The 144,179-nt window shown below is 34.4% G+C and overlaps 1 pseudogene; it reads left to right on the forward strand.

Annotated features, from left to right (window-relative positions):
• Positions 1 to 29,470: 29,470 nt before the first annotated feature.
• On the forward strand, positions 29,471 to 117,180 carry LOC116631999 (annotated as a pseudogene).
• The last annotated feature ends 26,999 nt before the right edge of the window (positions 117,181 to 144,179 follow it).

The raw sequence follows: 144,179 nt of genomic DNA on the forward strand, positions 1-144,179 counted from the left end.
TGTTTGTACTTTGCAAAAATGGGCTTTTGAGCAGTGGTTAACTTCCCACTCCCTACTCCATTCCTGGACAAGAGTTGGCTCCCCTGCATGTTGTCTCAATCATTGCCTTGGAGTAACCCCAGGAATAATGACTTGAAACCCCTACATTTGTACCAGCAATCAATTCAGATTCCACAGAAAAAAAAACTTAGCTGAATTATACCATTTAATGATACTGCACTTTAGCTTGAAAAATAATATAGCCAGTAATATATGAAAATCATCAGTATTTTAAAACATGCAAACAGGGCGCCTGGGTGGCTCAGTCGTTAAGCGTCTGCCTTCGGCTCAGGTCATGATCCCAGGGTCCTGGGATCGAGCCCCACATCGGGCTCCCTGCTCGGCAGGAAGCCTGCTTCTCGCTCTCCCCCTCCCCCTGCTTGTGTTCCCTCTCTAGCTCTCTCTCTCTGTCAAATAAATAAATAAAATCTTTAAAAAAAATAAAAATAAAAAAAAAAATAAATAAAACATGCAAACATATGTATGTACACATGGTCCAGTTCTTCAAATTCCATTTTATCTATCATCCTTTTTTTGAAATAGGGCCTAGGATTTGAATGGGGAACTAGTGCTGGCAATGGCTTTCTCTACTATTCTGATGATTCCGGGGGCAGTCTCATAGTTTTGAATACCAAACTTAAGATTTATACTTTTTGTTTATTTGATTGTCTAGGCAATGGTGTGCTAGCAAATGTTTAATGGCCTGTATGCAAGTGTGTAACTAAGTTTATTGAAACTTTTTCTTATATGATGTATGTATAGCATATAATAATTAAAAAAAAAAATGTACTCTTAGGGGCACCTGGGTGGCTCAGTTAGGTGTCTGAATTGATTTCAGCTCAGGTCATGAACTCACAGTCATCTCAGGGTGAGATCGAGCCCCGTGATGGGTTCCCTGTTGAGCGTGGAATCTGCTTAAGATTCTCTCTCTCTCCCTCTCCCTCTTGCTACCCCACCGTTCATACACTCTCTCTCTCTCAAAAAAGAAAATATGTACTCTTTCTTGTAAATTCCATACAGCCAATTGATTCTCACAGAATGCTTTCACTGAGTTTTTTCAATTTTCCTAAACATGAAGCATATGATTACAATGATTAATGAGTGTAATTCTAACATGAATAGTGGTTGATATTTTGTTTACATTAATATGTAAGAAGGAAATGAAACAATTATGATATATGTTGGAACTTCACTTATTCTTCAGTGACATAAAAGATATTTTTTTCTGAATCAGAGAATGATTTTTGAGTACTGGAAGACTCAATTTATTGTGTTAGGTAAAATGGAATAGCTATATACACAGCAAACATTTATGTTTAATCTACATTATTAACATTTCCTCAGTCTCTTTCTTAGGCCTGAACATTCAAAAAACAACAAATTAAACCCTGATTTATAACAATTGTTTATTTCCATCATAAAATCCACTCAATGTGGCCAATTTCAAGATACCAGTGTGAAATTACTGAACAAATATTTCCACTTTACAGATAGAATACACACATTAGGTTATATATTATATCATCAAAATCCCATTTTTAAAATCCTACTTAACTATTGCAGACTTTTTTTCATAGACTTGGCAACACTTGAAATTTTACCGTATAGCCCAATGATAAAAATGCTTACTAGTGTTTTCTCCTGCATTTTTCAGTCTTTCACATACTACTTACAGAGTTTTGCTAAAGGTGGCAATCCTACACACCTGCTCTCTGTGGGTTTCCTAGAATGATAAAATAAGTATATTTTGATATTCAGGGTGTGTAGGTTGTTTAGGACCATAATTGTTTTTAATAGGCTGCACTCTTCAAAAGCACAGTTGGTTACTACACACAGCAAACCAAAGAGTTAGGCCAATAAAAATTAGGGAATTTTAGGTTTATAATAAATGAAGCTTTGTTAAATATAAATAATCACTAGCCTCTCTTTTTAATTTTGCAGCATTCTATGTAACAGTTACTATCCTGCTTGTCATCACTCAGTAATGATTTGGAATACAGTCTGACAGCAGTAAGCTGCCAGAATAATGCAACAGTAAAATGTGTTTTTGTTTAATGATTTTGTTTTGGTAAAGATTTGTTTACATAGAAACTTCTGTTTTAAAGCAGTCAGTAAGGAAGGCGTCTCTATTTATGACAGGAATGATCTGGCTTGTGCCAGTCTGCTCTTTGCCTTGTGTTCCATGCGCTTTGAGAGTCATCAGCCTCGCAGGAAATCCAGCTCTGCCTGGGCACACGTAGGCAAAATAAATGCGTGTTGAAGTGACTCTCTGGGAATTTTCAGGCAAATTAATTGTTAAATAGAAAACAATTCACTCTAGGACTGAATTATAAGGAGTTATTTATTTTTTTACATTTAATGGGTATTTGTTAACACTGGATATCTTCATCTGTCCTTATGGAAATGAAAATGTAAACTTAGGGCTTTTGTGATGAGGTGGGTTGAGGATGGGAATTATTAAAAAACCCAAAATTTTGATATAGAGAATCAATATTTTATAAGTCCAAAGCTTGGCATTTACCATGATGAACTTATTCCTCCTTTCCTTCCTTTACAAATCCTTACCTTGGGCATGTAAGAAGAAATGTTGCCAGGTTTTGAGAAAGTTCAATGATTATTTAAATCTAAGTTTAATGTGTTTGAATTCATTTAAAATGAATCTCTTTTTCTAAGGATGTTTTCTCTAAAATCTAAACCCATCTGTATTTTAAGGGGAAAATTCTTGCCTGTGTTTCTAATTCTTCTATAAACATACCATTAAAGTATACCATTGCAAAGACCAGGGGGTAGCCAAAAAGTGTATAAACTCCTCTTTCCATAGAAATAAAAAGATTTTGGGACCAAGTGTAAACAAATATGATTCCAAAATATTTGGAGGGTTACAAAAAGGAAAAAAAAGCTTCATTCAGCTGCTCAGACTTTTATTATATATTTTACTTTGTCCTCTTCTGTTATTTTTAACTTTCTCTGTATTTATTCTTTAAGCACTCCTTAAACTGCTGTTTAAAAAAGTAACTGCCTTTTTAGTCTTTTCTAAAACAATATTCCATGTAACTAACTCGGTTAGGAAAAGCAGAAAGTGATAGAAAAAACAAAATTCACAGTCACATGGTACAAAGAGCTTATTGCATATGTAGGTCACAATTTTAGAAAGAAAATGTAGTTAAATAACTAAACATTAAAAATGTGGGCATTTGTCAAATATTTGAAGTCAAAGCTACTCAATGAATATTTTTATAAGTTTATGCTATGTCCAAAAGGTTACTTCAATAATTAAGATGAAATGTTTGTAAAAAAGGATGTATTTTCCCTTTATGAAAGTGAACTTGTTTTTTAGTAGTCTGATGACATTAAGTTTGTTTTTTACTTTTGTGGTCATCCTGCAAAACAGTATTCATTTGAGGTCCAAAATGTTTCTGTTGGCTACATGCGTGATCCAAGTTAACCTGTTACTAGTCATACCTTTTCCTTTGGTGTATGTTGCCAATTTCTGGATATGGGAACAATGATCGATATGAAACTACTCAAAAACAGAAGCCAGGAGCATATCTGTGTCCTATAGACCTCAGCCGTTAAGAGGCAGAACGAATCAATGTAATTTTCCAAGACCAGTCAGCCTGATTTACCCAGAAGTACCACAGATGAATGAACTAGGTGGTGATCTATCTGTGAACTGCACCGACCATTCAGTTTTACCATGGTCCGTTAAGCTACTTACAGACCTGTGTCTATGATGCAAAGTAAAATGGACAGTTGAGGCAATTATCTGAACAATTCTGGCGAAAAGAAAGCTTGTTACTAAGAAAAAAGTGAGTTAGGGGGTGCCTTAATTATCCGTATTGAATTTCTATATTGATCACATTCACAAGACAATTGCTTGACTCACCACTTCATTTTGCTTGGGTAGACATGGGCTAAGATAATTGAAAGCAATTAAACAGCAGTGTCTGGGGAACCATAAGTGACAACTTAGGTCAGATATTGTGGTGCAGGGTAGCTTCATCAACAAGTATTTATCAAACCCCTACTGTGCTAGATCTGGGAAGATTACCAGTTAAACAGAGAAGAAAACAACTATTTGCAAACTATTGGAAACAAGGTATGCATCCATTAAAAAGTTAGGTGGAATGGGGACCAGTTCAACAGTGAGTTTCAAAATAAAACAAAACTGTGTTTTAAGTAGTATGTTGATGTCTTTCCAAAGCCTAGTGAAACTCAGAATACTTGCAGTTAGACTTCAGATTGGCCTTCTAAAAAAGCATGCCATTATTTGAAGAAAAGCGGAGAGATTTCTATGAAATCTTTCATTGAATGAAGCAAATGCATTCTGGCCATCCTTTGGAAGGCAAATATATCTGGGAGGAGTTGGACACTTAAGTGCATTAAATACCCATGGCCTTTCCTTAAGTAAAGTGAATTGTCACTTTCTTCCAGAGTGACAGGACCTTAAGACCACTGAGTGCCTGAGGAAGATAACTGAATGGTGAAGAAAGGATAAGTAAAGACTGAAAAATTCTATAGTCATGTAACAACTTTGCCTTGAGCCAGCTAGGTGGACTAGCAGGCCCTTTAGAACCAAATGATTATTATAGTGAAAGTGACAGCAAGGTTAACCAATCTCCACCTAGAATACTGAGGCAAGACCTATCCAATACACATTTTTCTGGACATTTTTTGAAAAAAAGATTTTATTTATTTATTTGAGAGAGAGAGAGAATGAGTGAGAGAGAGAGAAGGAGCAGGGGGAGGGGCAGAGGGAAAAAAAAGAAGCAGACTCCCCGCCGAGCAGAGAGCCCAATGTGGGACTCCATCCCAGGACTCTGGACCATGACCCAAGCTGAAGGCAAACTCTTAACCAACTGAGCCACCCAGGTGCCCCATCTGTACATTTTTTAACAGAAACAATATCACTGGTAGGTCTATAGTAACTTTATCTAGAACCACATCTGTCTCTTGGAATATACACACACACAGATACTCTGAGTCAGACATTACTACATAAAATGGAGGAATTCAGTATTCATATATATTCCTTTGGCATATACTCTTTAAAACCCTGAATAAGATGTCTTCCTTTATAATTTTTACTGTATCTGTGTAAATAAGTAAATATGTAAGATACAACTGTTAAACATTTCATACTACCTACAATGTTGTTAATAGAGTGTTAAAATATAAATAATTTCTGGATTAAATGTAATTCACCCTCACATAACAATTGAGATTTTACTTATAAAATAAAAATAGTTATATTTAAGTCAGACGTGAATATTAAGTCAAATAACATATAAAAATAAATGTATTATGCTGAGTGAAATAAGTCAATCAGAGAAAGACATGTATCATATGACCTCACTGATATGAGGAATTCTTAATCTCTGGGTGATAGATATTGGGGAGGGTATGTGCTATGGTGAGCGCTGTGAATTGTGTGAGACTGATGAATCACAGACCTGTACCTCTGAAACAAATAATACATTATATGTTAAAAAAAAAAAAAAAGAAGAAGAAGAAGAAGAAGAAGATAGCAGGAGGGGAAGAATGAAGGGGGGAAGTTGGAGGGGGAGATGAACCATGAGAGATTATGGACTCTGAAAAACAAACTGAGGGTTCTAGAGGGGAGAGGGGTGGGGGAATGGGTTAGCCTGGTGATGGGTATTAAAGAGGTCACGTTCTGCATGGAGCACTGTGTGTTATACGCAAACAATGAATCATGGAACTCTACATCAAAAGCTAATGATGTAATGTATGGTGATTAACATAACATAATAAAAAATATTTACAATGAAAAAATAAATAAATGTGAATGATTTCTGATAATGTTTTAATGATTTTAAAAGGGAGATCAATATATCATTTGAGTCAAATCCTCCAATGACAACTATCTTTTCATGTTCATCTTTGTCACTGAAGTTTAGAATTGGGTACTGGAAGGCAGAGTAACAGAAACGTGTTCTAGCTTTCTTGAAAGCTAATGTGCCATTTTTAGCCCGCTCTCCCCAGTACAAATGCATACACTTCCTCAGGTACTCCCACATGCATTCCTGCAAACATAGACTCACTCCTATTTAGAGCTAATCACAAAAGTACTAGGATTCAGAGGCAACTTGCGATAAACTAATTTCCTGCTTCAGACTTTCCTTATTAAAAAATTGATCTATTCCATTTGTCTCTCTGATTTAATCTATGACATCAATCAAATGAAAGATTGGTACTAATATACATATAAGGTACAGTGATTCTACTCAGCTGGAAAGATAAAACAATTGTTACCCTTTACCATAATTGTATCTCACCCTGAATCAACCTGAATTATAACTGAGAAACTGGAAAAGTTACAATTGGCTTTACTTGCTCATTCAGCTGTTACTCTTCTAAAAGATCCGAACCTTCCCACAAATCCTCAGAGGCAATACAATTCTCTATTTTAATGAATTCACTTGCACCCCACTGAGAATTAATTGCTTTGGAAGCAACCCAATGGTCTGACATGCTGAGAGGCCCACTGGTAGTTCTTTTTTTCCTAAGAGCGCTAAGGAATTAACCAACCTCCTGACCAGGTATAATATCTACTTCTATTTTCCTTTCTACCTCCTCTTTCTCGGTCTGACTGCGTGCACACACACACACAGGATTGCAAGATCCCTGATATTATTGACAAAACTGTAAATACTTTATTGTATAAATACAACTGGGGGGTTTTGTGGTATGTAAACCCATATGGGTCAACTTTCTACAGTCTGTTTCTCTTTGTGAAGAAAATCAGCAACAAAGTGTTCTTTGTGAGGATGTTTTAGGTGTTTAAGTCTATTACAAGAATAGAATTTGCCATACTTGTATATAATTAGATGTGCCATCCTGTGATTTCTACATGAGGCTAAAATCTCCAATAAAATTAATTTACTTATTCATTAATCCAACAGATATTTATTCAGTAACTATCATATGTCAATTTTTTGCCCCAAAATTAGAAGCTGTAATGGGAGATTTACTCCAGGAGGTTAGTACATAGCATTTTGCAGAGCTATTCAAATACATAGGTAACCCAGATGAAACACAGGAACCGGGGTATAGACTGCAAGAAACAGAGCTAAGATGTTAGTTGAATTCTGTGCAAATACTCCTTAAAATTATCTAACTGCCAAAGTCCCTTAAGTTTCTTAACAAAGAGGGTAGATACAGCAGAGCTACTGAAGCAAAGTTAATATATATAAGGCACAAATAACAAATAGGGAGGAGTCAGTGATAGATAGAGCTGAACTAGGAGTCTAAGTTACAGTCTTGGCATTTCATTATAAAATTCACATCTTATTTCTTTACAGCCAGGTAGAAAAGGGAGAAGAGGATGACTTGCCGAATTTATTGTTATGGAAGTAAGAAAAGCAAAATAGTTCATTATAAATAATATTTTTCTATAATGGAATTCCAAAAGAAATTTATCACATAGCCCTTTACTAAAAAACTTTAAACAATATAAATTACCTACTGCATTCCTAATGATTGTTTCATTAAGTGAGAAGAAATATCCTTCAGAGACTTCTACTTCCAGGCAAGATGGAGTAACAGGACCAGACTTATTCTCTTGCCTGAAAAAAAATTTAAAAAGAACAAAAAAAGAATCACACAAAAATATTAGATTTCATTGGCTATCAGGCAACAATGGATAGCGATCCCTGAAAGATGTGAAACAGATGGAAAGAGCCCTATGATTGTCCCCATTTACTGCCTGGGCAGAGTTTCCAGCCTGTGGAATGAGGAGAGGGAATTCAGTCAAGCTGTTCCCGAATTGAGGGGATAGACCCGGGAATCCAGGGAGACCAAGGTGGCTAGGGTAGTCAGGACAAAATACTGGAGATGAGAGAGCTGAAGAGAGGGAGAGGAGAAGGGAGAGAGAAGGAAAGAGATGGAGAGAGAAAGAGAGAGAGAGGGGTCCAGAAATCTGAGGATAGTCTCTCGCAAGCCTTCACATCTTCAGATAATTACCTATCAGGACACACACATGAGGAAAAGACCTGACACCGAGGAAGGAAACAGCAGAAAGGATAGAGAAACAATCTTCAAGTTCATACAGGGCAAGGTAGAGCATGTCTTTGGAACAGCTGAAATGAAAAAGTCATAAATTATAGGTCTTCAGCTAGAGCATTCTGAATAGCTTCGTTTCAGTAATTATAGCAAACTTAGCCCCAGACTAAACTTTGCTCTAGTCCTGGCTTAAAAAGCTTATAGCAAGAACCAAAAGGATCAAATTGTTTTAGGTAACATGACTACATTTCTAAACAATGCTCATGAATATGTATAGGAACACAAAAATATCCCATATCCAGCACGGTAAAATGTTAATGTCTGACATCTGATAAAAAGTTACCAGGTGCACTAACTGTGGCAGTAAATCATACTTCAGCTGTGAAATAAGAGTCATAAGACCCAAAATAACAATGCTTATGCATTTCAAGTTTATTGCAAGAAATGTATAGAGTACAACAGCATGAAAGTAGGAATATGCATCATAGTTAAAAGCTGTTTCCCAGCAGGGTTTTGTAGAAGCAGGATCCAATTGTCCACCCTGTGCAGGAGTATAAAGACTGTGTTTACTTTCTCTGTAGGAACCACCATCATGTGCACAGGATACCTCATATTCAGGGAGTCCAAAATGGAGTGTGAGTTTGGACCTCATATACCCTGCTGGTTACATTCTTGCTGTATGACCAGCTTCAACCTGCTGAGAGTCTTGCCAAAACCAGGTACAAACCATCATTCTTGATTTTATCAGCAAACAGTGTTACTAAGCTTGTAAAAAGACAAACAACAAACAAACAAAAACAGACTCTGAAACAATACCATTAATCAGTACATTTCAAGGTTTGTCCAGGAATATCTATCGGGCTGGTACATGTCTTTAAACAGCTCAGGCTATTTCCAGGTCTTCTAGAATAAACGATTTTAACACACCAGTCACACAAAGAAGCAGGAAATCACCACCGATAATGAGACAAATCAACCAATCTAAAGCACCTAGAACTGAAACAGATAATATATAATTATTAGACAGGCACATCAAAACAGTTACTCTAACAATACCATATGTTCAAGAAACTAGAAGAAAGATTGAGCATGTCAAGTAGTGACACTGAAGATGGAAAAAATGACTCAAACTTATAGAGATGAAAATTACAAAGCTTAGATTAAAAACATGCTGGATGGGCTTACTGATAGAATAGATATTGCAGATGAAAAGATTTGCAAACTGAAAGACACGGTAATAAAAATTATTTAAAACTAAACACACTAAGAAAAAAAAAGACTGAAAATAATAAATAGATAAAGCAGTTGGGCCTTCATGGACCTTCATCTACATCTCACACCATGTACAGAACAACCCGCAAATAAATCGTAGATCTAAAAACTATAAAACTTTTAGAAGAAAACATAGAATATTTTTAGGACCTAAGACTTGGTAAAGAATTTTTAGACTTGAAACAAAACGTGATGCATATAAGAAAAAGATCAGTAAGTTGGATTTTATTAAAAATAAAAACTGTTGCTCTGTGAAAGACACTGCCATGAGGATATAAAGACAATATACAGACCTGGAAAAAATACTTGTACACCATATATGTGACAACAGACTCTATCTAGAATAAGGAATTCTTCAAACATAGTAAAAGAAAATGAACAATTCAATTAGAAAGTGGGCAAAAGGCACAAACAGATTTCACTAAGGTACAAGATAGCAAATAAGCATGAAAAAATGTTCAACATCACTAACCGTTCAGAAAATACAAATTAAGACCACAATAAGATACCACTACACATGTTTTAGAACAGCTTGAAATAAAAAATAGTGACAGTACCAAATGCTGGTGAGAATGTGGAGAACCACCAATCACTCATATATTGCTGGTGGGATAGGTAAAATGGTACAGTCACTCTAAAAAATAGTTTGGCAGTTTCTTAAAAACCAAATATATACTTACCATATGTGACCCAGAAATTGTAATCCTGGGCATTTACACCATAGAAATGAAGACTTGTATCCCCTCAAAAACCTGTACCTATTTCTTCAGGGTAGCAGATTTATTTATAAGGGCACTAAACTGGAAACAAAATGTACTATGATAAATGAATGATTAAACAGTCTAGTACATCCACCCAATCATATCTCGTCAATTCCAAAGACTTTTCCATCATACACTGTGATTCCAGTATTTTGTAAGGGAAGAATATTGATTTTTTAAAAAAAATATGAAATCTTCTTGGAAAGTGCCAGCTACCTGATTTGTCTCTAATTTGGGGAAGATATGTAGTTTCTATGTTATAAATAGAACAAATGATAAGAAACACAGAATGTTGGAAAATATAGAGCCCTTGTGGCTAGCAGACCTGTGTTCATTACATGGCTCCGCTATGAGCTGAGCTAAACAAATTCCTTCCTATCTCCCAGACTCGTATTCCTCACCTAGAAGAAGTAATAAGGACAGTTCCTGGAAAGGTTGCTGTGAAAATGAAACCAATTTAAAAGGCTTACTATATATCTTAATCTCAGGAAACAAACTGAGGGTTGCTGGAGTGGTGGGGGTTGGGAGCGATGGGGTGGCTGGGTGATAGACATTGGGGAGGGTATGTGCTATGGTGAGCACTGTGAATTGTGTAAGACTGATGAATCACAGACCTGTACCTCTGAAACAAATAATACATGTTAAAAAAAAAAAAAAAAAAAAAAGATAGTAGGAGGGGAAAAATGAAGGGGGAGAATCGGAGGGGGAGACAAACCATGAGAGACTATGGACTCTGAGAAACAAACTGAGGGTTCTAGAGGGGAGGAGTGGGGAGAGGGGTAAGCCTGGTGATGGGTATTAAAGAGGGCATGTATTGAATGGGAGCACTGGGTGTTATATGCAATGAATCATGGAACACTACATCAAAAACTAATGATGTAATGTATGGTGATTAACATAACGATAATCAAATAAAATAAAAAAACAAAGGCTTACTATACAAGCATTTAATTAAGATTTTTTTCCCTACCCAAACACGTATTCTTTTTATGGATATTATGTAGTGCGTCATTTAGAGAATGGAATTAGGCTTAAGACACTTGGATGAGAATTCAGACTGCTCCTGACGGTTGTATGAATCTGGGATATTTAGTTTTATCCTCAACATTTTCATCTTTGGTAAAAAATAATAGTATTACACTGCAAATTTTGTATTAAGTTCATCACAAAATGATATATCGTAGGTATGCCCCAAACTCAGAATCTTCAATATCTTACCCAATCTATTCACTTAGAAATGAGGCAGTTTGGATTAAGACTCAACTTTTCTTTATTGTTTTCAGATTAGAAGTAATAAATCTGTAACATTCCAAACAGTGTAAGTAAATTGAATCACTTGAAGTGGCAAATGATTATTTTTTCCCCAATTTAAGATGTACATTTCTTGAGTGGAGATAAGAAAGAATTCTAGTTAGATCTGGATTTCACCTAGACTGTCTCCCAGATTAATACTTTCAATTTGTATGTGACATATGTATATAAATAAATATAACTCTTGTGTGAAGACTCTGAAGACAGCTGTCCTGAAGGTATAAATCATGGAGAAAAAAAAAAATCATGATTCAGGGCTTCCAAAATGCGTTCTAAGGAAGGTACTGGAAGGCTTAGCACAGTATTTATATTTTCTAAAATTGCTATCAATTAAGTTGTCTTTGAGTAATGGAATTAAAAAAAAATAGAATTAAATATGAAAACCACCCAATTATCCACTTGTATATTGAGAGAAGCAAAGGAGTTTAAAAAATGAATAATATAAATATAAAATAATAATATATATGTGTATATGTATGTTTTTTAGTGCTGAGATTGATTATCTCTGCCTTCATTAACATTACGTTACTGAGTTGTGGAATGAAAAAACAAGATTAATAAAGGGTTAAATATAAAGGAATCGTTTTTCAAATGTAATTCTTCAGTACACAAATAACATTAGAAAAGAGCATTTTTTTGTTATTCAATGTAATCAGGTTTCCTTACTGGCATTCCACATGTAAAATTTTAATGCCTGTATAAAATGTTAAAGTTCTCAGAATAAAAAAAAAATGCAGTATTTTTTCTTTATTAATTTGATTTTTATATTTCTAGTTGCTTTTAAAATAAGCCAAACAAGATAGGGTTAATTTGTTTTTTATATTTGGCTTCTCATTTGTTTGAATTGCAAGAATCTGCATGCTTCTAAAGTTCATCCATCTGAATAAAGGAAGATAACTCTGACAAAGAAGCTAAAAATATCAGAAAGATACAGTAAAATTTTATATCGAGTTTAAACTAGAAGTAATACCACATGTTTTTAATCTGTGACAAAGACACAGTGAGTTTTGAAAAGTAAAATTAACCCTATTTAAAATAAGGAATATTTTTCTTCTGCAGCTCTTTTTAAAGAGCAATTCAATTTAAGTGCATTATTTGTGTTACTTCTAAGTAATGATGATATTACAATATTTAACTAAAGTGCTTATTTCAATAGTTTTATTGCCGAAATTATATTTGGAGATCAAGACCCTCAAGGGGACCTTCTGTTTTATCGCCTTCTGTTTCACCATGGCTCAATGTATCTGCAGTAACTAGCATGACTTCCCACACATAGGAAAATCTCAGTATGGTTTTTGGTGCTATGGGAGACAAGGAGGAGAATATGCACATACATGTGCACTGCACACACACACACACACACACACACGTACACATACAATACCCTATGTTCAAAAATTTTAAATGAATTAAGACTGTAAAGTGTCTATTCAGCATCTAAAATGGAAATGCAGCTGATATGCATGGAAAAGATGCATTCTCATTTCAATAGCAGCAATTCTTAGAAACTAAATATATGATTAGGACAGATCATGACAAAGGATAATGAGAATTTATTCTCATTGGGGGAACAAAGAAAGACAAGTTATTAAGGATGTTTATAGACAACATATTTTTTAAAAATCTTCCCAGTACTTTGAAATAGTTTCAATTAATATCATGAACATGTAACTATAAGGAAATAAGACAAATATTACAAATCAGTCAACATAAATTTTTAATGACTTTAGGCTGTATGTTATGTTTCTATTAGTTTTACCAGGCATAACCATCTTCTAGCTAGAAATCTATTGTATATCAGAATAAATCCCTAAAAGTTTCTTGGAATATGGACTATAAGACAAATTTCTCTGATATACAAAAATGCAAAAATAAAGAGACCTGAAGTACCATTTGCTGCCTGGGCACTGAAATAGCTCCAGTTTCTTCAAGTAGATGAGAGAAATAAAAACTCCAGAGGAATGGGGGTGCCTGAGTGGCTCAGTCTGTTAAGCATCAGGCTCTTGATTTTGGCTCAGGTCATGATCTCAGGTCCTGAGATGGAGCCCCATGTGGAGCTCAGTCCTGGGTGTGGAGCCTGCTTGGGATTCTCTCTCTCTCTCTCTCTCCCTCTGCCCCTCCCCCACCACCCAGAAGTGTGGAAGGAAGATGTGGATTCACTATTGATCTCCATTCTTTAATCCTCCTGAAATCCACGTTTGTCATGTTATTACTTTGCAGTTCTTCCCATTGAAAGGGTGGGGTTTAATTTCTCACTCTTTCACTTTGGTCTGGCCATGTGACTTGCATCAGTGGGCAGTTCTGAAAATAGGATTTAAGACATCATGCACATTTCTACATGCTTTCTTACAACTCCACCATCATTATGAAAATAACATCCCAGACAAGCCAGCCAGGTAGTCCAAAAAGGAGAAGAGACATGAGAAGCAGAGCTACCATAGCCTACCAATCAGATTTCCCAAGAGAAGAGCTTTGTAACCAAACCCAGTCTACAACAGACAAAATCTAGCAGGCTTGCGGATATGTAAGAATAAATGCTTTTATTGTGGCTATGTAAGAATAAATACTCTTACTGTTGTACCCACAAATATTTTTTTAATGACATTGTTTTGACAAAGTTAACTGGAACAAAAAGCTAAATGCAGAAGACAGTAAGTTCATAGGTACATAGTCAAAGACAGAGACAAGCCAAAACAGAAGGGAAGTAAGATTCAAGAACTCCTGTCTTGATGGAGGTGGGGAGTGTCATTCCCCCCCTGATGTAATGGTCCAAAAAGAACACTTTTTTAATGGCTATTAAAGCATTTTCTACAAAGGTATTGTGAGGAAGTATTAAAATGTCCCTGATTATAGTGGCAGACACACATGGGGAAGGTTCTCAAAGAGTAATATTTGTATATGAATTTGTCCCTCGTACCAAGGCAGAGGACATCCCTCCTGACTTCAAAACATCTCAGATTCATACCTTTTGTTGTTAAAACCTGGCTATGCCTTTGGGTTGAAATGAAGAATTACAAGAATTACTCAGTAATTTAATCCCAAAGGCTGTTTTTATTGTATTGTGCTCAAGTTAGTTGGCAAGCAATTTGGGGTTATACGTAAGTGGCAGTTTGCTCTATGAGAAGAGAGAAGAGCCTAGGAAAGACTCTACTGAAAAATCTCTGTTGGGGTCTCTGTATGGCTTCTCTCTCAGAAATGAGGTGATTCAGAAGTAAACAAGGTAAACCTTAAAAATAGGGAAACTCAACTCTGTATCAATTCTGTCCCTAATTAAATTGAAATGAAATGAACTTGCTATATCCTCTCTACCAGAATTAAGAGGCACTCCTCTATGGAGGAAAACAACATTATTCAGGATATCTTTAATTTTTCATGCACAATGTATGGCATGTACTAAAAAACAACCACATATTCTGGAAAATAAAATAGTGGAGAATTTCACTGGAATCAAAATAAAGTTAAAGAAAGTGAAAATAAAATAAAAAAAGGTAAAAACTAAATAGAATGGCTTAACCTCCTACTGGACACAAATGAAGAGAAAATTACTAAATTTAAAGATAAATTACTATAAAGTATCCATATTGAGGTATGGAAAGAAAAAAATGGAAAATTGAGAAAGAAGTGTGGAAATATATGGAATATTATACAAATATGAATGTATGAGCAATGGGAATCCCAGAAGGAGAAAGAGATGAGGAAAAAACAATCTTTAAAGTGGTAAGAGTCAATAATTTTCCAAAGCTGATAGAAGTTATCAAGCCACATATTTACAAAGCCCTATTTACCCCTAAAGTGGATAAATAAAAGTAAACTAAAAGCAGCTCATTCCAAAGAAAAGATGCTAACAAATAGAAAATCCTAAAAGCAATTTGAGGAAAAGACCTACTACACTTAAAGAACCTGCAATAAGACTTATTGCCGATATCTTAACCAAACAACCGAAGCCAGAGAACTACAGAACAGCACCTGTAGATTGCTGAAAGTAGCTGCTGGAGTGAATGCCGTGGTACACTGTCCAGAGGGATGACCTATCCAAGCTTATAGTACCTTACCAGGAACAGTCCATATCCAGTAACTGGTTGGCATGAGTTAGTAAATATTCATTTCACTTGCTTCGATTAGGGATGACTATAATCACCATTTGAGAACTAGATCCCCTGTTGGATTTACTGAGGCAGTTCTTAGAACTGTAATGCAGTTGAGCTTCTCTTTTTGCCAGTCTTTTTAAATTTGCTCCTTCTCAAGTGTTCTTCCTGAGAACACTCCCTAGCAAACATCTTAAAAGCAAATTACTTTCAGGAGTATACAACCTTCCCTTTCAGAGGATGCAACTGCCAAACTAGAATTCAGAAGTGAAGGTGATATAAAGATATTTATTCTTTTTTCCTCTACCAATTTGTCATTAGCAGTATCTCAGTTAAAAAAAAATTTTTGGAAGAAGAAAAATGATTTCCAATAACATAACAATAATGTAAATAAGAATAAAGAGCACTGGAAAGTGTATATAGGTAAATCTAAATGGGTCTTAAGTTTATACAGTATACTTCTATGTACAGTAAAAATGACAACAGTATACAAAAAGGGGTAAATACAGTTAAAATGTTCTAATATGTTAATATTTTCTATTAGCTGTTAAAAGTACTAATGTATATTCATCTATAATAATTCAAATATGCTTATTGTAAATTTTAGGGTATATATTAAAATAATAATAAAATAATGTAAAACTAATGAAAGTAAATGTAATAATGAAAAACATTGGATTATTTAAAAAGAAGACAAAATAGAACAAAAGTAATAGATAACAGTTGGATAAAATAGGAAACAGAGTGTAAGGTAGTGGTTGTTATAAACCCAAATATCAGTAATTAATTTAAATGTAAATGAGTTAAATATTCCAACTGCAAGACAAAGCTTTTTCAGGCTGGATTGAAAGACAGTTTTTTTTTTCTTTAAATTTTATATGTTGCTTATAAAAGAAACATCTGAAATATAGGGACCAAGAACTGTTGGGAATAGATACATTATACGAACTCTAAAAAGGAAGCTGGTGTAAATGCACTCAAATCAGAGAAGATAAATTTTAATGCAAGAAATAAAGAAGGATATACTTAATGATAAATGGGTAATCATCTGGAAGTATTTTAACAAGTATGTATGTGTCTAATAATATAGCTTCAAAATATAAAAAGCAGAAATTGACAACTAAAAAAGAGATTAGAGAGACTTACTGCATAATCATGAAAGGAGATAGTGCAAACTCTCTTGTACTCAGGGGATCTGGATTTGGTAATCTGGCAGAAACGTAGGCATGAATATGTTAAAAGCTTGATAGGTGATTCTGTATGTGTCCCTTCCTTTTTTAATACCTACCATAGAATTACCACCAGGGAGGAATCACTGGAGTAAAAAAGCTTATTAGTTATTAAGTGATAACACAATGCCTTAGTCTCCTATCTCCTAGCCTCACAAAGAATTGAAAAACTAAGGTTCCACCCCATCTTCCTCATACCCATCTTTTCTATCAGTATCTTTTTCACAGATAATAGCAGTGGAAAATAGTCAGAGGATAACTTCTGGACAACTTGGAAACTGAAGTAGGATTGAATATAGGAATATAATTCTGTTACTGGATGCTTTTCACTTTTAAAGATTTACTGAGGTAAATGAGTTAGTGTCATATATTGGGTTATTAAATGTGGTATAAAAGAATTTCCTTGTAGAAAAGTAAGAGTGGGGAAATTGTGAACAAGAAGGATTTTCTAGGGGCGCCTGGGTGGCTCAGTCGTTAAGCGTCTGCCTTCGGCTCAGGTCATGATCCCGGGGTCCTGGGATCGAGTCCCACATCGGGCTCCCTGATCGGCAGGAAGCCTGCCTCTCCCTCTCCCACTCCCCCTGCTTGTGTTCCTGCTCTAGCTATCTCTCTCTGTGTCAAATAAATAAATAAAATCTTTAAAAAAAAAAAAAGAAGGATTTTCTAATACTATCAATCTTTACAGAATTGTAAGCATTGAAAATTGTGTGTTTTCGTTTTCTAGGATCAAAGAACCTCATCAGGGGACACCATTCTTTCTTTTTACTCTGATAATAACTGAACTCAAATCTCAAATTCATTGTCAGATTGTCTATAATTCCATCTTTGTTACATCATATGATGTATTTATTTTATAGCCATAGAGATAATGTAGCTTATTAATATTACTTTGGTTATCAAAGTTAAACTTTCAAACTAACTTGATTTCTTATGTAATGAAACATACTGGGTAAGTATCTCTGTCTCCCCAAGCAAGGGAAGTTGCTTTGTTTCCCTACCCGCCCAATTATATGTTCATGGACATTTAAAAAATGGTACCTTCTGTAAGTAACAGTTAATGTATTCGCTGATAGCTGGATGGTCTTATATATTTAAATACGTTAGCGTGCATCTATTCTTTTAATTTAAAATCAATTCTTTGACTCAAGAGAAATTTATACAGGAAGTTAGGTGCTGGCGTTGTACAATGAAACTGTAAGAAAAATACAGCAATATGGTAGTGAAATTATGAGCAAACATCTTTCTATTTATCTGACAGATAGATACATAGCGAGAGAGGGAGCACAAGCAGGGTGAGTGGGAGAGGGAGAAGCACGTTTCCTGCCGAGCAGGGAGCCCGATGTGGGGCTCGATCCCAGGACCCTGGGATCATGACCTGAGCCGAAGGCAGACACTTAACGACTGAGCCACCCAGGCGCCCCGAGCAAACATCTTTCTAAACTTCAAAAACTTATGATTTATTTTTGCTTCTCTAATTTTCAAATATATACCCATAATATTTTCTAGGTGACTAATAATTGCCTAAAGTGACAAGCTTATATTTCTGAGAAATTTCCCAGGAACAGAAGGCAATAGAATTGTGTCTATACACATTGTCATAGCAATAAGAATGAAATATATGATAGACAGACTGTATGGAATTTGACTATACAAGGATTCTGAGGAAGACATAATCTTCAGTAGTAGGGTGGGCAAAAGCCACTACAAATGATTTTAGTCTGATGCTTAGCAAAACCAATTATTTTTCTGGATGCCAAGGATTAACAATAATTTATCTTGTAAACTCCTTTACCCACACACACTGCCACAATTTAGCATCCATGTGTGGGTAAAGCATGGGCTATGTGAATGGAGGTATTATCCAAGCATAACATGCAGTATAATTGTGGATTTAGCTTTTCAATTGAATTGCTTTAAGCAATGTTAAAAAAAGATATTATTCTCTAACAAAGGAGTAATTTGCATTAGCAATATGTTTGGTTTTTGGTGTTTCTATGATTTTTACAGGTTTATTTCATTTAATAGAGATTCATGCAATTATGAAAATGTTATTTTTCAAGTACTTATCAGTACCAGACAGTATGGCTAGTTTCAGCCTAGGGCAATTATCAGCTAATTTGGCATCTATCTAGTAGATTGGTTCCCGAATCACAAGGCTTTTCAGACTAAATAGCATTTATTTTGTGAGTTGTTCACAAGTGCTCATCTGCATGTATGAAATTTCGCCTCTGATTCTGGTTTCTGAATGTGCATGCTAAGCAAAATTGCAAGGCTGAATCTATTTAATATGTTTCAGAGTCTGACTAATTTATTGTCTTCTGAAGTCATTTTTAAAGTTTTTAACACCCTCAGTTAGGACTTAATTATTTTAGTAACGATTCAGATCACGGACTGACACTGACCCTGTGCCTCAGTTGGGAAGCCTGCGTCATGAATGGAAGTGTAGGGAGATTCTGTAAGAAATTCTAGTTCATTTACTACACAAACTTACATGTAAGAAAATGAAGAAAAAAACACAACAACCAAACATACAGTTCATTTTCACAGTTAGGAAAATTACATCTAGTTTAGCTGTCATACTTAATATGACCTACCAAGTCTTCTAGGGCAGAGTACTCTAAAAACAGATATACCACGTATGCATTTCCTACATACGATACTTCTCAAATTGTGAGTTTAACAACTTAATTCACTTTTAAGGCTCTCTCTCTATATATTTTGTCTTTTAGCATACCTTGGCAAAGCACATTAATAATTTATAATAACCTGAACAAAATCTAATACTTGTTGCCTTTAATTTTAATACAGAATTTGATATGTGTATGTGTTTCTATAGGTCTCAATATTAAAGAAAAATAAATTTTGAGATGTTTTTATTGGTTTTCTAGTTTTTATTTAACATAAGTTGTATAATCTGTAACAGTGCTTTCTTTATATCAGTTTTACCCAAAACAGTGAACACGTTACTCAAGCAATGTTGCTACCTTCATATATTGTGCATGTATGTTATATACACTAATACAGTTTTTACAAAATATAGTTTTCATACTTTTATTTTCCGAAAAGTCAGAATGATTATGTGATGTATTTTTAATCTTAACACAATAAAGCAACACAAAAATTCTCTTGCTTTATCAGTAATCATGAGAAAAGATTACTTTGAATTAGGTTCACTCTTTTTATTCAGATATTTTTATTCTTTTTTTTAAATTTTATTTTATTATGTTATGTTAACCACCATACGTTACATCGTTAGTTTTTGATGTAGTGTTCCATGATGCATTCTTTTAGTATAACACCAAGAGCTCCATTCAATACGTGCCCTCTTTAATACCCATCACCAGGCTAAACCATCCCCCCGCCCCCTCCCCTCTAGAACCCTCAGCTTGCTTCTCAGAGTCCATAGTCTCTCATGGTTCGTCTCCCCCTCCGATTCCCCCCCCCCCTTCATTTTTCCCCTCCTACTATCTTCTTTTTTTTTTTCAGATTTTTTTTTTTTAATAGATTTAAGGTGACTCATTCATTAACTTCTGCTTATTGACCCCTCTGGTCAAAAGTGAGTATTTTTAGAGTATCAACAAGGGAATACAGATACTTGGTCTATTATAGTGGAGCTTAATAGAACTAACTTAACTGCTTTGGAATCTAACCATTTGCTGTGGCATTATTAGCCCAAGGCTCCAACAGTATTAATCCATAAACTAACAGTTGTGTGAAAAGTTTGTTTTGATTTTTGGCACACAATGAGAGTGCAAGCATTTCCTTGCTGAATCCAACTGAACTGATAATCTGCTGGTACACACAAGCAGTCATGCTGGTTGTTGAGTTGTTTATATAGTCGGCACCGTTTCAGATCGCTGGGCTCCTCTACTGTAGTGATTGTAGATCCGCTATTCATGCAGTCTGACATTCTCATTAAAAAGTTTTTCCCAAGAAAGTATTTCAATTGACATTTGTTTCAAGGTTATTACTCTTAGGTCTTGGACTATCTTGAAGAATATGTTGTATACCGTACAATGTCTGAGTGATTCATTCTTGTACTCCTTGATTTATGAAACTCCTAATGAGCAGCTATTACACTGGACACTGGACTTGCAGACTAGTGGAAGAGAGAGGCATAAGTCAGTTTATTAAATGCAAATATATATGATAATAAGATATACACAGTGCTCTTTTAGCATGTTATGGGTTTCTTTTCGGTACTAATGTAACCACAGATTTTGAGTGAACTACTGCATTTTCAAGGTTACATAATTTCTTTGCAGTTAATGATTTCCATAAGTTTACTGCCTATTTTGTGAAGTATCTCTTCCTTTTATTTGTATTATATTTACTTTTCATTATTTTAAACAGGTTCACACACAGTTTAAGGTTTAAGTAATTTATTGTATCTATTCAATAATTCTTTTCTGGGTATAATAACAATAATAATTCTAGTTTATTTCAATGCATTATTGTTAACTGCTTGTTTTGAAGTTGATTTGTTTCATTCTCTTGTATTTATGGGCTAACTCAAGTTCTTCTTAAGTTTATTACTATTCATCTGGTATCGCACTGACACAAAGACCTGAGGGTCACCAGCAACTTCAAAATTTCATCTGTGCAGTTCTTTTTTTTTTTTTTTAAAGATTTTATTTTATTTATTTGAGAGAGAGAGAGAACACGAGAGAGGGAACACAAGCAGGGGAAGTGGGAGAGGGAGAAGCAGGCTTCCCGCCAAGCAGGGAGCCCGATGCGGGGCTCGATCCCAGGACCCTGGGATCATGACCTGAGCCAAAGGCAGACGCTTAGCAACTGAGCCACCCAGGCACCCCTGTGCAGTTCTTTTTCAGTGTCATGTGTATACACTTCTGTGTGTGAATGTGCATATTTTATTCAATTGTATAATCTTCCCCAGGGAAAAAAACACCAACTTTATGTTTGGGAAGTTTCTTATGCATAAGACCTTTGCTTTATTATTATTATTATTATTATTATGCTCTATTATGCCGGTCTTCATAATAATTTCCCCTCCATTCCCCCACCTCACCCGCCTCAGCCTGGTGATTTAATTGTTACTAAACTAATTAAGCTTGCTGTAGAAGTTTTTCTCCATGTATCTAGTCCTCCTGAGCCTAATAGATTAGTTAGTCATATTTCCCTTTCCAGAAGCCAACTTTCCTTCAGATGTGCAGACCAGTACTATAACATATGGATGGCTTATCTAAAACAGTGTCTCTGTGTCACTTAAAGTATACAAATTCAATGGACAGCTAATACTCAAAGGCCTAATACATGAAAGGAATTATGGAAGCTGGTGCTGAATCACAAAAGGGGCACCAATAAATTGTTATTGGGTTTTGGAAGATTAAAAAATCGTAATTTTTCCCTAGGGGGAACTGATAGGAAAAATTAAATTAGAAAGCCCTATTAACAATGGATTTTGAAGGTTGACTGTTTGGCATGAGAGTGCCTCAAAGTCCAGGTAAAAGAGAATACCACAAACAAAGACTGAGGCAGACACGCAGAGTAGGGCTTTCAGGTATGAGGAAAATTCATTTGGCTGGAGTATTGATTAAGATCAAATTTTCCATTGAAAACCAGCTAGAAGGTTAGTTTGGGGCATATTGTAGAAAACCTTTTATGTAAGGCTGGCAAGATTTTAATTTTTTATCTGGTTGATTGGAAGCCAATTCAAATTTTGAATCACATTAATAAAACATTATACAATGATATGTATTTTGTAAGTTTATATTAAAAATATAATTTCATAAAATGAGATAAAATACCAATTATTTAATACATAATTACATGTATGAAGTCATATCTAAATAAACATGAAGCAGTATTCTGAGACAAAACAAATGTCAGAAGTAACAGGTATGTATGTGCATGGCCAAGAATTAATTGCAAAAGAAAAAAATGAATTGTCATAAGATATTATGCACAAAACCAGGAAAACAGCAGCTGTTTGACCATTTTATACAATGTGGTGAGGAACCACAGAGCACCGGGGAACAATAGACAATTCTAAATATGTAAGAGATAAAAAGAAAGATAGATGTCAGAGATTTCATGAAATAGATTTTGATGTGTTAAAACAATAGTGACTGTAGTTAGGTTTTTGAAGGTGTAACAGGACACTGAACTTCATTTCTTATTTTGACTCGCTGATTGGGTGAATTCAAGTAGTTCTGACTTAGAATGAAGACTGCAGGTTGAAAACCTTCCAAGCTGTCTGTGGCTTCCTGGCTCTGGATTCACTCAGAAATAATAATGTGGACTATTTCATTGTAAGAGAAAATAAAATGGAAGGAGATAGAAAGATGGTACCAAGATAATAAGAGCTTCTTCCTTATTCACTGAAGTTTGTGGTAATTATGCTTGAAGAGAGATGCTTTTATACTACAAACTCACCTTTCTTGGCAAAGCCCTGTTCTTTTCTTGGATCTAAGGCACTTAGACTAACAGAGATGAATGTACTCCCATTTTGAAACTTCACTGATGGGCATTCTGCTCAGAAATTTTATAGTCTGACAAATCTCACTTCTTACAATCTGATTTATTTTACCATATATCATTTTATTTTATCTCCATTTGACAGAAGATTTTTTTTACATGTTCATTCTATAATTGGCATATGGCCCAAATAAGTTTTATGAAAAAATAATAGACAGGATCTTCAGAGTTTTTAATTAGGTCAAGTCAATTTTCTCTTCTTCTTAAGCCAAGGGCATCATTATTAGAAAGTGCCTAATGTGATACAGGATTTCAAAAGCAGCACAATCGATGGCTTTTCCATTGTCAGGGAATAATAGGGCTGAAGCTTAATTACATTTCAAAAATGAACAGCAAAAAAATATCTCAAGGTACAGTAGCCTTTTATCACAGGTTTTCTGAGGTCAAAATTTATAAAAGTAGAGATAAAAATCGGTCAATTTTCTCTGAATGTTTAGTGTATATTGTAGACTCGTCAGTCCTTTGCTGTGAAGGGCTATATAATGCTGTGATAGTTCAATGCTGTGAAGTCATTATGACTTCAAATAGGTAGATGTTATTTGATTTTAAATAACATTTTTTGTGTCCCTTTATACTCATAGAAAGCTTAATTCACCTAAAATGCTTTTACCATAGTGCTTTCAGCATTGCACTTTGTTACATTCCTTTTACTGCAAAAAAACTTGAAACAATGTACTATAAAATCTCCTATGTGCACTAAACTGGATTCAAGCACCATTAAAAAAAAAAAAAAAAAAAGTTACACTTGGCCAAAATTCCCCGTTTAAGATAATTTCCTAAATTAATGTAATTGAAAGCTGTAGTGATAAGCTGTTGCCTTTTATTATTTGTAGTATTACTACTAGTAAAATCCTATATAGAAATCCCCTAATTATTTAAACACACTCACCAAAATACCTCATGTGCTGTATATATCACAGATTTTGGAGACAGTGTAGTTACTCCTCTTGTTTAGATAAGGAAGTTGAGGCTAACAATATTAAATGCCTTGCCCAAGTTTATACAACATGATAAGTAAGCATGTGTCTTTGTGTGTGTTTAATAGGAGAGATGAGAGGGCTCCTGGGTGGCTCAGTCGTTAGGCATCTAACTTCTGCTCGGGTCGTGGTCCCAGGGTCCTGGGATCGAGTCCCACATCGGCCTCCCTGCTCGGCAGGAAGCCTGCTTCCCCCTCTCCCACTCCCCCTGCTGTGTTCCCTCTCTCGCTGTGTCTCTCTCTGTCAAATAAATAAAAATAAAATCTTTTAAAAAAAAAATAGGAGAGATGAGAGAAAGACTTCCTTAAGACTTGAACTCAGTCCTGTGATATTTGCCTGTGAACATTTCAATCCAAATAGAAATCACTGACACTTGAGGGAAATGAGAAAACAAATGGAGAATCTGTCTCTGATCTGAAGGGAGAGCCCTGGTTAGAATTTTCTGTATAGAACCAAGAGAAACCTATCTGCTAAGTAGCTCTGTAGCAGTAGCTGATTCTTCCAAATGGTGGTGTTTTTCGAGATGTGGAGATAAACCAGGAGTCTGCATGTCTGCTTTACTGCAAAGATTTAATTTAATTTATATATATGTTATATAAAAGCTTTATATATATATAAAAGCATTTGAGTGAGCGTCAGACTCTACTTGCCTTGCAACCCCAAAGTACTTTCTCTTTCCCCTTTGTTTCCTTCTGACCCTTGTCAATTTCTGTAGCTTCTCTAGAAAAACAGGCCTCAGGCAGCCTCTTCCTTTCATTACTAGAATCATAAAGTAACATCTCAAAAGTAGATTATACTTTTCCAAAGGAAAGCTGTGACAATTAAAATAATTTTCCTAAAGATTTTGATAAAATACCATAAAAGAAATGATACATGTTCATAATATTGGTAAATGTTAATGATTCAAGTTCAGAAAAATAGACATACATACACATTAGGCATATATATATATGAATCCAAAATAAAATTAAATATTTAAAATTGCTTATTTATTTTTTAAATGTGTTTTTTAAAAATTGTCCTACTAATACAATTATTTGAAAATTAAGTATACAAAATTCAGAGAACCAAGCAAAAACATCTGCATAAAAATTGCCATCCTTATCATATGTTTATGAAAAAGGCTTGTTGCAGGAAACAAGAATCGTAAGATGCAACAATAAAGTTTTGAGTCTCATGTTGCCCTTTAAAATACTAAATGCTAAGAAAGAGTATCCTTCATCTTACGTGATAACATGTGTGAGCCTCTTGATTCTTATACTTGCTCTAAGATAATTTAAATTTCTCTGGCCACTTTAAGAGGCAAAATTGTCCCAATTCAATAAAAATGCCTAGTCTGAGAAACAAAGTTGAGGGTTCTAGAGGGGAGGGGGGGTGGGGGGATGGGTTAGCCTGGTGATGGGTATTAAAGAGGGCACGTACTGAATATACACAAACAATGAATCATGGAACCCTACATCAAAAACTAATGATGTAATGTATGGTGATTAACATAACATAATAAAGTGAAAAAAAGAAAAAAAATGCCTAGTGTCCTGTAATAATCAAAATTTGAAACTAATTTCACATTAAATTATCTTGTCTTTCCCAGATGAGGCTAATATTTGCTGAAATCTCTTTTGCAGAAACTTCTTGGTCACAATCACTTCACTTTCAAAGGTCAAAAGTCCTTCCACGGGTTCCATGTCTTATTCCACAAGTCATACAGACTTGTCACCTCAGCAGAAAGCTGTGCAGCCATCTTCTAAATGAGCCTCTCCTTTTATGCTACCCCAAGTGCTCTAGCCAGTCTGTCCTCTTCTAGTTTGCGTAAATGCGTTCACACCTCAGAATACTGTGTCCATCAACTACAGCAGACATATAACAAGTTCCCATAGAAACGCCACTCAGGCAACTTCTTTCCACCCCCCCTGCAATCCACAAGACTTTCCAAACAAATTTTCCTCAAGACCCAAAGGCTTTCCAGTCTCTCAAAAATCCTATCCTTATATTCTCTTCCTGTTAATGAGTTCTTTAATAGGTTCACAACCACTTGGCATGAAATTTGTCATTGTGGACTCTATCACCACTCACTTTGGAATGTAGCAGCGTGTACTGCCTCCATGACTCAACTGAAATTGGACTGGAAGAATTCCAAGTTAAATTGTTATGTGCATGTATACAGCTGGAATTACAGGAACATTTTCTTTAAAATAGAGTGCAGCGTCTATTGAAATTTAAATAAAACATATTTAAAAAGCATCATTTAAAAGTTAAAGAGGAAAAGAAATGTTATGCTTATGCATTGATTCTGTGTATTTCCTGTATTTTCAAGAAGTCCTTTTTTTTCAGTTCTTCCTTTTGTGAAATTTCTTCAAATACCACTTTTATTTTTTTATCTTCAGAAATCATGCTTTATTATTTTTATGACTTTGATTTTTTCAACTTTGAAAATTTTCAAATATAGAAAATCTAAACATAATGTGTTTGCATGCATGTGTCCTCTAGAGTCAAACATTGTTATTATTTTGCTTGATCTGTCATTCCCTTTATCCATCACTTTTTTCTGAACCATTTGAAAGTGTGTTGCAGGTCTGTACCAGACCCAGGTTTGGAACATTCCAGAACTTCTCATTCCCTCTTTCTCAGGCCTCAACTCTTACTGTGTTTCCTGACCAAAACAGCCTTGGCCAAGACTTATGCCGTTTTCACAGTTGTCAAGTTGTGGACACTGATGCTACTGTAGACCTAAGAGCCCCATGCCTCAGTGCCTGTGAGGAGAGCCTACTGTGCTTGCTCCCTGGCTGGGTTGGACTGCAAAGCTTCTGGCTTCACCGTATCCTGCTTGGTGATCAGGTGATACAACCTGGAAATGAGGCAGAGTTACGTTTCATGGAATTGGTTTTGATAATGAGACGCAGGAGCAAGGAGGAAGAAGCAACTGATGAATTTCTTTTCTTCTCCCCATTTTCCCCTCACAAACGATTTCAAGATGCAGTAGGTTTGTACAGTCTCTCTGGAGGTGGCCTGTGCAGCCAAACAACCAAGCGGTGGAACTGTGGCCAGTTCAGGAATGCAGCCCCTCAAATCGCTGCCCGTCTTTCCTTGCCTCACTTCTCCATTGTTCTCATGCCTGCTTCTCTGAAATCACATACCCCCCCCCCCCCCCCTTCAGTGTTAGCACATAGGAATTTTTTCTCAGGCTCTGTTTTCTAGGGAATGGTATAATTGGTGCCAGGAATGGCACTAGAAAGTAGAACCTCAGGGATGGATTTTGAAGTTAGATTGTTTTCCATTCTGATGGCAGTAGAAATCACATTGCTGTTGGTGAAGGGATGGTAACAATCCCTGATATGCAGTGACATCATGATGGCACAGAGGTCAAAAACACATAGTGGGAGATCAGTGGCCACTACAAGTGGTCCAGTCTAATGCAATTATAACTACAAAGATATGAGCGTGGTTTGTTTCTGATGGCAGTCAGAGTCTGGAACAGACTGACAGATGAATGATAACTATTGTCAAGTTAAAGACAGATAGTGAAAGCCAGAGGGCTTTTATGGCAGCTTCAAAGGGTGCTCTCATCTTCCGGTAGCGTCAGCGCACACTGCACTGTTGGCGCGCTCCTGCCCTCACAGAGACGGAGCAGCTGAACATGAGACAGCGAGTGCCTGTGGGCAAGAGCACCTGATGATGAGCTGGCTGTTACCAACTCAATTGAGTCACATGTTTTGCAGAAGTCGAAGAAGCAAACTCGGTTGAAAAATAAGAATGGTAAATGAGGTATCAGGTTCAAACCTTTCTAGATGGCATAAAAAAATTAGATGGGTCAGTGTTCTGGACTCCCCTGTCCCCTACTTATCTTGCTCCCTGAACACACACTGGCCTCTGAGGACATTCTCTATGATCAGCTGCAGAGGAGGGAAGGAATTAGGCCTGGCTCACAAATGAATACATGCGATATACTGGTACTAGTCAGAGGTAGACTGAAGCTGTATCGCAGTTCCCCTCATGGATTGGCAGGAAGGGCAACCGTGAGAGAAAATTGTCCGGGGTGCAGAGCTGTGAGTGGTACACTTGATTGACCATTTATCAGGGAAAAAGAGGTGGCCTGAGGTAGAGAGAAGGATTGACTCCTCAGCTGTGGCAAATGATTGGGAAATTGGTGAAAAGTCTGGGAAAACAACACCAAAAGGATGGGAAGTGCCCTCTGGTGGATATGTGTGTGGATGGACTTGGAATGGGGAATATTTGTACAGATATTTTTGTCTCACTTCAGTGACCTTCAGAGAGCATTTACTCAAGGAAAACTTTACAATGAGGTGGACAGGACGGCCTCTCCTGTAGGTGTCCACCATCCTCCCTCCTTGATCAGTCAAGGAAAAGAGCATGCCCTGGCACCAATAGAGGCCTCTCGTAGCGGGATGGAGATAGTTGCTTCCACTGCTACATATCCAAATTTCTAGCATCAGAAGCTGATTTTGCATCCTTGATGATTTCTTAGCAAAGCCAGCTACTCATCTTGGGGCATGACAGTTACTTTGAACCCCTTCTACTCTGGAGGGGGCAGCAATGCATCTTTATTGAAGTCAGTATTCTACTCCAGATTTGGCCTTGCCTTCTCTGACTTTGAAACCTTGAGCATAACCACTGTTTGAGGGCTTAAAGAATGGTAGACATATCCGCATTGTATCCTACAGAGCATTGCTTCAGATCAAATGACTTGTTCATAGCAGAAGAGGGATAACAATTGACTTATGATCATGGAATTTGCTGATTTTACCATTTTATCCCCAAACCCAGAATCTACTGGACTGAAAAAGTAGTGAAAAAGCCTGTTTGTGGTAAAGCTAAGGTACCAATCTCTGGCAATGCCTTGTGCATTTGGGGTATAGTCTTACAGGATATATATGCTCTTGATCAATAACAAATACATAGTGATGTGTCCTTAAGAGCAAGAATACACTAGTTTAAGAATCAAGAAGTAGAAATAGAATATTCCTTTTTATCATCACTGCCTTCACTTAGCGCTTCTGCTCCTTGAAAAGTAGGCTCTGCTGGGTTAGAAGTTCTGGTTCGGTTCAGAGGTAGAAAAGTGTGCTTCTGCCAAACACACAGTGAGAATTCCACTAATTGGAAACTTTCACGACTAACTGACCACTTAAAAATTTTTCATCTTATTGAATTATCAGACAATGACAAGAGTACAAATACTGCCTGGGGAAATCAATCTTGATTAGCCTGAAAAGCTGGTTGTCACTGAAAAGTCCATCAGGAAAGAGTATACCTAAGGTCCAATGGATTTACTTGGAATATGGTCAATGATGAATCTAAATGGGAAATTACAAAGACTGTGGATCAACAGAGATGAGGTAATTATAGAAACTCTGGCGGAACACCTTACCAGGTAAGCAACCCAGGATATCTGAAATTGTTGATGAAAATCTAGAATGAGACAAATATAGATGGGGCAATGTTTTATTGAGGGCAGGGTAGAAAGCATGAGAGGAAAGTGAGGCAGGGAGGACAAGCAAATTCAAGGGAGTGAAATAAATATCTGAGACATAGCTTTGCAGAAAACTAAAGCTGGTTGATCTGTCTTAGGGTGTCTCCAGAAAGACTGTATGAAGCTACAATCCATGTAGGTGAGATGGCAAGCTATTTATCCATTAGTTCTTCCCATCTTATTGGCTTATTGGTCGCTGTCCACCCAGCAGAAAGTTAACTCTCTTTATCTATCAGGTTATGTCTCTTGGATCCACCAGAGAGCCTCTGGTAAAACGAAATTCTCTAAAGGTACAGTCCAGCCCAGGCCTGGTCATGGATTTCACCTGTCAGTAGATTATAAACATGGGACTTTTTGGTCTGTGATAGAAGTAATGTCAGCAGTATAGACTGGTACTTTAATATCATTACAATAGTCACAAAACTTGTAAGCTCAACTCTGGCCAGGAAGCAAGGCAGGCAGCCAGGCTGGGGATGGGGATAGTGGGAGAAACCAAGTAGATCTGGAGTGCTACAAAATTTGGGCATTGTATGGCTCACTGGTTGTGTCACTGAGAGCCTTTCACATCATTTTACAACATCCATCTCTCCTGTGAGATCAAAATCCTCTCACTTCTTTGAGAATGGAGATGCATATCCAATCTCTCAAAGTAAGGAGTCATTACAATCTCTGAAAATTAGATTGGATAAGGAATGTTAGCAAGCCAAGTTATTATCCTCATGTTGCAGGTAGTTCTGGGTCAAAACTGATACTTTTTATTTCCCATCTTCATCTGAATATTGGTTGTATACTGATACTAAAAATGAATAGCTAGGAAAGATATTCTAGGAGATATGAAGGGGTTCAAAGTACCCTGCTCTTAATAAAACATTACCCCATCTATATTTGTCTCAGCCCCTAGACAGCTGTTTTCTAGGGAACATGAGTTAAAAGAAGACATCATGATTCCTCACAAGGCATCTCTAAAAAATAAGGACCTTCTTCTGCATAATCACAACACCAATATCGCAGCAAAGGGGATCTCTGACCTAAGTGCATATCTCCTAGACTATCTTTCCTAGCTATTCATTTTTAATATTAGTATACAAGCAATATTCACACACTGCATTTGTTTATTGTGCCTAGTAGGTTCTGTTAATCCAAAACAACCCTTCCCCTCTTATGGCATTGATTTTTGAAATATTCAGGCTAGTATTTTTGAATGCTTCCTCATGGTGACGTTTACTTTGTGCCTCTGTCTTCTTTTGAATAAGGCAAGCTTCCAAAATAACAGAATATGTGGATCTTTACTCTGAGATAACAGTACATACACTAGCTTGCCTGATTTTCCACAAACCATTCAGTAAATTAGAGAGGAACTCCTTCATTTTTGCTCCTTGTTATTAGGCTCACTTTTAGAGATGTGACAGTTCTTTATAAGGTCTTATTCCTCTGGTGTTCTGTCACATTTGTCACTATTGCCTTTTATAAAGGTCTTCAAATTTGGAGCATTTCTTAGTCTTTTGTGGAAAATTTACTGTCTTTTTCACAGTTCTAAATTCAGGCTGTGTTCTAGAGAATAGCTTTTTAAATTGTGCTCTATTTATTGGTTATTATTCTTTTTCTTTCTTTCAGATTGCGGAATCTAACTGAAAACTCTTTTGTATTGATAGATCAACTTATATTCTGTCCATTGTTGTGGGTTAATACTTTAGTTGCAATTAATTTACTACCATCTAATGAGCTTTCAAAAAGGAAAGGTTAAAAATATCATTTATAAAAATGTGACCTGAAAGTTGTACTTATCACATCTGCTTGCATCATTTGGCACAAACTTAACCAATGGTCACACATAACTACAGTGGAGCCTGAGAAGGTCATTTTCCAACTGGAGAAGACTGTGTAAGAAAAGCCAAAATGTTCTATTGAAAGAAGGAAGAATGAATCATGGAATGATTAGTGCTCTTAGTAACACAGTTTTCCCTAAATTTCAGAGACCTTCAGAGCATGTTTAAGGATCTTAAAAGGGGTTATATTTGTTACCTTCTCTAGTTTGTGGATGCCAGTTGTCCTAAACTAGGATCATTTTGTTTGTCCTCTCTGTTATATTTTTCTAATTATCTAAATCATGTCATCTCTTACTTCTGACTTCACATTGAATATTTCAAAGGTTTTTTTTAATGCCAGTGCTATATGGAATGTTTGTGTTCTTCACAAAATCATATGTTAAATCCTAATGTCCAATGTGATGGTATTAGGGAAATAGCAACTCTGTAATTTGGTCTAATATATTTCTTAATTCTCTAATTTGTTCCTTTGGGTTTTCATTATTTTTTTCTTAATCCAAACTCACCCTTTCATCTCATTCTGTTGTTTTATCATCTTACTTTGACCTCCAAGTTTAGTGAACTTACTTCTTTTTTTTTAAGATTTTATTTATTTATTTGACAAAGAGAGAGAGCACAAGCAGGGGGAGCAGCAGACAGAGGGAGAGGGAGAAACAGACTCCCCACTGACCAGGGAGCCCGATGCGGGGCTCGAGCCCAGGACCCTGGGATCATGACCTGAGCCGAAGGCAGACGCTTAACGACTGAGCCACCCAGGCGCCCCTTTCTTATTAAGTTTCTCTTCAGTGTTTCATCTGTAGAAATTTACTTTTTTTCTCCATCATTGTATATTTTCTTTTGTAGTTGGTCTGTTTTCTAATTTTAAAACAGAAATTGCTTAATTTTGAAATTTATTTTTACCTTTAAAGATATTAACTCTTTTATTTGCATTATGCCACACATTTTCTTTTTAATATTTTCAAGATTAATATGGTAAGCTTTGTTCAGATCTTCAAATTACTCTGATGTAATGTGTGTATATTCCACATGATATGCTTCCCAGTGTAACTGAGAACTCCTTACTCCCTGAGTAACATTTTGGGTATTGGGTGTTGTGTTATGTATCGTATGCCACTGTGAAGAAACAAGGTTAAAAAGAGGGGAAAAGATCAGCAGGTGTTGTGTGCAGTCCTTTCTAGCAGAGTTGAATAATGATGTAGTAGGCTGAATTATGGCCCTCCCAAATTCTCATTGGAGAGTTAGCAGAATTAGGTTGAAGTCCTAAGCCTGTTGCTCCGAATGCGGCTATATGTGGAGATAGGGTCCTTAAAAAAAAATTAGGTAAAAATGAATTCACTAGGGTGTGCCCTAATCCAAATGACTATGGTCCTTATAAGAAGAGGAGATTACGACACAGACACACAGAGAGAAAAGACTATGTGAAGACAGAGAAGACGGCCATCTACAAAGCCAAAGAGAGAGGGCTTGGAAGAAACCAAACCCTGGGACACCTGCATCTCAGATTTCTAGCCTCCAGAATTGTAAGAAAAAATTCCATTGTTGAAGACACCAGGCTGTGGTACTTTGTTTTGGCAGCCCCAGCAAACTAATACAAATGCTTTCTGGTTTCTCTTCGAAGGTTATATATGTGAAATACCTGGTGGACTGTTCAGTCAATCACACTGGGTAAATTATCTTCCTGTGAATGTGAACAGTCTTGTGGTTTAGAAATTCAGCTCAATTCACTATGGAGAAATGAAAAAGTGATTTTTTTTCTTGCCTCTGATAAAATGCTCATATCCTATCATAGGGACATCTAATACAAAAGATTTTTTGACTCTTTCTTGGCCTGCCAGCTCTTCCATTGTGCGTGCTTATGTTTAAATTCCAGAGCATTGGTTTTAATTTTCAGAGATGCAGCTCTTCTCAGAATTAAATGCATAGCCAGGGTGGCGTTCTCTATTCTCTCTCATGTGCATGCTCTCTCTCTCTTTTTTCTTAAATTTTAAATTGAAATCACATTTCATTACTTCATTGATTGCTGCCTTTAAAGCTTTCTTCATTTAATTATTGTCTTAGTCTCTTCGAGCTGCTACAACAAAATATCATAGACTAGGTAGCTTATAAACAACAGAAGTTTTTTCTCACTCCCTGGAGGCTGGGAAGCCTAAGATTGAGGAGCCAACATGGTCGTGTTTTGGTGAGAATTCTCTTCCTGGTTCACATAACTGGCACTTTCTTGCTCTGTACTCACGCGGTGGAAGGGGCTAAGGAGCTCTGTGGAACTTCGGTTTTAAGGGCACTAGTACCAACCATGAGGGCTGCACCCTTATGGACTAAGCTCCTTCCAAAGGCCCCGCCTCCTCATACCATCATTTTGGAGATTAGGATTTCAAGGCATGAATTTGAGGGGGGAACACAAACCATTCAGACCATAACAATTATTATGCTTATATTTTAAAATGATAAAAGCAGGGAGCATGTTGTAGAATTCAACCAGAAATAAGCTACATATCACATGTAAATACAACTTTATTGCATCAAAATCTTTACATATTAGTTACTTTTGCTATAATTAATATCAAATATTAGTTGACTTTAATTTTGCCTTCCTAGAAATTTTATATGAATGGGACATGACGGAGTAACTACTATCTCTTTCAAATTTCTCCAAAGGGAGTGAACGGATACTTTTTTTCTTTCCAGGAAACAGAGATGTTCAAAATCATTCTACTGACCTTAGAATTACACTTAAACTTCAACTAGTGGATTTAATAAATATTTTTCTGTTGTCAGTACTGATGACAGTGTTTTTCCCAGTGAAAGTCATTTTTTACAGTCAGGGCTGACCCAATATCCTTTTTTTTTTTTTTTTTTTTAATCACTTTCCACCTTCATAGCTTATTCAAAGTTAAAGGCACTACTTCTCAGTTTCAGGTCAAAGCAGCTCCACCAAAAAACAGTATATCCTATTAAACCACTCTTTCTCAGTCTTCGCTTCTGCAGGCTTCCTGCTCTCCAGGTGTTTGCGATTTCACTGAAATGATGTAGAAAACCCAGCCATGTGATCAGCCTGGAATCTTTATAAAAGGAGCTTCAAACACCTCTCACGTGTTCATCTTAACCATTAACAGGCAATATCTTCGCTACACATCTGCCTCAGGTGTACTCAAATGTTGGTGAAATATCCCCTGAAAGAGAATTCTTGAGTTGTCGATGAAAGCAGGAAATTTTGACCCTGTTTGTGTGACCAGGTAATTTTCTCTTTATTATTACTTAGAGGCAGAGTATTTGGAAGTATTTTGGTCAATAGAGGAGGTCTAGAATACTGGGAGAAATTGCTCACACTTTTCACAAATTAAGTTAGCAATAAATGCATGCATTCATACTTTACTTAGTTCACATGATTTTTTTTTAAAGATATATTTATTTTAGACAGAGAAAGATAGTGGGAGTGGGAGGAGAGGCAGAGGGAGAGAGAAAGAGAGAAACCCAAGCAGACTCAGAGCCAAACAGGGACCTGACATGGGGCTTGATGCCACGACCCTGAGATCAGGGTCCAAGCCAAAATCAAGAGTGGGACGCTTAACTGATCGAGCCACCCAGGGACCCCAGTTTACATGATTTTATACTAGTACTCAAAGCACAGAAACAGCTGTCAAAATTACAAAAAGATCACATTTTGTTGGTAACTTTGAAAGCTGCAAAATTTGAAATGGGAATATTGGTAGAAACAATGACCATGCTTCCTGTTAGTGATTCTAATTACTGAAATTTGAAATAAGTATCTGAACAGTGAGCGATCTTAACTGTAAAATTTATAATAAAATTTTTCCTTCTTCATTGTAAAATTTATAATTAAAATTTTCCTTATTAAGGGCAGTAATAGGAAAATTGAAAAAAAGGGAAATGTTTTTACTATGTTGTTTATGTGTCTGTAAATTAAAGAGATTTAATTTTACTTAATTGAGGAGATGTTTTTTAAATAAACTAAAAATTCAGGTTAAAATATTTTTACTATTAATGGGAGGCAAAATGACCTTAAAACCAAACTGGAAAGATCCAAATATCCACCACATAGAAGTAAAAGATAAAATTATCTTGGATTTCCAGCTTCATATATGTAATTAGAATTAGAAGTTAGAGAGTAATTACCTGAATCAGGGTGCATGTGAATTGGCTTTATTATGGTAAAAGAAAGAAACTGAAACTCCTGGCTCTTCTACCTGATTTCCTTCCAATTAGTTGTGTAGTTTGTAGTGGTAATCGCATTACCACCTTGGTCACAGGTAACTAATCTTTCAAATGAGATTTTTACCAAGTCCTTCAGTAAGCTTTATTTCAATCTGTCATGAATTTCATTTACTCTTCAGTTTGGTTTACTTGTCCCTGTCTTTAGCCGCATCATTCATGTATTCTGTACAGTTGAAGGAATTTAGGTATACCATTCCATGAGGAAGGAGACTTCTTGGGGAAGTGTAAAGAATAGGAGGATTTCAGCCTCAGAGACTGAGGGGGAAGAAAGTAGAAATAACTGAGCTTTGAGGAAGCTCTTATGATCTCAATCCCTTTTAGTAGTTGCCATCCTAGGTAAAATTTTATTGTATTATAAAATAAAAAGCCTTTTAAAATACCATTTTTGTGTTCCTGCTGAAAAAATTAACACCTGTTCATTGTAAGTCATTAACTGAGGAGAAACTTAATACATGTATACATTTTTATGTCTACTGAAAAAATAAGGCGTTACTATTTTTAGTCCCTTCTATGTGTCAAGAAATGTATTGAATATTTTCATATAAATAATACAATTAAGAAAAGAATCTTGCTGTGCTTGGTTGCCACTTTTCTTATTGACTACATAGAAAATAGTCAATGAAAATTAAAAAATCGTGATTGTGATAAAATACACATAACGTAAAATCTACCATTTTAATTATTAAGTTATAGTTCAGCAGTGCAGAGTATATTCACGTGGTTGTGCAACCTATCTCCAGAACTCTGTTCAACTTGTAAAACTGACACTTTATGCTCATTAAACAACTCTCCATTCCCCCTTTCTCCCCAGCCACTGGCAATCCATATTCATCTTTCTGTCTCTATGAATTTGACTACTCTAGGTACCTACATCTAGGTATCAAAGATACCTAGACTTAGATTATCAAGTGGAATCATACAGTATTTTTGTGTGGGGCGACTGACTTGTTTTCATTTAGCATAATGTTCTCAAGGTTCATCTATGTTGTATCATGTGTTAGAAAGCCTATAACAAAATTTGGTTTCTTTTTGAATCTGAATAATATTCCATTGTATGTATAGACCACACTTTATCCATTAATCCATGAATGGATACTTAGGTAGCTTCTACCTTTTGACTATTATAAATAATACTGCTATGAATATGGATGCACAAATATCTCTTTAAGACCCTGCTTTCAGTTTTTTGGGCTATCTATCCAGAAGTGGAATTCCTGGATCATATGGTAATCATCTTTTAATCTTTTTGAGGATGTACCATACTGTTTACCATATAGCTGCACCATTTTACATTCCTACCAACAGTGCATAAAGTTCTAAGTTTTTCACATTCTTATCAATCCTTGTTATTTTCATTTTTTTGTTGTTGTTTCTGGGTTTTGTTTTTGGTTTTTTTTTTGCATAGTAACTATCATAATGGGATGAGGTAGCATCTCATTGTGGTTTTGATTTGCATTTTCCTAATGATTAGTTATGCTAAAGCTTTTCATGTGCTTCTCAGCCCTTTTTTTATTTTCTTTGAAGAAATGTCTATTCAAGTCTTTTGCCCATTTTTTAGTCAGGTTGTTTGCTGTTGTTCTTGAATTGTAGGAGTTCTTTATATAGTCTTTATATTAATCTTATTAGATGTCTGATTTGCAAGTATTTTCTCCCATTCCATAGATTGCCTTTACACTCTGTTGATTGTGTCCCTTAATGGACAGAAATTTTCAATTTGAATGTAGTCCAACTTTATTTTTACTAAGCTAAGTCATAGGAATTTTTACTTATTCGAGTTGTGATAGGAGGACTAGACTTAGTGTGTTATGATTCTTGCTAACAATTTAAGAGCAAAGACTGATTCCATTAGAGGTTTTGTGTTATAAATACAGCAGCTAATTTAAAGAATGTATTATCTAAAACATAAGCTCAGAGTAAGCTGGGACCATTCTTAGATACAAATCATGAGTTTGTTTAGTAAACTGCTGAATAGCAAAAGGGTAAGCAAAGATCACTTTGCCTATTTATCTGGCTCACTCATATGATATTTACTTGGCATGTTATGGCTTATAAGCTGGATTTCATTTTTCCAGCTATGCACCAGGGCAGCATGAAATCAGATCATGAAATTTTCTTCTTTAGTCTAGACTAAATCTGTTTACACATTTATTCATTTAATCATTTGACTATTAAGAAATTTTGCTTACTTTGATTAATAAAAAATTGCTGAAAACTGATTCACTAAATGCTAAATGATACAGTATGTTTTAGAATATCTTATTCACTAATATTTAAATAAATTATAATTGCTTAAAGAACACTGATACCTTGTCTTTGTCAGAGTGAATAGTCAACAGGGAGGTCCTTGGGTTAAATGAAGACTAATATTCACATAAATGAAGTATAACTGGCAACAATTTTTCATTCTGCTAATTCTTTCCATAGCAATTTCAGATACTGAAATGTGACAATTTGGCTTTACAGTGTTCAAGTTTTCTTTTAATATCTGTGACAATCACTAGTCTGACCTGTAATGACATCCTATAGATCTTTTAGTATGAGCTGTAAATCATTTCATGAAGCTCATTCACTCAAATGATCTTCTTTATATAAGACTTTGATTTTGTTCTCTTCTAAGTATGATAAAAATGAGATATTATACTAAATAATATTTTACTAGTTGAATAGCATTTTAATTCTTTCATACATTCACATAGGGAAAATGTGAAAATATTTGAGATTCAAAGCAAAATATCAGCAAAGTTTTGTGATTTGTGATTAAGGAGGGAGAAAATGATTGAAACGAAAAGAGGACAATTAGTTAGATGTAGTATTTTTTTCCCATCAGGCTGGTACTAACACTAAATAAACTGCTGATGAAGTGTTATTGTTTAGAATATAATTAATAAAGAATAGTCCTGTTCTCTGTATCAATAAATCATGTTAACTGGCATAGCTTTGGGAGATGGAAAACAAACAACTCTTAAAAACAAACATAGTTTTAATGAGCCGTGTTGAATAAGGGCAATCAAATTTTCTGTCACATCTAATCCAACTCTACCTGTGTGTAAGAGATCTGAGCATAATTGATGAAGACGTGGCAAACCTTAAGACACAATTTCTTAAAAATATGCAGATTTTTTTTTTCACTCACATGTGCTTGATGTATATTGCCAAATAGCTAAAAAAATATTAAATGTGTTGGTCTGGGTCCTCTGAGGAGTGGACACTGAGATGAGAATAGATGTTCAAGAAATTTATTAGGAAAAATTCTCATGAGAAAAAATGGAAGAAGCCAGTTGAGGCTGAGAGAGTTGTGAAATGCCAAGTTTGACTTAGAGTGGAAGGAAAAGGAAGAAAGGAAGGTTATATGGAACTATTGTAGACTGTAATGCAAATCTGAGAAATATTCAGCAAGACTGTCAAGGAGGACTCAAGCCAGAGTTGCACATCAGAGGATTCCTGTGTCCTCTAGGAAGGGGCCTGGCTTAGTATTCTTGCCACACTCAATTAGTGTTTGGGAGCAGTCCATGGGAAGCATAAACTTGATCGAAATACTGCAATGGATTTCTGAGTGCAACAGCCAGGGCCTTGAGTCACTTATGCTTCCTGCAGTAGGAGATCTGAGAGGCATCTTCACAGTAAACATTAAAAAATAGGGTATTGATTAAATAAGTGATCTATAATCCATATAATGGCCCAGTTAGAAGTACTATAAAAATGGGGTGAATCTACATGTATTATAAAAACGTATGTATTTATTTGTGAGAGAAACAGATTTGGGAAAGAATTTAGAATGTTACCCACTTTGCAAAAGAATACTCCTTCAAAAATATCTATGCTTATACCTGCATATGCATAAATGGTTTCTGGAGGAACAAATATCAAGTCAATTACATTGGTATTTCTAGGTAAAAGGGAGAGTGAGAATTGGGACTTCTACGTACTTGTGGGAATGCATATTTTTAGTCTCACCTGACTCCTGCTGTCTTTAAAGAATGCATACTACTTCTCTAGGATTTTGATGGATTCCTGTCTCACATTTAGGTCTTTCATCCATTTTGAGTCTATTTTTGTGTGTGGTGTAAGGAAATGGTCCAGTTTCATTCTTCTGCATGTGGCTGTCCAATTTTCCCAACACCATTTGTTGAAGAGACTGTCTTTTTTCCATTGGACATTCTTTCCTGCTTTGTCGAATATTAGTTGACGATAGAGTTAAGGGTCCATTTCTGGGCTCTCTGTTCTGTTCCATTGATCTATGTGTCTGTTTTTGTGCCAGTACCATACTGTCTTGATGATGACAGCTTTGTAGTAGAGCTGGAAGTCCGGAATTGTGATGCCACCAGCTTTGCTTTGCTTTGCTTTTTTCAACATTCCTCTGGCTATTCGGGGTCTTTTCTGGTTCCATACAAATTTTTTTTTTAAGATTTTATTTATTTATTTGACAGAGAGAGACACAGTGAGAGAGGGAACAAAAGCAGGGGGAGTGGGAGAGAGAAGCAGGCTCCCCTGCTGAGCAGAGAGCCCGATGTGGGGCTCGATCCCAGGACCCTGGGATCATGACCTGAGCCGAAGGCAGACACTTAACGACTGAGCCACCCAGGCGCCCCAGGCTCCATACAAATTTTAGGATTATTTGTTCCATTTCTTTGAAAAAAGTGGATGGTATTTTGATAGGGATTGCACTAAATGTGTAGATTGCTCTAAGTAGCATAGACATTTTCACAATATTTGTTCTTCCAATCCATGAGCATGGAACATTTTTCCATTTCTTTGTGACTTCCTCAATTTCTTTCATGAGTATTCTATAGTTTTCTGAATACAGATTTTTTGCCTCTTTGGTTAGATTTATTCCTAGGTATCTTATGGTTTTGGGTGCAATTGTAAATGGGATTGACTCCTTAATTTCTCTTTCTTCTGTCTTGTTGTTGGTATATAGAAATGCAACTGATTTCTGTGCATTGATTTTTTTAATTTTTTTATTATGTTATGTTAATCACCATACATTACATCGTTAGTTTTTGATGTAGTGTTCCATGATTCATTGTTTGCATATAACACTCAGTGCTCCATTCAATACGTGCCCTCTTTAATACCCATCACCAGGCTAACCCATCCTCCCACCCCTCTCCCCTCTAGAACCCTCAGTTTGTTTCTCAGAGTCCATAGTCTCTCATGGTTTGTCTCCCCCTCCAAATTCCCCCCTTCATTTTTCCCTTCCTACAATCTTCTTCTTTTTTTTTTTAACATATAATGTATTATTTGTTTCAGAGGTACAGGTCTGTGATTCAAGAGTTTCACACAATTCACAGTGCTCACCATAGCACATACCCTCCCCAATGTCTATCACCCAGCCACCCCATGCCTCCCACACCCCACCACTCCAGCAACCCTCAGTTTTGTTTCCTGAGATTAAGAATTCCTCATATCAGTGAGATCATATGCTACATGTCTTTCTCTGATTGACTTATTTCGCTCAGCATAATACCCTCCAGTTCTATCCACATCGTTGCAAATGGCACGATTTCATTCTTTTTGATGGCTGCATAATATTCCATTGTATATATATACCACATCTTCTTTATCCATTAATCTGTTGGTGGACATCTTGGCTCTTTCCATAGTTTGGCTATTGTGGACATTGCTGCTATAAACATTAGGGTGCACATACCCCTTCGGATCACTACATTTGTATCTTTGGGGTAAATACCCTGTAGTGCAATTACTGGGTCATAGGGTGGCTCTATTTTCAACTTTTTGAGGAACCTTCATACTGTTTTCCAGAGTGGCTTGTGCATTGATTTTATATCCTGTCACTTTACTGAACACAGGCAGCAACCTCTTCGACCTCAGCCGCAGCAACTTCTTCCTAGACACATTGCCAAAGGCAAGGGAAGCAAGGGCAAAAATGAACTATTGGGATTTCATCAAGATAAAAAGCTTTTGCACAGCAAAGGAAACAGTCAACAAAACCAAAAGACAACCGACAGAATAGGAGAAGAAATTTGCAAATGACATATCAGAAAAGGGCTAGTATCCAAAATCTATAAAGAACTTCTCAAACTCAACACCCAAAGAGCAAATAATCGAATCAAGAAATGGGCAGAAGACATGAACAGACATTTCTGCAAAGAAGACATCCAAATGGCCAACAGACACATGAAAAAGTGCTCAACACCACTCGGCATCAGGGAAATGCAAATCAAAACCTCAATGAGATACCACCTCACACCAGTCACAATGGCTAAAATTAACAAGTCAGGAAATGACAGATGTTGGCGGGGATGCGGAGAAAGGGGAACCCTCCTACACTGTTGGTAGGAATGCGAGCTGGTGCAGCCACTCTGGAAAACAGTATGGAGGTTCCTCAAAAAAATTGAAAATAGAACTACCATACGTCCCCACAATTGCACTACTGGGTATTTACCGCAAAGATACAAATGTAGTGATCTGAAAGGGCACATGCACCCCAATGTTTATCGCAGCAATGTCCACAATAGCCAAACTATGGAAACAGCCAATTGTCCATCCACAGATGAATGGATAAAGAAGATGTGGTATATATATATAATGGAATATTATGCAGCCATCAAAAAAATGAAATCTTGCCATTTGCAATGATGTGGATGGAACTAGAGGTTATTATACTAAGCGAAATAAGTCAATCAGAGAAAGACATGTAGCATATGATCTCACTGATATGAGGAATTCTTAATCTCAGGAAACAAAACTGAGGGTTGCTGGAGTGGTGGGGGTTGGGAGGGATGGGGTGGCTGGGTGATAGACATTAGGGAAGGTATGTACTATGGTGAGCACTGTGAATTGTGTAAGACTGATGCATCAACAGACCTATACCTCTGAAACAAATAATAGATTATATTTAAAAAAAAAAAAAGATAGTAGGAAGGGAAAAATGAACGGGGAGAAATTGGAGGGGGAGATGAACCATGAAAGACTATGGACTCTGAGAAACAGACTGAGGGTTTTAGAGGGGAGGGGGATGAGGGGATAGGTTAGCCTGGTGATGGGTGTTAAGGAGGGCACGTATTGAATGGAGCACTGGGTGTTATGCGCAAACAATGAATCATGGAACTCTACATCAAAAACTAATGATGTAATGTATGGTGACTAACATAAAATAATAACATAAAATTTAAAAAAATAAAAACTTCAATTTTGGGAATGTATGAAAAATGCACAATTCTGATATAGAACAAAATGCAACAGGTCTTTAAGAAAAGTAATAATAAAGTGCTAAGAGTATTACTCCTTTTATACGTTTTTGAGGATAGAATGGACGTACTTTTGACAGGTAGCAATGGGTTATATGGCTAATTTAGTGAGGGGGTAAAAAGAGCCTCTCCTGCCAAGTGAACTAAGCAGTACATGAAGCATGCCAGTGTTGGCCTTTCTGTATGCTTATTTTATGGTTTCCATTGCTCATTGCAGCCCAGACTCTAGAGCTGAGGCAATACTGACAATAAGAAGTATCATTTGTTTGGCCGAAGAATGGGTTGCAGGAGGGGGAGTGAAATAAAGGAAAAAGCAGAAGTAAAGTCATAAGGAAATGTGGTTGACTTCTGAGAACACTAAGTTTCTAGCTGAAACGTAGCATAAATATAGGGTAGACAAGGCTAGAAATGAAAGATAAGGCCTGAGCATGGAGAGCCTTGAATGCTAAGCTAAGGCATTTGGACTTAATTTAATAAAAATGGTGCATCACTGAAAACTGAGTGGGGAAGTGATATAATCAGAACTGTGTCTAGGGGCACCTAAGTGGCTCAGTCGTTAAGCGTCTGCCTTCGGCTTGGGTCATGATCTCAGTGTCAAGCCCCGCATCGGGCTCCCTGCTCAGTGGGAAGCCTACTTCTCCCTCTCCCACTCCCCCAGCTAGTGTTCCCTCTCTCGCTGCCTCTCTCTCTCTCTCTGTCAAATAAATAAATAAAATCTTTAAAAAAAAAATGCATACTACTCTTAATGTGTTACAGCAACTAATATGACTGACTTTATTCTTGCAATGTTCCTTACCACTTAATACTTATTCAATGTTGTTAATTCATCATTTCTTGTTGTTTTCTTTTGTTAGTATGAACAAAATGCCATTTTAGTACCTTGGTCCTAAACTTACCTTGGGTCACCTATTGTATTTATGCAGTTAGTTAATGATTGTCTCCCTTTCTTCAGAACTCATGAGGAAAAAAAAATTTATATAAAAATCAGAAATATTTTATCTCACTTAAGTTGCTCTGGCATACCTCTGTTTTTTGTTTGTTTGTTTTTTTCCTCTCTCTCAAATATAATAAGACATTTGGATACTTAAAATCCTGGACTGTTTTCTCTCCCACTATTAGAAAATGAAACGTTTGGAACTCTTTTCCTTTTCCTCTATACATACAATTTCTTGTGTTTTCTAATATAAATAAGCACTTTGCTTCCAATGTATTATTAGGATTTTCCTTACATTATTACTTTTCTATTTCAAAAATCTTTATGAACTACTTATGCAATACATCCCCATACTATCTCATTATCTAACAGTATATAACATTTTATTGTATTATCAGTTGTAAGACCCACCATGATTTTAAGTACTCTAGAAAAGAATAAAACACTACTCATAAAATTACAACACAATGCTCCCATTCATTAGATTTGTTTTAATTTTATAAACACTGAAAGAACATTTTTACAACTATGTATATAAAGATATTATCAACTATCACTCTTTTATATATAACAATTTTTGTAATATAGTTTAAGGTATCACTATAAATTCTTCATTTCCTAAGTCAATTGCTGTGGATACTTTTACCTCCAAGTCATGGATTATTTAAATCTTCCACACAAAGTCATCATCCCATGTGGGACTATGAACACTATTGATGCAGGTATCTCAAAGAGGAGTCCATTCTTGTATTTGGTGGAATGGCAGTTTCCTGTCAGAGCAAAAGTCAGCTGAGCTTTGGTCCCTTCATATTTTTCTAGTTAGAGGTTTGGAGAGGATTCAGCCAATATCTCTGATTCTACTTCAGCTGAGGGTGTTCAGGAAGCTTCATGCACAATTATTGTACCCTTCTCCTGGGGCATCCATAGATCTTGGCCAGATTTGAACCAAGGTCCACTTTATTCTGATGCTCAACACAGGATTGTCAGCCATGGGATCACAGGCTCTCATGTAACAGAGGAAAGTAATATGCACCAGCTTTCTCCAGGTTTCCAGCAGAATCTGAGATTTCACTTGTGTGTTGGACCCAGACGCTGATTGGCTCTGGAGAGATAACCCAGGAATTGGAAGTGAAAATGAACCAGATGTAATGACGTTGTCATCTTCCTGGAATCCTTTTTTTTGTGTGTGTATATTTACATATTTATATTTTATATTTTATTTAGTTTATATCTTCTTTAGTTTACTTATGTGCCTTCTTTTTGTTGGTCTTGATTCCTTATTCTCTGACATTTATTCTTCATGTACTTAAGAATATTTTTACATTTTTATGGAATATAATAGATAATAGTCAAACACCTTGCATTTTTTAAACTTCCAGTATGTCCCATAAATACTATAGAGATTCCCTTGACATTTATCATCAATGAGCTACTTCTTATCCTGACTTTGATGAACCAGTCATTTTATTGAAGAGAGCAAACAGAACTCCGAACTAAACTCACTTACCCAAACTCCACCACTTCCATTGCTGTCTCTGTTCTTGACAACATGAATTTAAAAATCCTTTAGAATAAACCTTTTAAAATGATACTTCACATTTTTATGTTTCTTTACCACCTACAAATCACAGTAATAAAACATAAGCTACTTTCCATCTCTTCTTTCATTCTTTCCCCAATCAAAAAACTTCAAACATTCATCCATGCTTGTCTAGCACACAATTGATATCCAGTTTAGGAAAACACTTTTACTTTTGCAAGTAATAGAAGTTCTTTCAGCCTATTTGGCAAGGTAACAATTGAGTCTATTTTCTAAACTATACCTGCTACATGACCAACTTCTTTGAAATAAACCTCTTAGTTTCAACTCACTGATATTTTCCTTGCAGAGTACACATTTCTACGTAATTTGCTTCTCTCATTTCCAACTGTGCTATTGTGCTCAAATTTACAAATGTCAAAGTAGCTTGACAGATTGATTGATTGATTGATTGATTGATTTATAAACTCCTGACATTGGTTTTCAGGGCATTTTTTTTCCTTTTGAATTCCTGTTTTCTTCATTTATCAAGAAGATATTTTTCAATCATTTCATGGAGAGATTTTTATATTTTCTCCTTTTTTACCTTGGAACTTTAAGCTATAAAGACCTTGTTATTTTAAACTTATTAACTCTAATTTTCTGTGAAGAAAATCCACCCCCCCCCCCGCTTTTCCTTTTACCACATGCTTGATAATCTCATTTCTATCTGTTCCATTATAATTGAAGTAAATTCAAACCCCCTCCCCAAAGTAAGAATATCTACTCTCTACCCATCATAAAGTAAGATCTCGGAATAAGAAGTTGAATAGGTTATTACTTATGCCCCTAGAGTAATCCCATCCATAAAGAGAAGAGATACGTAAAACATTATAAAACCATGTGATGTCCTGTAACTGGTACATTTACTGAAATTAGGGAGAAGACTAAGGAAGATAGGATAAAAACTGCCTGGAGTGGATGGGGGAGCCATCATAGGGAAGGAATTAAGAACAAATAACGTAGAGCCTGACACAGATACAGGCTAAAAATAAAAAATGGAACTATCTTCAAATCTATAGCTGTTTTAAAGTCCTAATGACCCTTAAAGCCCTTAACTAAAAGAGGAGGGAAAATAATAAACAAAAAACAGAATGCCCATTCATGAGGTATTTGCATTCCCTAGCCTCTGAGGAAAGAAACATTAGAGTGATAAAAACATACCAAACCATAAGTGTTTTCCTTTGAAGAAGTAGGAGACTATTTACTTTGCCACATTTATGTTACCATTTTTCAAAATATTTTCCAAACATTTTTGCAGAATTGTTTTCAGAACCTATTTATGAACTCAAGGAAGAAGCTGTTCTCAACACTTGATCAACTCATCTTACCTCAATAGGTATTAAGTTGTTATATTTATTTACAAAACACTGTTTTATTTATTTTTTATTATGTTATGTTAATCACCATACATCATTAGTTTTTGATGTAGTGTTCCATGATTCATTGTTTGCATATAACACACAGTGCTCCATGCAGAACATGCCCTCTTTAATACCCATCACCAGGGTAAACACTGTTTTAAATAAAATATATCTATTTCAAGGATTCGTATCTAAAAGATGAAAAAATTTCTCCACTTAAAAATATTTTGAAGATTCAGAAGAAAATCTCCAAAGTGGATCATTAAAAATGGGTAGGGAAGGATTATCTTGTTTAAAATCATGTCAGATTGGCAGGATCTTGCACATATTTGGAAAGATTGGCTCAGTTTCCTAATATATACCTCATAATCTAGCATCTCTTTATTATTATAGAGCTCCTTTGTCATCACAACAGAAACAGAGTCTGATTAAAGCACTATTGATATATGTGGAATTTTCCCAAAAGATCTATTGTTCTTAAATTCCAGTAGATCGGAGAATCACTAGTAGATTTTTTTATGTCAATTTCTTAAATTTTCTCTGTGTACTCTTGACTTGAGGCCATTTACCTATCTTTAAAGCTATCCTAGCAATCTGTTTTTATATATTGAGTAACAACAATTATGAGTGCTTTTTTTTTCTTTTTTTTTTTTTTAATTATGAGTGCTTTAAATCATAAAAACTAGAGGTCAAGTCTTTGCATCTCATTGACATGGATTGCATGGGGTCCCTATACAGGTAAACCCTCAGCCTGTTAGTAGCTTACTACCTTAAGTTGTTTGGTTGAGGTAACAGCATATACTGAATTACACTCTTTCCAAAAACATGCATTTTACTAATGATCCAGATTACTTACAACCACACAAATTTAAATTTCTTTCATACTCCCAAGAAAATTAATATAGTTACTGAAGATGTATCCTCTACATATGTGCCATTTCTTGAGCAACTAGCAAAAATACTGCTATTGTATCTGCAGTTTGAGCAGTTTGGTTCCTATATCTGCTGTAACTCTCTTTTAGATATATGGTGATGGCAGGATGTAAAAAAAAAAAAGTGAGGAGAATCCATCTTAATATCTCTGCATTTTTATATCCTCAACAAGCTACCTGTCACCCACACTCACGTCTGCCTTTGATCAGAAGAGGCTCTACTTTTCCCTCTTCTGGTTCCTGCCTTGACTAGCATTTCTTACGCATGAAGCATACACAAAAACCTAAAAAGAAGCTCTTTATGTAAAGTATTTGATAATTTTATCTAGACCATATGGGAGAAGGAAAGTTGAAAGAAAGACATACTGACCCATTTACACACAGACTCACACAAAGGCGCTCACTCACACATCCAACAGGCTTTATGTTTCCCAATTTAGCTAACTTTGCTCTTCAATGTCTTGTGAAAGTATGAGACCTTTTTGGCCAAATTACCAAGGATTCCCATATGTTCTATATGAGAGATTGGTTCACACCAAGACCACTCCATCTGGCCCTGAATTACTTGTCTTTATTTACTCTAAAGGAGAATTTAAATTCTTCCCTATTTTGGATTATATCCTTAAATCCTCTTCAATTAATTTGATGTCCAACAATATTGGTGCTAATCACGCCTTTCACTTTCTTAACCACACATTCCCCAGGGTGAATGGACAGAGGGTGGGGCATGAGAAATGACAGGGCTTAGTCCTTCCCTAAGTCGTTTGGGCAATGTTTCTTTTTAAAATACCAATATGCCCTATACTCTTTAATGATGTAATATAACAATAATGAATGAGGTCATTTTGCAGCATAGTTTTATTTTTTAATTCTACTCTTCCCATATGGAAAAATGAAATTACAAGGAACTGATCAGGTTTCCAACTGGATGTTTTGTTTTGCTTTGATTGTTGTTTTTGTTTTCAGTTTCAACAGTAACCTCACTAATTATACCTAAATGTGCTGTCTGATACTAGTTCAGTTTTTCCTTTTGTCTGCACTTGATGTTTGCAGGCTCTGAGAACTGCTTTTATTAGTGTCTTACACTCTTTCCTTTCAGTCCTCATCATGAACTGGAATGTGACTGTTCACATTAAGGACCTTTGCTTAATTCTACAACAGCAGGATTTGTGTTTCTTTTTAAGCCATATCTGAAGTTATTAATACACACTTTGATTAAGTAGCATTAACAGCATGATCACTTGGTTTGCAGTTCTCATACTTTATTCAATTTATTGAAACTAAAACAAAACAAAACAAAAACAGTTCACCATTTTTCCCACCCCCTACGCGTAGCCAACTTCTGACAACCACCAATCTGTTCTCCGTTTTTATGAGCTTGGGTTTTTTTGTTTGTCTTTATTTTTGTTTTAGATTCTACATATAGGAGAGATCATATGCTATTTGTCTTTCTCTGACTTATATCTCTTAGCATAATTCCCTCAAGGTCCACCCAAGTTGTCACAAATGACAAGATTTCACTCTTTATTATAGCCAAATAACATTCCATTGTTTTTTCTTTATCCATTCACCCACCTGTGGACTCTTACGTGGTTTCTATATCTTGGCTATTATAAATAATACTGAAATGAACATGGGGATGCACATATTATTTCAAATTAGTGTTTTTGTTTTCATCAGATAAATATCCAGTAGTGTAATTGCTGTATCATATGGTAGTTCCATTTTAAATTTGTAAGGATATTCCATACTGTTTTCCATAGTGGCTGCACCAATTTACAGTCCCACCAAAATGCAAAAGGGTTCCCTTTTCTTGACATCCTTGCTGGCATGTTTTTGTCTTTTGATAATAGTCATTCTAAGTGAGATGATACCTCATTGTGGTTTTGATTTGCATTTCCCTGGTGATTAGATATATTCAGTATCTTTTCGTATACCTATTGGTGATCTGTATGTCTTCTTTGGAAAAATGTGTATTCAGATCATCTGCCCATTTTTTAATCAGATTGTTTTATTTACTATTGAGTTGTATGACTTCTTTGTATATTTTGGCTCTATATTAGCCTTTATCAGATAAATGATTTGAAATTATTTTCTCCCATTCAGTAAGTTGCCTTTTCACTTTGTTGATGGTTTCCTTTGCTGTACAGAAGCTTGTCAGATTGATGTAATACCATGTGTTTATTTTTGCTTTTGGTGTCAGATTCAAAAAATCATTGCCAAGACCAATGTCAAGGAGATTACCACCTACCACCTATGTTTTCTTCTGGGAGTTTTATGGTTAAGGTCTTAGGTTCAAATCTTTAATCCATTTTGAGTTAATTTTTATGTGTGATGTTAGATAGGGGACCAGTGTTTATTGTTTTGTTTTGTTTTTTGCATGTAGCTGTCCAGTTTTCCCAACACCATTTATTGAAAAGACTGTCCTTTCTCCATTGTGCATTTTTGACTCCTTTGTCGTAAATTAATTGATCATATATGTTTGGATTTTTTTGCTGGACTGTCTATTCTGTTACTTTGATCTATGTGTCTGTTTTTATGCCAATACCATACTGTTTTCATTACTATACCTTTATAATATAGTTTGAAATCAGGGAGTGTGATGCCTCTAGCTTTGTTCTTTTTCAAGATTGCTTTGGCTATTGGGGGTCTTTTGTGGTTCCATACAAATTTTAAAATTGTTTGTTCTATTTCTGTGAAAAATACCATTGGAATTTTGATAGGGATTCAATTGAAATTTTATATTACTTTGGGTAGTATGGACATTTTAACAATATTAATTTTTCCAATCCATGAGCATGGAGTATATTTTTATTTATTTCTGTCTTCAATTTCTTTACTAATGTGTTTTTTGTTTTGCTTTTAGTTTTCAATATATAGATCTTTTACCTCCTTGGTTAAATTTATTCTTAGGTATTTTACTTTTTGATAAAATTGTAAGTGGGATTGTTTTCTTAATTACTTTTCCTGAATTTCATTATTACTGTAAAGAAATGCAACGTATTTTTATGTACTGATTTTGTATCCTGCAAATTTACTGAATTCGTTTGTTAGTTCTACCAGTGTTTGGATGGAGTCTTTACAGTTTTCTATATAATATTATGTTATCACAAATAATGATAGTTTTAATTCTTTCTTTCCAATTTAGACAACTTGTATTTCATTTTCATGCCTAGCTGTTCTGGCTAGACTTCCAATATCATGTTGAATAAAAGCGGTAAGAGTGGACATCGTTGTCTTGTTCCTGATCTTAAAGTTTTATGCCTTTCACCTTGGAATATGATATTAGCTGTGGGTTTGTCATATATAGCCTTTGTTAAGTTTCCACTACACTTGCTTTGTTGAGAGTTTTGATAATAAATGGATGTTGGATTTTCTCAAATTCTTTTTCCGCATCTGTTGAGATGACCATATGATCTTTAACCTTCATTTTTTTAATGTGGTGTATCACATTAATTTGCAGGTGTTCAGTCCCTGGAATCACTTGATCATGGTGTGTGATCATTTTAAAGTATTGTTGAATTGGGTTTGTTAATATTTTGCTAAGGATTTTTGCATTTATGTTAATTAGGAATATTGTCCTATAATATTTTTGTGTGTGTGGCATCCTTGTCTGGTTTGTATCAGGGTAATGCAGGACTTGTAAAATGTGTTTGGAAGAGTTTCCCTGTCTTCCCCTTTTTTGGAAGAGTTTGAGAAGGATTCATATTAATTCTTCTTGGAATGTTCGATAAAATTCACCAGGGAAGCCATCTGGTTTTTGACTTTTTTTTGATGGAAAATTTTTGATGACTGATTCAAGTCTCTTTGCTAGTAATCAGTCTGTTCAGATTTCATCATAATTTAGTCTTGTTAGCTTTTTACTTGAGTCCGGTCTCTTTTTTTTTGGTGAGTCTAGCTAAAAATTTGTCAATTTTGTTTGTGTTTTCAAAGAACCAGCAAGGGGGCGCGTGGGTGGCACAGCTGGTTAAGGGTCCAGCTCTCGATTTGGCTCAGCCGCTGATCTCAGGGTCCTGAGATCGAGCCCTGAATCAGGCTCTGTGCTCTGCATAGCTGCTTGGGATTCTTTCTCCCTCTTCCTCTGTCCCTCCACCCCCTCAAAAATAAATGAATAAATCTTAAAAAAAAAAAAAAAAGGAATCTGCTCTTATTCATTGATCTTTTCTCTTACCTTTTTAATCTCTATTTCATCTATTTCTGCTTTAATACATTTTTTAAAATTTCTACTAACTTCGAGCTTCATTTGCTCCTCTTTTTCTAACTCCTTGAGGTGTAAAGTTAGGTTGTTTATTTGAGAATTTTCTTGTTTCTTGAGGAAGGCATTTATCATTCTATAAACTTTTCTCTTAGAACAGCTTTTGCTGCATCCCATAAATTTTGGTATGTTACATTTCTGTTTTTGTTTATCTCAAAGTACTTTTTTATTTCTCTTTTGATTTCTACTTTGATCCATTGGTTATTCAGTAGAATGCTGTTTAGTCTTCACATATTTGTGAATTGTCCAATTTTCTTCTTATAATTAATTCCTAGTTTACATCATTGTGCTTAGAAAAAGATGCTTGATATAATTTCAATCCTCTTAAATTTATTACAGCTTGTTTTGTGGCCTAATACATGATCTACCTTGGAAAATGTTTCATGTACAGTTGAGAATATGTATTATATATTTTTGGATGGAATGTTTTATAAATATCTGTTAAGTTCATGTGGTCTAACATGTCATTTAAGGCTGATGTTTTCTTACTGAATTTCTGTCTGGATGATCTATTCATTGATATAAGTAGTTACTAAAGTCCCCTATTATTGTATTGCTGTCCATTTCTTTATTAGGTCTTTTAATATTTGCTTTATTCATTTGGGTACTCATATGTTCAGTGTATAAATATTATACATTGATATAACAAACGTTATATCCTCTTGTTGGATTGACCTTTTATCATCATGTGATACCCTTGTTTTCTTTTAAAGCTTGTTTTGTCTAATATAGGTTTAGCCACTCCAGCTTTTATTTGGTTTCCATTTCTATGAAATGTCTCTTTCCATCCCCTCATTTTCAGTCTGTGTATATCCTTGCATCTAAAGTGTGTGGTTTAAAGGCAGCATATAAATGAGTCTTTTTTTAATCCATTCAGCCACTCTGTCTTTTCATCAGAGAATTTAGCCCAAATACATTTAAAGTAATTAATGATAGGTATGTGCTTATTGCCGTTTTGCTAATTGTTTTCTAACTGCTTTTGTAGTTCCTCTATGTTTCTTTCTTCTTCTTTTACTCTCTTCCTTTGTGGTTTGATGACATCCTTTAGTGGTATGGTTATATTCCTTTCTGTTTATCTTTTGTGTATTTACTATAGGTTTTGCTTTGTGGTTACCATGAGACTTACATATAACAACTTATAACATTTTTAAGTTAATTTTATTTTGTTTATTTTAAGTTGATACTAGCTGTATAAGTCATCAATCTACTACCTTTACTATATATTCACTTTTCCAGTGAGATTTATTCTTTTATATGTGTTCTTGTTCCTAATTAGCATCCTTTCTTTTCAGCTTAAGGAAGTCTCTTTAATATTTCTTGTAAGACCAGTTTAATGGCGATAAACTCCTTTAGATTTTGCTTATCTGGAAAACTCTTTATATCTCCTTCAATTCTGAATGATAACTTTGCCAGGTAGTGTATTCTTGGCTGGAAATTTTTTCTTTCAGCCCTGACTGTATTGTGCCACTCCCTTCTAGCTACAGATTTTGTGCTGAAAACTACATAACAAGTTGTTCTTATCTTGCTACTTTTAATATTTCTTATTGTCTTTAACTTTTGACATTTTAATAATAATGTATCTTGATTTGGGTCTCTTTGGATTCATCTTCTTTGGATGTTTCTTTGATTCCTGTATATAGATGTCTGTTTCTTTCCCCAAGTTAGGGAAGTCATCTACCATTATTTCTTCAAATAAGATTTCTGCCCCTTTCTCTTTGTCTTCTTCTGGGAGCCCAATAATGTGAATGTTAGTCTGTTTGATGTAACCTTAAAAGTCCCTTAAGCTACCTACATTTATTTATTTATTTATTTATTTATTTATTTCTCTTTCTTTCTTTCTTTCTTTCTCTTGTTTGTTCAGTTTTGCTTTTCTGATTGGGTGAGTTCCACTGTCTTGTCTTTGAGTTGACTGATTCTTTTTTCTTCTTCATCTAGTCACCTACTGAACCCTTCTAGTGTATTTTTTCAGTTCAGTTATTGCATTCTTCAACTCTGTGAGTTCTATTTGGTACTTATATTTTCCATTTCTTATTGACGTCTTCACTGTATACATCCATTCTTCTCCCCAGCTTAGTGAGAGTCTTTATGACCATTACTTTGAATTCTTTATCAGGTAAGTTACTTATCTCTGTTTCGTGAAGGGTCTTTTCCTGAGGTTTTATCTTTTTTTTTTTTTTTTCATTTGGAATATATTCCTCTGTCTGCATTTTGCTTGACTCTCTGTGTTGGTTTCTATATAGTAGGTGAAACAACCACCTCCCCCAGTCTCAAAGGAGTGGCCTTGTGTAGGAGATGGACCTTTTCATTCATCCCTGCCTCAGCTCTTGGTTGTCTCTCAAACTTCTGTGCTTGTTCAGCAGCCTATTATATTTTCAGTAGCTCCCAGTATTTGAGGATGTGCTAACATCTGTCAGTGTCCCAAAGGAAAGGGTCTTAGCATCTAGATTCAGGCTGACTAGACAGGTTCTCAGGCAACAACTTTTAAAAGTATGCAAATATATACAGCCTTGAGGGACCACATGCATAAACCCCATTGGGTACCACAGCCAGGTGATCTGGAGGTGTCCCCTGGATGGTAATTAGAAAAATCATGGCTCTAGACAAGTGTATAAGCTCCTTTTTCAGAGATACTGGCAAGCTGAAGCAAGGCAGAAGGAAAGATCCATGACGGTGTCTATTGCCTATGTTTTTTGAGAGCAGTTCCATTCCCCTAAATATGTGCCAAACCTGAAGCCTGCCCCTCAGTCCAAAGCTCCAGGACAAGTAAAGTGACCCTCATCGCAGAAAGACTAAGGGGTGTGTCTCAATCCTCTATTTGTGCATTACTCAGGGAGTAGTATCCTGCCAAGAACTGTCCCTCTGATTGCTTCAGTCCTGCAGGACCCAGGAATACAAGCCCCTCTGACCATCAGAGCCAAGCAATCAAGGGACATCCCCTGGGCATCAGGTGCAAAATCCAGACACCAGAAAGATGTAGAGCTCCCTTCCAGGAGCATGACAGAGGTTGAGCACAAAGTTAGCACCCACTCTCTGAGGTCTCTAGAAAGGATTATATACAGTCAGCCCCTAGATGTGTGTTTAACGAAAAGTCTGTTCCTTGGGCCACAGTCATGATGAATAGCTAGCTAATAGACCTCCTTCACAGAAAGACTGAGTTCCTGAAACTGTTGTTTATCCCTATGTCCTGAGGTTGCCTTTCTCTTTATTTTTACATTGGTCAGTTATTCTTCATGTTTTAGTAAGGTTGCTATAAAATAGTCTTTATAAATACAATTATTTCTTTTGTCTAATTGAATCCAGTTTGTATATGGAATTCTTCCCATGGTCCAAAAGTATTTTTACACTTTCTGTGATCATTTTGAAAGCCTTTGAATCCCTTTTGTCAGATTTCTTAAAGATTGCCTTTTTTTTTTGTTACATTTTTTTAGTTATAAAAAGTGACCTATAGGGGCGCCTGGGTGGCTCAGATGGTTAAGCGTCTGCCTTTGGCTCAGGTCATGATCCCGGGGTCCTGGGATCGAGCCCCGCATTGGGCTCCCTGCTCAGTGGGGGGCCTGCTTCTCTCTCTGCCTCTGCTTCTCCCCCTACTCATGTTCTCTCTCTCTCTGTATGTCTGTGTCTTGAATGAATAAAAAAAAAAAAATCTTTAAAAAAAAAAGGGACCTATAATTTCCTTTTGTGTAAATATATTAAGTGCTTGAGATGGCCTCACTTATATCCTATTGATAACTGTTTGCAAATTGTAAATTTGCAAATTGTAAAATTGCAAATCTGTATTTTAGAGAAACTTATATGTATTTCTCTGCCTCTCTTTTTCTCATGGAGAGAAAAAGTCCCAAATAATAAAAAAATTTGGTTTTGTCAACTAAGTGTTAATTTTCATCAATATTTTTCTTAGTAATTTCTTTCAACATGGCCATTCATGTAATATACACATAGTTTTAAGACCCCATATTAATTTTAAAAAGGGAGAAATCCTATACATTTTCTTATAAATATGTATATTAATTTCTGATGTAAAAGTAGAACATTCCTGAGCAGTCTTCTTGAGATGAATAGCACCATTGCTTCTATTTCATACAAGAAAATGACACATACAAGATTTTATAACCTATAAAGAAGTAAAACAATTTTTTTCTCTTATTTTAAAATCATTTTAAAAAGGAGAGTAAAAAGACATCAAACATTGAGATAATAATTTGGGATAAATTAGATACATCTATGTTATTATGTAGAATTCAAGGGGTATATAATATGATTTTGAGTAGAATGTTACAGAATTTTTTTTCTGCATGATGCCAGTTAAAGAAATTTGCATATCACCAGAAAAATTCTTCGTAAAACAGACTTTACAAAAGAATAAAATAAGCTAAAAATATATACCCCAGAAAAATTATTTTATTTATTTCTAAGGAGTGAGATAGAATGATTACAGGAGAATTCAACTTTATTTTTATAGTTGTAGTTAATGGATAATCAGTTATTAATTATGTAGTTTTGTGAAATTATATACCTGGTAAAAATTGAAATAAACACACTAATAAAAACTGAAATAAATCAATATCTAGAATTTGGAATATTTCTCATTGTTATTCTTGAAATTTTTTGTATTTTTTAAATATCAAAAATAAAGCAAAATTAGCATAAATGTGATATTTAAAATCCACAATCCTTTTTTAAATGTACATACTTAATTGAAGTCATTAATCTATGTCTAAACAAAAACAAAATAAAATACAGCTTATATTCATTTTAAATTAAAATTTGAAGATTGTATTGAAATTAACACTAAATGCAAATGTGTAGGTATATAAAGTTTAAATTTGAAAATATAAACAATTTAAACTGATACGAATAGCTTCTACATTGAATAACATAAGTCTGTACTGCATGCACATAACAGTTGATTGCAAAGTAAGAGATAGAGGTTTGTTTGTTTTTTTTTTTTTTTGTTAAAGGAAGCCAGATCCTTAAGGTACCTTTTTAGAAACAAATGAATTAAAAAAAAATAAAAAGAATAAAACTAAAAGGTGAATTATTACAAATGAAACAAGATCTTAGTGCATTCGAAGGTATGTACACATGTGTTTGTGTTTTATAATTCTGAAGTTTAATCCTACTCTTACAAATTATCAATTTCCTTCTTTCATGTTGCACAAAATATTACTGAATTTTTATAAAAATATGTGAAATTGTGAATAGCTGTTGGTAAATTAATTTTTGTAGCTAATTCTGCCTTTATATTCACTGGTATGATTGGGTTCAGTCCCAGCATTGCATTTGTATTTGGAAAAGGCTGAATTACTGTTGCCATAATATATCTAAGTCTATAAATAAATATCCACCTTTTGTTGAACCAGACAATAATTATGTCAGGGGAAAAAAATCACTTAAATTATCAACTTCCTTTATAGATAGAAGACCATGAGTGGCTTTCAACAGATGGTAATTTCAACTTCATATTTTTATCATGCCTGTGTCAAAGGCTTTTAAGGCAGATCTTACATGAACCATAAAAAGCTAAATAGTCCCAAGAGAAAAAATGCTCATTCATTATATGTTTCTAACTCATCAGTGAAACTAAACCTGAAAATTAGATTTATTTTTCTTAAATTTCTGAACTTTGATTTATTTTTCTTAAATTTTTTGGGAGACTGAAAAAAAGGAGTAAATAATAAAGTAAATAATAAAAGTAAATAATAAAGTAAATAAAAAATATGGAATTTTTCATAATTTCAAATATCATGATACAGGGACATACCTGTGGAACACTGAAATAAAATTATGAAAATATACACAAATGTTTTCTAAAAGGATTAAATGGATATTCCACATCTTTGCTGTTTTTCAAGATGAGGCTAATGGCAGAGTCTTCTAAGAAATATAATTTGATTTAATTTTACTTATTTTTTAATTTGTTTTAATTTTAGATAAATCTTTATACAAAATTAGATCTAAATGAAATCTTGTATTTTGCCAATAAAATACTTTTCTGACAATTAAAGAGGCTAATAATTCAACTTTGCAATCACTCACCTTGTCAAAATGAGGAATGATTTGTTTTCAGTCATAAGTAGTTTAAGGAGCCTATAGATATTGAAGCTATAAAGAAAACATGTAAATGTGTTTACCTTGATTTTCTTTCTAAACACAATCTTAGCTTCTGCACTTGAAATTCTCCCCTTTATTTTTTTATTTTTTTAAAAATATTTATTTGACAGCAAGAGAGACAGCGAGAGAGGGAACACAAGCAGGGGGAGTGGGAGAGGGGAGAGGCAGGCCTCCCGCTGAGCAGGGAGCCCGATGTGGGACTCGATCCCAGGACTCTGTGATCATGACCTGAGCCAAAGGCAGACGCTTAACGACTGAGCCACCCAGGTGCCCTGAAATTCTCCCCTTTAATACAGCCTCCAGTAGGATTTAAGTTCTATTCTTATGTTCTATCTGTGGAAGTGTGTCACTTAAGGGAGTTCACAAGACTGGTTGGCATTTATATAATACCTTCTATTACTTTGTAATATTTTTCTGTCTGGTTTTAGTTTAATGAAACAATTGGGATAAATTATATAATTATGTTTTATCAAGACAAGTATTAGCATTTACTTCTATAATAGAGGGAGTGCACAACATGAGCAGAGTGTTTTAAACATATGTTTTAGCATATTCAAATATAATCTCCAAGCTTTCCCATTTTACACATGGGAAAACAGAAACCAATTTCAGTGATTTCAGATTTCAGTTGCAATAAATTGGCAACAGTGTGCAAGTAAAAAATTATCCCTATGGATGTTTAAAATGAGATATATTACTAACGAAAGCAAAGGACATAGAAACAACTAAATATATATTTAACAATTATAGGTGTGAGCTTACCTGGCAAGTTCTTATAAAGAAGAGGAATTTGAAATTTGTTTTAAATGTATTTAATATGTAATGTGAATAGTCTCCCAGTAATAGAAACAACCCAGGAACTAATAGAAAAATGAGCATTGAGTTTTAGAAATCTGACTAGAAAAGTACTGTGGTTGGCATGGAAAAACACTCTGAAGGATTAAAATGAACAGAAGATTGCAAAAGTGCTTCAGAAAACATAGATAAACTTGTCTAAAAATATTTTTCAGAACTTGATTTGTGCTATTTGATAATTCTTATAGTATTAGTTCATAAATAAATTTTTTGTGTTTAGATAGTCAATTCTAAAACTGGAAACTTCTCAAAATACTTAATAATATATATTTTGCTATAGTATAATTTATTTCATAGTAAAATGTTTATAGGAAATCATATAGAGCTCTTACATTAGTAATTACTAGGAGGTAAATAAAAATTGAAAGAAAAGTGATTCATAGTTTGAGACATTTCTCCAAAGAAAACCAGAAGTTTATTTGTGAATCATTAATACTTAAATATATGGTTGTTATGCCATTGAAAAAAAATAGTATCATTTTGCCTAATGAGTGAACCATTCAGCTTTCCCAATTTCCATTAGAATGAGAAAAATATATCCTGCCATACCGAATCGTAAGCCCTTAAATATCTTCATATACTTTCATAAGCAATAAGTCTGCATTTCCATAGAACAGTTATACTTCATGTGCAAGTATGAAAGACTAAAAGGGAATTTTTATCCCAAAGTAGATAAATGAATATGTGACACATTCAGTGTACATGCTAATAATGAGCTTGATTATTTCCTGAGACAATTTGTACCTTCTTAAATTATACAGTATTAGAAAATTATCAGTTTTGTCATGCTGCAAGATTGTTTCCTAATAATACATATTATATTCTAGGTGGATCATATGCATGTTTTGAAAATATTATCTACAAAATATTACAAAAATAGCTTTTGTGGACTAATTTTTTACCTCAAAATGCACACTCATTTTCTGCTTATTATGTGGCAAAATTCTAATTGCCAAGACCAAAGGTTAATCTGGTAACAGCACAAGCTCCTTAGAGAGTAAGTCTTTTTAATGTTGTATTAGTACTGGAAAATAACATGGAAAACTAAAATGAATGAATAAATAAATAAACTGCACTAATGGTACAAATAAGTTCTCAGGAGAACTTATTTTTAAAGTGTTTATTTTTCTGTTGTTTTCTGTTGTTTAGTTCTAAGGATACCTATTAGTACATGTAAATTTAATGATATTTCAAAAGACTTTATTTAAATAAAAATACATCATTTTCCTTGAGAATGTCTAAAATCTTCCATAGGACCGTTTTACTACTTTAAATCATTCATTATATTTTATGCAGAAAATTTCTTACTGCTATTAAATACAAGCTCTCTGTGCAGTTTCATATTGAAATGCGAAGTATATGCCATTAGTAATTTGTCAGAGTTTTATGATTGGGTGATAGATATGTTGACAGTGAATATGTATGACTATAGAGAGTCTTACAGTGCTAAACCTTGAATTATGGGATATTTTGTCCCTAGAATTGGACTACTCTTCTAGTGGCTTGACTCCTTGGATTCCCTAAGGTCTCAGTTTAAATACTGGCGCTTCTTGTTTAAGGACTTTCTGAACTCTTCAAAATAAATCCAGGCCACCTGTTCTGTTACTATTTTACTCTGCTGTCTGTTATTTTCCTTCGTAGAACTTACAACACATATACCTACTGCATGTTGAATATCTCCTTTAGTACCTTTCACAAGTTTACCATTGGAGACCCAATGCCTATTACAATTCTCAATATATATTTTTAATGAAAAAAATTGATACATGAGCCTAAATTCTTCCTGACATTTATAGAAATAGAATACTATGTTTAAAAGGGATCTGTACCAAAGATCTATCTAACCACCTATATGATAGTGGATTCTGCTCTAATACCTCTCTAACAAGTACACAGTCATCTAATCTCTTTGAACATTGCCTGTGATTGGACATGTATTGACCCTGGCTGCAGCCCCGTCCATTATTACACAGATTTCATTGTGCAGTCTTCCCTATTTCAAGCTTAATCTTTCTCCATTTAATGTCCACACATATGCCTCAACTTTATGGTTTTAGCTATAAAGAAAAATGCATTCTGTGTTCCACATGAAAAGTTTCAAATATTTGAAGACTTCTATCATATTTCCCCTGAGTATTATCATATCTAGGCATAACATTTGCACTTCCTTCAACCAATTCTTTTCAGAATTGGATCCATGATCTTCCATATCCAGGACACTTTTTTTTTTTTTTAATGAGTTCTATTTTGACTGAATTCCATTAATACTGTGGCCTCTTAAGATGGCAATCATGTGTTGACTTAATAGCAGCACAGTGTAGTGAGAAAAATAAGTGTAGTAGACACTAGTGATGCACCAGCCATAACTCTTCAGCCCACTTGATTTAGTGGAGCTGTGTTCAGAAATTCCTGGCACGCTTTTCAATACCCAACACTAAATGAATGTAGGAGGGTCTCTCTGATCTGCTTTCTCAAAGGCTCAAGGCCACCCAGCTGCATGCTAGTGCAACCCAGAAGTTCAGAGGAGACAACCAATGGTAATGGGAGTGGATGGATCAATGTCCCATTCTCTACTTTCTCTGATGGAAGAATTATAAAGATCCTCTAGTTGCCCATTATTGTAACAAGTTCATTTTCAAAATTTGGTTGGTGGCTTTCCTCTATCTTGTTCTCAATTTCCCTATTTTCATACTCTTGATTTCTTGGATGACCTGCCAAATAAACAATGGTGTTCAAGTTTTTGTCTCATTGTCTGCATTAAAAGGAACCTATACTAAGAGCTTTGCAATTCTTGATAACTATACTTGTGTTATTATAGCTTGATATTTTCTCATATTTTTTATGAAAGGAGAAAAATTTTGAAATACCATTGACTTACTCTATCTTAATATATTTATTTTACATATACTCTATCAAGTTCCCATACACTAAAATTTTTCTCTAAACTTACTTTTTTTTCCTACAAGAACTGGATCTTTACATTTTTCTCTTTCAAATATATTGTTGTTGGTTCAAGCCAATATCAATAACGTGTCAAGATATTTTAAGGCATCTTTCTGCTAACAAATATATGATATATCTTTCTGTACCTCAGATGATCAAAGCACTGCAATTGTGGACTTTACCAAGTGATTACAGAAGACATTAAATAAATAATGAAAAACAGAAAATGTTTTTCATTCCCTCAGTTACAGAAGTTCTAAATTTAAACTACCTACCATGCTTCTGATATCTTTCTGGAATAATTTTTTGAAATCTGTATATTTCCTTTTGTTCCAGAAATCAAAAAGTATTAACATTATTACTGATCTTTTCTTTAAAATCAGTATCATGATACAAAATTTGAAATTTTGATGTAGAGCTTTGTTATATTTAAAATTACTTAAGTTCTGCTATAGGTATTTCATTTATTCCTTATCACAATCATATAATATTTATCATCTTCATTTTAGAAAAGACAAAAATGACTCTTAGATGGTCTAAATCTAGTTAAGTATATATCCAAACCTACATACTAATATATGGTAGAAATCTTTCAGATGCCCCAAATAATATTTTTATAATATATTTTCATCAACATAATTATGCACAGAATTATATTTTAGTATTCAAATAATTTATTTTTAAACTTTCTATATTTGATTTTTTCACTCTGCTGATCTAGGGAAACTCTGGATTACCTACTAAAACTACAATTTAAAGGGGAAGATATCACCAGGTAATACCTTCAACTTGGGGATTGTATAATAAGGATTTTTTCATATATATATGTATGTATATAGGTGCCTGGGTGGCTCAGTCATTAAGCATCTGCCTTTGGCTCAGGTCATGATCCCAGGGTTCTGGGATTGAGCCCTGCATCGGGCTCCCTGCTCAGCAGGAAGCCTGCTTCTCCCTCTCCCACTCCCCCTGCTTGTGTTCTCTCTCTCACTGTGTTTCTCTCTGTCAAATAAATAAAATCTTTAAAAATAAATAAATAAATAAAAAAAAATATATATATATATATATAATTTCTGCAGTCACATCCACAGAAAAATGACTTTGGGAAACAAATTTAAAAAGGAACCCTTGTTTAAAAATAAAACTCTTCCACCAGTGACTTAGGTCTAATTAAAAGGTCATTTATCGTATTCCATACTGTACCAATGTAACGAGAGAAAAGAATGAATATATCTGCTAACCTCTTTTCTCAAATTATTCCTACAGCTGAGAATTACACTGGGGACCCTTTAGTCCTCCAGCCTAATAGCATTATTTTAATGATATGTTATGCATATAGTACAATTTTACTTTGTTTTAAAATTCTTGGATAGTCATTGGGATTTATTTTGAAGTAAATTATCAGGGTTACCATTTTAAAAATATCACAGTGTGTTTGATTTGGGGTTTACAGTTTGTTGCTCCTGCTGTTGTTACTTTTGGGGGGGCGAGGGGCAGTGGGAGAGGGTAAGAGAATCTTAGCAGGCTTCATGCCCAGCACGGAGCCGGATCTCACAACCCTGAGCTCATGACCCTGAGATCATAACCTGAACTGAAATAAGAGTTGGCCACTTAACCCACTCAGCCACCCAGCGCCCCTCTTCTTACTCTTTTGATGGCCTGTTTCAAAACATTTGAAAAGGGAGTATAGCTTTCCTCAATTCTTTGTTACTTTGGAATGATACATATAGACCATTTTGTGAGGTCAGTTTTTACCTTCTCCTTTATATATTCTATTCTAGAGATACTTGATGTATTACCTAATAGGTAATTAAAAACTAAGCTAATTATGTTGCCAAACATCCCTCTTTTTGCCATCTCCCCAGTGGACTTGTATAGTTGTCAGTCACCTGTTCACCTATTGAAAGTTTTCTTTCTTTCTTTCTTTTTTCTTTTCTTTTCTGTTTTCTTTTTCTTCTTCTTCCTTCCTTTTTTTTTTTTTTTCCTCATCCAATTTTCTAAGTGAGAGTTAATTTGGAGTCAATCTCCTTAAATTGTAAAAAGTGATTCGATTTCATATTTTAATTGCCAACTTTATAATAACATTTTACTTTTGATTCTTACTTAAGCACTATTTGTCACTTGTGTTTTTCTTACTTTGTTTCTCCTTTGCTCATTTTAGCTATGAATATGCTTATTTATGTGGTCTTCCCATCCATGACAATGATTAGATAAAAGATTTACTCATATAAATTATATTATAATTAAAATCATATTATCCGGGGCGCCTGGGTGGCTCAGTCGTTAAGCGTCTGCCTTCGGCTCAGGTCATGATCCCAGGGTCCTGGGATCGAGCCCCACATCGGGCTCCCTGCTCCGCGGGAAGCCTGCTTCTCCCTCTCCCACCCCCCCCCGCTTGTGTTCCCTCTCTCGCTGTGTCTCTCTCTGTCAAATAAATAAATAAAATCTTTAAAAAAAAAATAAAAAAAAATCATATTATCCATTATTCAACATGGTTTAATAATGTTATAAAAACTTTTAAAACTTACATTATTCTTTTTTTCACCTAAAACAGAGTACCACAAAAGACAGTGTATGCATTAGTACTCAAAAAGTAAATAAAAATGCATAGCCCTTCTAAGTAAATGAATATAAAAAGACAGTCATATTTTCAAAAAGATTTAAATGTTACATATCTTACTCTTGTATTTTTATAAATTCTAAGGCAATTCACATCTTCAGCAAAAGTTAATGTTTTTAAACATATTTAAGGCATTAATTATGCTCACAAAATGAACATTTGCATTAAGTACATACACATACAGTTTCTCCTTATACACAAGTGGTATCCTGTCATAAGCAGTATTCTGAAACTTACTTTTTTCACTTAACAATGTATCTTTGATATTGGTTTATATCATTACTTAACTAATGCCCTTATTTTCAATGGCTGCACAGATCTATACAGAACAGCAACATACTGCACCACTCCTTTCCTGATGAACATTTAGATCACTTTTGAACATTTACTCATACAAGTAATACTTGAGCAATTTTGAACACAAGTTGTTTTGACTATGTATGAATATGTTTTACATTAAATTAGTAGATCAAAGAAAATACAAACTTGTATTTATTCCTTTTATTTATACCATTGCCCTCTGTTGAATTTTCAAGCTTAGTGTTCTGGGACCAAAGTATACCAGTTTGTTGGCTTCTTTACAATAAGGCTCACAATAACTATGCTTAATGTATCTAAGTCTATTTTGATTCAATATGGTAACTTCACATGGCATATTTCGCAAAACACAGATGATACTCACTCATCCCCCTTCACATTTTAGACTTCTTACTTCACACCAAGAAATCACAGTTTACTCTTACAAATTCCAATGATACAATTGTCATAACCATAAGAAATAAAATTTTATTACTTTTCCCTGACATGCCTCGAATTATTATTGTATTTTACATATACACATACACCTAGAAAACATTTCTTGTGTTTTCCCATTTTCCAACAGATCAGTGTTGTCAGCTGGTGTTATTTCCCTTCAGCCAGAAGGAAATCTTTTGGTATTTCCTGTGGAGCAGGTTTGCTAAAGACAAATTTTTGCAGCTTTTTTTTATCTTCAGATGTCTTTATGTCACTTCCATTTGTTTTTGTTTTTGTTTTTTTTTTAAGATTTTATTTATTTATTTGAGACAGAATGAGAGAGAGAGAGAGCACATGAGAGGGGGGAGGGTCAGAGGGAGAAGCAGACTCCCTGCCGAGCAGGGAGCCCGATGCGGGACTCGATCAGGGACTCCAGGATCATGACCTGAGCCGAAGGCAGTCGCTTAACCAACTGAGCCACCCAGGCGCCCGTCACTTCCATTTGTAAAGAAAATTTTTACTATATATTGATAGACTTATAGGTTAATATTTGCACTTCAAAAATGCTGTTTTATTTTCTTTTGTTCTTTGTTGTTTCTTGTTTGCTGTTGTTGTTCTATTCTTTATTGTTTCTAATGAGAAGTGTGCCATTATTTGTTTTGCAGCTCCCCTTTATAGAAGGTGTTTTTATCTCTGACTACATTCAAATTTTCCACATTTTTGTCTTCAGTTTTCAGTAGTTAAATTTTAATGTACCTAAATGTGACCTTCTTTGTATTTGTTGTCCTTGGATTTCATTGTGCTTTTGGTAATTACATATTGATATCTTTTAAAGTTGTATTTGAAAAAAAAAGTCCACTTTTTCTTCCCAGGTCTAATAATATAATCTTTGTGGGACTCCCTGGGTCTCTTTCATTTTCATCTACAGCTTTTTAAACTTGCTCTTCTTCAAATTAGTACTTTTTAATGGTCTACTGATTTTTTCTGTTATTTCCAATCTGTTTTTAAGGTCATCCAATGACATTTTAAATTTCAGACATCTTACTTTTCTATAAATTCTAATTTATTCCCTTATAGTTTCCATTTCTCTGCTAAATTTCTCTGATTATTCCTTACAATTACAATTTCTTTTAATTCTTTATACATATATCCTTTTATTTATTTTTTAAAAGTTTTATTTATTTATTTGATGAGAGAGAGAAAGCACACAAGCAGTGGGAGAGCCAGAGGGAGAGGGAGAAGCAGGTTCCCCGCTGAGCAGGGAGCCAGCTGTGGGGCTTGATCCCAGGACCCTGAGATCATGACCTGAGCTGAAGATAGGTGCTTAACTGACTGAGCCACCCAGAAGCCCCTGTACATACATCCTTTTAATACTTGGAATATATTTATAATATCTACTTTTGAATTTTTGCCTGCTGAATCTAAAATTTAGGTCATCCTATGTTCAGCTTATTTTGGATGCCTTTTATTTATCTATGTGTCAAAATTTACCTGTTTATTTTCATGTCTCATAATAGGACATCACAAATAATACATTGTAGAGAATCTTGATTTTGTCATATTCCTCTAAAGAATTAATTTTTGTTTCAGCATGCACTTGATTGCAGATTGATGACATTTGAACTTGTGTAGGCTTGGTTTTATGCGTTTGTACAGTAGGTCTTATAAATTCAAGTCATTTTCTAAGCCCCTCTAACTTGATGGGATTCAAACTCCAAACTTTGGCTTTATGCTTTATTTGGAGGGGTGTAGAGTAGTAGTATTACTCCTAAAGAACGACCTTTCTTGTCTTTCCACCTAGGTGTTGACAATGTATTATTGTAGATACTACACAATAATTGAACTATTTCTGCAGTGTCTCTACCACTGCTTCATTTCTGGTATCTCTGTTCTCAAACCCACAGAAGCTGCTCTCTGGTATGCCCCATATAGTATTGCCCTAGGAATGTGTAGCCTATCCTTTATCCAAAGACTGCTGAGGGTCTTCACCCAGCTGTTGCTCTCCCCTGCACACGCCCACCACACACCCTGCACAGCTCTCTTCAATGGGCAACGGTGCTGTAGTTGGGCCCCAGCACAGTTCTTTATCTTTGGAAGACTGTCCTAAGGCAGCGAATTGAGCAATTATGGAGCTACGTCATGAATTTCCCTTTTCTCAGTGATTATGGTCTTGGCATTGCTTGATGTCCAAATCCTGAAATCAGTTACCTAATATATATTGTTCAGTTTTATGGCTTATTATAGGAGCACTAGCTGAATACTAGTTACTCAATCATGCTGGAATTCAGTACAAAACATTAATTTAGAAAAGTAGAGCTTTTTAAAATTAAAGAATGTGTTTATTCATTCATCCATTGTGAATAACATCCTTTAGTTTTAAAAACACAAAAATAGCATCCATTAAAAATTACATGGTGAAGCAAACAAAAACATGTCAGTAGATTTTAATTTATTCTCATTATCCATGACAGATGAAGTTAAAGAATATTAATGAAAATATAACATATTTAAGTAATATGTTACATGATATATGTTAATTGATAATGAATTTTAAAATAGATTCTCTTTGTTTTAAACTACACAAGTAACAGTCACAAAAACTAAATCTATGTTAATCTTAAACCTCAGTAACTTTTCCAACATAGAAATTATATATAAATTTTCTTTTTTTTAAATTAAATATAGATTTTCTGATCACACTGCCTTCAACTAGAAATTTATAAGAAACTCTTACATTAAAGGCTCTACCACACAGAAGGTGGTATCGGTATTTAATAAATTATTGAGTAAAAAAAACAGATCCAATCACAAATGTAAGGTAATGGTCATAAACACCTAAAACATCTTCTGTATTATAATCTACTTTATACAATGAACTTATTACTCAGAGAAACATGTATAACCTAAATACTTGTCAATTTCTATGATAATGCTTTCAACAATATACCACGCTGGGTTCTACTTTATTTCCACAGATTTACAATTTAATTTGTGATCATTTAAAATTATTTACTTGTATGTATTTCATGTTATTCACTTTATCATTTATGGCCCCTGTGTTTCTTTCTATGTTTTTCTGTTTCTTTAAATTTTGCTATTATGTTATGTGATTATTTTTTTTTTCCATTTTCTAAATTGAGCTCTGCTAGTTCAGAGTTGCTCTCCTTATGTTTTCTTAGCATCTCTTTCCTGAGCTCTTCTACCTCTAATTATGTCTCTGATTTTACTGGTAGAAATAATTACTTGAATAAGATTTTTAAAATTCAGTTTGAATAATAAAGCAATTTTCATCTATACTGTTGGAACAGTTTTTCGTTGAGTATTTTTACTTGTCATTTGATTTTTCTCTGCCTTTTTTCATGTATTCTTGTGGCATCTTGGCATATATCCTGTATGGTTCCTTTGAGTTATGTTCTCTTGTTAAATCTCTTGTCAGAATATTAATATAAAGGAAGCATCCAGGCCCTGTTAGAGGCTTTCAGTTAAAGGGTTTTGCTTGTGAATTTAGTTAGCTTTCACTTTTTACCAGTAAATAGGAATAGGCAGCTATGGTCACATCAGCATCTCTTTTCAGTTGTAGGCATAGAAAAATAGAGACTGTTTTCTGATAATCCTAAATAGAGACTGCTTTCTGATAATCCTAAACTGTGGGATTCCTCTTCAACTACAGACTTTTCTGTTGATTTCCAGTGTAGGCCCCGAGAAGCTCCTGCTGCCAGTTGGTGTTTCCCATTACCACTCTTGTAAATAAAGTATTTTGGTTTTGCTTCCTAGAGTGTGCCTTTTATCTTGGGAGAAATGAAATTGGTTGATTCTTTCTTGAGATCATCAGTGACATTACCTGCTCTCAGTGTTTTCACACAGAGCCTTCCTGCTCCATTCCCATACTTATGGATGCCTTTTCTGCATACATTAAGTTTTGGTGTTTTAAGTTTTCTTTAAGAGTTCTGTTGAAGACAGAGTTTGTATGTTTCTCATTCCCCTTGTTGTTTTTGATTGATTTCTACAAGGGAATTATATTCTTCTGCTATGTTCACACTGGCAGGCATGCTTTAGTGACTTACTCATGTAATGGATAATCTTATATTTAATTTTAGTAGTGTGTTTAATAAATAATGGTATCTGCATTAACCTATTGATATAAACATGGAAGAAACTTAAAGAGAATCATCTCATATCAATCTTTTCAATTTCCATATTTTCTAAAAATATTTCTTTCTTTTTTCTTTTTTTTTTAGAGAGAGAGAGTGTGTACATGTGCAAGCAAGGCATGGGGAGGAACAGGAGAGAATCTTAAGCAGGCTCCACAGTCAACATGGAGCCCGGCATGGGGCTTGATCTCATGACCCTGAGATCATGACCTGAGCCAAAATCAAGAATTGGATGCTTAACCAACCGAGCCACCTAGGTGCACCTAAAAATCTTTGATTTTTAAATCTAGTTTATTAAATTATTCTTTTAAAAGGATTTCTCTACTCTTGTAAAAGTTTATATTGACGGCTCCCTTATGTTCTCCAGCCATACTGACAACAAATTTGTAGCTTTTATACAGGAACAGCATCAGTTAGGTTCTATAGGTTCTTTTCCCCCGTATCACGGAAGTTGAAAAGTCTCTGTAGAGTAAAGCCAATATTGATCTTTCTACTTTTTCATAATGTGTGAGAACCCCTCTTTTTGAATATTGAAGATTTTATTTTTGGAGAGCTTTCATTATTATTTAATCAATGAATGCTCATTGATAATCAGGAGAAAAAGGGAGAAGCCTTATGACACAGTAATCAAAATAACAAATCAATATTAAAATCCATGATCTGGCAATTTACAAAAATTTTCAGAATTAAAATTTTGAAAAGTGAAAAAAGGATTTTAAGACAATCAAAAGGATAAATTACCAATAATTTCCAAACAGCACCTGAAGTTGCTCATATCCAAGTTACCATTTTGACAAAATCACCTCTACCGGCTCTCACTATTGGCATGGCCTTACTGTGCCTCTGAGTTTGCTATTAAAACAGGCCATCATGAACTTTTCCAGAGTCCTCTGTGTATAAATGTGCTACATTCTTACTCTATTTTTGCTTCTTGTGTCAATTAATAAGATGTTGTTCTTTTCTGCTCTTGCGTTTTTGTTTTTGTGTATGTGTGTTTTTGTTTTTGTGTATGTGTGAGTGCTGTTGCAGTTATTCTTTAAAACCTAGCTTAGCGTATCTCTTCGTCTCTTAAGACTTCACTGACACCTGCCTTCATGCTATGCTTTTGCTAATTCCTTCTTCTCTTTCTGAAATCATCATACTGCAATATGATTTATTTTACTTCTGTATGATTGATTCTTAAGAGGGTGGTATATTACATTTTTGCATTCACAGATCTGAGTATACTTTCTGGAATATAGAAGTCAATCCATAAATATTTGGAAAATTGATCATGTGATGAAAAGTATACTGATTATTACTATGCTACCTAAAACCATAGGTTATCACCTATGATAAGCTGTCTATTAGTTGAGAATTCTTTAAGATGCTTCTAAAATAATCAGTTTGCATAATTTTTCTGCCTTTTAACACGCGCTCATGTAAACCAAACATATATAGTTTATTTTGCTCTTATCATTATTCCTCAATAACTGAATTTTAATATGATATATATTCTCTCCTCTCCATGTTTTTGATTGAAATAATGAAAATAGAATCGCCTTATGGCTTCCCTGGAAATGTACTCCCTAATAAACTGTTATGACATAAACATTTCCTCAGGCTCTGTTTTCTACTTTATAAGAAACTGAAGCTAAGATAGGGAGATGGGAGGCAGAATGAAAAAACTATGGAGGTACAATTTCTGATCAAACATAATAAAGGACAAGTTGTAGACCCTAGCAGCTTTTACGTATAAAAATATAGGAGATATTGGTGAGCCTTAAGCAGATAAAATAATTCTGCCAATTTTAAGAATGTCTTTCTTATTTGTAGGTGTTGGAAAAGGGATGGTAAGTAATAAACAGACTTTGCTACCAAAGCTTCCAAATGTACCCTTCCCGATGAGATGTTATGTATGTATTGAAAATTGACATGTTAGTAGGTTTCTAAAATTTTCCAGTCATTGATCTCCAAGTATAAATTAAGTCATTCACTTAATACATATTTAATGAGTACCCATTGTGGGCCTCCTATGTACCATTTGTCCTAGCCACTGATGAACAAGAGAGAGAAATCTTTGTTTTCATATAGGAAATATCCTAACAAGAGGATATAAAAAAAAAACCCAAACAAACATGGAATAGGGTAGAAGGTGATAAGTGACAAAATAAAAATAAAGCAGGATAAGGGTGTTGAGAGGAAAAGAGAAGAGACAGGTAAGGCCTTCGTGGTGAGGTAATATTTGAGCACAGAGACCTCAGGATTTCTCTGAGATAACCTGACTGTTAGTAGCCTAATATGTCTGTCATCAGTGGAGACAATGATATAGATGGGTAAAGAAGTTATATAATCATAATAAATTATAATAAAAAGAAGTTAGAAGAAACTAGATAGAGAAGGAGTGACTCTTTACTACCTCTGAGTATAATAAAAGTAATGCAATTATTTATAGTTTTAATATTATTCTTGCTTACCTTGAATAAAGACAGAAAATGAAAATTTAATGACTGCATATAAAACATGCCAAGGCCACTAAGCACTTCATATCATTTTGGTTATTTAATTTTCACTGGAACCCTGTATGGTGGGGACTCTCACCATTGTCCCAGTGAGAAAACTGAGGTTTTTTTTTTTGTTTTTTTTTTTAAACCTTAAGATACTACTCTAAAACCATAGAGATAGCTGTTACTAAAAAGAACCAGAATTCCTGTTATAAAATAATTAAGTCACAAGGGTTTAAAATATAGTATAGAGAGTATAGTCAATGATATTGTAATAACAAATAGTGACGGATGTTAACTACAGTTACTGTGGTAAGCCTTGCATAGTGTATAGAATTGTCAATTCACTATGTTGTACACCTGAAACTAATATAACACTGTATGTCAACCATACCTAAAAAAAAAAAAAAATTCTGAGCGGAGGCTACTTGAGTACAAAGCCCAAAACCTACCACTATCTTTATGCTGCATAATTTTTTTTTTCAATTGGAAAACCTCTGGTTGAAGTTCTGTTGTAATTTCAAAGGCAAAGGAAAAAAGCAGAGTGAGAAATGATTGTCTCATTTTCTCCTCAGACTTTTTTCAAGGCATAGGTAAGAAGGAAAACAAAGTAAGTTCACATGTTATAGATTCAATAAAATAAACATTGACTGATCACCTCAAAACTGGTGAGTTTTAAAAACGTGATGGCTATTTAAATTCTAATTGGCATCTGTAGTCCCTTTGCATTTCTTTTTTTTTAATTTTTTAAAAAGATTTTATTTATTTATGAGAGCATGAGCAGGGGGAGGGGCTGAGGGAGAGGAAGATCTGAGAGAATCTCAAGCAGACTCCTCACTGAGTGAGGAGCCCAATGCAGGGTTCAATCTCATGATTCTGAGATCATGACCTCAGCCAAAATCAAGTCAGACACTTAACAGTGTCTGATTACATACACACTCAGGTGTGAGTCACCTGAGCCACCAGGCATCTGAGTCCCTTTGCATTTCTGTTTTTGCTCTAGGCATCATCTTAAGGTGAGAGATATGTGGATATATGTTTAATGCATCATTAGTTAAAGCAAAATTTCATTAAGCAAACATTATCAAAAAAATTTAATAGTCATATTTATTTTGTTTAATTATAGAATACTAATTTCACAGTTGAGAATAACAAAAGTTTGACAGCAAATTGTTATAAATAAAAGTTTTTAGATTGCCTTTAAAACCTAATTTTCAAAGCAAAAAAAAATTTGTATTATTTCAAAAGCTACCAGAATAGTATCTTGAGTAGATTATGAAAACTTTGATGAGTATTAAGGACAACCTGTTTTTTATGTTTACATGAAATTTTATGCAATGAGCACATTCTTAAATTTTCTGGAAAACATAATTGAATACTTAAAAGAGAATACTTATATTTGCTGATTGTTAAACTGAATTGAGTCAGATTTACCTTGATTAACCTCTGTGTAGCAGTTTCTTTTAGTTAGCAGGTCAGCTATTTCTCTCATTAATGACATTTTAATTCAAATGAAATTTGAATTGAATACACTACTGAAAATATGTTGTGCATTAGGGAGAGAATAAAGAGTCCTTCTCTGATATTCTCTTAGTAACATTTTCTCCAGGCAAAGGGAGAAATTTTTTAAATTACTCTTCTCTCTCTTTCTCATTCTCTTCCTCCCTCACCTCCCACAATCATGCTTCAGTTTCCTGAAACATTTCTTTAAATGAAATTACAAAAATTGTATCTTATGATTAGGTAAGAAAATGCTGATCTTTTGTTATGCCCATAGGATATAGAACTAACTGGCTGTATTTTAATGTTTCTATGTTTTTCCTAAAGATTTAAATATTTTGGGGCACCTGGGTGGCTCAGTCCTTAAGTGTCTGCCTTCGGCTCAGGTCATGATCTCAGTGTCCTGGTATCGAGCCCCGCATCGGGCTCCCTGCTCGGCGGGAAGCCTGCTTCTCCCTCTCCCACTCCCCCTGCTTGTGTTCCCTCTTCTTCTGTGTCTCTCTCTGTCAAATAAATAAAAAATAAAATCTTTAAAAAAAAAAAAAGACTTAAATATTTTATTCCCCAGGAATTATATAGAGGTTTATTTATTTGTTCTAAAAGTGAAGACTTTATCTAAATTAAAAGTCATAATTCAAGTGAGCCTACAAATTACTGCAACTGAAAATTTTTAAAAATCTATCTATCCGTCTAGCAAAGAAATATCCCCATTATTCGAGGGGAAGATTTTCAGCAACTAAAATATTTTCAAATATAGTTTTTGTGTTTAAGTATCATATTTGATGTTCAGTTTTAAGACAATAGCCAGAAATACACATAAATTCTCAGTGAAGCAAATTTACCTTTAGATTTCATTAGGAAACCTATGTAAAATGGGACAGCCATTTTATAAACATTTGACATTCTCCATCCATTGGTAAACCCAGATCACTAAAGTATACTTGAAGAAATTGAAAACTGTTCTTTATAAACCTAACCTCTAGTCAACCAGAGAAATTTTTAAATTATGTGTAGAATACTAAATATTAATATGAAATGTTTACCAAAATATCATGCAAAATACAAATGTCCATTGTCCAGAAAATCAGTATTTTTTTCCAGATGGTTCCAAATAACTAAAATACCTCTATGTATTGGAGGCTATATTCTAGATGGGACACTTACTAATGTTTGCAAGTTCATCTCATTTATATGGAATTTGGTAACATGAGTTGACTTTTCAATGCCCCATCAATCTACATGAAGAAGAACTCTAGTTGTTAGTTTTTAACGAAAGCCTTCTTAAACTTGGTGAACATGCATTAATTTTTGGAGTGTCCCCTTAGATATGAGGATATCTTATTTGGCTGACTAGAATTTTGTACCTCAATTCAATCTGATAATAGACATAGACTTAGCCAACTTATAGTATTTGTTTAATTAAAAAAAAATTACCCTGGGACTCTTGTGGTTTTACAGTAAATGAAATGATGGAAATGTAGTAACATGTAAGACAATATGATTTAAAGTTCAGTCATTTGCAATGTAGAGACAAACAAATTGTCAGTAAGTTTCATGTGTATTTCCCTTCCCCAGGAATTATGTGTGATTTACAATTCATAAAAATTGTTTTAAGGGAGACTAAGAATGCCTATGATGTGATCTCCATGTCTCTCTGGAATAGTTATAGGAATACTGTACATTTTATTTACTAGGGCTGTATAGTAAGAAGGTACTTAGAAATCTCATCTCTCCTTGAAGCTGAAGGAATAATGTATGTGCATAAAACAGTATTTACTACAGTGCTAGGAGGTATATAAATATTATTGCTAGGATGGCTGATTAGGTTGTCTCAGTGCACTTTCTTTGCTTCTGTGTATTTGTGTTTGTTGCTATTTTTTACTTGCTTTATTTTGGCTTTTGATTCCATCTACTTCGGAGGCTTTCCATAATATGATCACTGTGCACTCAAGGTTACCTTAGTGATATGAAAGAGTTAATGTGATTGCTTCTGTGTTTAAATTACTTCCAGAGAATAACTTCAGCTTTGGAGAGACTAAACCCAGCTTTGGATACACCAGAACCCAGGGTAAAGTTTTGAAGTCTTAAAAAGTAATGGGCAATTGGATATGACCTTGATAAAAATGAACAAGGAAGATTTTGCGATTCCAGTTCCCCTCACAATGTCCTATTACTCTAGTTTGAAATGATAACTATTACAGAACTCATTCACCATGAATGAAAGAATTATCCCCTATTAAAATGTAAATGCCCCGGAAAAGACAGTACAAGAATCGATCAATCATTTATACTTTAATAAGAAGTAGTCACTCAAACTCTCCCAACATTATAGTTATCTGAACTTCAGCATTGATAGGATGGAGGTGAGACATAGGCACTTTGGGAATCAGGAGTAGAGAGGAAGAAAAAATAAAAGGAAAACAAAAGAGTGCTGAGAATAACGGCACGATTTACAATGTTATAAAGAGTTTGAATCACTGGTGACAATTATTGGAGGTAGTGTGCTGAGCTCAAGAATACAGGGCTATTGTAAAGCCTTTCAGTGGCACACGTGTAAGGGGAAAAAATTTATTCTCTCTGTTCTCTTCCTTGCCTAGAGGACTACGATTCATGACAAAGGGTGCTGACATATCACCCCAATATGGATAGGGATTTGTATTTGTTCAGTCAGTTTAGGCGTAGTTGATTTAAGAACACAAAAAACACATGTATTCTGCAATTATCAAATTAACACAGGATACAATAAATAAAAATGGTCTTCACTTTTAAAAATTGTCCTTATATGATTTACACAGAAAGATTTTTTAGGGGTGCCCAGGTGGCTCAGTCGTTAAGCATCTGCCTTCAGCTCAGGTCATGATCCCAGGGTCCTGGGATCGAGCCCCGCATCGGGCTCCCTGGTCAGCAGGAAGCCTGCTTCTCCCTCTCCCACTCCCCCTGCTTATGTTCCCTCTCTTGCTGTCTTTCTCTCTGTCAAATAAATAAAATCTTTACAAAAAAAAGAAAGATTATTGGATCATGTAAAATGTCTATGATTAACAACTATCTAATCTTAACATAACTTTTTGGAAAAAAAACTTCAATTTAGGTAGGAAAAATACCTTCCAATTCTTTTGCATTGATACTCTTTCTTGTGCAAATTGAATAAGATAATGTGCTTTGCACAGCGATTAATATAGTTCATTAATCCATCGTTGTCATCTTCATCACCAGCTTTGGGTATGAGTGTGTGTGTGTGTGTGTGTGTGTGTGTGTGTGTGTGTGTGTATTTGCCTAGTTAAACATGAGAGAGTCACACATGAGCAAATAAGTGGTTGTCTGGCTTCATGGCTAATTCTTGAAATTCCTTTAAGAAGAATTATCTCTCCTCTTTCATGATAATTTGTTGAAAGGCAGACAAAGATGATTATATTTTGTTTATTAAGTAGATATATAATATATGATACATAGTATCAAATATTATACATTGCATATATTATATTATTATATGTGAATTTATATAATATATATTTTACCTGAACACATATATTATTTAATTGACACTAGCTGTAATAAATTACAATAAAATGAATATGTGTTTTATGAGAATAGTTTAATTAGTTGTTAAGAAATCTGGCTTAGGTCTGAGCCTTCAGTAACATGAATTAGATGGTATAATAATAAAGTTTGTAGTAAAATTCATCTAATTTAATTTGAGGGAATTCAATTTGTTTTCATCCACAAACAGTTTAAAAAATTTATAACTAGTATGACCAGCAGGACCACAGTGTATAATATTTGGCTTCTGTGCCTGAACATTCAGGAGTAAGATCTTATCTCTATTATTAAGGCTATTTTGAAATGTTTTTGGATTAAATACGGTCATTTATTAACTCAACTAAGCAATATTCTTTTTTTTAAAGATTGTATTTATTTATTTGAGAGAGAGGGAGAGAGAGAGCACAGAGGGAGAGGGAGAAGCAGACTCCCTGCTGAGCAGAGAGCCTGACATGGGGCTCAATCCCAGGAGCCTGAGATCATGACCTGAGCAGAAGGCAGCCGCTTAATGGACTGAGCCATCTAGGTGCCCCAACTAAGCAATATTCTTAAAGATATTTTTATGTTATGATCTTCTGACTGGCCATTTAGTTACATTTATATTACATTTACATTGCATTTTCTTTTTGACTTTTTGTTTTATTTTTTATTTACTTAGCTTATTCTTAGAGTAAAAGTATAAGAAAAAAGTATAAAATAAATGTATTATAGGGCTTGTGGATAAATATATTTATCTGTTGGTGAAATATCACTTATCCTCATGTTATATTTTCAATAAGCAAGTAAATTTTAAAAAATTATTGGCTAGGTCTATAATGTCAGGCCCAGTTTAAACTGAGAACATAGAAAAAGTAATATGTTAACTTTAAATTGATATTCTTTTGTTTCTATTTTAAATTTGTCCTCTATTGTTTCTCATTTACTCAAGAACACAGACAATATCATGAATTTACACTTTTTATTAAAGATGATATTTCGTTTAACTGTGAATCTGAAGGATTTCACTATAAAAAGTTCTTACGGATATAATTTGGAGCTTTAATCTTCAGCAAAAATTGTAATTTTATTCATTACTAAAAAGAAAACAAATCAAAAGAAAACCTAAAGACAAATCACAACTGTCCAAATTTTACAGTATTTTTCTCTTTTCAACAGCATCAAAACTGTAAAATAAATTGCTTTTGAATACTTCTGTACCAGATGTCAGCCATCTTGCTTATCACTGAACAAGCCACATTTGAACTAAACAGCTCAGTATCGCATTGAGGGATGTGGCTGCTGATTGAACACAGGTGTAATGGTTGATATACTGTCACACAGTCTGACGTTAACCTAAGATCTCTGTTGAAATAGTTATTACTGATGGCACGAAATGTAATTGCTAATTTTCTGCCTGAGTGGTTACATATTTTCTCTAAATCTTAAGAGTTATTCATCCTTTTCCCACTGCCCATTCCTCAGAGTTTAAGGCAGATGTGTCAGTGGTCCATGGACCAGTAATTGAACCTGTCACTTGCAATCTACTGATTTCATTCTTCAGAAATGTGACTACTGCTTTATTCACTCCCCTGCTTATTTTTCTCTAGGTATCAAATGTCTTACTTGAACCTAAGCTAACCAATGTTCATTGTTTACCTTTAAGAGCCTCTTTGGTCACTGAGCAAAGGAATTGTGGGTGATTCAAATCTGATTACTTTTTAGTATTTCTGGTTTTAGATGCCTGGCTTTCAAAAGGATTGGTTCTTTATAAGCCTAATTATAATAAATCAATCAACTGCATTGTGGGCATTGAAAATGTGGAGGTATAATAGAGAAAGGGGTGGGAAACTAGAATAGATTTGCTAATCCCGTCTGAATGAATAGCTTCTTAGAATGACTTAGCATAACTCAGGCTGCTGATACACCTTTTCCAGAATTGTACTGAGTACTAGTGCTTAGTGCCTGATGATCAGCCAGTGCCTAGTGGTTTTGACAGTAAATATGCTGTAATAAATTCAGTGCCAATAAATTTTCTATTTTCATTTTGGTTTCTATTAAAACAATTCAGTTAAGTCATGGTCCACAGTAAAATAAAAGGGAGATAATATATGCCAAATTTATGCTTAAAGAATTTCCATAAAGATTATTTGATGCCACAAAGGAGAAATGGCATGTCTTAAGTTATATTCCATTTTAGCTTTTCAAAGGTGCATATTTATTAGATAAGATATCTAAGTTAAAAACTATAATTAATTTGCGTAGACTTGAGTTTTCTTTATACGCAATTCATGAGTCATTTTAACCTGGCCTCCGAATGTCCATTTTTAGGTTATAGAAACAAAGGATGCACAATTGATGGGTAAACTTTGAAAAAGGGTGGGCATTAAGGAACTGTCTCTGAGGGATGGAATTTGGTTAAAATTGAAATTAAGAAGTCAAAATCATGAACATTTGGAAAAAGCAAGTCACAGAACAAGCTGTAGGTGCAGGGATGAAATACAGTTTTGGGGACAAATGCTGTCGTGACCCAGTTTTTTGACCCTGGCTAGAGGCTAGTAGGTTGCCTTTCTTGAGCAACTAAATGCACACCCTAGCCACTTCCTTTATCAGACTCATACTCCGGGACCACTATGTCTCAACCATAATCACCCTAAAGGCCAAGTATCAAGGAAAAGCCCCTTCTGAATCCCCAGACATTCAAACTAGCCATTCCACAGGGAGCCTGCCAAAACCCACGAATCCTACCCAATTTGCCATACATAAGCTGCCCCCTACAGCTCCAGCTTGCTGTTACTCTGTCCTTAGGTACAACCCTCTGTGTGGTCCTGCCTGACAGCCATCTCTGTTTTGGAGCTTTGCCTTTCATCTATCTGAATGTCATTGTGTTGTGTCCTGTCATCAAAAGAATCTTTAAATCTTATAAATCAAGATATGGGAGATAGTAGATATTAAAGGTCAAGATGTCAAGAATCCATCAGTTAAAACAAGAGCAAAGGAAAATAGTTTCCAAAGTTTGATTTCGAGTGGCGGTTTACAGACTTACTTAGGTGGGTCATGCCATGAGGTCTTATTTCTATGCCTAGTAAAGTAACTCATGATTCCCACTGCCAAATTTTTTCTATCCCAATTTAGGAACTGCCACCATAATCTACTCATTTGTTAAAGGCAAAAAATAGGCATTGTTTCTTTTTCTTAAAAGCATACTTAATATACAATAAACTGGGCATATATAAAGTGTACAGTTTGACAGGTTTTCACATATAAATATACCTTTAAAACCATCATCCCAACCAAGATAATAAACACATACATCACTCAGAAGCCTCCTCATTGCCCTTCATAATCTTTCCCTCCCGCCCCTTCCCAACCATCTCTCCCAACTCTCATCCCTGACTCAGGGAACCGCTGATCTGCTTCTGTCACTACAAATTGCTTTGCATTTTCTAGAATTTTATGTAGATGTAATCATGTATAAGCTCTTATATGTCAGACTTCTTTCACACAGCATTATTTTAAAATCCATCCACATTGCACACCTCAATGTTCATATTTTACTTTAATGAATCTTAGTACAGTATGTGAACATAGCACAATTTGTTTATCCATTCACCTGTTGATGAATATTTGAGACGTTTAAAGTTTTGGATTATTACCAAAAAAAAAAAAAAAAAACCAAAAAACCAAAGCTGCTGTGAACACTTGTGTATATATCTTTGTATGAACATAAACTTTAATTCTTTCATTTTCTTGGGTAAAGAGCTGGGAGTGAGAAAGTTGGATCATATGGGAGCTGTATTTTTAATTTTTTTTGTATTGTTTAATTTTTAAGAAACTGTCAAACTGTTTTCCAGATTGGTTCTAACATGGTTTTACGTTCTCACCAGCAATCCTATGAAAGATCTTATTCCTCCACATCCTCACCAGTGCTAGATATGATCAGACTTTTTAATATAAGCCAATTTTATATATAGGTTGGAAGTGGTATCTCATCATGGTTTTATTTTGTGTTTTTCTAATGACTAATGATGTTTACCATTTTTATGTGCAGATTTGAGATCCATACATATTCTTTGTTGAAGTTATTAAATTAATTAACAATTGAATTAAATTATGCCCACTTTTGTTGAGTTGCTTGTTTTCTTATTGAATTTTGATTAAGTATTTCAATGTAAGTTCCTTAACAAGCATATCGTTTGCAAGTGTTTTCTCTTTTCATTCTCTTAAAAATCTGTAGAAGAGCAGACATTTTAAATATTAATAAAGTTTAAGGCAATATTCTTAATTACTCTAATAGTTCTACTTCCAAATTTATCTTTAAAATGTCCACTCTTTACATTGGATGAGTACCATCCTTCTCCTAGCATCTCTCATCTCTTTTCTTTATAATCACAATAATCTCTTAAGTCTGTTCTTCCAAGTTTTACCCCCACCATATCCACTGTACTTTATCCAGCGTCTTTAAAAATACTGTACAGATATTGACATTTTCCTGATTAAAACTTTTCAGTAGTTTACCATTGGGTTCATTAAACCAGCAAGCCTTTTTACATAGCCTATAATGAATGTCCTTTATGGTCTGGCCCCTGTGTGATTCTCATACCTCATTTTGTACCTGATCGTTATATTTCATCAATATCATCTTCCTTCCTATTCATCTTACAAGTAATTTTCTACATTAGGGCCTTTCCCTTATACTTTCCTTTGCCTGGGTTGTTTGATTGGTCTGCTATCGCTGACTATAGAATGAAAGCTTCCAGGTAGCAAGGCTTATTTTTATATTCTATGCCTTTTTATTCCTCTCTTCCTAAACTCAGGAGTGGGATAAAGTAAGCATTCATAAACAGTTGTTGAATAAATATACAAATGAATAAGTGCATTTTGATAATTCTATACATCCATTAATCCTGACTTGAATTTAATATAATTTAATTTTCTATCATCACTGATCACCTTAGAGGATGAGGTTATCATTACCACCAATAATGGGTATTTATGTAATAGATGAGACTATGAGTAATATCACGGTCTAAACTAGCAAAGATTGATCTGAATACAAAAGGCAAGACACATAAAGACCAGCAATAATGCAACTAAAATATGAATCAGATTCTGATCCAAATTGTCTTCACTCTAGGCTATTCAGAGATCTCCTAGGATTAAACACTGACCTAAGCAAAAGATGAGTAGGCTGGTTAGTGTTCCTGAAGCAAACCGAAACATGAAAGCATCAGATAACTCAGAAATGATTGTTGAAGGAATGTCCTAATGTCTAATTTATTCCAGAATGCTGTTCATGTGGATAATACATGGAGAGATTGTAACACTGTCTCTAAATTTTCTGATAGGTGTTTGTCATTTCCTACCCTTGACTATCCAGTTGAGAATTTGTATGATAAGCTATGGAAAAGCCAAGTATTAAGATCTGAAAGACTGTCTTCTATGCCCTTTCCCTATGCTTTATTCATTCTTGATTTTTAATAAGATATGCCGCTAGCTGAAGACAAATTAAAGAAATACCCTTTTGCTGTGTAATAGAGGTCCTCAAGATGTTTCTTCCTGCTAATAATTTTTTTCAGAATGTTAAGCTACAAAGTGAATTTTCCTCTAAAACTCTATCTTCGCTAACTTTGCATCACACACTCTTAATATTCATTATGTGACTAGTCAACATCTTCAGGTGTCCAGGTGATGCTATTCCAGGACAAATCATGGCACTGATTAGGTATCATGAGATCTTTTTCCACTCTCATAAAATATCTCAATGATAGTAATGATCTGCTTACATTATTTTGGAGCCCTTATTTGAATTACTATTCTGACTAAACTATTTAAAGCAACAGTAAATATTCTAATTATGTTAAATTTGTGTTATTAAAATGATAGGAGTTTCTAGAATATTCTGAGGGTCCTTATATTCTATAAAGCACCTTGTTTGTTCTGAGCACCCCTAGATATTTCTGACTGTAGCGGTGCCATATTTTGTATGAATTTCAAAACTTGTATGAAGAGAAAGAAGAAAAAAATATCAGTATTGTTTATTTTATTATTATAAATAATTATTTTCCTGGTCACAATGATGATGGGAAGTGAACTATGCTTGGATATCACTTCTTATTCTGTTCTTATGAGTCTAAATATTAGTTGGTCTTCTTGAATATACATGTGCACATACATAAAAATGTAAATTTCTCAATGTAAATTCAAAATTCATCATTACTTGTAGTTGCTTCAATCAATATTGTTGTCTTTCTATTTGTAATTTAACAAACACACTAGTCAGATATTACAAAATGTTTGGGTGTTTTTCTTGAATTACCATTAGTTTTAATTTATATAATAATTTTTGTCTGTTTAAAACTTACATAATAATATATGCTGTTTACAGCAATTCCAAACAGTGCAGTTGTATATGAAGAAAAATATTTTTCCCTCCCTCATTAATTTTCCCAGCCATAAAATTTAAACAGTGCTTTAAAAATATTTTTCTTTGTTTCTTTTTCTAATGTTTATATGAATGTTCCAGTTAATTTAGCTTTCTTTCTTTCTCTCTTTAATTTTTCATAAAAATTGAGATTACTCTGCTTTTTTTCTTCTTTTTCTTTTTTTTAAAAGATTTTATTTATTTATTTGACAGAGAGAACAGCAAAGGGAGAGGGAGAAGCAGACTCCCTGCTGAGCAGGGAGCCTGATGCGGGACTCGATCCCAGGACCCTGGGATCATGACCTGAGCTGAAGGCAGACGCTTAATTGACTGAGCCACCCAGGAGTCCCTCTGCTACTTTTTTTCAATTCTATATCATGGATAACTTTTTTTTTAAGATTGTATTTATTTATTTGAGAGAGATCACATGAGAGAGAGCACAGCAGGGCGGGGTGGGGAGGGGCAGAAGGAGAGGGAGAAGCAGGCTCCTTAGAAGGGAGCCCAAGGTGGGGCTCCATCCCAAGACCCCAGGACCAGCACCTGAGCCCAGGGCAGATGCTTAACCAACTGAGCCACCCAGGTGCACCTATCATGGATAACTTTTTAAGTCATTATGTATAAATCTCACTTTTCTTTATTTCACATAGTTTAGGAATCATGATCTAGTCAATCATTTCTTCATTTATGGACTTTCGGGATGTTGTTAGTATTTTACTTGTGCAAATAATGTTGCAACAAACTCACTTGTGAAAGAAATTACCTAGTTAAAATATTACAAAAATGTATTATGTCCTTCTGAATTAGACTTTTGCTATTGTCCTCAGATACCTTAGACTTTCTGAGGTCTAATATAAAAATAAAAGCAACTCTAGCACTATGTAGGCTCTCGAAATAAATTATAATTACATAGAACTAAAATAACTTCATCAGGAATACACACCACTTTTTAAACAGTCATCCTTTTTGCATGACTTTTGCTGAGAAACAATGAAAGCCAGAAAAAAAATGTTTTTTAAGCCATGGATATTAGAAATATAAAATATCACATAAATTACTTGGCAGTTCTGTTGGATTATAGAAATAAATCCTGCAGAAGTAAGTTTGCTTTATCCAGGAAAGCTTTAAATATCTCTGGAAAATTAAATTCCTGTAGAATATTATTTTATAGTTGAATTGTTCATTTTATTATTTCTCATGTATCAGTCATCTGAATGTTGCTGTAAAGGTATTTTTTAAATGCAATTAACATTTAAATCTGCAGACTTTTAAACAGATTACGCTCCATAATGTGGGTGGGCTTTATCCAATCACTTGGAGGCCATAAGAGAAAAACAGGCTGAGGTTCTCTGAGGAATAGGGAATTCTATCTTTTGACTGTCTTCAGACTTGATTTATGGTATCAACTCTTACATGTATATATTCACATCCTATTGGTTGTTTTTCTCTGGAGAATTCTAGTAGAGCCACAAAGTTTGTGGAAATTTGCTACAGCAGCTATAGGAAACTAATACACCAACCAACACAATTATTTTAACATACCAATTGAATTCAAATTAAAGATTCAGAAATGGAGAAAATTTGATTTTGAATGATTTTTAATGAGTGTCAAATTTGTTAAATATAAATTATAAATTTAACACTAAATGAGTCTGGACATATTATCCACACTATACCGTGCAAAAATAATAACTAAAAAATATGAGAAGGTAAAAAGTGAAAGGCAGATAACAAGTGTAATTTTAAATAACCTTTTATCATAATAAAACTGTGTCCAGTGCCCCCCTAAAAGTAAATTCTCCAAAGCCTTAAAGAGTAGATAACTAAAAATATACTGTGACACTATTAATTATATATCTATTTTTATATGTGCAAATAAATTATACATAAGGGAACATGTCAACAAATGCACATATACTCGCATGTACAAAAAATGGAAAACACACATTCATAAAAGCACACACTCACATAGGTACATACAGATACAAGAAAGCAGGCAAAAATAGAATAAGAGGATTGTGAAGAAGATACTTAACGTGAAATTTCATAAAGTTAAATATAAACAAGTATTTGTTTTAGAATAAATGCAATGGATATTGTTAATGTATAACTATTTTACTAATTATAATTTTAAAAATATTTGATATACTTTTTCACTGTATAGAATTCTGAGTGGTTTAAATATTTTACAATAAGCATATGTAACTGTCATTAGTTTAGAAATTGGGTCTCTACATATGATCATGTTAAAGAAAATGATATTGCATCTGCCCTCCCGCTGGAAACAGCTATAAAAAATGGCCAAAATACATGGGGCAGTCTTATCTTTGGCATCACCCAAGGCCTCTGTCACCTGTAACAAAAATCATCTTTCTTCCAGGTTCTAATCACACGTTCTTCATTTCTGTCTGAGATCTCACTAGCAGCACTTTTAATGTTTATATTTCTAGCAAACTTATATTCATTATGATGTATCTGTTTTCTAAGATGGTAGAAACTTCCTCTTTTTTGCTTTCTGAGACTTCATTAGAATCATCGTTAACATCCATATTTCTATAAACACTCTTTTCAAGGCAGTGTAGGCTTTTTCTATGATACATCTCAAAACTCTTCTAGTCACCACCATTATCTAAATCCAATGCCACTTCCACATTTCTAGGTATTTGTTATAATAGTACCCTACTTCCCGGTACCAAAATCCGTATTAGTTTCTTAGGGATGCCATTAACGAAGTACCATAAACAGAGTGGCCTAATTAAACAGAAGTATACTCTTTAACCTAATTCTAGAGGCTAGAAGATATCAAGGAATTTTCAGGGCCATGCTCTCCTGAGGTTTCTAGGAAAAAAAATCTCTGACATGTCTTTCTCTTAGCTTCTGGTGTTGCCATAAGTCCTTGACATCCCTTAGCTTGTGACTGTGTAACTTTAATCTCTGCCTCTGCTGTCACATGGCATTCTCTCTGTGACTTCACATTGTCTTCCTGAAGGCCATCAGTCATATTGGTTTAAGGGGTCACCCTACTCCAGTATAACCTTATTTTAACTACATCTGCAATGACCCTATTTCAAATAACAACCTTCTGGTGTACTGGAGATCAAGACTTCAACATTTCTTGTTTAGGAATACAGTGAAACCCATAAAAAGAACTGACACATGTAACAACATGGATGAGCTTCAAAAATTATATTAAATGAAAGAAACCAGAAAAAAAGTCCTATATATTTTATGTTAAATATCCAGGATAGGTAACTCCTTGTTGCCAGAGACTGGGAATGGGGAGTAACTGCTTACTAAAAAGTATTTCTTTTGAGAGTGTTGAAAAATATTTTGAACTTGTATTAGTCTGCTCAGGCTGCTGTAACAAAATGTTACATACTGGGTGGCTTAAACAACAGAACTGTATTTTTCACAATTCTAGAGGCTAGACGTCCAAGATCAATTTGTCCACAAAGTTGGTTTCTAGTGAGACCTTTCTCCGTGGCTTGCAGATGGCTACGTTATAGAAAGGTCCTCATTCGGCCTTTCTTTCTGTGAATGAGCACTCCTGGTGTCCCTTCCTTTTCTTATAAGGACGGCAGTCCTACTGGATTACAACGATACCCTTAGGACCTCATTTAACCTTGATTCATTGCTTAAACACTCTATTTCCAAATATAGTCATAATGAGGTTTAGAGCTCCAACATATGAATTTGGGGAGGACAATCCATAACAGAGCTAGATAGAGGTGGTGGCTGCACACATTGTGAATATACTAAATGCCACTTTGTTGTTCACTTTAAAATGGTTAATATTTTTATATGAATTTCACCTCAATAAAAAAATTTTAAAAGCACATTTACATCATATCCTCTTCCATGAACTATATATAACTGTATTCACAAATGATGTTCAAGTATAACAAGGGTTTTCTTATATACTTTTAACTTCATTAAAGTAAATATAATGAATTTTATTCCTTAAAGTATTTAATAACAACGTGTAAATTGAATTTACTGTATCATATGAGATTTCATTTACAGACTATAAGAAAGTTTAACTTCAAAATACTGATATGTAAATGCTAAATTTAATGTTTTTTGTTATAAAAAAACTGTTTTAATTATTTGAAAGTAGTTAGATCCTAATTATATAGGTGGCAAACCACCATTACCGCCTTGATTTCAACAATTATTTATATTTAAGTATGTATCAATTGTTTATGTTACAATAGGGTCAGTTAGAAAATTTCACACAATCCAAATTGCTAGTTGTCTCTTAAGATTTGGTGAAATTTAGGATCAGTTTTGTAAAATGAGAACAATTTTAAGAAGCAATAATTTTGTACTCAGCTTTTAACTATTATTAAGTAAGGAGTGATAAATGTAATTGATATCATGGCAGGTAAGTAACCACCTGTATCATTCAGAAGTGTTCCCTCTATCATCTCTTATTATATATATTTATATATAACAAATATATATAGCTACTGCTGTTAGCTATCCTATTAGGTTTGAATCCTTATATAACTCAAAAGTGAGATAGAGCTAATATTATTTCTGTTTAAGTGAATATTTCTTTCTAAATTTACAGTCCAATGGTGCTGAAAGTGATAAACTCTAAAAGTGTCAATTCAAACTAAATTGTTGAATTGATTAACAGCACTACTTAACCTGTTATTGTTCCATTCCTAGAAATATTGAGGATATGGCAAATTTTAGCCTCCTTTCTTTGCCTAGAACATTAATTCAAAGTTATGAGAAGATACATAATCAACAGATTAACATTATAGAAAGCATCAAGTTTCTGGGTCATTGATGGACCCTGGACATCCCTGTGGGAAATTTCAGTCTTCAAAAACATTTCTGGTTCATTCATAACAGCCAAAGATAAAATCAGGAGACACAGTCCCTGGATTCTAACCAGAGGCCTTTCTGTATGTGCTAAATCCCAGACGAGATGCGCGGCAGTTGGTCTGCCTTGAATGTGCCATTTCTAATAGTTTCTTAAACGCCTGCAAGGCACAATCCCACTGTCAGTGCCCCAAACCAGTTCTGGCATAGAGGAAACATCTAGTCTTAACTAGTGTAAAGGAATAATGGACAGGAAAGAAGGAGGGAAACAAAGGAGGAGCAAAAAGGGAGGAAGGAGAGAGAGGACAGAAAGGACAAAGGCAGAAAGGATGAGAACTGTCAGACCAGTCTATTAGATTTACTCGCAGAGTTTCTGGCTGGTCTTTTGTCATCTTTTAGTCTGTCTTCTCTCATACCTCAGCTGCTGAACTATGAAAAATATTTCCATAATTAGGGTAGTACTTTCAGCCACAGAGAACAAATTAATCCTGTAACACTTACCTGATTTTTAAGGAAGTTTAGTTGGAGGTAAGAAGAGAGGATAATAACCAAATCAATTTCACTCACCTCACTATATATTTTGATTTAAAAAGTGATTATTATCTATTCAGTTCTTTTACATGCCTACACATTTTTTTTCACATTTCTTTATGATCTTAGATAGGACATTTGTTTTAGTTAACATTCCTGAGATTCTCAAAGTCCTACATGACTGGATCATAGACAAAAATAAAGCAGAAAGCTAAGGATCCAGCTTCCATGCTTGAGACCTCTAGTCTCAAACTTAAGTAACACAGACGATTCTGGTACCCAAGTCCATCTCCATGATTTTCCAGTGAAACCAGGAGAAAAGTACTTGTCTGAAACCAGCAGGACCTCCTCAACAAAAGAAGGCAGAGTAGTCTTGGACAGCTACTCTGGGATCCTCACTGTACAGCATGTTTTATCTTGGCCTCCCTGCCAAATTCCATCCTTTTTGAACTTTCTAATAAAAAATTATTTCACTGTATTTGCAAAGAGAAGATCTGTAGTCACAGATCTTTAGTGCTTTAAGAAATTGTGGGGATTATCTGCTGCATTGTTTTACAAGTCAAGTGCTGTGAAAAACTTTATTATCTGATATTGTTAAATTATATGAGTCACAAACCTAATTGCTAGACAATATCATAAGTGAGTGAGTCTGGACAAATACTATCATCAAGATTGCTGAGAACTCCGGTGGACATGAAAGTTTATTCTCCTTATTCTCTGTATTCTCTTGCTAAAACAAGTGGTTAATATTCAGCCCTATGTGATTGTTGTCATGCTAGATTTGGACTCAATATCACTAGTCAACATTCTTTTAAGAGAAAATGAATATTTTAAATGCATGTGGGATATCCTAAATCTCAAATATTAGCAAATATATAATTAAAAAGCACATCTCTGAGGCAGACCCAACCAACTGATTATCACTTTATGAGCTCTATTTATTAAGTGCCCAACCAAATAATGATCCCATGATTAAATATGCTTTGGAAATTTTAGCATAAATAATGTAAAAATAATTTCTTTGCTCCAAGACTTCTGACTTTATACTATTTAAATGGAATTATGAATCCTATAAGAGAATACGATATGTGGAAGAATTCAGGAGGCTAACGTTTGCAAGCCCATTTTAGAGCCGCCAAGTTTAGCTTAACATTTGTTGTTTGGCTATTATTGGAAAATCATTTGTATTTTTCAATTTGACAGACATAGTTTAAAAAGTTCCTGAGGAGCTTGCAGGCAAATAGGAGGAACACATTGTCTAATGGGAGACTCTTAATATAATGTAACAAATGTTAAAAAAGAGGTGTGTACTCTAAGAAAATAACATATTCTTTTCTGGAACCTAGCTACCTGCTTCTAAGTGTTAATCTATAAGTACCTAATGGCCTAGTGCTATTGAACATTCAACTCATAAAGAGAAACCTCCATATTTTGTTTTCAAGCTCATCAAGTATTATTTTCATGAAGTTTCTTTTCCAAGAGAGATAGACAACCAGATTAACCAGTTTACTTAGCAGTTATGATTCTCATTGTAAATTAATAAATGGCTAAACTGGTTTTAAACATTAGTCCCTTGTAACACTGATAGCATATGTTAGCATACTCAATTCTAATCAAATCTGTAATAATGACAAAATTAAATTTATGGGGCAATTCTGGGAACCAAAGCCTAAATGACTAATAATTGATCAAAGTAAATTCCACTTTATGGGAAACTACCTGTCCAGCTAGACAGCCAGCGATATCCAGATTTTTTTAGGACTCCTTGCATCAGACACTTTTGAAACACATTTTAAAGCAAAGTACTAGGAAAAAGTACAAACAGGAATTTAGGATATTCTAAATGCATAGTAGTTATTTATTATATCAGCATATATGAAAATTTATAAATTCTTAGAAGATTTGTAATAATAACACATGTTGGAACTTCCAAATAATAAATTTGAAATGATTGTGTAGTGAAAAAAAAATAAACACATTTTATTTTATTGAACATTTAAGCAATTGTTACACAAGACTAAGATATCCTCAACAGCAATAAAAAAGACAAATATTTCACAGAAATTGCTATACTGGTTTTCCAGTTTGGTCATATGAAAATAGAAATAATTATATTTATATATTTATATAATTATATTTGTACAATATATTTATATTACATGATTTATAATTTATATAAATGCCAAATCTCTTTCAAACATCTTTCTCAGTAAAAATTTCAGAAGTATTACAAATGGTTTTAAATATTATGACTGAATTACTAATGATTTTAAATATTATGACTGAACATATTTTTGCATAAAGGGGTTTACTGTGATTAATATAGAGAAATGAAAAATTACACAAGTGTCTCTAGGAACTCCACCTTCCAGTGTCATCCTTAATTAATTGCAAGTATTGCAGCTTAATCTTAATGTGTTTTATCTGAGTTTATTAGATCTTATGGACTTCTAAAAGTTCATCATTTCTATAAAATATATAACTAAAATATATTCATTTGCAAATGAATTGTCAAGTGGTCATTATATGACCAGGTAGGTATCAGGAATTAAGAATGCAAAAACAAAAAACTAAGAGTGAAAAATAAATAGAAAAAAGAATAAAAATTTTTTAAAAATAAACAAAGATGCTTCTTCAATGAAGACAGAAGTTCATATAAATAGTCTGTGGACCAGAAAGATTCCCACCATTATTCTAGAGTAGATTAAAATATACAAATGGTAGGAGGTTAGGTCTAAGGGAAGCAGTGACACCTAATTAAGGGCCTTGTGAGCTATGTTCAATGTTTGAGCAAATTGGGAGCTCTGGAAGGCGTTTAAGCAGGGAAGAACTAATAAGATCCCTGCAATTAGCAGAGTGAATGAAATAGAAGGTGCTAACTTGAGCCACATCGATCATGTATTCAGTTATTTCAGTAATTCAGTTCTGAAGCTCAGAAATTTTGTGAATTACAATATTATACTGCACGGGTGTTCAAACTGCTACCTATAAGGAAAATTTGGTCTGGAAATTGTTTTGAAAATAAACTTTCATTGGAACACAGAACAGCCGTTTGTTTATGTATTGTCTATGGCTGCTTTCACACTACAGGAACAGAGCTGAATAAGTGAGACAGAGATTGTATGGCTCACAAACATAAAATGTTTACCACCTGGATCTTTATACAAGATGTTTGTTGACTCTTGCTATAGTTAATAACTGCCATATATATAATTAATGAAATTATATAGGGAGAATATGTGAGATCTGAAGAACACTTAGAATTGCTCTCCAAAGTGTTACTAATTTAAGTGGCAATGGAAAAAGGAAACCAGAAGATAGAATGAAAAAGGGGTCAGATATCCAGTAAGAAAAATAGAAGCATGTGTTGTTATAGAAGGCAAAGATTTATAGTGACTTATGGAAGAAGAGTGGTCAACAGTGAAAAACACTGCTAAAATTCAAATGAGCTATAAACTGAGAACTAGTAAAAAGTGCCTGGTGTCTTGGATAAGAGTAGTTTCAATGGATTAAGAAAGTAAGAAGAGAGTAGTGTATGAAGAATAAAAGAAAAATTGGAAAACAAAAAGAGAACGCCTGTGAAAGTATCTTTATTTGAGGATTATGTAAGATGAAAGAAAATTTTTGTAGAATTCTTTATATGCCAGAAAATAATGACAAAAAGTCTATGAAAGAGAAGAGAGAGAGAGAGAATTGAAGTTTTAATAAAGTTTGACAATGCCTTTCCAATATGTGAAGGAATAGTATCTAGAGCAAAGTAAAAAGACAAATAAACAAACGAAAAAATACTACTTCTATTATAACAGCAAGGAAAGAAAACTATTGGATGGAAATGTAGGTTATGTTTTCCTATTTGTGTAAGGCATTTGATGGTATCTCCTCTGACACTTTTTTCCCTCGGTGTTAGAAGGAAGTGTTAAGAAAGAAATTCATTAAGATTGAGGAATGAGGCAGAAGAATTGAAATCTAGAAGTGTGAGAAAAAGTTTTGATATACTGACGGATAGAGTGTGAACAAGGACAAACCATAAAAATAAAGACAAATTAATTAGCAGCACTGAGGATTCACTTGAATTCGGAGACCCTGGATTCATAAAGACTTTGAGGGGCACCTGGGTGGCTCAGCCGTTAAGCATCTGCCTTTGGCTCAGGTCATGATCCCAGGGTCCTGGGCTCCTTGCTCAGCGGGAAGCCTGCTTCTCCCCTCTCCCACTCCCCCTGCTTGTGTTCCCTTTCTCGCTGTCTCTCTGTCAAATAAATAATAATCTTTTTAAAAAAAGACTTTGATATACTTTCTTCTATGATTCTTTCATTAGTTTTCTGTAACCTGGTTATAGGCATGGGTATGGCACAGAGTTGGATTAATCTATTATCATGTAGCCACGATTGGGATAAATTCTCCAATGTCACATGGTCTGGTTTAGAAATAGATATAATTGGGGAAAACCTCAAAATTTCAAGTTAGAAGTTAAAAAAAAAAAAAAAAGAAGAAATAAGGGATTTGTCTTCTGATCTTCCCATCAACCCAAGTAAAGTGTTCTGGGACCCATTGACTAGACAAACACAGCTGATTTGCACGCCAGAGTAGTGAGCATGAGTCACTCCCAAGTTTTCTTTCTTAATGATTTTACCATAAGTGGTCCAGACCCTGACATTTGCTGGGGACTTAAACAAGAGTACTAATGGAGGCCTGTATATATGTCAGATATTTAAAACTTACAAGTCAATCTAAAATTTTTAAGTGAAATACATGCTATTCTTTTACTGTGCCAAAATACCTTAGTAGTAGCATATTGAAAAATATGTGCATAATATAGTGCTTATGACTCAAGTCAGCAAAATGTCAAAACTGTCTGATAAAAACAATGAATATGAATAAAAATATTTTCTGATAAAATCCATAACTCAAAAGGGTCAGCTTATCAGTAATTATTCCTTGCCTTAAATAATTTTTAAACATATTAACAAATTTGATTAGGGAAATCTTCCACAGATACCTGAGATCATTTCCAGTTTGTAAAGATGTAAACAGACTATCTCCATAGTTATCTCTATTTTCTTCAGTTTCGTCCAGAGCTCCATGTTTCCATTGTTTTATTTCTATTTATTTCTATATTCTATTTCTATATATTTATTTCTGTCATGTCAATGTGTAATTGTTTTCATTGATCATAAGGATTAGAAAACAGAATGTAACCCAATTAGATGTGCACAACCTTTGAGTATACTTTTATTGATAACACAAATTATATAACTGTAAAAGTAAAATTACTTTCATATATTTTCATGTAGTTTTTTTCTAAATTATTCAAAATTATTTTGCTAAAAGGTGAAACATAAGTTTTATTAATAAATATAAAAAAATTTAAAAAGATTATTAGATGAAGCTGAACTATTTAATTTTTGAAAATTGAATTATATTTTATTAAATATTTCTATTAAAATATAACTGCTCACAATATACAATTTTTTATTCTAGTTGACAATATAAAGAATCAATATCATGCTTCATGTATGTTTGACTAGATCGACACATAAGCAAATTTTAGAAAAATATGAATCGCTTAACATTGCAAAATATTTATCAACTGTTATGTGCAAGTTTTGCAAATACTGTTCAATTCATAAGTAACTCTGGAATCAAGAGAAGCAAGCAAATGGATATTCAACTCTACTAGAAAATAATATTTCACTATGCAAGAGTCTCTTGTTTTCAGACTATCTGAAAGAAGGATTTAACAATGTAATTGACATATCTTTTATCTCAACTAAGCAATTCTGCTTCTCAAATATTCTCTATACTCAAGAAGAGTGTCCTGAAACAGCCTCCAACATTAGCAGCATCACAACCACATCTAGACACTGTCTTGTTTTGTTCTCAAGATATAAAAAAGGACATGGGAGAAGAGTTTCCCTGGGTCCTGATGGTAAAAGAAGGTGTGATTTCTGTTCTTCTGTGGCTAAACACTGGATTCAAGATCCAGAGTGGCAGAAACACAAGTATGTTCTTTAATAAGCTGTGTATGTGTGTGTGCCCATGCACGCACTTATAAGTCAAAGAGAGGGGGCAGGTAATTGAGCACTATATTTAGACGATGAAAATAACCTTGTTTGTGGGGAATAAGCAACTTGGGTTTATGGCAGACTCGAGTTTGACAGTCCTGGCATAGGCATTGAGGTGCTAGTCCTGCACCCAGCCCTGCTTGCTCTTGCTCACATGCACAAAGTCCATTGCCTTCCACCCTCAGGGGTGAGAGAGGCTGAGAAAAGAGCTGGCGGGCAGCCTTGGGAGCCACTCTGGCGCCATCATCCTCTGCCTGCAGCCAATGAGAAAACTGATGAAGAAACTGAAAATGGTGAAAAAAGCAGAAAGAGAAACTAAATGTCGACTTAGCCCTTCATACTGGGAGAAGGAGAATCCTCAGCAAAAGCCATCTCCTTGTCCAGGTATTAAAAAGCAGCTTTCCTGGTCACTTTCAGACAAAATTGCTCTTCCGAGCACAGCCAAGATAGGACTTTATCCTATAAGGGGCACAAGGAGAAAAAGATGAAGAGAATGTATGTTAAAAGGCAAAGAAGAGGAATTTGAGCGTGATGGAAAGTGACTGAAAGAACCAAAGAGGGAGCAGATGGTCGGGTGAGTGGAGGCAGACAAGAGGCTTCAGTCAGGTAGGTGGAGAAGTGCATTGGGGTTCCTGTGAGAGAGTTGAAGGACTAATGGACATGCAGAGTGAGAAATCTTGAGTATGTCTGAGAAAGGGCATGTTACTCGTTTGTTTCTGTCAGCCCCTATCTATCTTCAGTTCTTTCTTGACCCAAGTTATAGATAAGGCTAAGAGGTGGAGAGAGAAATGGATCATGAGGCTGAGGATGTAAAGCAGTGACTTATAAGTGCGTGGACATGAAACTAGAGTAGGGGATTGAGGCTGGAGGGGATTACATCTTGGGCAGTGGCCAAGGGTAGCAAACTTATGAGCTATGCCAAGTTTAACTGACGGGAAGTCTTTGGTTGTTTATTCTCAGTAGAACTTGCATCTCAAAGACCAACAGGCCTCCGAAGGCAGAGGACACAGGGCAAGGAAATCTATACTGGTGGCTACACATGTTACATTGGAATCATCAATTCATTTATTAAAAATGCTGTTTGTAGGCTACATTCACAGCTACTGAGGCAGAACCATTAGTGTTGAAACCAGGAAACACAAATTAAAAAAAAAAAAAAAAAGAAAATGGACACTACACCCCTGATAGCAAAGCACCCTCTTATACATCAGATTTGAAAAATTCTCCTCTAGATTCTCTGTGCTTTAGGCCAAGATGCTCAGATCAGACTTTAGACACAGACAGACTAGAGCAAATCACCAGAGGACACTGGCTTATTTACGTTTAGTTTCCTAGACATATGCACAATTCAACAACACTCAGATATAACTAGGATTTATTTTGTTGTGTGTGCTTCTGGTGCTTTGAGGCAAAATGAAGCATTAAAAAGAAAGTTTACATAAGACATTTTTTTCTCATTAAGGCTCTTAGATCATTGCCATGATTACTGAAGGAGAGTAAAGCTTAAGCTGTGTCATTTTGGACCACATTATTTTAATATACATTTTGAATGCAACCTATTTATAGGCGTTAGATATATAGAATCTTTAAGAAAATTATATATCTGTGCTATTAACTTCAGCCTGATTTGCTCTCCCAAATGATGTTTTTAATGAAAATGAACCAGAGGGTCAAGTTGCCTAGAGTTTGCCTTAATCAGTGGTCATGGGGTCAGGAGTTATTTGTGTAATTGGTCATCAACAACAAAATAAAATTCAATGAATATATTTAGAACACCAAAAGAAAAGGTAAGTAAAACATATAAACAGGAGAATGGTTTATTAAAATTCTAATCATTTATTTTAGATTCAAACATATAGTCTATGCTTTTCCCAATTTTGACCTAGGTGGGTAACTGCAATTTATATTTATTTTAAGATTGTTTTTTTTATGAAATTCTGATATTAATTGTATTATATATTTGTTGTTATATCTAGATAATATTAACTCTTGTATTATTCATCATACTGTTGCCATATTAAGAAATGGTAGTTTATTGGCAGATGAATGGATAAAAAAAAAAAGTGGTATATATATATACACACACATACATACATACACACACACACAATGAAATATTACTCAGTCATCAAAAAGAATGAAATTCTGTCATTTAGAATGACGTGAATGGAACTAGAAGATATTATGCTAAGCAAAATAAGTCAGAGAAAGACAAATACCATATGATTTTACTCATATGTGGAATTTAAGAAACAAAACAAATGAACACAGGGGAAAGGAAGGAAAAATAAAATAAGATAAAAACAGAAAGGGAGGCAAACCGTAAGAGACTCTAAACTGTAGGGCACAAACTGAGGCTTGCTGGAGGGGAGGTGGGGGGAGAATGGGGTAATTGGGTGATGGGCATTAAGGAGGCACTTGATGTAATGAGCAATGGGTGTTATATGCAACTGATGAAACACTAATTCTACCCCTGAAACTAATAATACACTATATGTTAACTAAATTGAATTTAAATTAAAAAAATCTTAAAAAATAAAAATAAAATAAAATCATATGATGAAACAAACAAATAAACAAACAAAAAGAAACAGTACGGTTAAATTGACAGCTCAAGACCAAGATAAAAATATTTAAAACTCACCTTTTCTGATCCTATTCTATGATCCTATATCATACCTCACTCTCTAGATTCTCTGTGGATCAACGGATATTATATCCAATCATTTGAAATCATTCCATTTTGCAGTTAAGGGATGCAGAAGCACCCACGAACATTTTCATCACTATTCTGAACAACACAAACACTGAGCGATAAACAATCAAGTAATGTCTTAAAACATACTGATTTTTAAAAACTTGATATTATGACATGAAATGAACATTAAGAAATGTGTTTTAGGGCACGTGGGTGGCTCAGTCAGTTAAGCGGCTGCCTTCAGCTCAGGTCATGATCCCGGAGTCCCAGGATTGAGCCCTACATCGGGCTCCCCATTCAGCGGGGAGTCTGCTTATCTCTCTGCCCTTCACCCCTCTCGTGCACGCTCTCTCTCTCTTTATCTTTCTCTGTCTGTCTCAAATAAATAAATAAAATCTTAAAAAATGAAATATATATTTTAGAAATATTTTTATGTTTGTATTTTAGACTATCTCTGTAATTCAGTAGTGAAATCCAGAAAAACTGTAAGTGGAAACATTTATTCAAATGAACATAGACCTTCTACATGAGTGTTCTAATTTTACCTAATATGTGACAGAAAAATCAGATGTTGTAATCACATCACCATGTAGATTACATCAAAGTTTTAAAAAGTAAGTTAGGAAGTTATTATAAATGACATCTAAGTTAAAGTTTTTAAAATTACTATTTGTAGAACAAATGTATATCAGAGTAGGATAATGTGATTCTTTAAAAAAAAACTGGTGTCATAGTTTTGCTTTTTATTTCAATGGTTGGTTGTATTTTTCAGACTCATTCAGAGGATTGAGTTTCTTAGTCCAAGATAGATGGATGGACAAAATTGATCTTCAACAAATACTGTGGATAGTGGGTGTTACATTCTGGAAGTATTTCCAGGGGCATTGTTAAGAATCACTACTCTAAATGCCCCGAGTGTCTCTCCCCTGCCCAGTTTTTCCAAGACCCCTGGACCTCCCCATATTCCATCATATACAGGGGTCATACGGGGCTCTGACACTGTGGACTTGTAAGATAATATACCATATTGTGTTCCTCATCCCTCTGGTCCATCTCCCTGTCCTATCATTATAAAACTCCCCCACTGTGAGATTGAGGACAGAATGGTAACTGATATTGTGTGTTGAAAGAGGGTAAAGTGAATCCCTAGTTGAGAAATAAACGTTTAGCTTCTCTGAGACTAAGATGAAAAGTTTTGGATTTGGGAAATTTGAGCCTTTTTCTCATGGTACAACTGTGTGTTTTGTTTAAGAAGACTGGATATATGGCAAAATACTTCCAAGTCCAAGTTTAGAATGAGGGAGTGGAGCTACTCTTCTTCAAAAGGGAACACAAAATCTTAGACAAACAATCTCAGTAGTTAACAAGAAAAACCAAATACCAGAGTGAACTTCCATAATTTTTTCTAGTTTTTGCTAGTCTTCAGAGTCCAAATATTAGCTGATATTGAACATATTTCCACAGTGTGAATGAGAAATCAGGGTACATTTAATTTGATTTGGGAAATATCCTTTTTTTTTTTTACATCAAGTTCTATTGGACAAATTTATACTTACTGGATTGTTTTGTTCTTTTTTTAAGATTTTATTTATTTATTTGTCAGAGAGAGAGAGAGAGAGCACAAGCAGGGGGAGCGGCAGGCAGAGGGAGAAGCTGGCTCCCCGCTGAGCAAGGAGCCTGATGTGGGGCTTAGTCTCAGGACCCTGAGATCATGACCTGAGCCGAAGGCAAATGCTTAACTGACTGAGCCACACAGGCATCCCTATTTTGTTCTTTTTATGGTAAAATTTTGTTGTTTATTTATTTTTGTTCTCTTTTTTATTTTTTTATTTAAATTCTAGTTAGTTAACACATAGTGTAATATTGGTTTCAGGAGTAGAATTTAGTGATGCATCACTTATGTATAACACCCAGTGCTCAACACAACAAGTGCCCTCCTTCATACCCATCATCCAGGGGATATAGCTCAGTGGTAGAGCATTTGACTGCATACCCATCATCCATTTAGCCTATCCCCAACCTACCTCCCCTCCATCAACCCTCCATTTGTTCTCTGTAGTTAAGAGTCCTTTATGGTTTGCTTCCCTCTCTCTCTTTTTTTTTCCCTTCCCTATGTTCATCTGTTTTGTTCCTTAAATCCCACATATGAATGAAATCATTTGGTATTTGTCTTTCTCTGATTGTCCTATTTCACTTAGCATCATACACTCTAGCTCCATCCATGTCGCTGCAAATGGCAAGATTTCATTCTTTTTGATCACTGAGTAATATTCCTCTGTGTGTGTGTGTGTGTGTGTGTGTGTGCGCGCGCACGTGCATGTGCACATGCACACGTGTGCTTGCATATGCCACTTTTTTAATCTATTTATCAGTGGATGGACATTTGGGCTCTTTCCCATAATTTGGCTACTGTTGATAATGCTGCTATAAACATTGGGGTGCATGTGCCCCTTCAAATCAGTATTTTGTATCCTTTGGGTAAATACCTAGTAGTGCGATTGCTGGGTTGTAGGTAATTCTATCTTTAACTTTTTGAGGAACCTCCATACTGTTTTCGACAGTGGCTGCATCAGCTTGCATTCCCACCAAAAATGTAGGAGGGTTCCCCTTTCTCTGCATCCTCACCAACATCTGTTGTTTCCTGCATTGTTAATTTTAGTTATTCTGACAGGTGTGTGGTGATATCTCATTGTGGTTTTGATGGACTGTTTTGTTCTGATTTAAAAAGCGGCAAGTGTTTTTTATTAAAAATTTGGAAAACCCCCAAATTAAGACCAGAATGACAACAAAAAAATAGACTGGTGTGTTACTTTCTTGCAAGTAGTCAAGTGTTATTATTAACACCTAACTGTAATTCCCAGTTGTGCCCCAATATGCCATGTGATTATTCAGCATACTCCCACACCTGCCATTTAATTTTTCTGAGTCTTTATTTTGAATCTTGGTATGATCTTCACATTTCTCTTCTCTTTGATATTTTAGTTATGAGTAGAACAAGGATACTGACTCATGAGTAATCAGTTGGCTTTTCAATGTGAAGTACTTTTCAATATATATTTATTGTATTAATTGATACATTCTGATTCCTGATACCTTGTCTTATGATTTCTCTTCTTCATACTTCCATTTTTTGTCTCTGTGTCTCTTCCTCTCACATGTTTGCTTTCATCTTTTTTAGGGATTAGGAAGTATGAATCCTGTGGATTTTTTTGGGGGGGGTGAACTATGTCTTAATATCTCTTTAGTTGTCAATGTCAAGAGTAAAAGTGTGTCCAAACTACATGTATGCAAAAGCACTATTATATTTTAATTCCTACCAATGTTATCTAGTAAGTTTCTCAGTTTTATTTATATAATTAACCAAGATAAATAATTTATTATCACTAAAATGATTTTAATACATTTCTTTTGTAATTATATTTATAAAACACATTTTTGGAATTTATTATAATTAATAGACTTTTAATATTCATGGCTATTTCACTGTTTCCATAACTGTTATATCATTAATTTCATTAACTTTTTATACTAAACTATATAAATACTTGTTCTAGTAAATTTAATAAATGTAAAAATAAAACTGCCTATAAATTAAAATTACTCACAATGTTTTCACTAGAAAAGAAATTTTTATCTTTTTTTGGCTGTTTACTAAATGTCAGGCACTGTTCTATTTACTTTTATTAACATCCATTACCATACATAGTTGCAAATTTGTTCTTCATGTGATGAGAAACTTTCAACATCTACTCTCTTAGCAATTTTCATATATAAAATACAGTATTGTTAACTATATTCACTTTGCTGCACATTATAATCACATGACTTATTTATTTTATAATGGGAAGTTTATACCTTTTGACCCCTTTCATCCATTCCACCCAATTCCCACTCTGCCCCTGGCAACCACTAATCTTCTATTTGTATCTATGAGTTTGTTTTGTTTTTCAGTTTCCACATGTAGGTGAGATCATATGGTATTTGTCTTTCTTTCTTTGACTTATTCCACTTAGCATAATGTTCTCAAGGTCCAACCATGTTTTCACAGGTGGCAAGACTTTATTCTTCTCTATGGCTAAATAATATTCTATTACACACACACACACACACACACACACACACACACATTCTTTTTCCATCCATCCATCACTGGACACAGGTTATTTCCATATCTTGGCAATTATAAATAATGCTGCAGTGAACATGGGGCATTATTTTCAAAATGGTATTTTTATTTTCTTTGGATAAATACCCAGAAGTACAATTGTTGGATCAAATGGTAATTCTATTTTTAATTTTTTGAGGAAACTTCATATATACTTTTTTCCATAGTGGTTATACCAATTTACATTCTCACCAGCAATACATAAGGGTTCCTTTTCTCCACATCTCCTACACTTGTTCTTTCTTGTCTTTTTAGTAATAGCCATTCTAACAGGTGATATCTCCTTGTGGTTTTGATTTGCATTTCCTTGGGCAATTAGTGATATTCAGCATCTTATATCTGTTGACCGTTTGTATGTCTTCTTTGGAAAAATGTCTATTCAGATCTTCTGCCTGTGTTTAATCAGATTGTTTTAAGTTCTTTATATATTTTTGATATATATTAACCCCTTATCAGATATATGATTTGCAAATATTTTCTTCCATTCAGTAGATTGCCTTCTCATTTTGTTAATGGTTTAAGCATTTTTAGTTCGATGTAGTTCCACTTGTTTAATTTTGCTTTTGCTGCCTTTACTTTTGTTGTCAGATTCAAAAAATCATCACCAAGACTGATGTCAAGGAGATTACCACCTAAATTTTTTTTTTTTTTTTTTCCCTAGGAGTTTTCTCGTTTCAGGTCTTACATTCAAGTCTATAATCCATTTTGAATTCATTTTTGTGTATGACAGTTGTCCAAGTTTCCTTATTTTGCATGTAACTGTCCTGTTTTCCCAACATATTTTATTGAAGAGAATGTCCTTTCCCTATTCTTGGCCCCATTGTGATAAATAATTTGACCATATATGAATGGGTTTATATTTCTGGACTGTCTATTCTGTTCTGTTGCTGTATGTTTCTGTTTTAATGCCAATACCATACTGTTTTGAGCAATATCATTCTTGTGCTTAAACACTTTATTCAAAATTTGCATTGTAAAGAATTTAGTATCCAAACTGAAATACTGTTGTCTCTCTTCCTTCTCTTGCCACATTGGAAGTTATTGAATCAAAAAATGTATAGCTAGTTCAAGGTTCTTCATACACCATGTCTGATTGCTTTCTGGAAGGTTATAATGTTTTAGAATCCCAGAATCTGCATGTAAGAGTGTGTGTTTCGTAATGCCTTAATTCATTTAATAAATATTTGGTAGGTAGATTTATTGTACATAGTGCTATCTTTTTTCAATTCTGTGAATTTAAATAATGGTGGATCTTTAGAATTCAAAAGTGTCCAATTTAAAATTTATGCTGTCCTTGTACAGTATGTAATATGTACACTAATATAGTAATTTATTTATTATGATAATTAGTCTATGGCATTATGTTTATATTATCAGTGACTAAGATACACTAGTGAAAATGGAACAATTACTACCTAAAACTCAGGAGACCCATCTCTAGACTTCTCACTCAGTAGCTGTGACCCTAATTTCTTACTTAACATACAGATGCTGCAATTGCTTAATCCTCAGGGGCTACATTTATTTTTCATTTAAAATTATGAAAGTTTAGATTCAGTAGTCTCCAAATTATCTGAATTTTATGACAGTTTTTGTCTGCATGAATCATTTGGAGTCAGAGCCAGCAGAGCCCCTGAGGGAGGAGGAAGAGGGGAGACAGCAAGAATCACTGTGATTCTTACTCTTTTTAGTGTATTTGATCATATAAAGGATATATTTTCTAGTTTCAAGATGGAACCAAATCAATGTCTGCCACCTCTGCAGTTGTTTGCAGGCACAAAAATCACAGAGTATAGATAAAATAGGATTCTCCTCCTGCCTTCTGAAGTAGGAAAGAAGAAAAAGGAGAAAAACAGGGATTCTGGGAGAGGGAAAAGTAAAGGGTATGTTACTATTTCAAGCAGGATTATTTCTTCAATGATTCAGAGAAATTGACTAGAAGTTGAGTCTAGAAAATGGGCCTGTGACTTTTCTTTAGGTATTGGTCCACTTCTGCAGTGTACTACTGTTATTGATTAATACAAAGATAATTTTACAAGCTGAATTTAAAAATAGTTACACAAGCTTTCTTCCTTTTATGTTAGGCTGAGGTCTTGAAGACAGTGAATTAGTTGGAAATATCTACAGTCTTGTTGTTCCCCATGAGGCTAAAAAGTCATCTGAGTATTTTGGTTGGGTTAATGCTTTCAGGCATTAAAAAGATGAGGCAGAAAAAGTAAAGTGACTTGGACAGTGTTGCAGAAATAATATCAGAGTTTTATTCAAACCTACGCCTTCCTAACGAAAGAACCTATATTCTTAACACTGTATTAAATTGGCTTCGGTGATAGGTATCCATCATGAGAGCAGTTATTTTTATCATTATTTTCATGATCATGATGAGTATTAGATATGCCAGAAATGCCTAAGGTTGCAGCTGAATCTCTGCTGTAGTCTCTAACTCCAAAACCCCATTCCCTACCTATCTCCATGTGTGTATCTCTTACTTTACACTAGGATTTTCATTGACTGAACTGCAGAAAAAGCGTTCTTTTTGTCCTTTTACTTATTCCCTGGAATTTCTATTTTTATTTCCTTTTTATCCTGAACATGGTAAATGTATTGCCTGCTCAACTAGGGGCTTATCACCCTTCAACACTAGTGATCCAGAAAATAAGTACTTATGTAAGAGGTAGTCATATGTTTATTTCCTTGTTTTTTATTGAGAAATGAAATTTTATGTGTTTTCAGTCTTGTTAGTTTTTCTTTTTAACTGAATTCTGTAGCACTTACTGAGTAACAATTTGGTTTTTCTTTTAGATACATCACATGCTTTACATTAAAATGACAATTTGTTAACTTATACTATTTTCTGGCTCACATATATGTTATTCTTCATAATTTAATTAATTGACAGGGGAAATCACTTCCATCATGGGCTCAAATTGTTTAAGTTTGAATTTTTACTCTAGCTACATATCAGGAAACTTACATTATCTGCTAACCATGTTTAAGACCCTAGTTATGTCATCTATAAGACGACGATAATAGTGATACTTTTCTTAGAGTGGCATAAAATAAATATGATAATGTCAAAAATTATTTTTTGGTTATTTCTGACATACAGTATTTAGTAAATATTGGCTTTTTATTAGTAAATGATTACAGAAATAAAGAAATTTCAAAATTAATTAACTGAATATTTATTTATACCATCAGATGTGAAGGCAATTTCATGAAGTATTATTTAGTCCTGGGAAAATAAAGGATCTCCTTTAGCTCGGGTATATGCCACAATGGCAGTGAGATATCTTTATAAGTGACTTTTTACCAGTAGCAGTTTTGGTGAAGCTTTTCTTGACTCTAATTTGCTCTGAAAGATTCATGTGGTTTTTTAAAGTTCCTGTGAGCAACTTTACAACTGAAATTGAAAACTCGACTGACCATATGTCATTTCAGATTTAGTTCCAGAGGACGATAAGATAATCAGGATGAATAAGGGGTTGGCTACTGAAATGACAATAAACAAATGTGAAAATGTAACAAAAGTAAAGAGCTGCATTAAAGTGCACGATTAGCTTTGCAGCAAAATTTAGCCTCTCCTGAAACAGACACTAATTTCATTAGTTCACTTAGTTAACTTGAAGATATTTTCAGCGATAAATATTTCAGGTTCCCAACTGACCTAAACATTTGTTGCAAAAAAGAAAACTCTGGCTCAAGGCAAGATTGCATCTCTGACCTCACCAGCGTTTTCTGTGTAGGATAACACTGATGCAATGTTTACTGCATCTAGCACATTCTGTCTTGCATTATCATAGTTATTTTTGTGTATGCATTATTTCTCCAACTACCTAGCAGCATTTTAACTATATTTTTATGTTCTAAATATTTTATATTCTCCTGATGTTCATAAAAATGTGTAAATAGGAGAGTGAAATAATGAATAAGTCCTACTTTTGGAGGAAAAAGAGTAAGACTCAAAATAAATGTCATCATTATTTGATAGAACACCTATTGGTTCAAATTAATATCTAAAACATTGGACTATTTAATCCATTTATATTTGTGTTTACATTGATCATCTTATAATAGACTTTTCATTTGACATATGTGTCCCAATATTATTTTTTTCCTTTCTTTGGAATCAATTGATTAATTTTTATTTGTTTCCCTCTATGTTTTCCAGTTTGTTTTAGTGGTTAACTTAGAGATTATATATGCATACGTGCATTATGACAGTAATACAAATTTTGAGAGTAATGAAAATGTCATGGAAGAATTAATTTGCCTCTCTCCAACAATACTGGAAATTTAAAACATTTTCCCTCTATGGGCTCTACTCATTCTTTTTGTTTCATTCCTATAATGCATTTTAATTTCCATATAGTTGAGACCACACAGAACATTACTATTAACATTTTAAAAAGTCAATATTTATTTAAATTTATCCATATATTTAAGCCTTATAATGTCCTTCAGTCCGTCTTGCACTTCTGTGTTTTTATCTGCTGAAGAATGTGCCTGATATTTTCTTTCAACACTTTAAAGAGCGCTGTGAATTGTGTGAGACTGTTGAATCACAGACCTGTACCTCTGAAACAAATAATACATTTTATGTTAAAAAAAAAAAGAAGACGATAGCAGGAAGGGAAAAATGAACGGGGGAAAATCGGAGGGGGAGACGAACCATGAGAGACTATGGACTCTGAGAAACAAACTGAAGGTTCTGGAGGGGAAGGGGGTAGGGGGATGGGTTAGCCTGGTGATGGGTATTAAAGAGGGCACGTACTGCATGGAGCACTGGGTGTTATACGCAAACAATGAATGATGGAACACTACATCAAAAACTAATGATGTAATGTATGGTGATTAACATAACATAATTAAAAAAAAAAGATACCAATCCATTGTTTTCTGGCTTCTTCCATAGTGTTTCTACAACGAAGGTTTTTTTCTGACTGTTTTCAAGATTTCTCTTTGTCTTTGGTTTTTGACAATTATTCCAAAGTGACTAATGCTCAATGTTACAAGATGAATACATGGATATAAGATAGATTCAGAGTGAAAGTTGAAAAAAACAAAGTGCAAGTTGAGTCAATGGATTTGAATGTAAAAGAATACAAAATATTTGGTGATATTCTTTCATATTCCATATGATGACTGTCTTTATAAAACTACTGCTTGTCAGTTTTTTTGTGTATGTCAAAGAAAAATATCCCCAGTTATCTAAAAGGATTATCCTCTCCAATTCTCCTCCATTTTCTTATTATGTAATCTTTGGAACCCAAAGTTTCTTTATATACTTCTAACAAAACAATATAACAGATTGATATGGGAAGCAGATGTGATAATCTAGATATCTTCTAGTAAACCAGATATGAAAAGTATTTACAAAAACTTGAAGCAATTACTTATAGCATGAATTATATTTTGTTTTAGAAAAGATAGTTAGGTTTTGTAAATATATATTATGTTACATTAACAAAATGGATATATTCATGGTATTTTAAAAATGAATTAAATGCATATTTTGAAAATTTCTGTCTTATTTTCAAACATTCACAAAGAAAGCATTTTGAGGACTTAAATATTTTAAGAATGTAAAATACTCCTGTAAGAAATATTCTTTTAGATGTGCCTACATGTGATCTTCTTTGTATTTATCTCAGTTAGGATCCAGAACTTCTTGAATGTTGGGATCCACAGAGCTTCTTGCTATTGCTCATTTATTTTGGAAATGCCTCAGACATTAACTATTCTGATATTATTCTGCATAGTTCCCTTTCATCTTTTTCTGTGATTCCTGTTAAACATATGTTAGACCTTTAACTGTTCTGCATTTCTTTTCTACATATTCTACTCTTTTCTGTCTCTGTTTCAGCTTGTATTTTTTTCTATTGACTTGACTTCCATTTTGATAATCCTATTATTGGCGGTCTGTTCTATTTTCATATCCATCTATTGAGTTCCTAATCTTATGTATTACGTTGTTCACTTTTATAATTTCCATTTGAATTTCTTTATATGCAGACATTCCTCATTTTAGACAGTATTAGTAACTAAAGCTCTTGCATATCGGAACTGTGTCTTTGCTTTGCACAGCCCTCTAGTCAATGGAACCACGCAGAGCAAGAACACCGTATCAACATGCACCTGTCTTGGTTAGTACCGTGTCATGCAAAGGGAGGGCTTTGAGTATTCCAGTTATATATAATACTTCTTTACACTTCTTTATTTTCTTAAACACATTAATTATGTTTATTTAGAATTCCTTCTTTGTTAACTCTATTAATTACAACAGTAATACTCAGAATGCTAACATGTGATTAGATAAGTTGTTCCGTAATGTAAATTTCCTACATCACTGCTTAATTCAGTTGATTTTGTAAACATTAAACCTAAATTACCTGTATTTATATTATGCTAGATGTTTAAACAAGGAAAAATGCAGAATTGTTAGCTATAACTTCCTTTGGGGTAATTTTTAAAAATAGAATAATTTAAAAAATGTTAAATATGGAAAGGCTAAAGAGAATCTTCACGTTTAATTCAATATACTTTTTAAAAAAATAGAATACACTGCATGGAGCACTGGGTGTTATACACAAACAATGAATCATGGAACACTACATCAAAAACTAATGATGTAATGTATGGTGATTAACATAATAAAAAAATTAAAAAAAAATAAGATCCAGAAAAAAAAAATAGAATACAATTTGCTTCAGCAAAAATTATCTGAAAGGGAAAGATGTATTAAAAAATTAAAAAATAAGTATAATACAAAGTTTGAAAAATGAATAAATATGAGGGTAAAGGAAAAAATATGGATTCTAACAGGTTATTTCAAACATCTTATGTAGTAGACATTAGAGTGGGCCTTGAAAACAATACTTTTGGATTCTGTATCACTCCTTCTTTATTTTTCATGTCCTACTTTTTCTCTTTCTATTTCCATCTTGGACTGCTTCATATAATTCCCCAAAGCCTTGTTCTGAGTGAAGGTGGAAAGAAAATAGGAACACTCAGATCATACAGTGTTGGAACGACTGACAGATCATTCTCAAATAAGCCAGTGTTACTTCTTCCAGTCAACTAATTCATTCTAATCTCTTAGAGGATATAGAATTCAGCTATAAATCCATCTATTTTTTTTCTGAAAATAATAAAGCTTTTAATGCTGTCTTTTCTGAAAATGGCCTTATTTGGCATCCTAATCTTAACAAATTTATACCCTAAGATTGATTTGTCAATCTGAATACTTAAGATGCAACATGCTAAAAGTATATAAACATAGACCGATGCTCAGGTACGTAATTCTCCAACTATTATTTTTATCATAGAAGCAATATAGAGTAAGAGAGAATAACATACAATAATGAACAGAAGGAGAGCAAATTTTGTGTTACTTTATTCTCTTTCCTGACATTTTTAATTTGAGTTAATTATAACTTCATAGGAAGTTTCCAGGAACTGTATTCCCTGGCTTAAAATCAGTACTGCAAAGAAACTCTTTCTTTTTAAAAAATTCTTACCATTAAAGAGCAATTCTGTATGATTGGTATCAACATGTTTTTTTCTACATCTACAAAGCAACTACTGTCAACCTTTCAACATTTACTGAAAATAACCCTTCATCAGAGCTCCTAGATTCATACACAATACTATTTCACCATTAAGTTTGAAGACTTGATTCATGTGCCCGTGCAACTCCGAAATTTCCTACTATTTTCCAACCTTTTAGTGATTTAGGAGAAAGTGAAGAAAGTAGAGTAGCAACTAAAAAGTCACACTCAAAATGAACACTTTTCTTTTTCTTTTAAGAGGTGAGGAGAATGCCACATTAAAAAAAAAAAGTGAGAAGCATTTCTCCTTTGCTTCATAAAGATATCAGAGAACCCATAGATTCTCCAATAAAAGCATTTTATAAGATTTCCAGGAAAAAAAAGATATTGCTGGGATGATTTTAAAATGATCTTAAAACGAAACTGTGCAAGTATGCATAGATTTTCCTTCCCAGCTATGTCTAGAATATTGCTCTTTGGGATATATAAAAATATATTTGAAGATGGCCTCATCTTTACTTTACGGTATATACTTTGCAATTGCCCAACAAAGCTTGAACTCAGGCTTGATGAACCCTATTAAAATATGGCAGTAGGGTTGCAAACATGTTAAATTGTGTAGAAAATAATTGAGAAAATCACATTTAAAAATAATATTGGGAATAGGAGAGAAAAATATATATAATGCACAAGTTTTGAAATTTAAGTGTTTAAAATTAAAAAGTCTTTATATATAAAATTTCTACACAAGAAAAAGAAAAGTTTATCCAAGTCTTTCATCATTATTCACTAGACTCTCTTAATAAAGTAAACTAAGATACTCTAAACATATTTTCTAGTAAGGGGATTAATGTACATTTATTATAGGGATTTTTTTAATTAAAAAGATCTATTTAGTGATAAAATCATATGAGAAATCACAGATTCGAATTTGGGAAGTTAAATTCATGTACTTCTTTGTTTCTTAGAAATTAATTTCTTAGATTGCAAAGATAAGAGTATAGAATTATCGAGTAGTACCCCTGTTATATTATCTGTTTTAAGAGGTAAAATACCCATGATAACTTCAGAGGAGGCCCATATTTTGCCCTGATCCCTCTACTGCCTCTATTCTAAATCTAAAGAGAATGATTTCTTCTTTGGGGTCTAATGAGATCTTTATTTTGTCCTATTTCTACTGCTCTGATGCAATTAACTGGCATTATGGTATACAAAGAGTTATACTGATTTGAAAAATACTTTTTTAAAAGATATAACACAAGGCACATTATGCAACACTGTAAGTTAAATGTAAAGTATGTTGTTAGAACCTACAGTCCTTCCTTAAGTCAAGCCTGCTTCCTTCCTGAGAAGTGAGGTTTCTTTAACCAAGTTCTATTTTTTATTGGTCTTTCTTGTTCTGGATGATGCACGGCATTTATTTGATTCCCTTGGAAGAATCCATTATGTTTGCCATTAAGCACAACATCAAGTAAACATTTACCACACCAAGTATCTGACTTTCTCTAAATCTTACGTGGTTGTCTCATAAAAATGTTTATAAAATTTCCTCAGGACTCCCCATACATTTTCTCTTGTAATTACTCAACTTAATTTTTAGTTTAGAATTGGTTTAAATATCTTCTCCCTCCTAAAGTGTCTGAGACAAAGGCTTCCGTTTGTTCAATAGGTGTCTCACAATATTCCTTAGCTTCATCATATAGAATTGTGTACAAGATCTCTGAATATATGAAGAAAAACTTTTTAACAAGATAGAACATGGAAAATATAATTTCCATTTTGTTGCAAGATGTGGTTTCATCACATGCTATTACAATAAAAAATATACAGTATAATCATTTAATTCTTAAAATGTATATATTTCAGATTGGTAAACTGATTCAGACCCTTTTTCATATTCAGAAATGGTTTACAGGAAAGACACTTATTTTATGAATGCTGTATATTTCATGACCAAAACTTTGTCATATACATTTAAGACACACACCCAGAGCTTTATACTCCAACAAATTTGCATCAGAAAATAGAAACACTTGATGCTAATTAACTATGTAAAGAGGATTAAAGTGCTAAGAAATAACCTTTGCCTTAATCAGTGGTAAATTTATTTAAAATGTTAAGAAAATGGAAGGAAAATGATAAAATCATTTTTGCTAAAAGGGGTATTAAGAAAAACGTTTTGATTCTCTAAATTCTATGGGCAATATGCTTACTGGTGGTCATTTAATTATTGGAGAGGAAGCTGTGAAAATGGCCCCCAGCGGGAGTGCAGATTTATCATTATCATTATGCGTATAGAATAGAAAACTTAGCCTAGGGTTTTAAGATATATTCCTGCATTGGAAAAAAAAAAATCCTGGTAAGCTGTGTGAGTGTGGTTTAGATTGTTCTGGTACATGGTCAAAAGCCAGTAGGAACATTACTTATTGCAAGCACTGGAAACATGTTTTGTCCAGGGGAGAAGGAGGCAAACAGCTGTAGATACTACCACGTGAAAGGAAATTTCTTGAGTATTTTTTGAGTGATAAAAAATCACATTGGATAATTCCCCATATTTATTTTTGAGAAGTCCAAAAGATTCATCGATAAACACTTCCACAGAAACCTTACATTGCCACAGGGCACGTCACACTGACATATTGTTTCAGTGGAAGCTAGCAGCATAAACTGAACTACTACAGAAACAGCAAGTATTCTAATATAACCTTAGTCCATCTGGGCTTATGAGATAGTTTTAAGTTTCATTCAACTTTTATTAGTATTATGACAACCATCCCAGTCTATTTTCAGAAGCTTGTCTGTCCAGTTGCCCATGAATTTTATCAAGGGAAAAGTGCTGATAGTGTTCAAAATTACCAAAGGATATTATTATGGAGAAGATTGTGGATACCAAAAGTGACACTTTTCAACCATGCCTGTTGAGCATGGTTGAAACATAGTACATAATTAACCTTTTCTACATGGTTGAGCAAACTTCATTATGATCTTCTTCCAATGGAATGCAGTGTGCTCCACCATACATTGCACCTCATTTACACATATTTATTTTTCAAAATTATTCTTATTGTTCTTAGGATACTCCCACCTGCCAAACCCCCCACAATTATTAAGTTTTCCATACTCTCCCCATAATTCATGATTTTGACCATGAATTTGATCAACACCAAAATCCTTAGACCTGATAATATCTCATAATCTAAGCATCACAAAAATATTTCTGCACCATCAAAAAGAAATAATGGTTTTGTCTTAATGGCTAAGCAATAGTTTAGAATTTATTCTTTAATATTGGTTCAATAACCAAGTTTTATTTTTGAAAAATTATTGAATATTAATGGACCAGTTTCTTCACATTTAAAATCAGAAAAAAAATTTATTGTGGTTAAATGAGTTTAACTGGTGTTGAACTGCTTGGGAAGTAACGGAAAATTTTCTGGTAAGCAAGATGGTAAGTAACTTGTTTTCAAAGAAAATTTTCGTGGCCATGGACAGTAATAGCATCATTTTCTGACAATATTGCTCTACTTAATTTTTTAACAATAAAAACAAAACTGGTGCTCTGAGTTTTGACATATTTTGAAATAATTTAACAAAAATTTCTAAGGTTTAATACTTCGTCCTTAGATTTTTAAGATGTAATAAATGCAAATTTAAAGTTTTACAGTTTGAAAATCATCTAGAAGTATCAAGCCATTTCTAGAATAGGAAAAAAATTCATTTCAGTATGATAAAGGCAATACTATGATTTAGGTCTAAACTTGGGTTATATGGATAGGAAACATAGTTACATCAGTAATATTACTGCCTAAATTATAAAACAAAAGGAAACACTGCAATACTACAACATTTTACCAGCATTATATAAAATTCTGGTACTCATTTGTGAAATTTTAGTAGACATTCTAATATTCTGTTATTGAATTGCTTTAATAGCATCACAGTCTGTGTCCTATTACTGACTTCCATGAACAGCATGAGACAATTGGGTTTTGGTAATGCGGTTGTAGAACAAAGTGGTTTATCATATAAATTGGAATCCATAGGAGTAAATAATTCTGATGAGATTTACCTCATTTATTTTAAGAAATAAAAAAGTATCACTAGATCTCACAAAGCATAATTAAAATCCTAATTGAAAATGCCGCGTGCTACATGTGTACTGTCTGTCATCTCACTTTTTTAAAGTTCTGCCAGTATTTTAAATACATCTTGCAAGGACACTATAATAGCAAGATAATGCCTTTGTGATCTTTATACCTAGCATTGTAGATCAAATGTTTGGAAATACGCTTTTTTGTATTACAAAAATAACTAATTGTAAGTGAATATAGAATTAGTTAATTATGAAAATTGATAAAGGCATTAGCAAAAAAGTTGACAGAAGTATTAGAGTACATAATTAACCTTTTCTACATGGTTTTATAGGTAGAATTAACTATTAACTCTTTCTGGCACTATTCACCTTGTTAATCTTACAATATACACACTAGTTCATGATTTTCTGAATTAATGCAACTTCACATAAACTAGAGATTTGCTTAAACAGTCAATCATGTTTATTATCATTTTTGTTTTTATACCTTTCTGTCAGAAAAAATAAAGAAAATAAATCTAAGCTATAATGTTTTTAGTCAGAGATACTGAAACCAGTCAAAATTGGTAAACTAAAGTATATGAAATTACTAGTACTTAATAAAAAACCGTAATACTGCTAGTCCCTTTTTATGACTGTATTCAATAATGTGACTTTAGATTCTACTTATTATAATAATAGAGCATTGCAATTTTATATTAGAATTATAAATCAAAGGGAAATGTTTTGCCTATAGCACAAAAAGAAAAACAGATTTGTTTGGCTTGTAAAAGACTCTCCTCAATTTGCTATCCACTAAATATGTGATACTTTATTAGAAGTGCCATCAAAGTAGAGGGAGCAGAAAGTTATCAGTCCAATAACTAAGGAGATGTTTTATCCTTATTTAAAACTGTTACATTAATCAGGACATTATACATTATAAAATGTGTATTCATTTTTCAGGTTTACAATAAAGAATAGAAAAAAACTGCACATAATATAAAGTATGGAAGTACAAGGATCAACTGTGGCCTTATTACTGTTTTCCACACCATATTTTTGTTTGTTTATTTATTTTGTTTTCATAACAAGCTATGAAATGGTCATACATTTGTATTCTCTAGGCTGATGCTAACACACATCTTTTTCCCCCTAAAAATTTCCTCATGGAAAATAGTATGTTTTTTTATTAGACCAGTTGTGGAGTTGTAGTTTTTAGAAAACCTAGATGAATTCTAATGTGTGTGTGTGTGTGTGCGTGTGTGTATGTAATTTATAAATGAACCTTTCATATGTATCAAATATGAACCTAACATAAACCATATTACCAGTTGTATTTTAACATTCTGATATATTACTAAAATACAGATAATACAAACAGTAAATCTTAATGTGTTATCTTCAAAATGTTTCATTTTTGCATTTGAAATCATTCTCAGAGGGATTATTTGAAAGCAAATGTTAAAGCTCACTGGGAGGATGTCTGTTATCTTCAGCTGCTCCTCATTCCTTCCTTGCACCCACTGAAAGCTGGGATGGAGGAAATGAGCTGAATCTGATATAGTCCAGCTGAAGCTGAATCTTCCTTTGCCAAATCTTTTGGAAAAAAACAGCAGAGAATTTTTTTTCTTTAAACTTAGGGACTTAAGACAACTTTGAAAAGCTAATAAATGATTAGGTAAAAAATGGGTTATTTTGGGTAAACATGAAAGAAAATGTACCGAAATGACTCATCATAGTTGATATTTGAATAAATAACATATTCAAGACATTTTCATTAAAATCTTTTGTCAGGTATCTCATTTTAAGATCAGATAAAAGAGGGGCGCCTGGGTGGCTCAGTGGGTTAAGTGTCTGCCTTCAGCTCAGGTCATGATCCCAGGGTCCTGGGATCAAGCCCCACATCAGGCTCCCTGCCCAGTGGGGAGCCTGCTTCTCCCTCCGTGCCCCACCCCCGCCTCTCCCCTTCTCCTCTGCTTTTCCCTCTTTCCCCCACTTCTCCCCTTCTCCTCTGCTTTTCCCTCTTTCCCCCTCTTCTCCCCCTCCTCCTGCTTCTCCCCCTCCCCCCCACTTCTCCCTCCTCCACTCAAAAATGAGACTTTCTAAGAATAACAAATAAGATAAGGTATCAAAAATTAAAATAAGGTAAAATAAGATAAATGGAAATTAAAGCAATTATATATGTGGTAAGCAGAATAATGTCCCTTATTGCAAAGTTGTCCCCAGAACCTGTGACTATATTTAGTTTTATGACAAAGTGGAATGAAGATTGAAGATAGAATTAAAGTTGCTGCTCAGCTGACCTTAAAAAGGCAGATTACCCAAGATAATCCAGATGAATCTAATTTAAGTGCAAGAGTACCTATAAGTAGGAGAGGGAGGCAAGAGTGTGAGTTGAAAGAAGGTGTGACTAGGGAAGAAAAGCATAGCGAGGTGTAGTGTTGCTATTACTAGGGATGGGGGAAGGCTGCTGTGAATGTGGGCATCATCTAGAAGCTAGAAAGGGTAAGGAAACATATTATGCCCTGAAGACCCCAAAAGAAGTGCCGCACTGCTGACACCTTGACTTTCTTTTGGTTGAGTGAGACCCTGGTTGGATTTCTGAACTACTAAACTCTAAGTTCGATACATTTTTGTTGTTTGAAGCTACTACATGTATGGAGATTTGTCAAAGTATCAATAGGTAACTATTGAAATACATCATATTTTTTGTGTCATGGAAAAAATGAATAAAACATTGTAAATCTGTATATATATTGCATAATGTGAATTGACAAAAACCTTAGTTGAGTCAATGTGACAATACTGTTGACAATTTAAAATATGTCCTTGGTCTCTATAATTCCATTTCTGGGAGTTTATCCTAAAGTTACTTTTACACATACAGAAAATGATATATGCACAAAAATACTGATTTGAGAAATTTTTTAAACTTAAAATATTTGAAATAACTGAATATAAATCAAGAGATAATAACTTTATGTGCATTGGTGTTTGTGTGAGTGTATTGCTTTCACAGAGTCTATAACAGCTATCGCCTCAAAGAAAGCTACATTGGCACATGGAAACAGATGAAGGTTAATTACTTTGAAAAGTACAAATTTTTGAAAAATTGTGTATTGTACCTGCTTATTAGAAATGGGTTTAAAATTAATATCCTGAATTTCAGGGCTAATGGATGGTAATTTTTTTAAAGGATACAGAGGTGTGGGTGACAGAAACTTAAGTATAGTTGGTTTTCCAACCATGGCCCACTTTTTGTTGAGGATAAAGTTAGGTTTTGCTGACCTACTCTTACATTTTACTGAAATCATGAGAGAGAAAATTGTAACAACAGTTTTGTCACAGGATTAGTGAAAAAACATGAGAAACTGAGTAAACAGATATTGCAGAACAGCTGATGATTATCGTGTTTGGAACATACAGAAGTCATTGGCACTCTGATAGCTCTTCTAATGGGCCAGTCTTCGGGTATATCAGCATAAGCAATAATGAAAACAAAGGTCCCATCCTAGGAAGGGCTTGTGCTGAAGGTGAATTATAATTTTGCATTTGGGAGTTCCAAAGGAGATGACTGTATGGGTAGATCTCTTTGAATTGTGCTGTAGGTATTGTAAGAAAAATCCTCTATTTACACCTGCTTCTTTTAAAGGTAGAAGAGAGAAATGGAAACTCTCCCAATGAAACAGAGATGCTGTTCACAGAGCCACATTATACTACTCTGGCATTTCGCCCAATACAAAACGTTTTAATAAAGAACCTCAGATAATGCCTAAATTCAGCAGTTGGAAGAATATTTATCAGGTTGAAAACTTGAAACAGCCAATTTAATCTTGGTTCCAAATTCCCCACAAAAATATCGCGGTGGATGGCTGTAAGAACCTCCTAAGAAATGTTAATGTGTCATGTGTTGCAGAACAACCCTAAGGGTCCTAGACTGGTGGCTATACACAGGATAGACAGGAACCAGTGGGCCAGACAAATTGATAATACACAGTAGCTGGGCACTTGGTGGAGTAGAGCTCGGAGGAACAGCTTTATTTTCTGTAAAATGAAAATGAGTCTAATGTTGAGTGACCCAAGAAACAGAAAAAAATCACAATAGGGATTAGGGTGCACGATGGTGAATTATCTCCTAAAGATCATGAATATGTTCTTAGCTATACTTTCAATTTTTATTTAATTTTACATGAAACTTTATGTAACACTAATGAATGTACCCAATAAGTTAATAGAATGAAGATACTGACCTGTGATAAGATTCCATACATTTTGGGGGCACCTGTGTGGCTCAGTTGGTTAAGCATCTGACTCTTGATTTTGGCTCAGGTCATGATCTCAGGGTCATGGGATAGAGCCCCACATTGGACTCTGTGCTAAGTGGGGAGTCTGTTTGAGATTCTCTGTCTTTCCCTCTCTCTAATAAATAAATATAGAAAAAGATTCCATGATTTATGAATAGTTACCAGTTTAAATTTAGTACTTTGTCTTAATTTTTTTAAAAAGGTTCAATATAGAATGAAGTGCTTCGAAATGTTTCGAAAACGCATAAACATCTCTTTACACTCCAATTAGTGAGGATTGAGATTCATGAATATAAATCTATGTTAAAGTACTCTTAGAGCTTTTGAAATTCTTAGCATACGATTACAAATGCTATAATTAAATATTCTGAAAAAAGATGACAACAAACAATCTATATAAAATTTTACGTATTATATATGAACTTATCTATAAGCCCGATTCTGGTAAAACTTCGCTTTTAAAAATTAAAGGAGAAGTTTGTTAAAGCACTAAAATTTTTCACATAAAGAGCTAGATTTACGAAAGCTGACCCCCTTCCTAGTCTATGCAGCCTCTGTGCTTTCAGAGAAAGCAATTTTAAGTGTGTCACAAGGTCAACTGTGGACTGTGAAGTAGTAAATCCACATTTTTTCCAGTTTAGCTTCATTGCAGAATTATATACTTTCACTGGAGAAAAGGAGATGAAAAGGAGAAATAGTATCAGCTCAGCTTTAGGTCTGATAAATGGAAATTAGTTCCATCAACATATGTAAATGCCTATTTCCTACCACTAACAAAATCTTAGAGCCAGAAGGAGGCCTAAATGTCAATTTGTACAAGCTTGTCTTTGCACTGTGGGTTGGACACTATCCTCCTCAGTGGTTTGCTCAAAAACAACGAACTACAGACCAAACTGGAACTTGAATACATGTTTCTTTATTCCCTAACAGACTAAGCACCTCATACTTGCCTCTTACATCAGTTTGCTTGAGGAACTGTCCCCATTCTATTACACATTTCTGATTGCCTACCAATTTCAGAACCTCAGATATGAAGAAAGGGCTTCTGACCTAGGTCCTCACTCAAGCAGTTTTCATTGGGGAAATTTTACTTACTGAAAAATTATGTGTTGACTTATTGGGATAGTATTGTATTAGAACTAATCATGTGAAGGCAATATGTGGAAGAAACTTCTCATGAGTACAGCTATTGAAATTGCTATCCTTTCATACTAGTACTGAAATAACTAAGTTTTATCATAGGTTACCCCAAAACATGAGGCCTCTGAGAATTTAACCTTGGGGGCCAAGAAATAGTTGTTAGAAATCATTTTAAAGGAAAATCACAAAATCTGGAGGTGGGGTGGGTGGTTAGGACAGCACTGTGTTAGATGAGGGATAAGTGGATGAACAGATGGAAAAGGAATGAATGAAAAGATGACTGATGAGCTGTTGGCACATATCTCATTTTTAACCTCAAATCATGAATAAAATCTCAGGAACTATTATCATGGACTAAGTATTCTTCTTGTATAATAATAAAGGATAAAATCCAGAGACTGACTCTACAAATCAGAGCCATCTAGAATCTTCCAAATGACTTTAAAATTTTGATTAGGACAGACAACATTAACAATTGGAATGCCTTATGGAACCTTCTGAAACAGACCTCAGTTTACCTGCTGAAGAAGGTCTCTGTCTTTTCTAGAGACAAGGCAAAAATCCCCTGTAACAAAGCATGTACTCTTTCTCTGCTGATAATAAAGGCAAGGCAAAATGCAGAATCAGAGGAGAGAGAAGAGAATGATAAGACAAGGAATTACAGGAATTTGACTTTATCAAATATAAGAGAATATATGTATACATGCTTTTAAGGGTACTCAAAGAAAACTAACATACCTTTGGTTCTAGCTTAGGGTGTTTTGTGTGTTTTTTGTTTTTGCGATTCTTTTACTAATTCCTGCTTTCAACTTGGAAGCACAGAGTCAGATGCTACCCTAGTAGTTTGCTGGTTTGGCAAGCAAAAAGGTAATCTAGAATCAGTCCATTTAATAAAAAACAAATTAATGTAAAGCATTTTGCTCGATGTGGAATATAGTATGGAAGTCCATGAGTTTGGGGGCAGAAATTCAGAATTTAGTCCATTAGGTATTATCTGCCCATCCAAAGCATTACCATAGCCTTTGAAATGACCCAGAAGAAATTCTCTTCAACTTTTCCAGAATAAATATGTCAGTGTGATAAAGGCCTAAATGTTTCAATGTGAATGTAACAACTGCAGTGTAAATACACAGTACTCAATTCATTACAACATAGATGCTTGTAAAGTCGTAACTTAGTATGTTTAATATTGCCCACATCTAATACACTGGTTATATTCTACACCAGTCCCATTTCTCCACTACTTTCCACTTCAAGGAAATGTGTGTATTTAAGGTAATCCCTTCTATTTTTTGTATCATTTCTATTTTTCTGATGTAGGTATACATCCCTCAGGACTACAGGCTAGTTTGTATGTTTGTAAACTTTGAATAAGTGGAATTGCACAGCATGTATTCTTTTATGTCTAGCTTCTTTCACTCAAAATTATATTTACATTTTTGAAACCTGGTGTTTAACATGCATTTTCAAAACTTCCCTTAGTGCACGGCGTTCCGTTATAGGAATATACACAATATCACTGTTGACCACTTGGGTTTTTTCAAAGTTTGGTTAATACAAATGCCACTACAGCAATAGTTTAGGCAGTTGCTCTACTCCTTGCCAGCACTGAGTATCGTTAGACTTCAGAATATTAGCGTTCTTAACAGATGTGAAGCTATGTTTCATTTTTAAATGAATGACGATTTCCATAATTACTAAGGGGGATAGGTTTATTTGGACATTTTACTATAATGTTAACTGACTTTGTTACTGTATCAGGCATTATGGGTACCAGCGTTGTGTCAGATCTGCTGGTTGCAAATATCTTCTCCCATTCCAAGGGTTATATTTTTACTAGACTCGTCTTACTTGGTGGTGAATAGATTTTCTTAATTTGAATATTGTCACATTTCTCCTTTATTCTTACAGCTTGTGCTTTTTTTTCTTTTTTTAAATTTTATTATGTTATGTTAATCACCATGCATTACATCATTAGTTTTTGATGTAGTGTTCCATGATTCATTGTTTGCATGTGCTTTTGATAGCCTGTTTAGCAAGCTCTTTCTATTCCAAGTTCATGAACATAATCTCATCTAAGCTCTAGAAGTTTGATAGATATCTTTGTATTATAAATTTAGTTCTATATTGTATTTGGGTTTTTCTAAGTTACATTCAGTGAATACATATTTCCAGTGTACAATTTGAGTTTTATAGGGTAAGACAACTTTGTTTTAAAATTTATATGGAAACTTATATGTATCTAAGTAACCTATTAAACGCATTGTTTTCCCAAAGGAGAGCATGGTATACCTCTCCATTGATTTGTCCTTTAAAAAATTCTCTTAGCAGGTCTTACAGATTTTAGGAACTAGGCTGTCCATATTGTCTAACGAATTTACTGCATACTACATCATATTTACTGATGCTATTTTAAATCCTTTTCTAATTTTCAGTTTTTAAGTTGTGAACATGTAAAATGGAATTAGCAATTCTACTTTACTAATTTACTTTACCCTGTAACATTGTTAAATCAATTATTTTAATTTTTTTGTAGATTCTTTGGAATTATCTATGTAAGGAATTACATTTTCTGAAAATAGAGACCGTGTTTCATTTCTTTTCTAACTTGTACTTATTTTTTCCTGACCTAATTTACACTAGCTGAGACCTCTGGTGGTATGTTTGAATAGAAGATAGGAAAGTGGATGCCTTTGCCTTTTTCTTGATCTTTGTTTGAAAGCAGTGCTTTATCATTAAGTTTGATATCCGGTACTATAGATTTTTCATAAATGGTTCTGTCAGATTGAGGAAGTTGTCTTTATTCTTGTCTTCTCTCTCTCTCTCTCTCTCTCTTTTTTTAAATCATTATTAGATGTTGAATTTTGTGGGGCTCCTGGGTGGCTCAGTCAGTTAAGAGGCTGATTATTGATTTTGGCTCAGGTCATGATCTCAGGGCCCAGGGATCAAGCCCAGTGTCTTCCTCTGCCACTCAGTGGGGAGTCTGCCCCCCCCGCCCCTCCCCTTGTTCTCTCTCAGATAAATAAATGAATCTTCATAAAAAAATAAGTTGTTGAATTTTGCTAAAACCTTTTTCTGAACATATTGACATGATTCTGTGGATTTTTTTTTTTTTTGTACTTCTGTTGACATGATGAATAAAATATATGTGTTGCATCAAGTTCGCATCTCCAGGATAAAAACCAGCTGGTCATGATCTACCTATTTATATATTTTTAAATTTGACTTAATATTTTTTGGGAATTTTTATGTATGCTCATGGAGGATATTGGTCTACATTTTAGGTGTAATGCCTTTTGCTGGTTTTGGTATCAGGATAATTCTGGTTTCAGAGAAGTGTTAGAAAATGTTGGCTTTCTTGTATTTTCTTTTCTTTTTCTTTTTTTTAAGATTTTGTCAGAGAGAGAGAGAACAAGCAGGAGAGAAGCAGGCTCCTGCTGAGCAGGGAGTCCGACTCAGGGCTCAATCCCAGGACTCTGGGATCATGACCTGAGCTGAAGGCAGACACTTAACCGACTGAGCCACCCAGGCGCCCCTCTTGTATTTCCTGAAAGAGTTTTTGAACTTCCTCTCTTTAAATGTATTGTAGAATTTACCCATGAAACCATCTAGATCTGGAATAATCTTTATGGAAAGTTTTAAACTATGGATCAATCTGTGTAATATATTTATGTCTATTCAAGCTATCTATTTCTTGAGAATTTTGGTAGTTTGTCTTCAAGTAATTTATCCATTTTATTTAACTATGGGATGTATTTCTACAAAATTCTTTATAATTTTCCTTTATTATACTTTAAATACCCTTAATATCTCTAGTGATAACTCCTATCATTCTTGATAGTATCTGCTTGTTATTTCTCTAATTTTCCTTTTTTGATAATTTTGGCAAGAGACTTATCAAATGTATTGATCTTCACAATGAGCTTTAGGATTTCTGTTGTGATGCTCTTTTCTATTTGATTTTTTAAAAAATGATTGCCTTTTTCTGCTAGCATAGGACTTAACCTGCTCTTAGTAGGAAATTTAGGTCATACATTTGCAATCGTTCTTTTTTTAAAAAAGGTATTTAGAAGGTTTACCTGCATCCCACTGTTTTGAACATATCACTTTCTTTTCATTTTGTTAAAAGTATTTTGTAATTTGCCTTGTGATACCTTGTTTGAACCATAGAGGATTCAGAAATACATTATTTTTCAAATATTTTGATACATGTCACTTTCTCTAATATCTAATTTATTACTATTATCAATTGAAATGCTTTGTATTTTAATTTTAAATTGTGACGTTTTATTGCTTTATACTAGGTTTGTAGATATTTACACATTTAGTTTTGTCGGGTTTTATTGGTGAATTGACCCCTTTATTACTTGAAATTATCCTCTTCATATTTGGTTACATTTTATACTCTCAAATATATTTTGTTTTGTCTTAATGTACTAGTCCACATTTATCTTCATTAGTGTTAGCATGATATATATACATTTTTCCATTTTCTGTTACTGAACCTGAGCTTGTTATATTTAAAGTGATTTTCTTGTAGACTCCGTTCCCTGGGATTTCTAGAAACCTAGGCCCCCTCTGATTTTACTGTAAAATCAGGTTGCTAGCCCAGCTCTGTTGAACTCCCTGTGCTTGGCCTGAAATTCTTTCTAGGCAAAGGGCTCCATTAATCAGGGTTCTACTCATTTATTCCCATTTGCTTATGTTTCCAATTGATCAATGCCTAAAAACCATGTTTTCATGTTTTGTCTGGTCTTTTGGCTGTTTAAGGTAGGCTAAGTATGTCTTCTGTTATGTCATCATGGAATGAGGGAGATTATAATTTGTTATATATTGACCTTGAGATATTTTAAAGACTCAGATTTTCAGTGAGATTCAAACAACTCAGAGATCTTACCTTGTATCAAGCATTACTGTTTGTTTCAAGGATATAAGTAATTGCCGTGTACGGGAGAAGAGGTACAGGAGCAGCAGCACAACTAAAGTTTTCGTTTAGGGCTGCCGTGAGAGCAGCTTAAACCTTGTCCAGGTTAAAATATTACGTCTCTAAGTAATATATGCAATTACATAATTTTCATAGTAGAGTCATTTTGGGCATGAAACATCCCCATTTTATTCTCCTAGTTTACATGGGGGGTTTACAGATTACGGCCCATTGCCCAAATCTGGCCTGCAATATGCTTTTCTATGGCCTGTGAGCTAAAAATACCATTTATATTTGTAAATTACTGTTAAACATTCTTCCTTTTTTTTTTAAGATACCACATGTGGCCTACAAAGCCTAATATGTTTACTATCTGACCCCTTTACAAAAAGAAGTTTGAGTCCTAGCTTATGTGATAATCTGTAGATTCCATAAACAATATGAATAAGCTACATATATATTGCCCAAACATTTGTTTCTTTGCTAAGAGGTCTGTCAGTATTCTTAGAAGGAGATTTTTTTTAAATAAATGATTTTTTTTAATATTATGTTATGTTAATCACCATACATTACATCATTAGTTTTTGATGTAGTGTTCCATGATTCATTGTTTGCATATAACACCCAGTGCTCCATGCAGAACATGCCCTCTTTAATACCCATCACCAGGCTAACCCATCCTACCACCCCCTCCCCTCTAGAACCCTCAGTTTGTTTCTCAGAGTCCATCGTCTCTCATGGTTCATCTCCCCCTCCGATTCCCCCCCCCTTCATTCTTCCCCTCCTGCTATCTTCTTCTTTTTTTTTAAACATATAATGTATTATTTGTTTCAGAGGTACCGATCTGTGATTCAACAGTCTTGCACAATTCACAGCGCTCACCATAGCACATACACTCCCCAATGTCTATCACCCAGCCCCCCATCCCTCCCACCCCCCACCACTCCAGCAACCCTCAGTTTGTTTCCTGAGATTAAGAATTCCTCATATCAATGAGGTCATATAATACATGTCGTTCTCTGATTGACTTATTTCGCTCAATATAACACCCTCCAGTTCCATCCACATTGTTGCAAATGGCAAGATTTCATTCCTTTTGATGGCTGCATAATATTCCATTGTATATATATACCACTTCTTCTTTATCCATTCATCTGTTGGTGGACATCTTGGCTCTTTCCATAGTTTGGCTATTGTGGAAATTGCTGCTATAAACATCGGGGTGCACGTACCCCTTTGGATCCTTACATTTGTATCTTTGGGGTAAATACCTAGTAGTGCAATTGCTGGATTGTATGGTAGCTCTATTTTCAACTTTTTGAGGAACCTCCATACTGTTTTCCAGAGTGGCTGCACCAGCTTGCATTCCCACCAACAGTGTAGGAGGGTTCCCCTTTCTCTGCATCCCTGCCAACATCTGTCATTTCCTGACTTGTTCATTTTAGCCATTCTGACTGGTGTGAGGTGGTATCTCATTGAGGTTTTGATTTGGATTTCCCTGATGCCAAGCGATGTTGAGCACTTTTTCATGTGTCTGTTGGCCATTTGGATGTCTTCTTTGGAAAAATGTCTGTTCATGTCTTCTGCCCATTTCTTGGTTGGATCATTTGTTCTTTGGGTGTTGAGTTTGATAAGTTCTTTATAAATTTGGATACTAGCCCTTTATCTGATATGTCATTTGCAAATATCTCTTAGGAGGAGATTTGAGTAAGTTACCTTATTTCCTGGGAGGAAAATCTCTATACCATAAGCAAAGGCAACTGGTAGATTGCAAACTTGCTGAGTTATTACATCCTTTTTGTAAACATGACTATACTAATTTACTAATTTGAATAATTTATTTATGGATTAACTTACATAAACATATAAATAATACTTCTAATCTTGGTGTTTTGTTTCCATCTCTCATCTTACTGTACTGGTTAGGACCTCCAGTAGAGTATTGAAGAGAAGTGCAGTAAAAGAAAGATTTTATCTCCTAAAATACTTGCCAAGAGTTAATTAATTTCTAATCAAAGGAGCAAATTTCTTTTCATCTCAGAAATGTAGAAAATTGCACTGAAAGTCTTGTATTTACATTTATCAACTTGGTTTAATTTGTTATTCTGCATTAAAAATACGGGGAGGGAAAATTAGGATATTGTTTTCAGCCTTTGTGTTTTTTAAAAGACATGTATTAAAGGATACAAATTTCTTTTTAAGTATAACTTTGCATTCCTCAAATTATTATCTATAATATGGTTGCTATTGAAGTCTACTTAAATTATGATAGCTTTTTTGAAAATTCATTAAGATTCTATATAAGTGATCATGTTCTCTGCAAATAAAACTGGTCTGACTTTATACATTGCAAATTTATTTACCTTTTTTGATCTTTGTTTTTTCCTCCCTCCCTCTTTATTTATTGTTAATTGCATTCTCTAGAATCTACAGAAAATGCTACATAAAAGTTATTGGAGTTGAAACCTTTGTTTCTTTCCCAATTTCCTATGGTATGGAAATACAGTTAGCATTTCAATATTTAGATTGGGCTTTAGTCCCTTATTAGTATTGGTAGTTTCTGCTACATTGATTTTTCTTAATCTTTGCTTTTAATAGTTGATCAATCTTAGTTATCTTTAAAGAACTTTTGTTTCATTGAATTTTTTAACTATTCTGTCTTTTTTTTTTAATTCTACTTAATTTGGATCTCTGTCTTCTTGTGGTGGAAGTTTAGATTTTTTAAAAACATTGATATTTAAGATTTTTCACATGAGGTTTAATACTATGAATATCCCCTCAAAGCACTGCTGTAATTATATTGAACACATTTTGATTGATATACTGTATTTTCCTCTTATTCATTTTAATATATTATTTTCCTTGTGATTTCTTTGATGTGTGGGTATTAAGTGATGCACTGTTAAACTTCCTGATGTTTGGGAATTTAGTTGTGATCAGAAAATTTACTCTGTGTGATTCAAATTGTTTTAAATTTATTGAAACTTTTGAAAGAAGACTTCAAAAAAAATCCACACTGTTCACTGTATCAGTGTATCTTTCTTTTGCACTTAAAAGGTGACATATTATATAGTGGTATTGAGGAAAGTATTCTATATGTCTGCCCTATTCTCTTAGGGTCTGTTAATATTGATCAAGGTTTCTATATATTTGATTTTTTTCTTTTTTTTTTTGTCTGCTAGATAGATTCGAGATAAGTTTTGAAATCTTGAACTATATTGGTGGATTTTTCTCTTTCCCCTATAATTCTATTAGATTTCATACATATAACTTGGTGCTCTGTACATAATTCTGATTTTATATATTATTGATAATTTTACTTTATCATAAAATATTTCTCTTTCCACTTAATATTTTGATCAGTGGTGGCATGGTACGTGCTTCCCCCCCATTCTTGTACTCTGTACATTTCCCTGACTTTATAGTTCATGAGGGTTGGTAGTGGCCAGTGTACATTGGGTGTCACTTTATAATCATATTTATGTGCCATGTCTTTAATCGATATGTTTATACCATTTAGTTTTCATACAATTTATAAAATAAGTATATCACTGGTTATTTTCTATTTGTTCCATTTGGTGTCTGGTTTCGGTTACTTTTTTATTCCTTCTATTAATTTACTGTTCTTAAAAATCCCTTTATCTCTACTATTGAGTTATGAAATGCACCTTTGTGTGTATGTGCATAAATGATTTTGCTCTAGGGTTTTCATGATAAGTCTTAAGATTATAATAATCTACCTTGAAGTATTGTACCACCTCATATATATGTTAGTAACTTAAAACTAAATAATTCATTAATTCATTTCTTCATATTTTTGTGCAGTTGCCATATTTTCTTTTTTTTTTTTTAATTTATTTATAGGAGAGAGAGTACACAAACAGGGAGGATAGCAGAGGAAGAGGGAGAAGCAGGCTCCCCACTGAGCAGGGAGCCCTACATGGGGCTCGATCCCAGGACCCTGGGGTCATGACCCCAGCCGAAGGCAGACGCTTAACCGACTGAGCCACCCAGGTGCCCCATTGCCATATTTTCACTTCACTTCTGGATACTTAAGAATCACACAATTTAGTTTGTGTCCGCGTGTGTGTCCATGTGCTAATGTGCCTCTCTGTGCGTGGGTCCCTGTGTGCGTGGGTCCGTGCGTGCCCGTCTCTATGCTTCCCTCTGTGTGTGCGTGCATCTGTGCCCACGTGTCTGTCTCGGTCGCTTTGTGTGTGTGCGCATGTGTGTCTGTCTCTGTGCATGTCTGCGTCTGTCTCTGTCTCTGTGCATGTCTGCGTCTGTGTCTGTCTCTGTGCATGTCTGCGTCTGTCTCTGTGCACGTGCGTCTGTGCACATGCGTCTCTGCGTCTCTGTGCCTCTGTGCATCTCTGTGTGTCTGTCTCTGCGTCTCTGCCTCTGTGTGTCTGTGTGTATCTGTGCATGAGTGCATGTCTCTGTCTCTGTGCATGCCCGCGTTTGTGTCTGACTCTGTCTCTGTGTATGTGTGTAAGTCTGTGTGTATGTGTCTGTCTTTGTGTGTGTGTGGAGGGGGGAGTTTCTCAGTCTCTGTGCATCATCTGTCTGTCTCTCAGACTAACTCAACTAATAGTATAATTTATTTTCTATGAAAAACTGCCTTAACCATTTTCTGGAGTTCATCTTGTTGACAATGATTCTTTCAGCCTTTTTTTTTGTGCCTGGAAAAGACTTGATTTCACTTTAACTTTTGTATTTTCGCTTTGTCAAAAATTCTGGGTTGACAGGTTTTTTTTTCTTTTAATACTTTAAAACTGCATTTTAATTGTCTCCTGGATTACATACTTTCTAATGAGAAATCTGTTGTAATGATACATATTCCTTTATATGCAATTTTTTCCTGCCTTCTCTTAAAAAGATAATCTTAATACTGTTTCTCGGCAATTCATTTATTATGTGCCTTAGTGGGATTTTTTTATAATTCTGCTTAGGATTTGATTCTGCCTAGGAATTTTTTCTAGGGCGTATGTTTTAATAGTTTTTATAACCTGTTCCACCATTTCTTCAAATGACATTCTCATATTTATATTCTCATATAAGCCCCTTCCCCCTCAATCCAGCTTCCCTTGTCCTCTCCCCATGAGACTTTAGTTAAATATATATTATACTGCTTATAGCTTCATTTCTTTATTTCCCTTCAGGCCACTGATCCTGTGTTCATTTATTTTTCAATGGTTTTATTTTTTTTCCTTTATTTGGGATTTCTTTTGCTATTAGATTAGGGATCACTAATCATCACTTCTTGCCTATCAGCTATAATTCCATCCATTGGAGATAGGAGGTGTTTTTTTTTGGCATCCTGTATTGTATTTTTAATCTTTATAACTTGAGGTTGGGTCTTGTTATTTTCTTCTAATTTATATTAAGTCTTAGATTTTTATACATAAGGAGAGTATCTAAAATTGCTTTCAATTTCTTTCTGCTGATTCCATTATCCATTTCATTCCTTATTCTGTTTGTATTGTTTTTTTTCTTTTGATTTTTGTTTACTCTTCATAAGTGTAGTTATTAGATTTTAAATACTGAGTGCTGTAATTTGTTTTATATCATTAAGGACTGTTTGACTTTTTCTTATAGTTAGATTGTATAATAACCAGCTTGACCATTTCGCTTGTTTTAGTGCTCTTTTTGTGTGGTTCTGTGGTTGCCTATATTCTAGAGCTAACTGAGTTCTAATTCTAAGGCAGAACACTAAGTTTTCTGCTCATTATATTGTTGATTCATTCATCACTTGGGCTGGTAAAAACTAACAATTCCCAGCCCTATTTTAACATGGGTAGTTGTTAATCTTACAATTAGGAGGTACTAATGACTTCTTTTTCTAAACTTTGTCTTATCTAGCCTTGGTTCCTTTCACCCTATGCTTGCAGATTGGTATTCAGCCAAAGACTCAGTGGGACCCCCATGCAGATTTCTACAGTTCTTTCTTTGTGTAGCTCCAGTAACTTGGCTGTTTTGCCCTCTGAGGTCTAGCCATTTTGTTTTCCCTCAACTCCATTCTCTGTATTTTCTTTCAGGAAAGTGGTCTGTAACCTGTGTAGGATTCCACTGAGAACTGTTCTGTGTCCAAAAGTCTATGTTAGGGCTCATCAAATTTGTTTCCCTTTTCTCAGGCATCAGTTTTTTGTTGCCAGTTATCTAAGTAGAAGATGATTTTAAGTCCTATATTTTGTCCATATTTCTATTTGTTTATGGTGGGACGGTAATAGTGGGTCATTTCATTCCTTAATGGCTGGAAATGTAAATCTCATGCATTGTTGAAAAATGCATTACATACTTTCCAAACTGTCTCAGTCTCTGCAGGCTGCCATAACAAAATACCACAGAATACATGGCTTAAAAAATTTATGGGTATTTCCAGGGAAGATGGTGGAGTAGGAAGATCCTAAACTCACCTCATCCCATGAATACAGTTAGATAACACACATATCGGTGTAAATAACCCAGAAAATGCCTGGAAGACTAGTAGAACAGACTGTCCACAGTTAAATGTAGAGAAGAGGCCACATGGAAAAAGGTAAGGAGGGTGGAGATGCACTTAGGAACCTAGCTGACCTGTGAGAATGTCTGTGGGAGGGGGAGGGGCACTGCAGGCACAGAAAAGGGAGAAAAGTAAACCTCACACCAGCACACCAGACATGGGGGACCTGCCTTGGGAAGAGAAGTAACCAAAACATTTGGCTTTGAAAACAAGAGGAGCTTAACTTTTTCGGTTCTTAAAATCAGTGGGGCTTAACACCTGAAACTTTAAAACTCAGCAGCTAGGCTCTGGGAGAGCTGTAGGGCAAGAGGACACTGAGTCCCTACCCTAGAGGAGATGTCACAACAAACAGCCCCACTGACATATAGAATAGAAGAAACAGTTTGAAAAACACGTGGGGTATACGGGGGGAAGATCTGTTTCTTAATCTCAGAGTGCGTGCTGAAAGGGCAGGGATCTCTGGGACACTTCTCTAAGAACAAAAGAACTGTGGCACCATTTCCCCTGCGCCCCCCCCCCCCCCCCGCACCCACCAGCTTGGATACACACACACCTGCAGGAACCAGTGCAGCAAACACTCTCCACCTAGCTTGCTAACAGCATGCTCCACCCCCTGTGCTCCTCTGTGGACTTGCCCCCTCCAACCTGGCCTCCATCCAAAGCCAGACTCCATCCAAAGTAGCACCACGAGCATGGCATTGTGCAAACAGCCCCAGCAGGGGCCAGCACCTCTCCAAAGTGACTCTGGCCCCAGGAGAGAGGAAGATAGCCACACAGATCAGTTTTACTGTGGCCCCAGTGGTGGGCTGGGGGTGGACATCTCGTCTGACTTCAGGCCCGGTCCGCTCACAAAAGCCTCCAGGGATCAACACAGGGAGAGAGCCCTGGAGTTTTTTGTGACCTCAGCTCTGACAAATGCTTGGTCTGGCCCAACTCAAGGCCAAGGCAGCCCCAGACTGGCCCATAAACAGCACAGGGGCAAAACCCTGCCCACAAAAGGCAAAGCGAGTCCTTGTTGAGGACTGGAGTAAAGGTAAAGCTGGCTTAGCCACAAGAGTAGGCCATACACTACACAGGTAGAGATAACCCTGAAGTGCCAGGTGAACAGGGGACCTTGAACTAGGAGGCACTACAGATTTCTTTTTCATAAGGCCCCTACATGGAAGAGTAGGAGATGTCTCTAACTTTCCTAACATGTAGAAACAGACACAGAGTTAGACAAAATGAGAGGAATAAGCCCCAAATGAAAGAACCAGACAAAATCACAGCAAGAGATCTAAACAAAACAGGTAATATCTCTGATAAAGAGTTTAAAGTAATGGGCATAAAGATACTCAGTGGACATGAGGGTCTCACTGAGATCCTCCACTCTTAACAAAAAGATAGAAAACCTAAAAAAACAGATCAAAGAAGAAGAATATAACTGAAATTTAAAATATGCAAAAGGGAATAAATAGTTGACTAGAGGAAGGAGAAGGGTTTAGTAACCCAGAGGACAGAACAATGGAAAGCAATCAAGCTGAACAGGAAAAAGAAAAAAAAAAAAAAAGATGAACATAGAAATTTATTCTCTCACACCCCTGGGCTGGAAGTCCAAGATCAAGGTGCCAGTGGTCTTAGTTTTGGTGAGGGCTGTGCACTCACCTTGTCCTCACATGGCTTTTTCTCTTTGTATTTACTTCTGATTTCTCCTTTTAGGAGGGCCCCACTCTTCTGACTTCAATTAACATTAATTACCTCTATAAAAGCCCTGTCTCCAAAAATAGTCATATGGGGATTAGGACTCCAACATAGGAATTTTTTTTGGGGGGGGGCACAATTCACGACATAACAAACCTATAAGAATATTATAATTACATTTTTATGTAGTTAAATACTAGCTTAATTTATATATTATACCAGATTTTGAAAATTTTCAGGAATTTTCTCCTACCTCAGTGTGTGGTCCTTTTCCAATTTCTTCTGATTGGGCACAATAAGTTTATCCTACAGTTTTTATGTCTGATTTGTCAACTTCATGAGAGTCAGAAGAGGCTAGAGTCCCTAGGGCACAAATGGCCCCAGAAGATGAGCTCAGTATGCAAAATTTCTATCTTCTTCCTGATCTTTACATGATAGTTCTTCACTATATTGTTAGCTTTCTGATTCCTTAAAATGCAAGTCCCCTAGCTTTTCTGATTGTTCCTCGGTGGAATAATTGGTCTGAATGACCTGGTGAACATTTAGAAAAGCATTAAAAAAAAAAAAAAAGATCTCCTTACTAAGGCTTTTCTTTCTTGGTTGGGGGATGAACAGAGTCAAATTGAAATTGACTCTCACCTTAATACCTATAAAAGAAGGCAGAAATGCATAATATCTTCCAAGTTTTACCCTCAGTTTTTATATGTACCTAATTATCTGGGTAACTCTATGTTAAAGAAGGAGAGATGCTCAAAATATTCAAGGGCTTTAGTGTCTCTGAGGTAACACTGATTTCCTAAAAAAGGCATAACATCACAGACCTTTTAATTTCAAGAGAATCCTAGGTTGGGTATTAAATGTAAGGGAGAAAGCAATATGAATGTCTTGCTAGGGACTTTAATTAGCAAAAATGGAGATTTTACATGTCTACCCTGCTTCAGTGATGGCAGCTGTTGACTGTGAGGTCACAGCATACTTCCAAAATTTTTGTTTGGTTTTATGTGTTAATCCTTGTGAATACTTAACATTCCTTAAGAACCTCCAGTCAGTGCATGGGAGGTATCATAAGAGGCAAGACTCGGGCATTCATGGCTCCCTAAATAAGTTAATGTTTAACACTTCCTTTATCTGTACATGTATGTCTAGGTTAGCGTGGTTCTTGTTTTCTACTTCCTAAGAATTGCAAAGTGAAGTGAACACTGAATAGATTCTCTCCACTTCAAATTTTTTTTTTTACAGACCAGATAAACCAAAATTTACATCTACATTAGTATTACTATAAATCCAGGGGGAAAAGAGGATCCTGAAACATAGAGTATTAGAGGAAAGGAGAAAGACAAGGAATTAGCCATCCTCTGAATCCAAAATTCCCTAACAGGTTGGATAGAAAGGCTTGAAAGGAACATATCCAAATGGTTATCAATTGTTAACTTTTTTTTTTTTCCAGCGTCACCTGGTAACTTTTATTTTTATTTTTTAATTTTTTAGTTTTAGAGGTAGAGTTTAGTGATTCATCAGTTGTATATAACACCCAGTGCTCATTACATCAAGTGCCCTCCTTAATGCCCATCACCCAGTTACCCCACCCACCTCCCCTCCAGCAACCCTCGGTTTGTTTCCTATAGTTAAGAGTCTCTTACTGTTTCCCTCTCTGATTTCATCTTATTTTATTTGTCCCTCCCTTCCCCTGTGATCCTCTGTTTTGTTTCTTAAATTCCACATCTGAGTGAAATCATATGATAATTGTCTTTCTCTGACTGACTTATTTTGCTTAGCATACTACCCTCTAGTTCTGTCCATGTCGTTGCAAATGGTAAGATTTCATTTTTTTTAATGGCTGAGAAATACTCCATTGTATATGTATACCACATCTTCTTCATCCATTCATCTGTTGAGGGACATCTGGGTTCTTTCCATTCTTAAGTTCAGTGTTTTTTTTTTAAGGATTTAAGATCAAGGTTTATGATAGTATTTGGTTTTGATTTTCATCTTTGTTCTCTGAATACTTTTACACTAAGAATATATTTATTCCTCCTGAGTTTAAAAAATGTAAACTATGACATAAATGTTTAGGAAAATAATAGTAATAATAACTATGAAAGGGATAGTGATCAGGGCATACTGCATGCTTAGAGATACTTTTGTGTTTAATTTTCTTTACGGTTAGAATGTATTCTTGTTGACAGCACTTAATTTTTAATGCTTACCAACTTGGCAACTTGTTTCTTTCCCTCTTCCGGTTTTTTTTTTTTTTTTTTTAAGAATGACTCAATTTTGTCTCAGATAAGTCTTCCAGTATTACCTATTTGACATATTAGTGATGTTATTTGACTCCAGGATGTGAGCTCTATCTTCAGAATATGGTAGAAAATAATTCAGTAAGATATTAACCTGTAAAAATGTGGTCAATACATCAGCCCTATGGAAAGTATCCATGTGATCACTTCTTCTTTGTGGATTGGCTCATATTCTTCCTGAAAATTGCCAATAAATTAGGCCTTTATTTATCATACAGATACATATTTTAATGAGGAAATGGTGGTAGGGTTAATCTTAAAATGTAAAAAATGTATATTTTTATATAGACTTTTTTTTATGCTTATAGATATTATGTAGGCCTCAGAATATTCACAGCTTTTGCTAAGATAAGATGTTTTTAGCATTTAGGGCACAAGATGAGCAGAAATAAACATAGCTTAATGTACATTTTATGCATTAGGAGATGATAGCTGTGTACAACTCTACACCTTTCTCAGGTATAATTTAGGAATTTTCACATCTAAAAATATATCTCAGGAACTACTATAAAGATGAATTCATCTTTCTTAATAATTACAGTTAAAATTTAACAATATTTTTGTGTTTGCCTAATGAAAACACATTCTGAGTGTAAATATAATCCCAATTTTTGTTTTCAGAATTTTTTTACTTGTTATTTCTCCTCAAAAATATCTCTCCACATATGATTTCATTGATAGGCCATTCTTCTTTTACAATCTCTGCTAAATTATCAACTCTTGAGAGAATTCTTCCCTTGACAAACTGCATAAAACATCCCTGTCTTAAACTCACCACTGTTCTGTTGTCTCTTTGTCACCTTGGTTTACTTGAGTATTGTTTATCTTTTAAGATAATGTATAGGCACCATAGTAGAGGAATGAACATTTTTTCTGTCTCCATTGTCTAAAACCATATCTAATACCAAGTAGCTACCCTATAAATATTTTTTGATTATTGAATAAAAACAGGAAATAGGTAGCAAGTCCAGCCAATCATTCCACTGGGGTATTCCACCCTCACTTTGTCTCAATTGTATTTGATCAGAAGCAGAAGATTAGGCATTTTTCTAATGTCAACAGAGATGTTCCATGCCATGACCATCATTGTGAGTTTTCTCAGTTGTATGGTTGACAAATCTTTGAAATATTGCTGCTGTGTGTTTTACTGAAATTAGGCTCCTCTAACTCCTGTCCTGGTCTATTATAGTCCTTTTGGGAGGACATTTTCCGAATATACTTCTCCCACACTGATTAAACACTGAAAACAGCTAAGAAAATTTTATTATCTCGAACAGCCACCGTTTATTTTAAGCAATGAAACTTTAAGCTTATAAACTCTAGATTCCAAACAAATTTTCTATTCTGAATATTATTAGATATGACAAGTTTCTTTGTTCCACATAGAGCAAGGGTTTGGGGCCAGCAAGTTTTCTAAACATTTATTTTCACACTAAAGGTACTTCCCATCAAGATTGTATAACAAATACTATGAAGCACTTACCCATACACAGAAAAAGATAAAGACAGGATACTAATTTTTAAGAACTATAAAATAGATAGCTGGCTTCAAAAACCATATTTGTATGGAAAGGAATAGAAATTCAACATAATGGTAAAAACATGGACTTGGCTAAGCTCTAGGTGTGAAAGTAGTCAGTGGCAGCTGAATATTTACTTCCTTACAAATAAAAGAAACTAGAAGTACTGCATGTGAGACAGGAAACTAAATCAAATATTAATGCTTGAACTCTGTGTGCAATTAGTCTGTATCAATGCCTGAAAAACTACAATTGGTTTTTCTCTTTTAAAAATATAATTATAGATTCATGTACAACTGTAAGAAATAATACAGACATCCCATGCATTCTTCGTCCCAGTGACAACATTTAGCAAAACTATAATATCAGAACCAGGAGATGGACATATATGGAATTCCATATATGGAATCCTCCAAAGATCCCTCATGTTGCTCTTTTACAGATGTATCAGGCAACCACTAATCGATTCTCCATCCCTACAATTCTGTCATTTCAACAACGTTAAAAAATGAAATCTTATGCTATATAACCTTTCAGGATATTCCATCATTCTATAATGCTCTGGAGATTCATCCTTAATGTGTTACACATATCAGTAATCCATTCCTTTTTATTGCTCTGAAGTATTTCTTGATACGATATACCAGTTTGCTTAACCATTCATCCATTGAAAGATGTCTGTATTTCCAGTTTTTGGACATTATAGATCCGCCAGAAAACATTTGGTACATGTTTTAGTGCTAGCATAATGCTTCATTTCTCCGGAACAAATACCCAAGAGCACAATCACTGCTTGTACGGTCATTGTATATTTAGATTTAAGAAACAGTCAAACCCTTTTCCAGAGTTGATCTACCATTTTACCTTTCCAACAGCAGGGTAGAGATTTCTGTTCTTTTCTACACCCTTGCCAGCACTTGGTGGTGTCACTTTTTAAAAAAAAATTTCAGCCATTTAGATAGGTGTGTACTGATATCTCATTGTGGTATTAATTTGCATTTCCCTAATGACTATGATGTTGAACATCTTTACGTGTTTTGGTCATCTGTATACCCTCTTTGAAAAGGTTCTTAGTATGCTGCCCATTTTCTAATTGAATTTTTTTGTTCTTTTGTTACTGTGTTTTGTCAATGTATTACTGACCTAGTCTAGATACTAGTGTTTGTCACATATGCAGTTTGAAATGTTTTCTCCCACTAGGGAGCTTTTTTTCTTTCTTTCTTCATCTTCTTAATAGGGTCTTGAACTGAGCAAAAGTTTTTAATTTTTGAAGCCTAATATTTCATTTTTTCCATTATATATTGTACTTTGGTGCCAAGTCTAAGAAATTCTGCCCATGCCTAGATTTAAAATGTTTTCTCCTATATTTTTTTCTAAAAGTGTAGAGTCTATATTTAAGATTTTTCTCTGATCAATTTTGAATAATTTTTGTAAGATGTGAAACTTAAGTCAAGGTTCATTTCTATTTAGCCTATGGGGGTCCAGTTGCTCACCATTAAAAAAAAAAAAACCATATTCCTCTATTGATTTACTTTTACTCAGTAGGCATATTTGTTTCAGTGTATTTCTGGGCTCTTTGTTCCATTTATCTGTATGCCTATCCCTCCACCATTATCATACAGGACTGATTATTGTGGCCATTAAAGTCTTGATTTTGTACACACTTGTATGAGATATTCTAGTTCTATTTACTATTCCATATAATTTTAGAATAATTTTGTCTAGGTGTATAAAAATGTGATTTTTGAGAGCATTAGGTTAAAAATTTTTGGAGAAAATTGACATTTTAATTGAGTTTTCCTATCCATGAAGATAGTGTGACTCTTTATATTTTTGGACTCGTTCATCAGTGTCATGATTTTTCAGCACATAAGTCCTGTACATGTTTTGTTAGATTCACACCAGTGTGTTTCTTAAGCAACTGGAAATGGCATTATATTTTTAATTTTGGTGTACTTGTGGCCATTGCTAATATATCAAATTAAAATTTTGTGTCCTGTCTCTGTGACCTGAATGAACTTGCTAATTAGTTGTGCATGTACATGAAATTTCTTGAGATATTATAAACAGACCATTGTGTCATCTGCAAATAGGGACAATTTTATCTTTTCTAATGTCTATGCCTTGTATGTCCTTTATTTCCCTTATTAGACTGACAAGAAATTCCAGCACAATGTTGAGTAAGAGTGCTGACAGTGGACATCTTTGAGTGTTAATACATCAGATTACACTGATTTTCAAGTATTTCACCAATCATATTTATAGACTAAGCCCCACATGGTCATGTTGTATAATTTTTTTTTTTTTTTTACTGTCCTGATTGTTTTCATTCTTTATCATTTTTTTTTTTTGTAGTTGTTGAAAACTGGACATTTTAATACTATAATATGGTAACTCTGAAAATCAAAATTTCCCCAATCCAATTAATAAATTAGTAAGGTCACAGGTTACAAGGTTAATATAGAGAAAGTAACTGTAGTCCTTGAACCAGAAGTAAACAACTAGAAAATTACATTTAACAAATAATGTCATTTACAGTAGCATCAATGTATTTAAATAACTATGAATAAAGCTAACAAATGATAGCAAAATTCCAAACTACAAAACAGTTTTGAGAAAATTTAAATATATATATTATGTATGTAATATATACAATATAAATGAACCATTTTCTAAGATTCAAGGCAATCCTAATTACAATCAAGTACATTTTGTATGCTTAGTTAAAAAAAAAAAAAGCACAAAACCAACCCCCACCAAATTTTCTCAAAGAGAAAAAGAAATAGTAGTCTTATCTTTTACATAAAGTAACTGTAATTCTCAGTTTCCACGATGAAATGTTAGGAATAAAATTTCCTGAATTTGACCTTTTGATCTTCACCTTAATGAAGTTAATTTAAAAATGTTAATTGTTATACTTCAGTAGCTAGGATAAGGTGATTGACACACAAATAGCAACAGAACAGAGTCCAGTAACAAACCCATATGCACATACAAACTTACTTGAATTACAAACAAGGTGACATAATACTGCAGAGAGATAGGATGGCTTTTTCCAAAAATGGAGCTTAGTGAGTTACATTTTTATGTGGGGAAACATAGGAACCTTAACTTCTGCATTTATACCCCATTTTCCATACTACCTTCTAAAAAGAGAAAGTTTTCATTCATATTTATGAAATAGCAATATCAGTGTTCCAATTTGCTTCTCTGAGTAGCTGAAAAAGAAAGGGAAAACTATTACACTTCCTTTATTAGTATTTTTCTGTAACTATTACCAAAATGAAACTAAAAAATAGAGGAAAAATAGATGAATAAATCAATATTCAAAACGACAGCATTAGTTTAACTTTCTCTTTTAAAAATGACCTTTATGCACTGAGTTTCAAAAGCATGCATGCAGAAATAATCTTAGTACGCTGGTGGCATCTTATATATGAATTAGACTTAACAATTTGTTTAACTTTCAAGACTGTTAGGATGAACTTTAAAATACTACTTCTAATGTGGCTCAAAAAGGAAGCTTCAAAAAATACCAGACATGTCCTTTATACAAAATTGTTTTACTTTAGCTGTGCATATTCAGGATGAGAGAGGACTAAAAGAAAGGGGCATCTTGATTCCCTTTGCTTTTCATAGATGAGTCCTCACTCTAGGTTCCCCTTGTAGCATGTTCCACTGCCTTCCTGAAGTGATAGCCTATGATATAGAAAAGAACCTCCTGGGGCCCCTGGGTGGCTCATGCCTGGGCATGTGCTCTCTTTTCTCACTTTCAAAAAAAAAAAAAAAATTAACCTGCTTCAGGAAGAATCTACATGAGGACTAATCCATGTCACCTAACTGCTTTCTGTTTGGTGTGGGTTTATTTGTCCTTGGGCTTCTCATTTAAGCTGGTTCTAAATTGTGTGGGAAAAAAAAATGTAATGGGAGACTATATCTTTCTCATCACCTAGCTGGATCTCCAACCATAATTTCTTCAATTTGGAGTATATGGAAAGATTCCACTAATACCTCTTTTACTTAATTCTAATAATTTTTTTCCAGGAACAGAATATATGATTTAGTTCTCTCTGTCCTACTGAAAGTATATTGAATACCTAACTGATCTAGCAGAAATATGTTGAGGCTTGTTACGTATTGGTAACATTCTCCTGTGGCTCTCAATACTGAAGCACATTCTAAGTATCTTCCCCTTTGGTCATTAGCAGGGGGATTATTTCAATGGAGAAGAGGAGGGAGAACACATTTTATAAACTTGTACTCACCTGGATGGAAAAAACACTAATGAAACACTGATAGACTTTAAATGTAAACAGATGATATATTTTAACACAATTATTTAACCTTTGATTATAATACAGTTGTTTTTCTTTTAATAATGCCCCAAGTGTACATGGAATATATTTGCCAACAAATTCAAGAAATTTAATATCTTATAAATAAAAGCTCTATCGTTTTGGTGGACACAGCATTTAAATTTGAAGATAAGATTTTCTTTTTGTATTATCAGTATCATAATTTTATACTTCATTGTTAGACATACTTGGAAATTTCATATTTACCTACTTCAGCTATAAAAAATAATATTCTAATATAAAAAATAATACTAAAATAGCCTGTAGTTTTAATTTGGTCATGTTATTCAGTAAGCAGAACATCACTTAATTCAGCATTTTTTTTTTTTAAGATTTTATTTATTTGACAGCGACATATAGCGAGAGAGGGAACACAAGCAGGGGGAGTGGGAGAGGGAGAAGCAGGCTTCCCACTGAGCAGGGAGCCCGATGCGGGGCTCGATCCCAGGACCCTGGGATCATGACCTGAGCCGAAGGCAGACGCTTAACGACTGAGCCACCCAGGCACCCCTTAATTCAGCATTTCAAGGCTATGAATGGCGATCTATGGAAGCAGAGTTGGCATATGATCTGGATCTAATGTTGAAAACACTTTGTTTTCTACTGTTTGGCAAGCTTTACAGAGTGTAATTGTTATATACGGTATGCAGATAATCTGTTTCCATTGCTACATGCCATGCACCAAGGCTAATATATTGCTAAGGAAAGACAGGAGGGCACTTGATCTGTTTATCAAAGTGATAACTGATTAGTAAGGGCAAGTTTTTCCCCAACACTATTTTTTATGAATAAAAAGTATGTTAAAAAAGTATAGAAAAAAACGAGTGTTTAGTCAGTAGAGATGATGATTACCACGATCCTGGATAGGTAACTAAACTGTGGTCCAAATAAAGAAATTCAAGCAAAAAAGCCTCAAGGAGAATTTCCTTCAACTTACCCAGGCAAAATTCTGCGTATTACACACCCATTATCTGTTTTTCTAATGACATTTTTAAATAAAAAAAAATCATGTGTTTTTTTAAATTCCTTTTTTATGATGGCAAAAATGTGTACACATTTCTTCTTAGAATTAAGGCAGTTTTAAGGTTACTCATGTTTGTCTTTATTACACTCTTTTATGAGTGCAGCATGCATTAGTGCTTGCGGAGCTAATGATCTCAAAGTCATTTTGAGGAATTTTAAAACTCGGAATGAAGCCCATTAGAGCTCAGTAGCTGTTCATTTTACACAACAATATAAGTACTGATGTTCCTAAGTGTGCAGACTATGCAGCATAGAATAGAAGCATTTCATGAAACCAGAAGGGACAAGTTCATAATTATAATACCTAATTGTATTTTTTCATTCTACCTGGATTCGGAGTGTCTGTATTCCTTCTAAGGTATATAATATGAGTGTAACTGAATTATTAGAAAAATACAAAATAATATTCTAGCAGACTTATTCTTTTTTCCTTTTGTTTTTACAGTGATTAGCTAAACCGTGGTTAGAAATACCTTCAAGAATAGTCCATCAAATGAAATGAATGATTGATTTTTTACGTTAGGGGCTCTGTGATGGCTAATGACCTTTTCCTTTTTAAACATTGCCACAACAGAGAGATTTTCATTTGGGGCATGTTTGATAACCAAGGAAGTGTTAATCATACTACTTCATTTTTTTCCAGAGTGCCAGTTTGCTTGTTATACACCAAATTAATAACTTGTTGACACTCACATGTTTCACTTCCTACTTCAAAGTAGAATTATTTTTATATTGTTTAAAATGAAGAGGCTAGTGGAAGAATTGTTTTGTTTTTCCTTAGATGTTTGGTTAAAATCGTTTTCTTTTTTTTTTTTTTTTAAAGATTTTATTTATTCATTTGAGACACAGAGATACAGAGACAGAGAGAGAGCATGAGCAGGGAGAGAGGCAGAGAGAGAGGGAGAAGCAGGCTCCTCGCTCAGCCAGGAGCCCGATGTGGGGCTCGATCCCAGGACCCTGGGATCATGACCTGAGCCGAAGGCAGACGCTTAACCAACTGAGCCACCCAGGCACCCCAAAATCGTTTTCTTGAAGTCAGCATAATGGGGAAATACATGCCTTAATGCTAACCCTCAAAACAAAAATCATCAACCTCCTTCTAATTTAAAGCATTCAAATTTAACTTAGCATATATTTTAGAGTCTTTGAGATCTTTGATATCATTCATCTGGGTTATGCTTTCTGGAATTTATTGAAAATCTGATACTCTAAATGTTAAGTTTAGAATCTGGAACGTGTAATACGAGGACCCATGTGCATAAGCACTAAAAATCATCAGTATTATTTTTTAAGTCTCTCTTCTAAAGAGTAAAACATCAAGCACTTGATAAAATTGTTTCTTTGTTTCTTTAGAATTTCTGAGGTTTATATCACTTGGTTCAGTGTCACCGAAAGACGTTCATTTTCAGGTTTTGCAGCATAGTTTATGGTGCTCCTGATATCACATATGCCCAACAATGAAATCATTCTCCAGTGCTCAGTAAGAGTATAATGGCCCTTCACATCTGAATTGTACTTAGATTCATCAAAGTATCTAACTTAATAGACCATCAACTACATCTTGTAAAATCAGTTTTTTAGCCAACCGCCATTCTTAAAGATGAAAAGAAACTTTCTGACAATGGTAATAAATATAGCACCAAATCTTGGTTTTACCAAAAAGGTTAGCTTAAGATCTACTTATAATAGGCTGTAAACTTCTGAAATAAAACAAATAAATTAGATTTAGAATAAATTAGGTGGTAGAGTTACCAAATAGACTATTGAGGTTTTAACTCACTGGCTACTTACATGAGGGGAACAAGAACCCCTATTTTATAGAATTTTTTTCTATAAATTTTCAGAACTATAGGGGATAAAGGAAGTATAGAATTTGTATATATGTGAACTTTTCATGGTACATGGTAACACTAATACATTTATGATTTTTATATTTTCTGTAATATTAAAATCTTTGTATTTTTGTTTTTATTTTTTAAAGATTTTAATTATTTGAGAGAGAGAAAGAGAGCATGGAGGGGGCAGGAACAGAGGGAGAGGGAGAATCAGACTCCCCACTGAGCGGGGAGCCCAATGCGGGACTCAATCCCGGGACCCTGGGATCATAACCTGAGCTGGAGGTGGACGCTTAACCGACTGAGCCACCCAGGTGCCCCAAAAAGCATCATTATCTTATGTGTTACCAAGGAAGAAAAAGAGCAAATATACTGATCAAAGTAGAATATGATCATTTCTTGCCATATCAGTGGTTTTTCTTTACTGTCCAAAGTCTCTTTTCAGATATTTAACAGGCACCTTATGTGCAGTACAAACAAAAACCATCACATTTATCACCGTGTAGTGTATTCAAAACAAGGATAATGCAAGTAAACCAGCCCACCAGAAAACGGAAACTGCTCATAGTGTACTTGTTATGATACTTTTTTTCTAGAATGTGACTTGTTTGAGGGCAAATGCTTTGTCTTTTTCCTGCTTGCTTATCTCACTGAACCCACATCAATGCCTCTAATACAGTAATAACTTATTAGCTATTTGATTAATACTTCCTTCATATAATCATGATCAGTGTCCCTAGATAGTAGATAAAATATTCTACCTAGGGGCGCCTGGGTGGCTCAGTTGGTTAAGCGACTGCCTTCGGCTCAGGTCATGATCCTGGAGTCCCGGGATCGAGTCCCACATCGGGCTCCCTGCTCAGCGGGGAGTCTGCTTCTCCCTCTGCCCTCTTCCCTCTCGTGCTCTCTGTCTCTCATTCTCTCTCTCTCAAATAAATAAATAAAATCTTAAAAAAAAAAAAAATATTCTACCTATATTATTTAGGGAAACTGGTCATGATTAAATGAAAGAAGTTTTAATTCCTAAGTTTAGTTAATGAGCTCTGGAGATGGTACTTGGGAATAAGATACCAGTTGGTCATTAGATTTGCTACGATAAATACTACATGGTGTGTTGGATATAATATTTAACCTGTTGGGTTATTCATCTATAAAATGGTATAATAGCCACAATCTGAAGTAAAATGACACCCCACAAGTGGTTAGTATTAGTAAGATGAAAAATAGATACAACATTCATTGAGGACTTGGAATATGTCAGAGATTATGCTAAATGCTTTAACTGCATTATCAAATTTAATTATACACATTCCTTAAGGTGGGCATAAGTATTTTTCCCATTGTAG

The sequence above is a fragment of the Phoca vitulina genome, unplaced genomic scaffold, assembly GCF_004348235.1.
Source record: "Phoca vitulina isolate PV1807 unplaced genomic scaffold, GSC_HSeal_1.0 scaffold6, whole genome shotgun sequence".
NCBI lineage: Eukaryota > Metazoa > Chordata > Mammalia > Carnivora > Phocidae > Phoca > Phoca vitulina.